General features: G+C 37.6%; 1 protein-coding gene across 1 annotated transcript; it reads right to left on the bottom strand.

Annotated features, from left to right (window-relative positions):
• Positions 1 to 56,330: 56,330 nt before the first annotated feature.
• On the bottom strand, positions 56,331 to 85,837 carry LOC127201239 (solute carrier family 22 member 22-like). Its single transcript, XM_051159649.1, has 10 exons — positions 85,370 to 85,837; positions 81,991 to 82,094; positions 79,710 to 79,864; positions 79,057 to 79,225; positions 78,120 to 78,243; positions 72,604 to 72,719; positions 69,341 to 69,555; positions 66,453 to 66,561; positions 58,564 to 58,767; positions 56,331 to 56,502 (listed from the first exon to the last, which is right to left on the bottom strand). Exons 1-10 carry the CDS (start codon positions 85,769 to 85,771, stop codon positions 56,433 to 56,435), a joined length of 1,668 nt encoding a protein of 555 aa, XP_051015606.1. The 5' UTR covers positions 85,772 to 85,837; the 3' UTR covers positions 56,331 to 56,432.
• Positions 85,838 to 144,179: the final 58,342 nt, after the last annotated feature.

The raw sequence follows: 144,179 nt of genomic DNA, 5'->3' as shown, positions 1-144,179 counted from the left end.
TGAGTCAAAATATGTGTAGAAATTAGAAAGACGGAAACACATAAAGAAAATTCTAGAAACCGTCTACCAACAACTTGATTAAAAATGCTTCATTAGCCGGGCATGGTGGCACACGCCTTTAATCCCAGCACTCCGGAGGCAGAGGCTGCCGGATCGCTGTAAGTTTGAGGCCAGCCTGGTCTACAAAGTGAGTCCAGGGCAGCCAAGGCTACACAGAGAAACCACGTCGCAAAAAATCCTAAATAATTAAATAAAATTCTTGACTAAAATATACTTTTGTGTATACTTTGCAAGAGATGTTTAGATGTGTCTGTGTTCCCATGATTCAAATCTTCCTTGTCTTTAGCAAACCCAGAAGATTCTAGAGGCTGACTTGGCATTTGCAAGCAGAAAATGGGACAACTTAGTCAAGTAAACAATTCTTTACTTCCACGGAGGCAATAGTTATGCTGTCAAAGGCTAGGTTTTGTATCAGCTTGAACTGGACCTTTGAAAGATTTACAGGTCTCTGATGACAAGAAGAGTCCAGAAGGTATTTGTGCTGTGATGAGAAAAGCAGTGTGCACATGGATGTAAGGCTCCTTAGTTAGGACAGAGGGCAATTTTCATATGGTCCCAGCCCTCTGAGTTCAAAGCCTTCATTTAGAAAGAAGATTTAAAAGACTATGCATTGTATATGCATGACAAGTGCTGATTTATAGAAGGCCTAACCATCCAAGGACACATATAACCAGGACAGTGAGATAAACTGTAAGTCCACTTGCTGTACCACTGGTTCCCCTGCAGCCAGGGCTTTTGCACACCAAGATACCCTTTTTTTTTTTTAATTTTTTATTAATTTATTCTTGTTACATCTCAATGGTTATCCCATCCCTTGTATCCTCCCATTCTTCCCTCCCTCCCATTTTCCCCTTATTTTCCCCTCCCCTATGACTGTGCCTGAGGGGGATTACCTCCCCCTCTATATGCTCATAGGGTATCAAGTCTCTTCTTGGTAACCTGGTAACCTGCTGTCCTTCTTCTGAGTGCCACCAGGTCTCCCCCTCCAGGGGACATGGTCAAATGTGAGGCACCAGAGTTCGTGTGAAAGTCATATCCCCACTCTCCACTCAACTGTGGAGAATGTTCTGCCCATTGGTTAGATCTGGGTAGGGGTTTAAAGTTTACCACCTGTATTGTCCTTGGCTGGTGCCTTAGTTTGAGCTGGACCCCTGGGCCCAAATCTGCCTATCATAATGTTCTACTTGTAGGTTTCTAGGACCCTCTGGATCATTCTACTTTGCTATTCTCCCATGCTTCTCTCATCTAGAGTCCCAATAAGATGTCCTCCCCTCTGTCCCAGTTTCCTGGTAAGTGGGGGCTTTTATGGGACATGCCCCTTGGGCTAGTATGCAGATATAAGTGAGTATATACCATTTGAGTCTTTCTGCTTCTGGGTTAACTCACTCATTATGGTCATTTCTAGCTCAATCCATTTGTCCACAAATTCGGGAATTTTTTGTTTTTAATAGATGAGTAGTATTCCATAGTGTATATATACCACAGTTTCGTTATCCATTCTTCTACTGAGGGACACTTAGGCTGTTTCCATGTTCTGGCTATTGTGAATAAGGCTGCTATGAACATGGTTGAGCAAATTTTCTTGTTGTGTGCTGGAGCAACTTCTGGGTATATTCCAAGGAGTGGAATAGCTGGGTCTTGAGGAAGCCCTATTCCCAGTTTTCTGAGATAGCACCAGATAGATTTCCAAAGTGGCTGTACTAGTTTGCATTCCCACCAGCAATGAAGGAGTGTTCCTCTCTCTCCACATCTTCGCCAGCATGTGGTGTCGCTTGAATTTTTGATCTTAGCCATTCTGATGGGTGTAAGATGGAATCTCAGAGTTGTTTTGATTTGCATTTCCCTGATGACTAAGGAGGTTGAGCATTTCTTTAAGTGTTTCTCAGCCATTTGATATTCTTCTGTTGAGAATTCTCTGTTTAGTTCCAAGCCCCATTTCTCAGTTGGGTTATTTGGTTTGGTGGTGTTTAATTTCTTGAATTCTTTATATATTTTGGATATTAGACCTTTGTCAGATGTAGGGTTGGTGAAGATCTTTTCCCAGTCTGTAGGCTGAAGATGACCCTTCTTTAATCTTAGTATTTTACAGTTACTGAAGCATCATTATGTTCTCTTCGAGAATTCTAGGTGGGAGGGACAGGTTATTCATTTGTATTTTGCAAGAGTCCTAGAAGGTAAGTCATCTCCAAACTCAGTGCCACTTCAGAGCAATCCACATGCCAGATGTGTTCAGAATGATACAGAATGCTGACTTACCATGGAATCCAGAGGGCCGGAGGTTTAAACTAAAGTCATGTTAACATAGTTCTGCTGAGTTTGTTTTAACACATGAAAATGTAAGGGATATAAAATTTCACAAGCTAAAAAATTGTATTTTATCTAGAGTTGAAACTATTCATTACAATTCATAATGAGAAATATGCTTCTTTACAACTGTGCTTAAACTAACTGTGCTATCAAATAAAATATAACTATCACCCATAAGCTGGTATGAATATGAGCCAATCATTGATAAAAAATACATTTTGTTTTAATTAATAAAAAAAACTGCATGTACCTGGTAAGACCACAAGCACTTCTCTTTGGAAAAGCTGCTTAGACTTTCCCAATTAAAAAGAAATAGTGAGTCTATCTGACCTGCTAAAATTTTAGGAATATTTTTTCATGCATGAGCATTTGTTGTGCTTATTAAATGAGAAATTGAAAGAATTAAGTTGTTTTATCAGCAGTCACATATTTATTCAACAACCCCCTGAGTACCTACAATACATGTGATGCCAAGAACTCACAGTGAAAACAAAATTATCAAATCCATAGAGGAGAATAAGCATGCATATATTACTATTTTCAGAGAAAAACAAGAGCAAATACAAAGGAAAGAAAGACATTACTAGATGCAAGGAATATGACTGGACAGTTTAGAGAAATCTGATTAATCTTTCCCATGAAACCAAGGGGGGAAATGAACTATCAAGGGCTTTTAGTGGCCACCAACAAAATTCAGCTTAAGTTTTCTTTCTTTAAATTATTAACAAAAAGATAAAAATAAAATAAAATATTTCTAAGTAAATTTCTCTCTGGGTTTAAATGGATGTGAAGAAGCCCAGGAATTTCTCTTTTGAAAGTTTTCCTTTGAATTTAGGACATTGAGTCTGTCATTCAAAAGCTATTCACTCAAGCTATGCTTGAGTGCTCACTAGGTACAAGAGGTGCATGGGATAAGATTAACAGCAACAATAATAGAAATTACCAATTCTTATATAGAGCAATCCCAGTTTATATGCTAGCTGTAATATAAGGAAAATACCATACTATGGCAAACAACAGTACTCAAAATCAAGTGAAATCAATAAAAACCATTTAAAGTTCCAGACAGCACTGAACATAGGATATTTGATTAACCCACCAACTGACAGCAAATGAATGTCACAAACAGAGGCAGGAAACTATACAAATTTCTGCACATGCCTACTGGCTCCACAATCTAAAATGATTGATTCCAATTAGTATCTATTTTCAATTCTCCAAACATTGATTGAATGTCATTATGTTTGAGACAGATTACTCTGTAATCATCAAGCGTGAGCATTCCATGATTTTGATTTATAAGAGTTTTTCCATTTCCATATAATGAGATGCCACTCCATTCTTCTAATTGTGTTGGTTTGCACCATGGTGGTTATGATATATATGATCCATACCTTTGAAATGTGGTTTGATACGGAACACATTGGGGTGGATGTGAAAGCGTGCTGGAAGCCTTTCCATAGTAGCTCCACTTGGATGACATGGAAATACTGGTGTGCATGGTATTGATGGGAGTCATTTCTTGGTACATCAATCAAGTAGTCCTTGAGTTTCAGTAAAAGACAGTCAAGATTGCCTGCATGTATCTAAGACAGAAAAGTGCATCTTGCTTTGGATTTCTGTTTATCCACATCCAGTAGATATGGATCCCTCCCCTTTTTTGGAAATGTAATTATTGTGTTTAGGATTTTATAACTGGTAATGGTAAAAAATGGGAGAGAAGAAGAAAAGGAAGGAGGGAGTTAAAGTCGAGGAATCATGGATTCTTAACAAGGAGGAAAAGTAGTAAGAGAGAAAGATGAAAATCACTGTGATTTATGTGGACAATTTAGGCTTTTCTATTATCTCTTAAGATCACCATTTTTTCCTCCAGAATCCTTCAACAATGATAAAACAGCAACAAAGAGAATTGACTTTCAAATTACTTCCCAATTTGCAGCATAACATGTCTCAGAGGGCAGTGTGGAAATGAGAAACCTAATTTTTTGATGACATTAGAGATCATTTTGTCCAATTTCCTCATCTTGCATATAATAAAACCAGAGCAATAGAGCGTAAGTGTCAGCTGTCAAGTTCCACAGTGGGTCTGTGGCAGAGTCTTACTGAAAAAAGAAAAAACTTTCATGCAAATATTTTGTTAAACTATAATATGAAATAAGTGTTGAGAATTTGAAGCTTTCAAATGTGTCTACATCCATCCCGTGTTATTATTCCTGTACACACAATACCTTTAAATGCTGAATGGCCATATACTTATAAAATGTTTTTCCCCATTTTCTTTATTTGTTGCACAGAATAATTTAAAGCATAGCACTCATCCTATACCCTTTCATTCCTTTTCCACCTTTGAGCAAGGAAAATTAGTCATAGATTTTAGGCTGCTTATTTTACAAACAGTATGGAGATAAACGCCAGGGAAATACAACTCCTGCCTGTATGTGGCACAGCAATCATGAGATGCTATTTCAATCTGAGGATATCTATAAACACTTTTCTAAGCTGTCCTTTACCAAAGCTGCCACTTGAGAACACTAGGGACCCAAGCGAAGTGTCATATAGACAAAAATAAAGTATAGATCTTCAATTAGATCGGCTGTGACATTCAAGTCACCCTAGAACTGTGCCCTGACAGGGGTTTGGTTTCGTTGGGTTTTGAAATGACTCTACGTTGTGCTAAGATGTTTGCATGTGCCATTTTAGCTAATTCTTGGAAGATTAATCAGGAGTTTAGTTACTTCGTTTTTTCAAATTCAAATTTTTTTTTAATTTATTCATTTTACATCCCAATTGTAGACCCCTCCCTCAATCTCCTCCAGGTCCCGTCCTCCCTCCCTCTTCCCCTCATGCCCCTCCCCTAGCCCTCACAGAAGGGGAGCCCTTCTCCTCTACCAACTGACCCCAACCTACCAAGTCTCATCAGGACTGCCTGCATCCTCTTCCTCTGTGGCTTGGTATAGCACTCGGCCAGGGAAAAGTAGTGAAAGAGTAGGAAATAGTCCATGGCAGGGATAGCTCCTGCTGCCCTTATGAGAGGACTCCTAGGAAGACTGAGCTACCTATTGGTTATATCTGAGCAGGAGGCCCAGGTGCTCTCAATGCATGATGCTGGTGCATCAGTCTTCACTGCTGCCTCCCAACCCCCACCAGGTTTCTTGGCTCTGTTGGTCTTCTTGTGGAGCTCCTGTCCACTCTGGGTCCTTCCTCTCTCCTCCTCCCCACTCTACCGTAAGACTTTCCATCCTCTGCCCAAAGTGTGAACTGAGGTTCACCTTACATTAGGTGACAGAGATCTATTTTCCTTAAAAACTAAATGCCTTTACCTTGGCACTAATGGCCTACAGAAACCTAAATAAATCTAGTCATCCCTCTGCCTCCTAGCTCTCTACTCCCAGGTGTCACCTACTTATCTTGCTTCCATCCCTCTGATTGTCCCAGTGGCAAGTGTTTTACCTTTGATCCTCTTTCCCTTGGTCTTCACTCAGGTTTCTTCCTTCTCAATCCATCTGTGGCTTTCATGACACTTCCCCACAAAGCATTCTCTGATGCCTTTAAAAAAACAGGTTGGAAAGGTCTTGCAGTCTGAGCCCATAATACTTACCATGATTTTAAATTAAATATTTATCCTTTTAGCTCACAGTCCCTAAGAGGGTAGAGATATTAAGCTTAGAATCATATATAAACTAACTACAGTGTCTGAAGAAATGGACACCCAACATGGAATAAGCCAATTAAAGGAGTGAAAGTTATGTGGTCTTATACAGTTTATAAAGCTCAAGTTTCTCACCCATCTCTCATCGCCATTGAATTTGCTGCACTACATTACCCTGCTGAGCTGTGACAGGATAGGGTCATCTGGAGAAACAAAATAAATAGAATGTACACAGATATGCATACACACACACACACACATACACATTCTAACAAAGCATGTCTAAGTGCTGGCAAGACTGAGTACCTCATAGCTGCTTATTCCATAAATCTCAATATCACAGCAATCCCAATGTGCTGCTGAAATCCTGGAGTTCCTGGGGAAGTCTCTAGCACTGAGTCCATGTTGGAAGGCCCAGTAATCTAGTGTCCACACCTACAATCGATCTACAAGTTCAGAAACAAGAAGCAAAGGCAAGCAGCTGCATTCTGCTACATTCCTCTATCTGGCAACTCTTTTGGAAGATGCTCCCCACTTTGAGGTTGGTCTTCTTTTTATAATCAGGTCTTTCTGAAATATCTTTCCGGAAATGCCCGATGTACCCCTAGATGATTCTATGTCCTCCTGTCAAGATTTTAATGAAGTCTCACCATGTATGGACTGCTTATCTATGGACCTGTTTATGAATTCACTGGACTGAGTAACCCACATACTACTCGTAGATCTTGAGTTTTCTTATCATGTTGAGTACAACATACATAAGATACATTTTGTGCCCAATATGATGATAGATGCAACTCAGTAAGATTTCTGTCAAACTAGTCAGGCAGAATTGAACAGAGGATCCAATCCAATTATCATAAATCATGAAATGAAACCTGTCATGTGCTCACAAAGGGGAAAGAATGGAAATATCTAAAAGCAAATAAGAGCTTCCAAAGAAAGCATGAAAGGACATGGTAAAGAAATTGAGGGAAGAAAATATAGGAGAAGACAAAAACATAGGAGAAGAAACAATTACCAAGCATTATAATTGTGACAGCTTTGAGAAATAGCAACTCACTTATCCTAAATTCTCCAGTCACTAAACCAAACACAGATAGAATTGTTGCAAAGAAGGAATTTTTATTGATGTATCTACAGTTATTATTCAGTTAACTTAGAATTAGAGACTTTTTAGATGATATCGCATCTTCAGTATAATCAACTGGCAACCTTAAATACAGACCACGCTTTCTTCGAATAAAGACAAGGATTTCCATTATAGCCTGACAAATAGAATAAATTGTCTGCTTTCCATGTGAGAGACAAGCTGATATTTGATGATATGTGATATATATATATATATAATTTGATATGATATATGCATCTTCATATGATCAATTCAAATTACTGAAATATTGTTAACTGTAAAAGTGGATATCAAAATGAATACTTATCAGTGCACCCTTTCAAAAGCAATTTAAGGCAATGCTACAAGAATAAACTATTAAAACACAACAGAATGTATGAGAACCACTTTAAAAAGCTGAGAAAATATTTCTTTCCATTCTCTTTAAGAAATAAAAACAAGTGCAAACAAAAACTTCACAACTTTTCTCAGGGTTGTTTAGTAAAAGGCAAGGAATAAACGGGGGCCCATGTTCCTTCCTCCTGTAGTCTCCCTTATAAGGATTTGGCTTTAGGAGACTTTAAAGCTACAGGCTGCCAAATTTTGATTCATTCCTCTTGGCAAGCCCCGTGGAGATAGGATCCTAAAGACGGCAAAGCCTTGTGCTACATTCAGAGAGAAAACCGTTGAAAGCAGACACCTGAGCCTGGGGGCGCCCCTTTCCCAGGCTGCTGTAAGGATGAGGTCTCAAGTGCTCCTCGCCTTCTGAAAAGCCCCAGTACTTCCTACTGCACAAGGCTGGGAAAACAAGGACGTGCTTGGGGGAAAAGAGGAGCAGCCAAGCCAGCAAGAATGAAAAATCAAAGGACATCTGATTGTGGGAAATTCTCCTTGCTGCGGTCATTCCCTTTGGGGGAAAATAGCCAAATGTATCCTGTTGAATGTGCCTTTTGAGGTCTTGGCTCCGTATTTACTTAAGACCCATCCAAAATTCACTTGCTGCGTAGGTCTTCAGTTAAGTTATATGTGCAGGGATGTTAGGGAGATAGGGCTTGGGTAAATACGCTGCAAGGGAGGAAACAGGTCTAGCTTTCAGGCAGAGAGGCAGCTTTCTATAGACCATGTTCACTTTGCACTGTCCCCACTCCATCTTCAAAGCACTTGTTAAATTATTTGAAGCAAAGTGACATTTGGTCAGTCCTATGCAGAGGGAAATTGAAGGCCAATTGTTTCCCAATATCGCTAGCAAGTTTGATTCTTCCCTGTGTAAAGAGAGGAAGTGACAGTGGGGATGAGGTCACTGACAGAATTACTCTTTGGTTAATGAAAGGCAACAGGGTAACATGGGGAATTTAAGCAGCACATAGTGAGCAGTTTGATCATTTAGTCACCCATGGGCTTATGATAATAAAGTACTTTGTACATAGTAAGTGGTCAGCAAGTGTATTTTGAGTGGAAAATGTTCCTATTACCATACATGCGGGTATACACATACACCTATGTATTATTTATTTATTCGTTCGTTCATTCTGGAGTTTGAGTTGATGACCCTTGAATGTTGTGGTTACACGTTAAGCATCATTTGGGTACCAGGGTTTGTGTTTAGCTGTTTCTGGCAAGCACACTGTCTCTTGCTTGCCTATACTTTTCCTTTGCATTTTTTCATTCCATATAGGGTCCTCAGGTGTAGCTTGCCAACCCAGCCCATGCTGGTTTACTCAGAAATCTAAATTTCCTTCCAACCTTCTCTCTCCAGTTCTTGGGTGACGTTTTCTAACGGTTAAAACATTTGGCTTAAATGCCACAAGCCTGGAAACATAGAATCCTTTCATCTCCCTCTTTAAAACATACAAACCAACCATGAAATATGAATCCTATTGTAAAACCTTGGGAAAATTTCACAAATAATAACTGAATTCAGTAGGTTAGTGACTTGCTGAAGAAATGACAAAGGAACAGTAAGAGGATGAGCAGATCTTTAGCAGGACTACATGGCAAACTTTCCTCTCAGTGTACTTATGAACCACAGCCTGTCTTTTAATAAATAATCAAGTAACAAACTGTCCCCAAGACTTACATAAAGTTGAGTGTCGTTCACAAGCCAGAAAAGAACCAGACTCCATGGTAACTTACTACAAATCAAGCCTAGTTTCCCATGTTCATGAGTTTTCTTGTTCCTGTTGGTGTGTGTGTGTGTGTGTGTGTGTGTGTGTGTGTGGTGAATGTATGTGTGCAGAAGTGAGAAGTCAATCTTGATCATTACTCCAAAGTCATTTGCCTTATTTCTTGACTCGAGATCTCTCATTGGCCTAGGACTCAATGACTTGGCTGAATTGGCTGGCCTGCAATGCCCCATGGATTGAATTGTTTCAACTCCAAGCACTGAGATTTTTAAACACCAACTAGTCTTTCACTTCACCAATACCCTCTCTTTATTTAAAGATAAGATTTAAAATATAGTGAAGCATTACACTGAGCCTAGTAGCACGGTGGTAATTGTTCTCTTCTGTTTAAGTTGAAACTAAGTCCAATTAGACACCTGTTGGTTGTCACCAACATATGAGTTCCACTGTTGACTTCAGGGTTTTCTTGCTGAGCTGGTCATTGTTATGGTTCATAGGTGGCACAGATGAATAGGACTATTAGTTGTTTGTTCCACTGGGAATTCCAGAGATTTATTCATATATTTCTATACATATTATATGCATTTTTTCAAGTGACAAGAATCCATATAACTTTGAGACTATGTGAGGGGGATTGGGTGGCTTTGAAGGGAGAAAACGAAGGGACAAATGTATTTATATTTTAATTAAATTTAAAAATTAAATTTAAATTAAATTTAAAAAATAAAAATTGGCCAGGTGGTGGTGGTACACTCCTTTAACCCCACCACTTGGGAAGCAGAGGCTGGCGGATCACTGTGAGTTCGAGGCCAGCCTGGTCTACAAAGTGACTCCAGGACAGCCAAGGCTACATAGAGAAACTCTGTCTTGAAAAAACATAATAATAATAATAATAATAATAATAATAATAATAATAATAATAATAATAATAGAACATAAATAAATAAATATTAAATTACATTTCAAAAAATAGAGATCTAATGAGAGTTTGCAAATGTATTTTTTTCAAATTAATGCATTAAGATAGCCTTCTACTTTCACCATGAATTCTTTTTTAATTTATATATTATTTATTTATTCATTTTACATCCTGGCCATAGCTCCATCCCTCCTCTCCTTCCAGTCTTCCTCTCCCTCTCTCTCCCCCATTCCTCCTTCCCTGTTCCTCAGAAACAGGGATCCCCCCTTCCCACTTATCCTGGCCCATCAAGTCACATCAGGACTCAGCATGTCCTCTTCCCTTGTGGCCTAGCAAGATAGTCCTCCCAGGGGGAAGTGACCAAAAAGCTGGCAACAGAGTCCATGTAAGAGACATCTCCTGCTCCCATTACTGGAGGACCCACAGAAAGTCTGAGATGCCCATCGGCTGGATCTGTCTTGGGATCCTAGGTCTAGTCCATGAATGGTCCTTAGTTGGTCCTTTAGTCTCAATAGGCCCCTCTGGGCTCTGTTTAGTTGGCTCTGTTGGTTTTCTTGTAAAGCTCCTGTCACCTCCAGGTCCTTTTCTCCTTCCTGCCACTATTCCACATGATTCCCTATGCATCACCCAATGTTTGGCATTGAATCTTAGCATCTGTTTCAAAATGCTGCTGGGTGGAGCCTCTCAGAAGACAACTCTGTAGGCTCCTGTCTGCAAGCATAGCAGTGTATAGTTAACAGTATCAAGGGTGAGCTCTCTCTCATGGCATGGGTCTTGGGTTGGGCCACGCATTAGTTGGACTTTCCCTTGATCTCTGTTCTATCTGTTCTCTTTATCACTGTACATTTTGTAGGCAGGACAGACGTTGAGTTGAAGTTTTTGTGGGCGGCTTGGTGTTTCCCTCCCTACACTAGGAATCTTGTCTAGTTAGAGTAAGTCATCTTCAGGCTCTATGACCCTTGCTAGTAGGAGTCTCTGCTGGAGTCCTCTTCATATCCTCTCAGGAGACTACCTTGATCTAGGTCTCCAGGTTGTCACAGAGATATCCCGGTCCACAGTTTCTCTTTTCTCTAAAGGCCTTCTGTCATCCCATCCTTGATCTGGCAAAATTTATCTCCACTTTCATATCTCTCCAAGCTCTCTCTCCTGTCTTATTCCCCCTCTTCAACCACTGTGTCAGTTTTTCTATTTCGCCTTCAGAGTAAGACTTAAGCATTCTCCCTTGGATCTTCCTTGTTATGTATCTTCTTTGGGTCTGTGCAATGTAGTATGCTTATCCTGGACTATATGGCTAAAACCCACTTTAAGTGAGTACATACCTTGTGTGCCTTTCTGGGCCTGGATTACCTCACTCAAGATGATCTTTTTTAGATCCATACATTTCCCTGAATATTTCACCAGGAATTATTTATGGAAATAGCTAAAACTGAATTAATAAACCAAATGTATAGCCCAGAATAAATAAAATGCATTGAACCTTAATAAACTGAATTTATATTTTGTAATATGACTATTTTCTTTTACTGACTATATTTTCTATTCTTATAGCTGGCTTAAAATATTTCCATATATCTATACCTTGTCTTTTACGAAAACTCAAATTAGATAATTCTCTCTCATTTATAACTATTTCCAGTCGAAGAAAAAACACTAAGCACTAAGCTTAAAAATGTGAGCAGGAGTTAGAAGAAAAAAATGACTTTTCATTTTCTAATAAAATAATACTTATGCTAGTAATTAATGCCAGTAATTCACTACCTAAGCTGCCTACTGGTAGATATTAAACAATGGAGTCTGGATCCATCGCTATCTATTCTGATATTGCCTTGCTGTGGATACCAAGCTCAAGACTTATACTTTAAGAGTTCCTGCTTTGATTATAATGAGCAGTTAAAGTTGATGGGAAATAATTAAAAATATGAATTCTAAATATACACCCTTAGAAGTAACTTTGATTTAGGTAAAAGAATAAACAATGAGAATGTATTTTGCAATAAAATATAAATATGTTTTTGGTCTGTACAAACTGTTAGTCAAATAGTTTACATGATTTCCTAATCTTTATAGAGCTACATCAAATACTGGTATCTAGCTGGGTACAATGGCACATGCCTGTAATCCCAGCACTTGGGGAGGCAGAAACAGGCAGATCTCGGTGAGTTCGAGGCCAGCCTGGTCTACAAACTGAGTCCAGGACAGGCAAGGCTACACAGAGAATCATTGTCTCAGAAAATAAAAAGAGACATATCTTTGGTATCTGTAGAAACAGATTATGAAGATTATTACCAGGCCCTCTCAATGTCATTCCTGAAAATGTATTCTCTAGAATCAGTGACATTGCATCTCTTACTGATTTTTTTCCATTTTATTATTTTATTCATATTACATCTCGATTGTTAGCCTTTCCCCTGTTTCCTCCCATTCTTCCCTCCCTCCCACTTCCCCCCTTCTCCCCTCCCCTATGTCTGTGATTGAGGGAGACCTCCTCCCCCTATATATGCTCTTGGAATATCGAGTCTCTTCTTGGTAACTTGCTATCCTTCCTCTGAGTGCCGCCAGGCCTCCCCATCCAGGGACATGGTCAGAAAAGGGGCACCAGAGTTCGTGTGAGAGTCAGATCTCACTCTCCACTCAACAGTGGAGAATATCCTGTTCGTCGGCTAGGTCTTGGTAGGGGTTCGAAGCTTACTGCCTATATTCTCCTTGGCTGGTGCCTTAGTTTGAGGAGGACCCCAGGATCCAGATCTGCCTGTCATAAAGTTCTTCTTGTAGGTTTCCAGGACCCTGTGGGTCCTACTATTTCATTATTCTTCCATGCTACTCTTGCCTAAAGTCTCAATGGGATGTCCTCTCCTCTGACCCACTTTCTTGGTAAGTAAAGTTTTTCATGGTATGTATCCCTTGGACTAGTGTTTTGATATAAGTGAGTATATACCATTTGTCTCTTTTTGCTTCTGGGTGAACTCACTCATTATAATAATTTCTAGATCAATCCATTTGTCCACAAATTTCGGGAATTCCTTGTTTTTAATAGCTGAGTAGTATTCCATTGTGTAAATGTACCACAGTTTCTTAGTCCATTCTTCTACTGAGGGACACTTAGGCTGTTTCCATGTTCTGGCTATTATGTATAAAGCAGCTATGAACATGGTTGAGCACATGTTGAAGATGAGAAAAATGAAGGGTCCTGATTCCTCATGAAAGAGATACATTAGAAGTCAACGGTGCATGCCCTAAATTGTTAGGGTCTGCAGCTGCACAGAAAAAATGGACTAAAATCTAGGTGTTCTTTTAAATCAAAAACTAATTAGTATCAGGACAATATTTACAAAGAACGAGACTATAAATCATGCTTTTGATAATATCATATGACAGTAAAAATGCAAATTCTTTCTGTGAAGTTTAAATCTAGCAACTAAAGATGTATGCAGGACTTTATGTTTTGGAACCAGTATTTACAGCACTATCTACCCTTAGGTCTTGGAGCCACGTTTCAATGCACAGCTCTTAGGTCCTAGTGCAGTTTTCAGCTGTTTGCTTGTATTCCATGACTAAAACTCTGTGCATACGTGGAAGTTGGAGGAAACACTCTATGCAGGGAAACTTCTAGGCAGGAGTTTTGCTAAATCCTCACAGAGTAGCTCATCTCAGAAGTGGTGCCTCAGACATAGCAGTCCCATTGCATAAGGTAGCAGAGCTTACTGAGTAAGACGATTAACTGACACAAACACCAGCCTCTAATCCCTTCCAGACATCCAGACTCCTGTGACCCAGACAGCTTCCTCTCCTGTCCAAATTCAGATAAAGAAGCTCAATTGATTGACAAGCCTATTGCCAATTCCTCATGGGTACTTAAGTTCATGTTAGGACTGGTTCTTGTGTGTCCTCTGGTCTTCTAGATATCATATTGCATATAATAAAAAAATACTAAAATTTTCATGATACATTGCAACAGCTTTTGAAAAAAAAAAAACTTTTAAAAAGTGTAGAGAGACAGGACCAGGACAGCATTATTGAAAGAAAAGTTAGGCCAAATCATATTTTAATTATTTATTAAGGATCTGGGAAATACCATTATATATGCAATTAAGAATTTTATTTAAGCAGAAAGTAGATCATGCAAGTTATTTAAGCAGAAAGTAGATCATGCAAGTAGTCAGAAAACATTTATTACCTTTGTTTAAGACCAGAAAACATTTCACAGTTCTGAAGAATTTTTGATCCTGAATAATTTTATGCATATTTTATTTTTAACATGTTTATTGTTTCTTGACTTCAATATGCTTAGAGTCCAGATTGCTCAGCAACCTGATTACAACTTCACTGCATTATATAAAGCTAAAACATAGGGAGTGGTGTCTGTGTTTCCTAGAGGAAACACTCTAAAGAAAAAAACTGTAATGTCTAGATATTTTAGAGGCTTCTATTCACAGTCAGCCCCAGGAACATGGTGTTAGAGAGATGGTGTCACAGCAGGCTGCATTGAGTCTACACTGAAATTGCTTTTTTCATAAAAGAACTTACTAATATGTAGTCTAAACATTCAAAATATTATAGATTTATAAAAATTCTATCTTTAAAGATTTACATTAAACAAATAATCAAAAAAATCCATCAACATCTCAATTAAGAAGTCAATTGAAAGCATCTACATATTGAATATTTTAAATATGTATACAAATTATAATTTTTATGGTCAAGATAGTGACACAAAATTATTTTTCTCATACTTAATGGCTTGATGACTACTCTTTATTTAATATTAAAAGTGCATCATAGAGACATAAGTGGTCCTAATGATAAAATTTGCATATATTTCTAACATTGTTTTGGACTCTGTGGAAATAAACTAAACAGAAACTATTATCACATTACTTATAATGTGGAAAGACAGAAAAATGTTGTAGATACAGTCACGAAAAGTAATAACTCTATGGTGATTTGAATGAGAATATATATTTGGATACTTGGGCTCCAGTTGGTGGAATTGTTTAGGAAGGATAAGGAGGTGTGGCCTTGTTAGCAGAGGTATCACTGCAGATGGCCTTAGGCCAGGCCTGGTCTCCCTCCCCGACCTCCATGCTTGAGGATCAGATGTAACCTCTCATTTACTACTGCAGTGTCATGATTGCCAGTTCCTCTCATGGTCCCTGCATGATTTTTCATAGCCTCACCTCCAAATTTTTCAAGAAAGACCCCAGTTAAATGTCTTTTTTAAAAAAATAAATTTCCCTAGTCCCGGTATCTCTTTGTGACAATAGAAAAAAATAACTAAGATAAACTCTAAAAAAAAGAAGATAATTTTAATTATGAACAATGACTAGGAAAGACCAAGGACTGTTGCACACTTCAGGAACATTAAAGACCTTAATAGAATCCAATATCCCTTCATGGCAAAACTCCTAGAGAGAAAATTAAGGCCATTCCTTAACATAAAGACAATTTATAACAAGCCCAGAGCCAACAGCATCCTAAACAGAAAGAAACTCTTAACGATTTCCATGAAAATCAGGAAGAAGACAGGGATGTCCGCTCTTCCATACCTAGTCTATGTAGAACTTGAAGTCTTAGCTAAATCAGTAAGACAACTGAATGAAATAAAGGAGATATAAATAGGAAAACGAGAAGTCAAAGTACCTTAATTTGAAGACAATTTGATTTTATACATAAGAGATATTAAAGACTTCTGCAGGAACCATCTACAGATAATAAATATACCCAATAATGTAGCAGAATACAAAACACACAAAATAACATGCAAAAATTAGTAGTCTTTCTATATACCAATGACAAACATACTGAGAATGAAATCAGAGAAACAACAGCTTTTACAATAGCCTCAAAAAATGGAATAATTCTAACCAAGCAAGTGAAATACTTGAATGATAAAATATTTGAGGTGTTGAAGAAAAAAATTGAAAAATACCCAGAAGATGAAAAATCTCTCATGCTTGTAGATCCATAAGATTAATACTGTGAAAATGGACACCCTACAAAAAGGTAATCTATAGATTCAATAATTCACGAAATTCATATACTTTCACAAACATAGAAAGCAACTAATGTATATTCATCATGTAGCCATCACTTCCTTGTCATTCCATCATATAATGCCATGCTATTATTATAGGTCCATCACACTCTGCTCATTCATTGGTGACAGATCCTTAGGTTTCTTCCAGTTTGGGGTCATTGTGAGTAACATTGTTTGGAACACATGTATACAGTTATTTCCTTCTCTTAGGGAATATATATATATTTTTAATTGAAAATTTTCAAGCAATATATCTTTATTATAGTATTTCTCATGAACAATTTTCCTCAGATCCTTCCCGACCCACCCAACTTGATGTTCCCTCTTTTAAAAAACATTCACAGTAAAACAACAACAAAACAAAAATTAAAACAATCGACCAAAAATAAAATCACTGTTACAAAAAAGGAAAATAGATGGCCAATAACTTCTGAGCATGGGACCTGCCCTGAAATATATTTGATATACTAGTGACATTCATGCAGTGATTTTTCCTTGTTTAAACCTGTGAAGGCCTTGTGCACTCCATTTTCCTAAGTCTTCATTTTATAGCCTTTAAATGAAAAATAATACTAGATTTGTAGGATGGGGTGATATAATCAAATGGTCAAAGCAATCAATTTCTGCTTCACTGATACAACAAACAGGCAGAAATTAACATGTTTCCCCTTCCCATGAAGCAATTCCTCATATTTTCTAGTTTTACATTTAACAATATATGACAAGCATATTCTGTCATAGATTAAGTGAAAAAACCTTAAAATTGTATAACCAGTTGTCTCGTATGCTAATCTGGACATTTGTACTCTGCATGCATTGCTCACTCTATGTCACTTCCTTTAGCACAGAAATATCACTGGAAACATGGAAACAGTGAATTTCTCGTGCACTTTTATCAGCTCCTGGAGAGGCAGGAAGAACTGGGGAAAATGATAGTAGAAAGTGGACACGCTTTTAGGTTCTTTTAATAGCTAAGTATAAGAAGACATCATGGAAGGAAGTACCAAGCACTTTCCATGAGTGTGTGTTTCTCCATCATCATTTCAATATTCTCAGTCTTTCTTCAAAAAAAAAAAAAAAAAAAAACACAATCTAAATACTGTTGTATGATATCCAACCAACACAGCAACATCTGAATGTGAGCATGACTCAATAATGCAACCCAACCCCCTATGGCTCCTACATCATTCACTTTTAAATATAAAATCCGGGTTCTGAGTTTCAATATTTTCATTAGTATGTTAATGACTGGACTTTGGAGGTTACATAAAGACCAGTTACCTGATACAGGAACTAGGGGATGTATCACTTACCTATGCTTTCTACATATTGTGAAAATTTTGGTTGTGAGTTCTAGAAATGAAGGATTTCATGCAGCCCTAAGATACGCTTTTTCTGCTGATTCTCTTGGGGATTCTGAGTGGCTTGCTGCCGTCAAGGACATTTCAAGTACTTCCAAGTAATTTGTACACAGAAGATGAACTTAAGCTGGTTGACTGTGTCTGATTTCTAGTTGAAAAATACACAGCTGGAAAATGTAGAGTTGGAGAAAGTTTTAGTTTAGTATGTTAATAGCCAGAACTTTATTGCGATATCACTTTATTGCAATAAGACACACCCATTATATATACACATGCTCGCACGTGCGCGCGCACACACACACACGCACCTGGTTTTCTAATTAGCACCGTGGATATTTGTTTTCAGCCTAAGTATGGTAGATGAGCAAGTGTACCCAAGGGATTGTACTAGGACAATCACAGATGGGTACATGCTTGTTTTCATCCTATAACAAAAGGAGCAAGTGGTATTTAAGGAATCAAATAAGACCTAAGAAAATCTCGTCGTGACCAATATGCAGAAAGTAAGACAGAGATGAAGAGCTTGAATTTACAAGAGAAATTTACCATTTGAATGGCCTGGAGAGGACGTCTTCATCTTCAAGTTAGTATTCATTAATTTCTTCCTACTCTGTGATGTAGGTTAAGCTGAGTGATGAGATGACCCAAGGGCTTAGAATTTGTTTTCACTCTTTCTAATGTCATCCTATGTGAATGCCTCACTATTCTTCTGCTTTAGAAACTATTTTTTTCTCTAAAGTTTACCTTCTGTGCGTTGAGCAATGAGCAGCAATACTTTTCTACTAGAAGAGACAGATTTGTAATGAAAAGATGTGATCGCTCTTCCCCAGCTCCACCATCAGCAAACATCACATATCCGGGTGGGTTCTGGTTTCCCCACAGGACCAAGAAGTCTACCTTTTAAAAGCCAAGTCATCAAAGCATCATTTACTTGAAATGTAATGAATATAGTAGCATAGCAAAATATTAATAATTATTATTAACATTAATATATATAATAAAATATGTATGGTTTTACTTTTAAGGAGATATTAATAAACATCCTCATTAATATTAAGTTCTTTATTTCATTTAATTAACATGCCTTTTCCTATAATTTATCTTAAAAATGATAAACATTATGCTTTGTTATTGATGATATTAAATAATAGCTGAACATATTAGTACTACATGATATAAAAATTTATAACTTTATTCATGGTATATACTTTTTATATAAAGGAGATGATATTGCTTTCCAATGTTATCTTAAAATATTGTATTTACTTTATATACGTGAAGAGCAGTTTTACAATCTGAAATTGTACTGAACAATGGTCGTGAAAATTCTAATATAAACAGTATATGAATGCTATCTGTTGTCTATGAAAATAAATACCTAGTATGTCTTACCTAGGTGTCCTGTGTTTAATTTCTCCTTTTGCCACAACACTAAATTGAGACAATGTCAATTTGGATGTCAGTGTAAACATCTAAAGGTCATTTTTTAAAAATGACTTAGCTTATAGAATTTGAAGATCACTGGGTGACCTATATTTCCTCATCAAAATACTTCTCTTCTTAACTTCATAAGTGACATTTTATACATACGCCATTTTATACTGATTTCTTTTTAACCTTTAAAAATTATTTATAATGTCAATATTGTCGCAGTTTTAGAATATTTTCAAATGTTTGCTGGTTGAAATTTCCTCACTTCCATGTTTATATGCAAACAAAACCTGATTTTTAAAAAACTATTTAGAGCATTTTCGATGATTAATAATAACTCAGATAATTTTAACTGTTTCAAGACATCTGCAGTCACTGGACTCTTCTGTACATCCCTCTGCAGGTGGATGTTGAAACCCATGTAGATCGAGGGTCCCCTCTGCTGGCAGAAATAGAGACCAGAAATCAACTCGCAGCATCATGACTGGTGGACCAGTAACAGGAAGGTTTACAGGCAGAGAGGAGCAAGGAGGAGGTCCTAGCAGCAGACAGAAGGCTGCAAACTGCAACCATCTTGATCAAAGCTCTATAACTTCACTTTACATATACAACTCTAGTCATTTGGATTTCTATATATTTCCAGGTAAACCATTCCTTTGGGTCAACATGGTAAGCAGGGGGAAAATTGCTTGTTTGGCTAAATGATCTCTTGAGCAAAGATTCTCTTAGAAAATTAGTTCTCACCATATTAATTTTAGATACAAAAGCACTAAGTCTTTAAAATTTTCATGCTTCCAACCACTGTTTTACTTAAGCTTCGCTTACAATAGTTTCTTTACTTTTCTTCATTAACTAAGTTATACATTTAGCAGATATTTTCTACATACAGATGATTTTTGGTAAATGCCTATGAGAGCCTAAATTACTATACATTTGGATGATGGCAGTTGTTTAACGAAGCAGTTTCTTAAAGGAGTGAATTATTGAAGGCAATGTAAGGTATGTCCGAAAGAAGTAAGGAGAGATAATATCTTGGCCTGACTCCACTGGGCCAGCACATGTCCAATTTAAAGAAGGTGTTCTGGGACTTTCACAGAAGGCCCTCTTGTCCACAGATGTATTGCATCCTACAGATGTGGAAATATACATATAAACGTGGACACTCGCAGAGACAAACATGCAAATAAAGCAATTGTAAAAGGTATGCCTAATTATTCGGTATTAAGGAGACAACTATGAAGTAGTATACATTTGCTAGTATTAAAATCCCACAGATCACATGTACTTGTTAACTCAAGGGACCCTGGAAATGTCCCTAACATTCCCAGAGTAAGCTAACTATGGGAATTCATGAAAGACTGGAAACAAGGGGATATGGTGGAAGGAAATAAAAAGATGACATTTCTGAAAATGGATAAGTGACGCTGTACAAATATGTATTCTTTTATCCTTCTTGAAATCATTAATAAATGAAAGAATTATTATGATATAGACAAAAAGAAAATAAGAGGTTCCTGCTTGTGTTTTCAAATATCCTACACTGATCCAAACTTTATTAAATGTAACACTTGTTTCAGCATACACATTGTAGTGTGTGTTTATATCAGAAGAGACATCTGATCCAGATATATCTAATGTACACATAAATATTACATGTACATAGTTTCCCAAACCATATATTTAACTATATGAATAGATAAATGTATTCATGTAAACAAATATACACATGCACGCACACAGATGAAAATTAGGAAGTGATAAGCTCATCCACAGTAAAGGTATAGATCCAGAAGAGAAAAGCATCACAAACAGAACTATGCTAGAGAAAATAATTCAGCTCTTGGGGTGGGGAGGTAACTAAGAACAGAAAAGTAGAGAAAGAAAATTGCAGGTTAAGGAAATAACAAGAGGGGTCCAGATAATACAGTAAAATCCAGTTAAAGACAGAAAAGTGTCGGGTCCCAGCCCGCTGGAAAATCGAATCAGGGTTCACCTGAAAGAGGGAGTGGGGATTGAAAGTAGGATACAGAGACGCGAGAAATAACGAATCAAGTCAGGAAATTTCTGATCAAGATTCACTTTATTGTTGACTAGCAGGAACATATATAGAGCAAGGTCAATAGGATTTATTTTAATCTCATTCACCCTAGCCCCTGGGCAAGAATACAATAGCTTAAATTGATCTCTGTAGAACTTCCTAGTTCTCTGAGTAGTTCTTTGTAAGAACTTCCTAGATCCTCTGGGTGGTTCCAAGTTGAGACTTCTCTACTTCTTTCAAAGGTAAATAGTCCAAGGATAGCCTAGAACATAAGACCTCCTGGTGATGTAAAGATCAGCAACTCGAAGGTCACAGCATACAGCCTAAGCACAGGATTTCTGACATGGCAGAATTTGGCATGGGTTCCCACAGAAAAGGATCTACTGCATGAGCCGCTTTGGGTAGCTATTGTGTATCTTGACAAAAGTTTATTTGGGATGTAGAAACATAATTGCAAAGACTCGAGGATGAAGATGATGTGGTGATGTCCCTCATGTAATGGGAGGCCTAGGAATTGAATAGCACCCAAATGGCAAAGCCTGAATCTACCATAGCAAGATGTGACTTCACAAATGATCCACAGTTTAAGTTATGCAGGACTCATCTTTGCTGGCTTTCACTATCCTCTGGTATGGCCCTACTCTGATAGAATTAAATCTTTATAATGAGGTGGGATTTGGAACAGATCTTTATAACGAATGTTTGTGTTTCCCCATCTTTACTTGTTGGATGTGATTGTTTCCTGTAGGAACATGTTCGAACAGTCGGTCCCCAGCAGGTGGTGCTGATTTGGAAAGATGTGAGACCTTCAGAGCTGGAGCTTTGCTGGAGGAAGTGAGTCCACAGGGGCAGCCCTTCATGTTATATAGCCCAGACCCACTAATTTATTCACCCTGTGCTTCCTGGTGTAAACACAATATGATCATATAAGTCCCTGCCTGCTTCCACGCCTTTCCTGTCATAATTACCGTAAACCCTGTGGAACTATGAGCCAAAATAAACTCTTTCTCCTTTAAGTTGTTTTTGTCAGAGTAGTTTGTCACAGCAAGGAGAAAATGACAATGCCATTAATTCAGCCACAAGTGATTTTGCATAAAACATCCCCCTCTCATTCTGTCTTTCTGAATCATGTCTGTTCCGTGTCTGTCCCATGGCAAAAACAAGACAATGTTTTCTTAAAATCTTGGAAAAGAGTGTTGTGATACAGGGGGCATTAAAGAGTCAGAGACTTTTATAATTAGTACTATTACTTATTTTAGGATAAGAATGTGTTATTCCTTGAATGAAAAGATCCAGGATAGAAGAATATATGGTTACAGTATAAGAATAACATGAAAAAGACAGAGGGAGAGAAAATGAGGAGAGACATATAAGAGGGCAGGGACTGTGGAGGAAAATCAATGCCTAGAAAGCATTATGTGTGTCCAGTTGACAAGACAAAGGAGAGTAAAAGCTAATATCTTTAAAACCTAAAGGACAGCTCTCTAGAATGAGTTGAATTTCCATTCAGGAAACTCCCATCACTTATGTGTGTTCTTTCCTTCACCTGATACCTGACACACAGATAGGCAAAGGGCCTATAAAAAGCCACACGGCTACAGATAACTAAGCTAGATACTTCTTTGTTTAAAATAATTTTCAACACTTTATATATCCTTTGTCATTTTTCTTTGAGTTTACCCACACCACCCCCCCCGTCGCCCTATTTCAGTGGTACCTTGAGCTCATGGATTTCAAGAAAAACTGTTTGAACAGAATGCTGAGCCTGGGATTCTCTTCGTTGTGGCATAAAACTATCCTCTGATCAGTTTTTATTCTTTGTTTGTTTGTTTGTTTGTTTGTAATTTAGAAATGACGCCTTTTCATAACTTACTCCATTTACAAACCAGACAGAATTTTTCTCTACCACCCGTCCCCCCCAACTCTTCTCTTGTTATCAGCTCATATTTAGGCAATCCATCCTGTTGAGAGATATAATGTTGCCATGGTGTCCAAACCAAACACTGAGGTCATTAGCACCGGAGACAAAACAAAGAGGGGGTGGGGAAAATGTTCTTTGTACAGTGGGAGTCCAGTGAATGATTATCTTCTTTTTACTAAGGGTGAAGCTCAACTCCTACGTTAGTGACTCCTGCCCCAGTGACTGAAGGTTTTACAAGCCTGACCACCATTTCCCTGTCGTTCCTCATTCACCAACACCAGAAACCCTCACCCATTGCTCCATCCCCAGGGGACTTCTTAAGAAATACCAGGCAACAGCAGATGCCATCTGTTGAGACCCAACCCAGACTCTGTTCTTCCAGGTTGCTGCCTATAAAGATGTGTCACAAGACTAGAACTCCACCATATTTGTATTAATAAAGATAAAAGAACAATTAAAGAGAAGAACCTTGATCATCACATGATCAGAACAATTCTGCCACCCAAAGACACTAAAATGTCACCTGTATTTTGAATCTGCTTTAAGCATCCTTACAGTGTTACATCCTTTTATTTCATCGCCAGTGAGTGTGACTGCAATTAATTGAGAAAATATTCTCGGGGTTACTCAGCATGACTTCTGCACAAACACTTTAGGATGAGAACTTCAACAAGCTGCTTAGAGAGGTTCCAGGTCTTTCCTAGCTTTTCTCAGCACCCTGGAGTCAAGTCAGCTTAGAGCACCTAACCAAAGAAGGGGGTCCAGCTGGGTGCCTGAAACAGGTGGAACTGACTACTCCAAATAGCCCATGCATTTTTGAGTCATCTTTGTTTTTTCAGTTTATTGACTTTGGGTGCATAGAAATGGTATTCATTTTTAAGTAAAATCCAGAAGAAATATTTTTACTCTTTTCAATTCACTTCGCAGGAATAGCCACATTATACATTTTAGTGTCAGTGAGGAAGTTTCTGGATTTGGCTGGACTGCGGTGGAGGGTCCTCAGTTAGGTTAATTGTGAAGAAAATCATCTCAAGTGTAGGCAGCATCATTTCATGGACTGGGTCCGGATCTGTTTAAGAGAAGAGACCTTGAGATCAGTAGAATCTAGTGAGTGACTGAGCATGCAGGCACGCATGCGTTCATTTCTCTCTGTCTTTTTTTGGTAGGTGTGATATGGTTAGCTGTCTCAAGCACCTAACATTGTGGTTTCTCCATAGTGCTGGACTGTAACATGGTAACATGAGCTAAAAAAAAAAAAAAAAAAAATCTCTAGTTATCCCCTACATTGCTTACCATCAGGATTTTTTTTTTTTTTTTTGACAGCAGCAGAAATGAAGCTAGAATACATTGGGTATATTAATGAAATGCACGTTTTATTGAGATGTGAAAGGAATTCCGAGGATAGGTGGGAGTTGCACACTTTAAAATCTTCCCTTAAGATGTAGCAAAAATATACAAAGGGAACAACATATTTTAGTAAGTGATAAAGCTGTCAAATTAAGGTAAAATGACAATAGTGGTGGTGTGTTTCATGAATTAATGAAGCTTATAAATCCAAATAAAATTTGAAATTTTAAAGCTCTTGATCCATACAGGCAAATAGCTTCAACAACATTAAAAACGAATCTTATGTAATTCTTGTTTCATGGTTTAAAAACATGTGTGAGCTAAAAACACAAATAAAACTCACCAGCGTATATTACACAGATCCTCATTCTCTGTCAATGGAATATAAATAAAATCAAACGTGTAAGTATGAAATAGGCATGTAATGTCTGTACGAACATGTGTGTTATCTATTTGTGTCAATTATCAGTTTTACTATTTTGAGACTAAAATATGTATATGACACAGAAAATCCATGTTTATAACTTTATTCAAAGGCAATAAATCTTTGGCTTGTTAGCCAAATAAAAAGGACATAACAAGTGCACTTCAAAACATCTACTTAGCATCATATAACATTTGATTTTTAAGCCTCTTCCAAACTTCCTCTGGCCATAATTTGCATAGATCTGTGACTGACATCATTCTGCCACATTTAATTGCAGATTTAATTTCCACCACTTATCTAGAAAAGGGAGATGTCACTGGGGCAAAGAGTAAGATCTAGCTCCAATCTTCAATCACTAATAAAGCTGATAATTAGAGAAAACCCCTTCCTCCTTAGTTTGTCCTTATAAAGTATATGTAAAAGAGGAAGGAAGGTTTGCTTCCACTAAGAGGTTGAGTGGACAATCTTTCATGGAAGAAAGTCACAGCAGCATGTGTGGCTCTATCGGGCAAGAGAGTCAAGCCATTGATTACATTGTAGATACACTTGGTACACAGGGAGAGATGAATGCTGGCGATCAGCTCTTTCTCCTTTTTTTCTTTGTATTCATTGTGGCACCCTAATCCAAAGGTTTATGCTGCCATGTTCACAGTAGGTTTTCCTTCCTTGTTTATCTTTTCTGGGAACTTCTCATGGACACACTTAAAGATGGGTCTCTTAGATAATTCTAAACCAAGTCAAGTTGATAATTTCAGCCATCAGAGGATACATGGAGTAAAAAAGTAGAGGATAGTGATAGATTAGATAGATAGATAGATAGATAGATAGATAGATAGGCAGATAGGCAGATATGCAGTAGATAGATTAATTATAGATGATAGATGGATAGATAGATAGATTAATAGACAGATGATAGATTATATATATATATATTTGTAATATGAATGAGGGGCATACCTCACGTGACATCACATTAAGATGAATAGCTACAGACAATGAATAGATGCTGAGGAAAAGAGAATCAGTTTTCTCCAGCAATGCAAAACCTGATAAGCTGTCCAATCCCTAATGGTCAGAGTACATATGCACAACACTAAAGGAGCTCATTGGGTTGGTTGTATTTATAAATGTATATAAATATAATAATTAAAAAATAAGAGGCCATGAATTTGAGGAGAAAAGGGAATGAGATGAATTTGAGGGAAGAGAGGAGAGAGGGATGATATAAATGTAATATTCACATTTTAAGTTCTCAAACAAAATATTTTTAAAGTAAAATTTAAAACTAAAATTAACTAATATTGGTATATGATGGAATTTAATTACTTGCATATTGGTCTACTTTTAAAACTACATGTGAGCCAGATTTTAAAGTACTGTAAAGTACCCTGAAGAATTGAATTTTGAAAGGACAGAGTATTTACTAACCTCTTTTGAATTTTTTTGGGTCAATTTTATCAGGCTATAATACGATGTATACTAATACATTTATGGATGACTTTCATCCTTATATTTATTTTTAACTTAATATACTTTGAAATTCTCTCCTTTTACCCTAGAGAGACCTGGTGATTAATAAAAGATTTTTTTCTTGAAAACTCAGTAAGCAGGTGAAATCTAACATAGCTATTATATCTTCCAGCCTGCTCTCATTTCCACACAGATAAAGATTAAAGGAAGTCAGAGGTAGCTGTTGATTGACAAATGTAAATCTGGTACATTATTATTGATTTTTAAAATTATTTCAGCATTTTGCTTTATGAGTGAAGAAGTTATAAGGAAACAATCTTAAACTCCCATTTTTCCCACTAGCTGTTGTCTTTCATTTAAAATGTAAAGCCCATTGGCTAGATCTGGGTAGGGGTTTAAATTTTACCACCTGTATTGTCCTTGGCTGGTGCCTTAGTTTGAGCAGGAGCCCTGGGCCCAAATCTGCCTATCATAATGTTCTACTTGTAGGTTTCTAGGACCCTCTGGATCCTTCTACTTTGCTATTCTCTCATGCTTTTCTCATCTAGAGTCCCAATAAGATGTCCTCCCCTCTGTCCCAGTTTCCTGGTAAGTGAAGGCTTTTGTGGAACAGAACATTCTCCACAGTTGAGTGGAGAGTGGGATATGACTTTCCCACGTACTCTGGTGCCTCACATTTGACTATGTCCCCTGGAGGGGGGAGACTTGATGGCACTCAGAGGAAAGATAGCAGGTTACCAAGAAGAGACTTGATACCCTATGAGCACATACAGGGGGAGGAGGTCCCCCTCAGGAACAGTCATAGGGGAGGGGAATAAAGGGAAAATGGGAGGGGGGAGGGAAGAATGGGAGGATACAAGGGATGGGATAACCACTGAGACGTAACAAGAATAAATTAATTTAAAAAATTTAAAAAATATTTTAAAAAATGTAAAGCCCCAATTCTTTTGAGTTTTTTCTGAAAGAAATTAGGTGCTCTTCACCTTCATATATTTCCAGATCTGGTTCTCACTAGCTTTACGATGGTAATTGTTAGTTTATAAATGCCCCCTTCCATGTTTCTTTGTGCCTAACTTCCAGTTGCTGAAGGGATTTCAAAAGAAATCTTTTTTCCTGTTCTCTGTCATTAGACCTGGGTCAGGTTTCTATGAGCTTTTATTAATTACTATCTATCTAGTTAAATCCCTATCAACTAGAAACTTCCAAACACATATTGTGTGTGTGTGTGTGTCTGTGTCTGTGTCTGTGTGTGTGTGTGTGTGTGCGTGTTTGCTTTTGTGTAGGGTTCACATGGATGGATGGATGTGGATAGCAGGTGAATATGGCCGTGTGTGCATGTGCTTCTAGAGACCCAACATTGGTAGTGGCTAATACCATCTTCATTCCCACTGCACTTTAAATACCGATGCAGTTTCTCTGGCTGTACCTGTATTCCATCAGGTACGCTAGCGTGGCTAGCCAGCTTGCTTCGGTGATGCGGCCTGCTGCGGTCCTAGGCAGGCTATCACAGCTTCCCAACATTTTATGTGAGTTCTGGAGCCTCAAATGTTAGTCCTTATACTTATGCTTCCACAGCTTTACATACTGAGCCAGCTCCCCAGCGCCTTCCTTTGTGCTTTAAAACATCCAAAAGTACTTTGTTCAGCACGAATTCAAGGACCTAATACTCATTTCATCCTGTTGCTGGGAACAGAAGAGTCCTTATGGTCAAGTTAGGATGCAGTTGGCTTCCGTATAACATTTTCTATTCATCCCAAACTTGTTTAAGTATTGAGTTCAAGGCTTGGTTTTTTTTTTTTTTTTTTTTTTTTTTTTTTAATTTTTTCCCTTCACAGAAACAACCAGATGATAATATTGTCTGTTTATATTGGTACCCATAGAGACCTTCCAAGATTCCCTGTCACTTTGCAATGTTTAACTCACGAAAACTGATGATTCAGATGCCAAAGACTGTGAGACAGGGACAGGATTGTAGAAGCCATTGGCCCAGCCCTTCTGTGGCTTTAGAAACTGTTGTTTAGGCACTGGCCTTATTTGTGACATGTCTGCAATTTGAAAGAGATAGTATGTCAGTAACCTTCAAGCCAACTTGGCATTGATAAAGACGCAACAGCTGAGACTGTGGACCCATTAGTGGAAACTAGATTCACTGTGTCAAAGCCCTACTCCCCCACCCTCAGTTTAAAGGAGCCTTTGACAAAGACTACACTTCCCATGTCTTTCCTGACAATGTGCCCTTTGAGGTTCTTATTTGTATAGCTCATTTTTATGAATTACTGAAAAAAAGAACTGGCACGAATAACTGCAGTGGTCATAAAATGTCTTACATAAAATTTTCCATATACCAGATTGTAAACGCTACCTAAGTACTTGCATTTCAAAGTGCCCAGGTTTGCCAATATGTGTACAATCTTACACATGCTTGTGTCTTCTCATTCTTTGCTATATATGGTGGTGTTTGTGGACATTCTCCATGGTTGTGGGTAGAGCAGGGACTGCCTCTGACATGAATTCTGGTGCCCCTGATTTGATCATTTCCCCTAGGAGGGGAGGCTCCATAGCACACAGAGGAAGGGGAAGTAGGCTGTCTGGATGACACCCAATAGGCTGTGGTCATTTGGTGGGGGAGGAGGTCTCCTTCTGTCAGAAGTCTAGGGGAGGAGAATAGGGCAGAAGAGTGGGGGAAGGTGGAAATGGGAAGATAGAAATGAGGGAATAACAATTGGGGTGTAATCTGAATAATTTATCATAAAAATATTTTTAAAAATTAAATGTCTTTTAAAGAAGATCAAGCTAAGAGTAACATACCTCTGCTGGCTGCACCATTCTAATAAGGATAATTTCTATAGTTTTCTTTCTATACATTCCTACAGGAATGTAACACTCAAACGCCTGGGAGACATTTTTTTCCCTAGAAGTTAGGTATCTTTAAAGAGGAGTGAACAATCTTAGGCAAGCCCACTTCCAAGGAAACCTCTCAGATTCCACTAGCTAAATATTAACAGTTTACAATCAATTGTATTCTGGGCATTGAAATATAACTATGTGAATTAGAGTTAGCTTATCTACCAAAGAGAAATGGCCATTCTCTTTCTCCAATACACGTGAAAGTTAAGAGACAAACCCATCAGTAACAGTGTCTCTGATGTAAATATAAGGATGGTGGCAGTGTAGAGAACATCAGATGCAGATATAACAAAGTCGCCTGAGGCAGATAAAATTCACTAAGAGTTTTAAAGAGGAAGAGTGGATTGTTAACTGTGTGGAAACACAACAGGACACAAATTTTGAAGCCTCTTGGAAGAATCCATAGCGTTCGTTCTGAGATCAATGAGAAAAATGGAAGAACTGAATCAGATGGCCACTTAGGAGTTTCTGTCAGGTAGCAATGTGGTGAACATTTTTCTTTTTTAGATGATGCGTAGAAATGGGATGTGGTAGAGAAGCTATCGTGTACCACAGGTGCAGAGGAGATTTAAATATAAACATAAGACCATGTTTACTTCCCAAAGGCAACAGCTCAGACACCAAGTGCAGCTGGGAGCTGAGTCATGACCAAAGCCTCTTTTTGAGGCCAGCTGGGGGAATGTGAAGGATTTCGTGTGATTAGCATGATAGATAATGTTTCAAGAGTTCAACTTTTCCATTTTCTGAAATTCTGAAAGGTTACAAAATGGGATCCTTATTCTGTGTGTGGACAATCACAGAGAGGTCAATTATTCTTTTACTTCAGAGAGAAGAGAAATTGATGATGTGTCCAACCACTCAGAAAAGATAAATCACCTCAGAGAACCTACAGCATAAGGCTCTGTGGTGAGAGTATCATGCCTGGATACCCCTGATGTGAGAAATTAGATAATAGTTTCTACCTAAAAGTACTGCTATAAAAATTACACAAAATACTTAATAAGTGCACAGGAAAATGGGAATTTCATAGAAGTTCCTTAATAAATACAACTGTGACTATCTGTATGTTAGTCTTTGTATTACTTAAATCATTCTTTCTGTCATCAGTTGTCTCATTTGCATATAATTTTTAAAGATAGTAAATATGTAACCCTTTACAAATAACATTAATAAATTTCTCTGACTGTAAAATATAATGAAAACATAATGAACTTCAGAAGTCTCATAAGCACACATATCCCTAAGAAACTATAATAAATTGAAATTTTCACTTTTTCTCATTTTTGCATTTAGGAGAGATATTATAAAACATATTTGGGATTCTATCATGCATAAACTTTGTAAGTAGCAAGGAATTCCTGTTAATACAGGAAAAGGATGCTTGGAAAAGGGGGGCAGGAAGATGTAAGCAAGGAGTTTTCAATTATAGCATTCGCATCACATAGACTTTGACTGAACTTTCTACCTATTGAGAACACATGGTTTCTACAAACACTCAGTGGCTAAAGACTTGATGGTGGGAGAAGTGAAACAGATAAGGTCATGCACAGCCGTGGCTGTCAGGGTGAAGCTATCAGACATGATTAGAAGGCATCTAAGAAAGACAACAGGGCTTGAAAGCACCAACAGAAAACAGATAAATGTCAAGAAACTCAGAAATAGAGGGTGTAGTCCAAAGTTATCTTATCACCAGACTTGCTGAGAGACAGCCACGGTGTTCCCATAAAGAAAGAAGTTTCCGGAACTGAAGTATTCTGAGGTAAATGAGAAAACCTGGAAAATCCTGAGCACTAACAGAACCTGGAGAGAGATAATTTAGAAATCTCCCCAGGCAGATAAACTAAAAACTGCATGCAAACTGACCATGGGCTTGTGGAGTAGCCAAATAAGTCATCCCCACTTCTGGGTTTGCATGAGATGTTTGCCTGGGCTTATATTCTGACTTTTTCTTTCTTACTACTTTAGATGTCTTCCACATTGTGTGGAAATCATCCACAACATTAGTTCAACGCACTTATGGAGAGAATAATGTCCCCCACATCATGGGAAACTACATATAGAATGTTTACAAGAGCAGTCATCATTCATCAGTGAATGGACTAAATCTTCACTGTGTGGTTTCTGGAGTCAGAAGCTACAAAGGCATCATGGTGAGGATATTTATGGGACACTGTGTTCTATAGAGCAAATATTAAACAACTCATCACTCGCCAGGATTTGATATTCACTAACATAAAATGTGAATACATTATGGAAATATATACCATTGAAGGCACAACTGTGTTTTGTTTTGTTTTGTTGGCCTTGTTTTGATGTTTATGAATTTGGGGTTTTTTTTAATTTAATTAATTTATTTATTCAGATTACATCTCAATTGTTTCCACCTTACTTGTATCCTCCCATTTCTCCCTCCCTCCTGTTTTCACCCTATTCCCCTTCCCTAGGTCTGTGACTGAAGGGAACCTCCCCCATACACCATATGGTCATAGACTATCAAGTCTCATCTTTGCAGCCTGTTTATCCTTTCTCTGAATGCCACCAGGCCTCCCCACCAAGGGGAGGTGGTCAAATATGGGGCATGGGAATTCATGTCAGAGTCAGTCCCTGCTTTCTACATAACTGTGGAGAATGTCCTGTCCCTTGGCTAGATCTGAGTGGGATTCAACGTTTATTGCATGTATTGTCTTTGGTGCAGTAATTTGAGCAAACTCCCCTGAGTCCAGATCCACCCATCATGATGCTCTTCTTCTAAAATTCTAGGACACTCTGGACCCTTCTGTTTCCCCATTCTCCCATACTTCTCTCTCCTAGAGTCAAAATAAGAAGTCCTCACATCTATCCTAATCTCTGAGTAAGTAAAGACTTTCATTATACGTCCATGTTGGGCTTAGTGTCCAACTACCAGTGAGTATATACCATGTGAGTCTTTCTGAGTCTGGGTTAACACACTCAGTATGATCATTTCTAGTTCCATCCATTTGTCCACAAATTTCTGGATTGCCTTGTTTTTAATAGCTGAGTAGTATTCCATAGTGTAAATGTACCACAGTTTCTTTATCCATTCTTCAACTGAGGAACATTTAGGTTGTTTCCAGGTTCTGACTATTAAAAATACGGCTGCTATGGACATGGTTGAACATATGTCCTTGTTGTGTGGTGGAGCAGGTTCTGGATATATTCCAAGGAATGCAATAGCTGGGTGTTGAGGAAGTCCTATTTCATGTTTTCTGAGAAAGTACCAGATAAATTTCCAAAGTGGTTGTACAAGTTTGCATTTCCACCAGCAATGGAGGAGTGTTCCCCTTTCTCCACATCCTCATCAGCATGTGCTGTCACATGAGTTTTTGATTTTTGCCATTCTCATGGGTGTAAGATAGATTCTCAGAGTTGTTTTGATTTGCATTTCTCTGATGACTAAGGATGTTGAGCATTTCATTAAGTGTTTCTCAGCCATTCAGTATTCCTCTGTTAAGAATTCTCTGTTTATTCTGAACCTTCTTTCTTAATTGGGGTATTTGGTTTGGTGGTGTTTAATTTCTTGAGCTCTTTATATATTTTGGGTATTAGCCCTTTGTCAGATGCAGGGTTGGTGAAGATCTTTTCCCAGTCTGTAGATTGTCGCTTTGTTCTGTTGACAGTGTCTCCTGCCTTACAGAAGCTTCTCAGCTTCATGAGGTCCCATTTATTAATTGTTGATATTAAAGCTTGGGCTGATGGTATTCTGTTCAGGAAGTTGTCTCCTGTGCCAATTTATTCCAGGCTCTTCCTCACCTTTTCTTCTAACAGATTTAGTGTCTCTGGTTTTATGTTGAGGTCTTTAATCCATTTCGACTTGAGTTTTGTGCATGGTTATCAATATGGGTCTAATTGTAATTTTCTGCATGTAGACACCTACTTACCTAGGTGGGTCTTCTAATCCACTCTTCTACTGTTTCAATTCATTCTCATAGAAAAGTCCTAATTCTTTCCTATAATTAACAACTGCCCCACCCAAATCCCTCAAAGTATTCTTAAAGCTCCTAGGATAGAATCCAAGCTCTCATGTCAAATAGACTGCAATCTTTGCTTTCCAGTGATCCCCCTTTAGTTGTACATCATAGAATTCTCATTTTTACTGTCAGGCATGCATTCTTATAAATGCAAAAACCAGGCTGGGGGCATAGTCCTGCTGATTCAGTGTTTTCCTAGCAGACATGAATCCCTGAGTTCTATCCCCAAACCACATAACTGGTTATGGCTACTTAGGAGCAACTGGGAGGGAAGGGCAGAAGGGGATAAACTTTAGAGTCATCCTCAGAAGTTTGTATAGTAGCTACATGAGACCCTATCTCAAAAAATTCTTTTTTTTTTTTTTTTTTACTTTAATTTGGTGGAAATCCTCATATTTTCCTCTGACATGGCATTCTCTATATGAAATTACAAATGTTGGCTGGCAAGATGGCTCAGTAGTGTAGATGTTTGCAGTGTAAATATAGCAATCTAAGTCTTACACTCAGACATAACTAAAGGGGAAGGAAAAAACAGACTCTACAAAGTTGTCTTCTGACCTCCACATTCAGCCATGCATGCATGCACTTCCCCAACACACACACACACACACACACACACACACACACACACACACACACACAATGAGAAGGGGTGGGAGAGAGAGAGGCCAGATAGATTGGCAGGAGGGAGAGAGAAAGAAAGACAGAGAGAGAGAGACAGAGACAGAGACAGAGAGACAGAGGGTGACAGAGGAGAAAAAAAAGCATTTCCATTTGAGGCTATGCTATCAAATGCCCAAGACTGTCAGCTAATAAATTGCCTGTTTTATAAAGTACTCTACCTAACCTACTTTATAATAACAATGGAAATTTGAACGAAACATTCATCTTACTGTGAATGTATTCCTCATCTTCTATCTCTACCATATTAGAAGTCTAATGACACACAAACTACATAGGTCCAACTTACTACTCTTCCTATATAAGATTGGCTCTCACAGAAGCACAGAAAGCAGGTTGTTCATGAGAGAGTTTAAGCAGTTTAATGCACAGTAGACCTCAATAATATCAAACATGTATATATCTGACTTAAAACTGTTGCTCTTTAGTGTTCTCTGTATTTGTTTTTGATTTTTTGATTTTGTTTTTTCCAGGCCTGGTCTTTCTTTACATTCCTTTGCAAACAGGATTTACTGCATGGTTCACAGGCACTCATATCATTGGCTTGTTCCTATTAACTGTTGGATCTCGTTTTGAATACTTCCAGTCACTGCTTTTAAGAAGGGCAAGTTTGATCTGATGCCCAGTGTCAGTTAGAAGGATTTATGTGGAAGTATAAGGAGAGTGAAAATGTAACTTTCAAAACAGTAGGTAGATATAAGAGAACAGTGTGATGCCAATCATAGGCAGACAGACACAATGGCTGGGCCAACAGCACAAGGAAACATGCACAAACCAATGTCTCCCACCAAGCCAGTGAAGAGAAGGTGAGCCTCCATATGACAATGACTCAGATGCCAGATAAAGTCTCTAATTTCACACCATTAAATTGCTAAAAATCTTACTAGTGTTTAAAATATTGAAGGGGAGCAGGTTGGTTCAGTATCTCCTGACCATTACTTGTAAACTTGATTGGAAGAGTGAAATACAAGACTTCATGTCAGTTTATCAAATGGAAAAAACAGGCAGTATGAAGCCATGCAATAGAACTGTAGCAGCAGGGAAAATTCTGAAGAAATGTGAAAATCATCACATGTGCAGTACCTGGATACTGATAGCTGGGGAATATGGGGCTGTTGTTGCATCACCAAACACCAAGGCTTGGGGCTAATGAGATGGCTCAGCAATTAAGAGCATTTGCAGCTCTCCCAGAGGACCAGAGATAGGTTCCTAGCATGCATGTTGGACCACTAATAGCTTCTGTAACTCCAGTTCTGTGACAATCTATGTCCTCTGTGGTCTCCTTAGGCAACCACACATAAGGCATATACACACATATATACATAAATAAAACTAAAAATCATGAAAAAATTACATGAAAAAAAATTAGGTATTCAATTGTCAAAATGGTGAAAGAAAATCACCCAAACATCAAATGTGATGTGGGCTTGTTCTCTATCGTATGCTATGTACTGAATTAAATCCTTAGAGGAGAAAATAATAAGAAAATTCGAAAGCTGATATTAGTTTGTAATCTTGTTTGAGAGGGGAAAGATATTTCCTACAATATTTTATCTCCCTTTTAATCACAAACTGAATGCTACAGGTAACTAAGGAATGCTGGAGAGTCACGAACTATTAGCATAAAATGTGCATTCTTAAGGGCATGTTTAGGGCTCAGTCAAAGTGAAAAATAAATTTTGTTTAATCTTCTCAGATGTTGCATTCCGACCACAGTTTCTCCTCCCTTCCTCCCTCCAGTCTCTCCCCCAGATCCACTCCTCCTTTTGCCTCCCCTGAGAAAAGAACAGACCTCCCAGGGACATCAACCAAATACTGTATGAAAAACTGCAATTAGACCAGGAATATATATATTCTCACGTCAAGGCTGGACAAGGCAGCACAGTAGGAGGAAAAGGGTCCCAAAGGCAGGCAAAAGAGTCAGACATCCCCTGCTCCCACTGTCAGGATTTCCACAAGAGCACCAAGCTACTCAGCCATAACACTTATGCAGAGGACCTAGGTCAGACTCATACATGCCCCTGATCTCTGCCAGTCCCCATGAGTCCTGGTCAGCAGGTTCTGTGGGCCATGTTCATGGGGTGTATGCTTAACCCCTATGGCTCCTCAAGCCCTTATTCTCCTCCTCCACAGGACTTGGGAGCTTCTCCTAATATTTGATTGTGGTACTCTGCATCTGTTCTCTCATCAGTTGTTGGATGAAGTCTCTCTGGTCTCTTTGATGCTCTGGTCTCTGAACACTCTGCAGGTCAGACAAACTGCAGATTGAAGGTCTTATGGGTGGACTAGTGTACCAATCCCTCCAGTCTACCAATACACCTGACTTTTCACAAGATTTATAGGACAATTATCTTTCTATTTATTTTCTTGGTCATTGTAGTAGCGAGAGCCTTCTAAACATTCTTTCCAACTTATCCAGCTTTTTAGGCTTCAAGATTGCATGTGTTGGTGCTAGAATTGATAACTCAGTGGTTAAGAGCTCAGGGATGCTAGAATGAGCTCAGTGGTTAAGAGCACTGGCTACTCTCAAGTGGATTCAGGTTCAAACCCCAGAAAACACATGGTGGCTGACAGCTGCAGTCTCAGGAGATGCAACACCCTCTTTCTGCCTGAGGGGGGCACTGAAGGCAGGTGATGGACAAACATACATGCAGGAAAAATACACACGCACACAATATAAAACAAAATACTTATTTTTTGTGTCTTTGTGAATAATTCATAAAAATAATCTCATATTATATGAATTGGCTGTACTTTGGGCACACTTTCCTAATAGCTTTAGTCAACGCTTCCATCAGCCACCCTGTTGGCTAAGCTTTCAAAGTTCTTCATTTAATTTTAAGTTATAGAGCAGAGTCTATCTTAACTCTAGTCTACTATCATAGTAACTGTGCCTTTGCCTAAGAACTATGGGCTTTTGTTGTCAGGACATCTGTTATTTGTGATTTAAAAGCACAACAGTTGCCCTTTGGCCGCCTTTGCTTTATGTATACTTTTTTGTGGTAAATAAATCCATTCTTAATTAAAATAAATACATAAATCTTCTTTTCAATTTTGTTTCCCTTATGGAAACTGATCATTATAATAGTCAAGGTCCAGCCATTCATGATTCTGGTTTATGGTAGAAACTAATTTTTTAATCAATATGCAAGCATAAATTAATCAAAGAAATTTGAACTTCCCTAAATCTACTTGTCAAATAGTGAGATGAGAGAGAAATAAAAGGAAACTTCAAAACCAAAATGACGCTAACCTCCTGAAAGCTAAGAATGGGTTTTGATTCAAGATCTGTCCTTTCTTTCTGAAAATTATGCTAGATTGGCAAAAACAGTCTAAGTTGATATTTATGTAAGCACATTAATATGCATATGCACTATTATGGAAAAAATGCCAACTTTAGATGGTAATTATGTTTGTCATAAAAAAGAAAGGCTATCATTGGGAACAGAATTAGTGGAAATTTAGAGAAACCAGAAAATTCCAAGAGCATGATTATTCATGAGAAAAAGTTTCAGTTTAAACAAAAATATAACAAATATTTGTGAAATATAAAACTAACAAAAAAAACCCCTAAAATTTGTTGTATTGGATCTAACTTCTAGATCATAAAAAAAAAAAAAAATCTAAACTGTCCAAAGAAAATGAAGAAAATAAGATAGCCTAAAATTTCAAAACTGTTTGGTACAGATTATACTCACTGTCTTAAACATTATATTCCATTTTGGTACAGATTACACTCACTATATTAAACATTATATCCCAGTAAATCATTTCAAGAACTGTAAAAAGCAAAGCAAAACAAAATCTCTTAGATGTTCCAATGCAGAGGCTATAGGGACAAACAAGAAGTAAGTCCAATATCTACATCTGCATTTTTCTAAGATTGTTTTTCAATGTTGATGCAGAAAAATAGATCATAAGCATAGGAAAAGGTTTGGATCTATTTGTATTTGAAGATCAAAGCCTTACAAGTACACAGGACTGCCAAGCAAGAACCTACATCTTTTGTTTCTTTGTAAGTTTTTGGTCTGTGTATAAGACTCTTGGAGTTCCAGGAGACACAGTCTCTCATGAGGCTGTTAAGCAGGTAGAGCTTTCTGAGGTATTAGAGTGGAGGGAGGAAAGTTATTTTCATTCATTTTAATTCTTCTTAACTACTGTGGTATTCAAACCAGGATCTTCCCCACCCCACCCACCTACAGCTCTGGCTTGGAGAGGACTTGCTCAAACTCTGAAAATGATGAGAGTTTCCATCTGCAACAGCTGCCTGAGGAAGCAGTGCTGTAACAGAAATGTTTTGTAACCACTGAACACTGGCAGATCACTTTCCCTCTACAAATGACAAAGCGCTGTGCCAATTAGCTAACGAGGTGGTAAAAGCCAAGTCTCCATGCTCAGCCCTAACACTAAAGAAGGAACAAAAGAGTTGGTGAGGGTCTGGCCACCCATCTCTGTGCGTCTGTTGAAGATTTACTTTGATGAGTCCAGCCACTGGGTTAAAGGTCACACCAATCCAACCATTACAGGATGTCAAAGTAAGTTAGGTTGGTTCAAAAGCAAGGAAGTAATACAACATATCATTTCCTTGATTCTCCACTCTAGAAAAATCTACATCATATGATAGTACAGCCAGTGGGTGGGGCCGGACACTCCTCTAAACAAGGACACATGCTCAGACTCAGAAGGTTGCCCTGTAGGAAGGGCCCAGGCAAGGCCATGATGAAGACCAAGTCCCTGCCTTGAGCTTTTTTTTTTTTTTTTTTTTTTTTTTTTTTTTTGTTACCCTGCAAGGGTTCTGCATAAGGATCAGAGCAAGCCTGGAGACAGGTATAACGCTGCCCTTCCCTAGGGCTTTTGTTTTCTTGTATCAGATAATGGAACAATTTGTGTCACAGAAATTTATGAAACTTATTTGATGGAATAGACACTCTGAGAAGCAAATGAAGAAATTCTGAGCTACAGGTGCCAGGTGGAGAGTGGTGAAGACTACCAGCCCCCCTAAGCACGAAAGCAATTTGCTAGCTACCCCAAGATTCATACTGAAAAATAAAAACCTCACCCAGGCAGCAGATTTGACATCAACATTGGGTCAGTCAGTGGCTTTTCACTTCACAGCACTAAGCCGAGGAGACCCACTTTAAAGGCAGGAGAACATCACAGTCTGCACAAAACAGGAGCAGAAAACTTCAGCACATTCATTCAAGCAAATCAGTAAAACAAACAAAAAACAACAAAAACGATAAAACCCAAAAATGAGCAAAAATGCGAAATTGAAGGTTCCTTGTGATCTAACACGGCTACACTATATTGCCTAAAACTTCCAGATTTCAAAAATAACTACAAGATTTTAGAAGAAACGGGAAGGGACGAGCCATCAGAGGTATATTTGTGTTTAGACACAAAAGCCAGCAGACAAAACCTTGAAATGGAACTAAAGGGAATGTCATCTAGAGAAACAAAATCTAAGTTGGTTTTGGGAAGATGACACAGAAAGTAACCATGAGCACACATGAGGATATGAGAACAAGTCCCAGAAGCCACCTAGGGAGTCCAGGTGATCATGTACAAGCCCGTAACTCCAGCGCTTAGGCTTAGGGCTAACAATAGAAGATTTGTGATGTTTGCTGGGCAGGAAGCCAGCTCTGGCTCAGCAGGAGACCCTGGCTCAAAAAAGTGAGGCAGAGATTGATAGCAAGGAATACTTTCTCCAGCATGTGCAATGACTACATGCACCACCACACAGTGGAATCTACATCACACACACACACACACACACACACACACACACACACACACACACACCACTACAAACACACACACATATAAAACTTACAATTAAAAATTATAAAATTAAAGCTAATATCTCCTGAAACACTTCCATACTTGCATAAACTTCAAAGTATCAGTCAAAACTGTTAAGAGTTACAATGATAAAAGTCTCAAAAGAAAACGTAGGGAAATATTCATGACGTTGTATTCATTAGTCACCTATTGAATGTGATATGAAAAACTGACACCAAAACATAGATAAAGTATACTTCCTAATGATGTACAACATTTGTGTATGGAAGGGCACCATAAAAAATAATAAAAAAAAAAAAAAAAAAAAGAACACAGCTGAAAGTATTAGAAATGATACCTAATATTGACTAATATGCCTAATATTCCTATTGACTGCAAGGACTCAAATGCATTTGCATACCTGTAGGGGGCACCAGGAGGTCTTTGTGCTCACAGACAAGCCCTGGGGAGACCTGGAATGTTAAGCATTCAGGCTTGTCTCTTCAACAGAAGTGATGCCTGTATACTCAGATTTTCCAGGCAGAAAGCTGAGAGTGGATATTGTTAATAGGCTGGTGATCTGTACTGGGCCAGACTACATCTGAGTCTCCCAGGCCAGCAGTCCTCAAACTTGTGCATCATGGCCCTTTTAGGGGTGTCTAATGACTCTTTTAGATGGGTCGACTAAGACCATACGAAAACACAGATATTTACATTATGATTTGTAGCAAATTTACAGTTACAAAGTAACCTCAAAAATATTTTTGTGGTTGGGGTCACCACTTGAGGAATTGTATTAAAGGGTGGCAGCATTAGAAGCGTTGGGGACTGCTGTCCTAAGGAGATGTCACATGTACACTATCTGTTCTCTTTGTATGACCAAGACCAGAGCAGATCCTAGGCTCTTAAGCTATAATAGACTCCATCATCATGGTAGAGGGCGCATGCACTTTGTAAAAAAATTTCAATGTAGTCACACAATTGTACACATATTTAAACCGGCCCTGGCTAGCTATTGAATCAGCTTTAGGTTGTATTATTATTTTGTTTCCTGTGATTTACGGTTTTGTATCCTGTTGACTTCCATTTTTTAATTTTAAATTTTAAATTTTAATCACATTTTCTCCTTCTTATAGACACACAGCTTAACTTAAGGAACAAGTTAAAATAACCATGTTAGATGAATTCCAATCTATAAACTTTCTATAACAATGCATTGATCTTCTGCAATACATTTTATATATGATACGTTTTAATTTTCATCAATGCAAAACTTTGATTTTTTTTCTTTAATTACCTATTGGATGTATGCTGTAAGACATAAATGCTATATATTTAGAAATGTTCCACATCTTTGTACCTTTGTGTTTTTTATTTTTAGATTTCTCATGTGCTGGAAGAAAGCATATTTATATGCTCATTATTGGCACATTTTAAAAATAAAAGCATGTGACATAGTGCATAGTGTTATTGTGTATAGTGTTTGTTCTGCCAACAGCAGTTAGGTACTGTGTGTCAGGCCAACTTGTGTGACAATGATGTCCATGTCCTTTTTAGGCTTTACTGGTCTCCGATGAGTTATATAACAACTAAACATTTCAAATACTTACACATAATGTTGATTTCTTTAATTTTCTCCATTTTTCAGTTCTAATAATGTTTGTCTTTTGTATTATGATGGCATTTCCTTAAGAACATGGTTACTTATAAGAACTAATCAATTTTCATTATATTAACACTGTTTAATTTTCCATATATCTGAAAATAACCTCTACTCAAAAGTCTGCTTTTTTTCCTGATAGCCATATGCCACTTCAATTCTTTTAAAAAGCTGAAATTTGCCCTTCTCATCTTTTTCTTGTTCTCATAACTTTTATGAATTTAAATGATTATGGTGAAGTTCCTGAAGACAGCACGCAGTTTGTACAGGATTCTTTTTCCATGCTAATAATCCTTGTTTGTGATTAGCTTCCTTAGAATAGAAATAGGTAAATTTTTCTTCAAAAGGCCAGATTATACATATTTTCATGTTTGCAGCCCAGCAGGTGTCGGTCACAATGAAGAAGTCCCTGGCATATAGTGGAAAAGCAGCCATTGTTCATGTGCAGCAAGCAAGCATGACTGCACTTGGCCAGCAGACTATACTTTGCTCACCCTGGTTTAGATCACTGACATTTAATGTTACTATTGATATGGGTGGGTTAAAAATCTTTTCACTGTTTTTTTTTTTTTTTTTTTTTTTTTTTTTTTTTTTTTTTTTTTCCGCCTGGTCTTTGTTTCTGCATGCACTTTTTTTCTGCTTCTTTTGGATTGGGTATCATTCTTAGTTTCTCTTCATCTTTTAAATCAGCTTCTTAGAATTCACTAATGTGTTTTCTTCTTCCCTGTGGCTAACCCTTGGTTTTAATATGAGCATTTAGTTATAGTGACCATCCACATTAAACTAATAGACTCTTTCTCTAGCTGTAGTGATCTCAGAGCATATACCCCCCAATTCATTCCCCCAATTCATACCCCCAATCCATTGCAATAATTTTGAATCATATTTTACATTTTTAAAAAATAACATAGATGTTCAAAATACAGAATTTTAAAGTATTAAATAGATTTCTGTAGGTAGAAGAATGGTAATTCAGAACATGGTTGTTCTATCAAGAGATCGTATCCAAAGATCTTCTAGGTCTTTGTGATCCAGCTTGCAGGAAATCACATCCAAAGACCTTCTAGGTCTCTGTGATCTGGCTGGAATACAAACATACCTTTAATCCAGGAGACAGAGACAAGGAGATCTGAGTTCAAGGCCAGCCTGGCATTGAGCAAGTATCAGGTAAAGAAAAGCCTAGAACCAGGCATGAAGATACATGCCTTTAATCCCAAACAAAGGTAAAGTTAGTTTGTTGAAGGAAGCACCCATGTTTGAAAGTGAAGTCTAATTGAGTGGCAGAAAATGTGATGAATCAGAGAAGATAGGACGGAATAGGATATGCAGTTTTTAGAGAGAGAGATAGAAAAAAAAAAAAAAAGGCAATTTTGCCAGGACAGTAATAGAGAGATGGGTTCCAGAGAGAGAACTCAGGGGAAGACTGCACAGGCCAGAAAATGAGAAGAAGCCAGAAGATTAGTGCAGCCAAAAGAAAAGCCAGATAAATTAAGTCAGCTAGGAGAAGAGTTTGAGCCAGAGCAGCTGAATTGAGCCAGCCATCACAGAGCTCAGTAAGAACAAGTGGGGGCAGGAGGGTGTTAATAAGCAACTAAGTCTCAGAGGCTAAAACATTCTGGGCCTAGGTTAAATTTTACGGAGGCTAGAAGCTTCCAGGACTAGGCCTAGTTTAGTAGAAGGAGACCGGTAGCCACACAGACAGCAATTGAGCCATGAGAATAAAAGTTACTTTTACACTGTAGTGGTGATAGTTTGATACTTTGAACTAAGAAAACACAACCACAAATGTATTTCCCAATACACAGCAATGCCCTTTGTTTAGTGGTGGGTCATAATTTTTCTCTGAGGAAAAATGACTGTTCAGCTGGAGAAATGGCTCAGCAGTAAGCAGCACTTGCTATTGCTAGGGCCCCATTCTCAGCATACAGGTAGGACCTCACAATCATCCCTAACTTCCAGTTCCAGGGGATCTGACACCCCCCTCTAAACCCTGCACGTACCAGGCAAACATGCAGTGCACATACATCTTCACAACATTCATACATATGAAATAAACTAAATGAACCTTTAAAAACTGCAGACCAATTGTTCTAATCAGATATTTAGTCACTTAGTATGATCAACTTCTCCTAAAAGTGTGTTCTTTAGAATCTAATGTAAATGTCTTATACTTTGTTTCAGTGAGTTTTCTTCAGAGAGGAGTAAAGTACATCTTCATAGAAAAACTGGGGAATTGTTTTTGATGACACCAAGATCATGCAAGTATGCACAATACATGCTTCTCTCCAAAGGAGTCCAGAATCACAGGGTGCAGAAGGTACCATTTAGATTGCAATCATGAAGTCTTAACTAGCAATTATGGCATCACTATCTAAACAGCAGCTTTAATATAATTTTCTGTGGTTTGAGCACACTTAAAATTTTTTCATAGTCCACAATAATTCACTTTATCCGGTAACCAACTGTGACATATTGGGTCAATCTTTTCAAAAGGCTTCCAAAGTGCAACAAAGTTAGCAGCAATCAGCAGCAGCTTAGAGTCCTTGGCTATCACCAGAAAGAGAAATCATTTCATTTTGATGAAAACATTTTATTAAAAGGTAATTCACCTACATCCATTCTCCTTCATGCTTTTTAAATACACAAAGCTACATATTCTGGGCCATTTTTGTTGTTGTTGTTTGTTTGTTTGTTTGTTTGTTTTCAGCACAGTAAAGTTGCTGCACAGCAGAATGGTTTCTTATTGGAAACACATTAGTGTATTTCTGCATTGCTGATTCTTTCCTGTCTACTGTCATTTGTATAAAGTAACTGGCACTTTTTTCTTTATTGACAGTTACTATAACAGTTAGGAAACATTTTAACTTAAGATATGGCCATCCATGAGGTCATGTGTATCTTCATTATGCTGTTTTCAACTTTCTGTGTTTTGCTGAGGGTTCAGTTTGTTTAAGGGGAAGGCCCGTGGTTTCAGGTTTGTTACACTTTGGTACATTTTAGCTTTGCTTGTTTAAATTAAGCCTTTTTCATGTCCTTACATGATGCCATAGACCATACTTTCCTGTACATCTCCTGGTAGCTCCTGTTCACCTAGTTAAGGTTTTAGCACCAGTAGCTTATAACTGTGAGTAACCCTCACAAAAACAGTGTTAGCTAGCCAAACACACACACACACACACACACACACGAGCATGCATTTTGCTTTTATAGATACAAAAGCAAAAAAAAAAAAATGATACTTTTTAGATAGCTATATTTCCTAGCAATGTAAGGAAACATTAGGCATACTATTTATGTCATTTGGCCACTTAATTGTGGTCAACTTCTATTTAGATAGGTTATTGTGTTCAATTCATTTATACATATTCATGTTTCTATCGGACACTATGCTCATTTGTACTTTCCTTTACAGCATCTATTTTCTGGTAATGATTTCCACAAACTTTGTTTTTCAAAGCTGCAAAAATAATTTATATTTCATCTTTTTTATAAACTGTGCCTTTTTGTTATAAAAGTCAGACTGAGGAGATATTGGAGATCTGCACACTAAACACTATAAAATATGGCTGAAGGAAATGGAAAAATATAAATATGTTGTGTTTACAAAATATCTCCATGTATGCATTAAAATGAACACCATTTAAATGTCCACATTAACCAAAGCTATTTGCAAATCTAATGGGTAGTCTTTGTCAAAATTTGCAGAAATAATCCTAAAATTCTGATGGAGTCACAACTGTCCCAAAGTAGTAAAAGCCATTTTATTAAAAACAACAAAGCCAGATACATTATTCTATCTGATATCAAAACACAAGTCATCAGGAGTCAAAACATCTTGATGCAAGCATGAGAGCAGATGCACCTACTACGCCAACAGAATATAAGCCTGGGAAGTGGATCTACTCACAGGCACAATAAATGGAGAGAGAACAGTCTCTTCAAATAGTGTGGGAACACCAGATTACTAGACATGGAAGCACAGCATTGGGAATATCTTACTCCATATAAAAATCAACCCAAATATAAGATGTAAGACTAACAACATGGTAAAAGAAAAAACACTCGACATATGTTTAGATTATGGTTCCTGGATATAGCTCCCAAGACATGTGTAACAAAAGCAAAAATGACTAATGAGATTCAGCAGGCTGAAACACTGCTCGAAGCCAAGGAAACAATCAATAGAGAAACAGTAAGATTACAGATTCAAGAAAGTATTTCCAAACCATGCATGGGTAGGAGCGAATATCCAAGGAACTCAAATGTTCAATGGTAAGAAAATAAGAAATTAAGAAAAAATATTCAAAGAACCTAAAACCAAAATTTATCCAATAAAAATATATAAATGACTACAAAAAAAATGTTCAACAACAACAATCTTCAAGAAAATAAAAATTAAAAGCACAAAGAGAGGTGGGGTTGTAATTTAATAGTAGATGCCTCTCTTACCTTGACATACATAAAGTACTCAGATTGATGTTGGAACCACAAAATAAAAATGTTTAAAATCAAACAGCAAAAATATCAGTAAATAATTCTACCCAACTCTTCTTTGAATAGAAATGATCAGAAATAAAATGGTTTTTAAAAACAAAATGATAAATGCTGATTAAAATGTGAGCGAGGGAGCTCTGTATGATTTGTGGGAATGGAAATTACTAGACACGTGGAGAACAGAATCCAGCATCTTCCAAGAACTAAAACTAGAACTACAATATGATTCAACACCTTTCTTCTGGATACATCCACAAAGGCAATTAAGTTAGCATCTGGAAGAGAAATATGATCCAACAGTCATGGTAAGAGCATTCAGAATAGCCATACATAGACTCAAACTAAACGTGAGCAAATAGAAGAGTGAATAAAATTATGTCTCTTGAAGACACCTGGATATAATTCCGTGTTTAAAAACAAGCAAGTCGTTTAAAACAACAGGCATGAGACATATGGAACCCTACGCTAAATGAAACAAGCCAGGCATATAGAGGCAGTATTTCTGTGATCTCACTTATATGTGGAGTCTTTATAAAGATACACTAAGAGAAGGGTGGTTAACATTGACTAGAAGGAGCAGTGGCTTGAGACAATGTCTGTCAGCTGGACAGCAGGAATAACAATTTGGAAGATAATTTTGGCTATTGCTAATGATCATCTGGTTTGCATACTTGAAAGTTGCTAAAGTGGCTTTTAAATATTCTCAGTACCGAAGAAAACTTAAACACAGGAAGTAATGGGCATGTCGATTTCCTTGATTTACCCATTCCATGGTGTGTGAAAACACCAGGCTCACGCGTGCTATGCATTTGCTGCTCGGTCACCCCATGATTTCAAGTTTCGCTCTGTTCTTATCTGATAGCACGTGAGAAACTCTTCCACTGCTTTGCAACAATTAAGTCAATCTTTATACTATAAAGTGTGTTCTACTTTGGAAAAGTTCCATAATGTGATAAGCAAATACATTTATTATAAATTAATTATATGCTTTTTGTGTATTACTGGTAGGTCCATTTTGATTTATCACATAAATTAATTCTAATGGTTCTTTGTTGGTTTTTGTGTTAGTGATATGGATGATAAAACTAATGGTATGACTGGGCGTTAATCACCTGCTATTATTGCACTGGGAACTACTTCTCCCTCCATGTCCAGTACTTTCTGTTTTATAAAGTGAATTTCTTCAAATTTTTCTGTGTGTGTGTGTGTGTGTGTGTGTGTGTGTGTGTGTGTGTGTACAGTTGATATAACTTTGATGAGCTGTTCTTTTCTTGTTGTAGTGATATTCTATGTCTTCCTCTGACTGATACTATACAGAACTCTGTTTTAATAAAGAGAAATAAATTTTTTCCTGGATTGCTTTTGAACTTCATTTTCTTGCCATAGAATTTTACATACTTTCATGTTGTGTGTGTGTACATCACTGCCTGTCAGGAATATATATATATATATTCCAATATATAATAATGTAAATATAAAAGGCATTTTTCTTTTAGTTTATAAATAACTTGAAATAGATATTTCCTCTTTTTGAAGGATAATTTTGTTGAGAAAGCAGGCTAGGTTGTCAGCTATTTATCTCCTTTCTGGGTTTGAAATTCACCATTCTGAGTCTATGTTTTTGCTTGCAAATCTGCTTAGTCTCATAGGTTTGCTTTTAAATTTTGCTTCTAAATTCTGACTTATGATTCAGATATTCTTTCTTTGTACTTTGGTTTTTTACTATTGTTTATTATGGAACATTGTTTTTATTTTTCTGGTCATATTTACTAGGGTAGTAGATGCCTCTACATTTGAATAACCATGTTTTTCTAAACCTTTGAAAATTATCTACTATTATTTCACTGATTGCTTTTGTATGAATTTAGCATCTTCTCCTGCTTTTTGACCTGTATCAATTTTCACTAATTTGTCCTCTTAAAATTCCTATATGGTACATTCATCCTTATGTTTTTTTTTTTTTTTTTTTATTGCTTCCTGGCCATGATAACCTATCAACTTTTTCTTCAGGCTCTAATATACTTCAACTGGAGTTTGAAATTCACATCTGAATTTTTAATTTCCAAAATTTATATGTGCCTCATTTTGAGAATTCTTATATCTATGTTGAATTCTTATGTCTGTATCATTTCCTTAGCTAATTCACAATATCTTCTTGAATTAGTTAATACTTTTAGTATTATTCATGTGGATTCTTTATCAAGCACATTACCCACTTTGAATATACTAAGTCTGTCACTACAGACCTGAAATTTAGCAGGGTTGTTGTCTTTGTCTTGGGATGATCTATGTTTGTGTTTTTGTAGACATAACATCCACAATTTCATCATTTCTCTTGGCTATTGATATGGGAGTGAGTATTCAAGATCAAGACTTAGTCCTTCTAAACTCCTCATTCCTGTTGGGACTGTGTCCTGAGGTAAGGACATGTATCACCTCTGTTTAAGTTGAACACGCACCAGAGATTGAGTAGGGTTGGATTGGGACTGCAGTAATGACATTATTTTCAGCTGAAATACATTTTTACCTCAGTGGTAAAGCTTCTGTTCATTATGCTAGAAGTGCCAAATTTTATACAAACAGAAACAAAAACAAAAAACATAGGCAATTGCATTTGTTTTGCACATTTCTCTCTGGTGTCATTCTGATAATCTAAGTTGTTTAGCTGTCTGTAACTTTTAAAATTAATTGTAACACTTTTTTCCTAGTTTCTCTCCTTGAAAAATAGTTTATCTTTTGTTGTTCTTCCATTTACTCTCAAAGGCCTGAAAAGCATCTGTGGTTTCTCCATCTCATCTGGAAAATCGAATTTCCCATCCATGTGTTCAGTCAGGTACAGCTAGTAGTCAAAGTTCTCATGTTATTATGAATAGAATTTTTTAAACAGGGAATGAGATGTGCTGCAGAGACACCTTAGAGAATAAAGACACTTCCTGAAGAACATGATGACCGAAGATCAATTCCAAGGACCTACATAGTACAAGGAAGAAAAATATCCACAAGTTTCCTCTGACTTCCATTCACATACTATGGCCCACATGAATAATTCCACCCTGAACACACACACACACAAACACACACACACACTAAGCACATATATATTAGAATATGTATGTATGAATGTATGTATGTATATACATATATATGACAATGTTTAGATATTTACATATTACTAGGAGATAGAAGAAACCTTTATAGAATAGCTCAAGTTGAAGATATTTAGATATTGAATTGACATTATTGACAAGGTTATCAGGACAGCTAAATTATTTCTAGGACATATGATTTTCTACAGTTGACAGCAAAGTTCTCACAAGATGAGTTTGGTAGTTATGAAAATGGAACCAAAGGATGACATATAGGAAATTTCCACAATAGAGTCCAAGAAGCCTGTGTTTGGTGGGCTGGAAAGCACTTTCTAGGACACTGTCAATATATGCTTAGAGTGATTTTGAATGAGCTAAGCAGCTATCTAGAGGACAAAAGAGTGGAGAGAAATGTCCTGAGGAGTAGCAAGTTAGGCAGATAGCTTACACGCTCTGGGAAACTGACAAGGGATTTTGGGTTATTAGGAAACTGCTTACATAGACATATTGCTGGACAAGAAGAAACCAGCTGGTTGCACACAGAGGTCAACAGGAATTAGACAGGGGAGAAACCATGAAATGGACTGAGCTATTTCATTTTGGGGAAAGCCATTGCATTTTCTCAAAGAAATTACGTGGAACTCACTGTTGTATGACAGGATATGTTAATCATCCAGAGGAAGGCCTGCTGAGGCTGTAAAGATTTCTGGGTAAATGAGAGTGGCTACTGAACATCCCAGGAGACAAGTAGAGCTATGCATCCACTTGAGAAAACCACTGACATTCATCCAGGGTCTTTCCTCTTGGGATCAGGCTTGCTAACCTACTTCCAACAAGAGAACAGGATGAAGCTCTCAGGGCCAGTTGCAAAGCCCTTCCTCTAACAGCATCCCTCCAGTGCCCTCTACCGTCAAAACTTTAGACCATTCATTCCAAAGCCACTGCAAGGACAAGTCAGGAGGGAATTCACATTCAAGAGGTAAAACAATACTCAGGATCCTGATCACTATGTGGCTCTGAACATCCAGCACTGGAAACTCTTGAGTGTGCAGACTCTTTAAAAACTGCTTCACTGATCTTTCTTTCCTTTTTCTCTGCTATCTGAGCCCAGCTGGGTTCAGATTCTATAGATTCCCTAGGATACTTCTATCCTTTTCTTCCTGAGAAACGAAACATTGCCTCTCTGTTCATCATTTGTTTTCCACTTATTTTCATATAGTTTTGCCTCATTTTTTTTTTAAAAAAACTTCTAAGTTTCATTTTGTGATAGAATTCTCAAGCGTCTGACCTCTTATGTACTTTTAGGAATAGCAATGGAAGATTTAATTTGCTTATTAATCTTCATTTTCACGGGTGTCTATGGAATATAAGAGCAAGGATTGTGTGTGTCTCTTGGTTTCTGCTATAATTGTGTTGCCTAAATTACCTAGAACTCTAGAACGTAGTAGTCTTCCTGATCTTAAGCACTAAAACAAACTAATTCTTTTCCAAATATCAAGATTCTTTTCACCAACATCACCTATTTCCTGCTTTTAGTATATACGGACTTCTTGTTCTTAATTTTATTGTCAGTTGGATTTATTCTGATGAATAACCACTCAAATTGCTGGCACATTCCATATTCATGGCCAGGGAATGCCTAAAATATCCTTTATGGTTGTTTTGCAGACTGCTATATCACATGAAAAATAAGGACTAAACAGTTGTTAAAACCATGGTAGTGTACTGACAATATGGCTCAGTGAGTTAAAGTGCTTGCCACCAGGACAAACAACCTGAGTTCAATGCCCAGGACCCAAAAGGTACAGTAGGAAAACCAATTTCCAGAAGATTTTCTTGGATACCATTGCCCTGGTATATTTTGCAAGAAGATGTCACTGTAAATCAAAGGGTTTGTGGATATGTTGTATTTGTGTTTCTTTTTTGGTAGCCTATAGAGGACCTTTCATTTGAAACAGACTAGAATATAGGGGTGAAGTTTCTATGTAGGCACCAGCTTGACCTCTCCACATGTTTGCGTTGTCTTCAGCAATGGGTCCTTGTTGTCAAATGTGGGGAGCAATCTATTGCACTGGGGATGCCATAAAATGTTTGAGGGTTTCCTTGGTAGGCCAACAGCTCAATTAGATGTAACCCAGTCTTGGTATGGGAAGCTTCATTTGGTGACAGGAGATGGCCAGTTGGGACTCCATCTCCTTCATGATTTGGAAACGTCATCAGATGGCCTTTATATATTTTGGAAGTTTACACTGCACTCAGTTTCCATAACACCCCTCATATGCACCTCAGTTATAGCTGTATCATCCCACATTCCCTCCTTCAGCACTCTTTCCCTCACCCTTCTCCCTCTCCACTTGATCCTCCAGTTCCTACCTTCATACAGCCTGTCCACCCATAAAATTTATTCTATTTTCTCTTTCCAGGGTGATCGTTGGTCCCCTTTAGACCCTTCTTTTATACCTAATCCCTCAGCTTCTACAGATTGTGTGGGAGAAGGGAGGAGGTAACAGGCACGGGGAGAGGAAGGGGGTGTTCCAGGGAGGGGACCAGGAAAGAGAACAGAAATCAGTAGGGGAGCATCTTTAGGACATAGGAATGTAGGCACTATTATTTACTCTGTTTTATTTGGGGTTCCTTAATGCCTCTATCTCCCTTCCACCCCCAACATTAGGTAGGAGAGAAAGAAGGTTATAAGGGAAAGTGGACATAGACCTCTTTAGAGATAGTTCTGGCTGGTTAGGGTCACCATGTTCTTTGAGAGAACATCAATCTCAGTCATCAGGATATCCAGCAGTCTAACAGGACCAGCAGCCTTCTTCTTTCTCCGTAGGGCTCCTCTCAACCATCTACACGAGGCTGTTACCACGTGGAACAGACCATGTCCTGCATGGGGCAATTATTAGCTATGGACAAACTAAAGCAGCGCAATATCCCACACTTGGAATTAAAACAAAATCTTGTTTTTATGACATAACTGAAATTTTTTTTTTTTTTAAGAAACTCAAACTTTCACCACAGGGGAGGCTCCTGGGAGTCTATGAGGTGACCAAAGATGAAATTCCTAATAGTTAGAGATACAGAGTCAACTTGCTGTCTTACAGAACCCAGGACTACCAGCTCAGGGATGGCATCGCCTACAATAGACTGGGCCCTCCCCCACTGATCACTTATAGAGAAAATGCATTACAGCTGGATCTCATGGGGCTATTTCTTCAACCGAGGCTCCTTCCTTTCTTATGACTCTAGCTTGTGTCAAGTTGACACATAAAACCAGCCAGTGCAACTGACTCCTGGTCAATTTGACACACAAACACATCACCACTAAGCCATAACCTTTCCTTTCTTATTCATCCCCAAGATCGCACATTAAAAACATAAAAACTTTAGAAGTCCCACAGTCTTTTTTTTTTTTTTAACTAATTTATTCTTGTTACATCTCAATGTTTATCCCATCCCTTGTATCCTCCCATTCTTCCCTCCCCCCTCCCATTTTCCCCTTATTCCCCTCCCCTATGACTGTTCCTGAGGGGGATTTCCTCCCCCTGTATATGCTCATAGGGTATCAAGTCTCTTCTTGGTAACCTGCTGTTCTTCCTCTGAGTGCCACTAGGTCTCCCCCTCCAGGGGACATGGTCAAATGTGGGGCTCTTTACAAATTCAAACTCATTAAAATTTCAGTCCCTATAAAATAGCCAATTTATATTAAAATCTACAATCTTTTAAAATTCAATGTTTCTCAGTGGTGGACTTCCATAAAGTCAAAAATAAATCAACTACTTTCTCACTTGTAGAGGGAAAAGTTAGGGCACGGTTACAATCAAAGCAAAGCAAAACCAAACTCCAAGCTCCCAATATCTGTGATCCACTCATAATCTTCTGGGTTCCTCTAAAGAGCTTGGGTCACTTCTTGGCTCTACCCTCTGTAGCACACACAGCTTGTCTTCTAGGCTCCAGCTGGCTGCACTCCATTACTGCTGTTCTTGGTGGTCACCCTATGGTCCTAGCATCTCCAAAACTTCTGGGGTCCCTTGCTGCAACTGGGCTCCACTTTCATCAACAGGCTCTCATAGGCTCTCTTCATGGTGTCAAGCCTCGACTTCTTCGCTGACACTGAGGCTGTATTTTCAGTAATGACCTTTCATGGCTTCTCTCAATGCCAAACTTCAGCTGTTCTCCATAACCCCTTTATGCCTTCAAAATCAATACCACCTGGGTGACTCTAATATATTACCAAATCCAGCTGCCAACACAAAGTACAACGTTGGCCACCTTGGAACACAGCTTATATGTGCTCCCAGGAAACACTTCCCAGATTTCACCTCAGTTATGCTGATCTCTTTTTAATCAGCACTAAATTCTCAGCTCCAGCTGACCAGCATCGGGTGTCCCAGCAAAGCAAAGGTTTTGATATTGTAGTTCTGGTACTGATTTTTCAGCCTCAGCTAACCAGAACCATTCATTCAAACCACAATATTAATTCAAAATAGCAAATGGCATGGGTAGAATCTTTAAACTTCTCTCTTCTTCTTTTCCAAATTGTTTTCCCTTGACCTCTTTCTGTTGTCTTATTTCTTTTGCTAAGACACCAAGTACTGTATTGGATATGGGGAGAGTAATAACTTTGTCTTATTCCTAAGGACTGGGAGTGGTATGGGATATGAAAATACCAAGGAATGTCGAGTGCTTTAGATAGCCTCTGGGAAACCTGGGAGGTGAATTCAGGACCATTGTCTGACTAGAGGGAGGTGGGATTCCAAAATGAGGAATAATCTCACGAAGAAGGAGGTCAAAGACTGTCTGAGCCTTAATGGTGGTCAGGTGGAATGCCTCCACCTACCCTGAGAAGGTGTCCACCAAGACCACATTTGACTGTGGGCATGTGGGTAAACTTAAATTGCCAGTCAGTTCTTAGGAGAAAGCCTCTAGCCTGGTGGGTAGGAAAAGGGGTGCTACAGTATCTAGAGCTGGGCTCTGATATCTGACAGGTTTTACAAGAGGCAGTAATAGACCTTAAGAAACATAAGTCCTCAGGGGTGGTCTACAAGTGGGTCTTAACAAAGTGTGACATGGCCTGCTGTTAGAATGAAAGAGCTGGTATAGATAGGACAGAATTTAATGAGTGTCAGAAGATGGCAGGGGGGATATGTATTATAGTGTGAGGCTATCCAGTGGTGGATGAACCGAGTCTAGGCTTCCAAGGGCCACAGCTCTAGCTTCCTTGTCCGTTCAGTTATTTCTCTTGGAGATGGTGGAATTATCTATCCAGTGGGACCAGCAATGCACAATTCCAATAGCTGTATGGAGAGGCAAAAGTGGGCACAGAATTCTTACCACTAGCGGAGAAACAATTAGCATTTTATAGCTCAGGAGCCTTATTTAATGGCGTGACACCTGCAGTTCAACTACAGTATGAGGTAGGCCCAACTTCTTTTCTTTTTAATTTATTATTAATTTATTCTTCTTGCATCTCAGTGGTTATCCCATCCCTTGTGTCCTCCCATTCTTCCCTCCCTCCCTTTTCCCCCTTATTCTCCTCCCTTATGACTGTTCCTGAGGGGGATTACCTCCCACTGTATATGCTCATAGGGTATCAAGTCCCTTCTTGGTAACCTGCTGTCCTTCCTCTGAGTGCCACCAGGTCTCCCCCTCCAGGGGACATGGTCAAATGTGAGGCACCAGAGTACGTGAGAAAGTCATAAAGGAGGAAGTCAAATTATCCCTATTTGCAGGCCCAACTTCTAAGAGAAGTTGAGACGTATTAAGAGGACTCAACGGAAAGAGCGAAAAAAGGAGGAACACACAGAGGTAACCCACAAAGACACATGGAAAAATAATAATCTTTTTACAATATGAAAATACTTTATGACTATATTTAGAAGTAGCTGTCAAGTACTTCTTATTATACCATATACTATTATGGTTGGATCACTGAGTACACAAATATTTGACATAGACAAATTTTCTAAATTTTTCAGTTCACATTCCAATGGACAGTGTATCAGAGTTCCACTAGCTCTCTGTATAACCTTAACAATTTGTTTATAATGTTGGAGTTTTATGTGTTAATTTAAAATAAAGAGGAGAAATGAGGGTGAAATATGAGAAAAGATAAATTACAGTAAAATTAGAATGAAAGTTAATATGTAAATAATTAAAGAAACCTGGATCACACATAACACTCTACGCAGAACCAGGTGGAGGGTCAGCTGATGTTCCCTGACCTACTCAGGATGGAGATAAAGACTGTCCAGCTTTATACCACCCTGCAAGCTGGTCTGAAGTCCCTAGAATTATCAAATGAGGTTGCAGCCCTCCCGCTATAAAAATACCTGACACTTGAGAAATTGGTGGATACTACAAGTTAGCCACATTTCTATATTTATAATAGCTAAACAATGGAGACAGCATAAAAGCTCACCAATGTGGTAACACATAAGCAAACTGTCATATATACGTGTATATATGACAATCTAATGGCATTCACAATAAGATAATTTAGAGAATTAATTTAGTAAACAGTTTCTCCTCGAGCAACTATAAACATACTAGCAAATGGATACCACGTCCTTTCCCCAAATATACATCACCTTCGGGGAGAATAAAGCACTATTTTTTATTACAAAGAGCTTTCAGGAAATAAGAATTGGTTTATAAATTTTTACAGTGGATGATAAGCCTCTAGTTTTAGCAAATGTCCTGAATTTGGAAAATTCATTCACTTTAATTCATTTTTGCTTCTTACATCCTTGTTCCTCATTTGTGTTTCATGTTTCATTACATGTGCAACTCATGTAGGGAGATTGTGAGTATCCCTGTGATTTGTGTAAACTACATGACCTAGAAGCTTCCAGAGTGTAAAAACTCTGAACCCTAAGATCATGTGTAATTTGTTTCTTCCAATCCATATTTTATTACAAAACTTGCATAGGAAATGCTAATATTGATCACGTGCTTTCCAGCATCTGGTAATTCACTGGTATTACTACTCACCTGATGCACCCAACTCACTATTCACTACTAAAAATGGAAAGAATGTCTGAGGTTAGACTTCTTAGTTATGATGGTGCTCAATTCTAGTTATTACTATTATATTTCCATTTGGTGTCTACAAACTTTGTAATTCCAAACTCATTATATTTGTGACTGGCAATATGACGGAATTAAAAAAAAAAAGAATTGCCATGCAATTAAAAATCATAATAGTGTATTTATCCTCTAAGTGCTTATCATGTTGTTCAACATAGTTTGTAACTTCCTATGATTATTCTCACCAATATTTTTAAACCAAAATATATATATTTTCCTGACAAACACAGAAAGAGGATCAGTTGGGTTTTTTATATGATTGTTCTCAGTTTTCAATTTTAAGAAGAACCTGTTCCATTCAATACTAAGGCAAAGTATTTATTGCACAGATCTGTACTGAATTTTTTCGTGAAAGGAATCTGTACTCTGGTATTCAATAAAGCCTTAGGATGTGCATCTATATTATGGATTTCTTACTGAGAGATTTGCTTTTGCAATAGGTTTATTTAATAAGTATATTTATGAACGCACATCAATAGGTAAAGTCTCTAGTGTACAGAACAGAATAAAGAGGGTTTATATTCATGAAAATCCTATGGTTTTAGTTTCTTTAGCACTCAGTAGTTTCCAAGAAATCTTGTTCTTTGTTTTTTCTGGTGCTTTTGTTCTTCATTCTGCTCCTGGAATCAAATAAAAAATCAGCAGATGAATGGACATAAGAGGCAACAAAATGTTTTATATATATATATATATATATATATATATATATATATATATATATATATATATATATATATTTGTATGCACTCTTAGAGACTGCACACTTTTCTTAAATGTTCATCCAGAATTTGCAACATATTCTTAAATAGTCTTGATTTAACATTACCATTTTAAAGATCACCAATAACTCACCCAAATTACAGTTATTCAAACCAGATATTTTTTAAATAAAAAAACTCATTAAACTTTAATTCAATACTTATTTCTTTAACTTGCCAGAAAAGCATTACTCTCCCTGAATAAAGCATGCTTTTGACAAAAGATATATGAAACACAAAGCACTTATGTCATCTTGATCTGAAAACTATAGTCTAAAGATCAAAAGAATATAGTGGACGTCTCCCATGTCAGCAGATCTATGTCAGTTAGGATGGCAGCACCTAAGGCACTGGGTAAGATAAGATAAGATAAACGTATCTGGAAACAAGATTATGTGAAGATGGTGCATAATGTGGTATATGGTATGATCTGCTTTAAGAAAGAAACATTTTTACTGGTACTGAATGGATAATTACGTGAATAGTGTCATAGTTTGCTTTAAGTTTTTATTTGACATAGGCAAGAAAGGAAGGAGTCTCAGAACAGATCTGATGGCCTGTGGACATGCTTTTGGGGAAGGGGTATTATTGGTCATTGTAAGAAGGTCCAGCCCACTGTGGGCAGCACCATTCCCTGGACAGGGAGTCCTAGACTGTACAGGAGCAATAGCTAAACATAAGCATGAGAGTAATCCAGTGAACAGCATTCTTCCATAATTTCTGCTTAAAGTTCTTGATTGAGTTCCGACCTTAACCACCTTTAATGGTGGCCTGTGATCTGGAAATCTAAGACTTTTCTTCACCTGAGTTGCTAACCACCTTAGTCAATGTGTTTTATCCCAATAACTTAAATATTTGTCACATCTTCATTTGTGTTCCTAAAAAGACAACAAAGTCCAACCTAATTAAATACAAACTTAATTTACTTCTTGAGTATGAAGCCTTCTAATAATTTACTTACGCTCTCTAATGCTCAGGTCTTTCATCTATATAATAATTGTTAGAGCACTGCAGACCTTTGAAGGTGCCAGTGCTTATTACATAGGAAAATACAAGTGAAATTCCCCTAAGAGGCTTTGTAATTTTTCATGCTAGTGAACTAGAAAGCAGTCACTGTTCACCAGGTCAATTATTGGCATGTAAGGAAAAGACAGATTCTTTCTTTAAACCCTCTGGAAATTTTTACATGCATAGTCTCAAATCTAGGTTTGTGCAATCAAAATGTATTCAAAGCTTTAAGGGTCTAGAAACTATCATAAAAGTAATTTAAAATTAGATATAAATAACATAGTTATTACTTTATCCATTACTGCTATGTCACAGATACTTGAGAAGATTGTGATTTGATTATGTAATTATAGTGATAATGCTTAAGCCCAATCAGAAATGCAGAGACGAAATACGATTTGGCTGCAAATGATTTGGGCTCCATTTCTAATTCTTTTACTAAAACGCTCTGATTTTGTATTTTCACATATACATTTCTGATTTTTATAAAACACATATAAATAGCTGACTAGATAGATAGATAGATAGATAGATAGATAGATAGATAGATAGATAGATAGACAAAGCAATTTTCTGGCATGCAATATAGAAATTATTCATTCCAAATCACAGATTATATGAAATAATAGACAAATAAGCACTTTTTAAATTGGAAAGTTCTATCAAGATGCCAAGGGATTTGTTATTTAAATACATAAATGTACATATTAAAATTATTTTGTAAAAACAAGGCACAGTTGTGTATCCTCTAGGTATTCATGTATGACTGGATATAAAATTAACAAAATTAACCACAATATTCTAATCTACTCTTATCAAATTAGCATATATAAGTCTACCATGTAATCCTAAACCATTTCAAAATTACATACCCTACCTTTCAAAAAAAGTGCAGCAACATAAATAAGATCTTACCTTTTCTCCAAATCATTCATAGTGTCAATACATGGAAGATTAAAGGTCTCCGGCAAGAAGTAGATGTTGACTGTTGCTATTATGGGTAGGATTCCATAGATAATCATGGGAAGATGTACAAAATACTTTCTAGTAACAAGTGTTAGTGCAGACAGTATTGGTGCTAATCGACCAACAAAGTTATATATGCCATTTAGAGTAGACCTTCAAAAAGAGACCAGAAATGCAAAACCTGAATCTAGAAACTTTGTCTTTACCAGTGTTCATGGAGTACAATACTAGGGTTACTTAATAAAACAAGATAAATTAAATTTAAATTTTAAAATAAACAAAAATATTATTTTAGTGTTTAGTATCCAATGTTTGTTTTCTTACTTCATTAACTATACTAGAAAAAATCTGTAGATTGCTTTTGTTAAGATGGCCATTTTTATTATGTTAATCTTATAGATCCATGAGCAAAGGAGATCTTTCTATTTTCTGATATCTTCTTCAATTTCTTCCTTCAGAGACTTGAAGTTCTTGTCATACAGGTCTTTGACTTGCTTGGCTAAGTTGTATCAGGATATATTGTATTTTGTGAAGAGTATTAGTTGCCTAATTTCTTTCTCAGCCCACTTGTCATTTGTATTCAGGAGAGCTACTTATTTTTTTAAATTAATTTTGTATGCAGACACTTTGCCAAAGGTGTTTATCAGCTGTATGGGGTCTCTGGTAGAATTTTGGGGGTCACTTATATATACTAACATGTCATCTGCAAATAGTGATAATTTGACATCTTCCTTTCCAATTTGTATCTTGATCACCTAACAGAGGGGATTATGGAGCCTGAAGTTGCCTCCTCCTATAGCCAGACAGAATTTCTAAGGAAGAATAAGGACGCTAACCCACCCATAAAACCTCCAATCCAAAATTGTCCTGCCAACAAAATGTGCAGGGACTAGATGGATCAAAGCTGAGAGAATGGCCCACCAAAGATTGGTCCTATCTAAGATCCATCCCATGGGAGAGAACCAATCTCTGACACTATTAGTGTTACCGTGCTATGCATGTAGACAGGAGCCTAGCATAACTCCTCTGAGAGGTTTCACCCAGCAGCTGATAGAAAGAGATGCAGAAACAAAAAGTCAAACTCTGAGAGTCCTATGGAAGAGTTGGAGGAATGACTGAGGAAGCTGAAAGGGTCAAAGACTCCACAAGTAGACCTACAGAGTAGCTAACTTGGGTCCAAAGGGCTCATAGAGACTGAAACTCCAACCAAAAGCATGCATAGACTGGTCCTAGGCCACTTGCATATCTATAGAAGATGTGTAGCTTGGCCTTCATGTGGATCCCCTAACAACTGGTGTAGGCATCCCTTTCTGACTCTGATGAGTCCCTGTGAGTCCCATTCCACTAACAGGGCTGCTTTGTCTGAACTCAGTGGGAGAGGATGCACCTAGACCTGCAGCGACTTAATGCGTCAGGGTGGATTAGTACTCATGGCGGACCTCCCTCTTCTCTGAGGAGAATGAGAGATGAGAATGGGGGAGAGGTGTGTACTAGGGTGGAACAGGTGGGAGAATAGGGAGGCTGCAATCAGGATGTCCAGTGAATGAAGAAAGATTTTTTTTTTTTTTTTTTTTTTTTTTAGGTTAAGTCTTGACTTGGTACATGGACTTTCATTGAAAATTTTAGCATAAATAGTTTCAAAATTAGAGATTCAATACTTGGCTGATAGCACTTTCTTATAGAAATTTAGAACATAGAATATTACATAAAATGAAATCTAAAGATTAAAAAAATATCTTGATAATTTGAATCTAACTAATAGTTGAAATTTACATCTCATTTCTTCAAACAATTACATGAACTTGCCATATTACATGTATTTTCTCATTTGGTTTCTATGAAAAAGCTATTTTTTCAAGTGGGCATGTTTAATGGGTATTAAATTTTAAATGTTAAAATCAATTATTAAAAAATTAAAGAAGCCAATACCCCATTAGTTCACTTGGGATCATATGCAGGTCAATAGAGAGCTGAGAAGTGGGTACTAGGAAGGAAATATCTTCAGGAACTAAAATTTCAATTATGAATGGTAAATTTTTACAGAGATGGTACAGAGCATAGAGCTTATACATAAGAATTGCATATTGATGACAAATTTGCAGAGTTTATTTTCAGTTAATTGTGTGATATATCATTTCCTACAAAATAATAACATTATACTTTTAAAACTCAGGAAGAATCTATGGACAATTATGAATAAATGCAGTGCCAGTATTATTGGGATGGCTAATATTATGGGAAGTCTTTTGGATGAGTTTATTTTTGTGTAACCTGTATACACAAAATGTGATGGTTCTTTATTCATACCTCAATAAAATATATTTCTAAAAAGTTATATTTTATCAGGAAATCAAGGTTGCCAAACAATCATGTCTTGCTGTTGGATGCCCTGTATTCCACCAAGAAATTCAGTCAGTTCTCAACAAGCATATGTATTCTGCTCTAAGAAAATGGAATCCTTGAAAGATACATGAAAATATACTCATTAAGAAGATGTCTTTCTATTCAAATGGTTCAAAATAAAAAAATTCATTGATAATGGTGAGTTTTGTCTTCAGAGAATATGTAATATTTGATGAGAGTAATATGTAACTTTTTTCATTAATTAAAATAGTGCAGCATTAATAGGAAAATGTGTTATATACAATTGAGTTGCCAAAGGGATCACATGGGAATATTCAAACAACCAAGACTGTTGCCAAGATACTTGGTTACTCTCCAAAAACTTACAGAAAACCCCTATACTGAAGAAAACTCATTCAACTTGGAGAGGCCAAGCTGGTGCCTACATAGAGCCTTCATTCCTACATCCTAGCATTTTGGGTATAGGAAAGTGGTCTTTTCTCTATCAAAAGACAAACATAAACACCAAACCAGTCATAAAACCTTTTATTTATAACAATATCCTGCCTGAAAGATACATTAAGGCAATGGTGGCACTAAGTTTGTTGGGAGTACCCAAACAATGTCTCATTTGACATAAGGCCTACCCCAGGAAATGGAACCTATATGGGACAGCAAGAACCAGAGACTACATAGCTCAAGGACTTAGGGTAAAGCCAAATACCATTTGTCTGAAATTCTAAAAAAAAAATAGTGGCGGGACCCCTGGGCCCAAATCTGCCTATCATATTGTTCTACTTGTAGATTTCTAGGACCCTCTGTATCCTTTTATTTTGCTATTCTCCCATGTGTCTCTCATTTAGAGTCCCAATAGGATGCCTTTCCCTCTGTCCCAGTTTCCTGGTAAGTGAAGGCTTTCGTGGGACATGCCCCTTGGGCTAGTATGCAGATATAAGTGAGTATATACCATTTGATTCTTTCTGCTTCTGGGTTAATTCACTCATTATGATCATTTCTAGCTCAATCCATTTATCCACAAATTTCGGGAATTCCTTGTTTTTAATAGTTGAGTAGTATTCCATAGTGTATATGTACCACTAAGGCACCAGCCAAGGACAATACAGGAGGTAAACTTTAAACCCCTTCCCAGATCTAGCCAATGGTCAGAATATTCTCCACAGTTGAGTGGAGAGTGTGATATGACTTTCTCACGTACTCTGGTGCCTCACATTTGACCATGTCCCCTGGAGGGGGAGACCTGGTGACACTCAGAGGAAGGACAGCAGGTAGCCAAGAAGAGACTTGATACCCTATGAGAATATACAGGGGGAGGTAATCCCCCCCAAGAACAGTCATAGGGGAGGGGAATAATGGGAAAATGGGAGGGGGGAGGAATGGGAGGATACAAGGGATGGGATAAACATTGAGATGTAACAAGAATAAATTAATAAAATAAAATAAAATAAAATAAAAAATAAAAAATAATAAATTGCCTCTAACATACTAAAAAAAAAAAATAGTGGCAAAATGACTTCTAATGGCATTCTGTTATACTCATAGTTCTGTGCCTTCTTCAGCCATAATCAAAAAAGTTTCCTCCTGCAGGAATGGAAACAAATACAGAGATCCACAGCCAGACATCATAGAGAGAGAGACAGAGACAGAGAGACAGAGAGACAGAGAGACAGACAGAGACAGAGACAGAGACCTTGGAACACAGCCTTAATGGGATGTCCTCATCAAATCCATCTCCTCAGAGTTCAGGTAAACCAGCTGAAGAGGAGGCTGAATGAAGATAAGAGCCAGTGGGGATGGAGGATATCGAAAAACAAGACCTTCTAAATCAACACAAGCAGAGCTTATATGAACTAACAGAGACTGGAGCTGCAGGCACAGAGCCTATGCAGGTCTGTTGCAGGACCGGTGTATATATTATGGCTTCAACTTTAGTGGTTTTATGGGATTCCTGGATGGGTAAAAAAAAAAAAAAAAAAAAAAAAAAGGTGGGTCTGTTTCTTGGGCCTTTTCTTGGGAATTTTTCTTTTTGCGTGTTAGTCTTGACCAACTTTGATTTGATAGATCTTGCAGGGGGTATGGGTGGATGTTAAACCTCATTATATTTTACTTTTCTATATTCTATTATCTCCTAGGAACCTGTGTTTTCTTAATGAGAGCCTGAAAGGGAGTGGATTCAGATGGAAATGGAGATGGGGGGGGCAATGGGAGAAGTAGAGGGAGGGGAACCATAATCAGATTATAATGCGTGAGAAAATAATCTATTTTCAATAAGTGGGAGAAGAGGAGGAGTAGAAAAGGTCTACCACAAAGAAATGTAAATAATAAACCAAAAACCAAGATTTCCAGTAACTTTTCCAAAAGAGGTTTGCTTTGCCATGTTGTCTGATATTCTCCCATTACACATTAAATGGTTTAGATATTTCAAATATTTCAAATTCTCTATTGAAGATGGAAAACTTAGAAAGTTCTTCCACTAGTAATGGAAAGCTCCTCAGTAAGGAATAATGAGGTGACTGTTGTGCTTGGCAAACTAACATGGAGGGTTGGTTTTGAGCATGAAGCTCTAATCTTCCTGGACACATATACATGTTTAAGGCTGTATCATAGGACCAGCATGGTGCTGTATGTCATCCATTTCTTGGATTGCAACAATTTGGTTTTGTAAATGAAAGCATCTTCAGGAAAGTGCCCTTTCAAATTTTGCCTACAATTGCTCTTTGTGTATACACTAATAGTACAGAGATGCAAAGTAATAGGCTAAACCCGAAGAGAGAGAGTAAGAAGACAATAATAGTCTGCGTTCTGAAATTGGCACATGACAGGAATTTTCAAAGTATGATGATGTAGAGGGACTTGGAAAAATATGATAGAATTTTTTTGCCTGCTAAATTATTCTTTCAACTGCTGTCTTAAAGACAACCATTCATCTCTGAACATTGTTGGAGGACAGTTTCTATTTATTTTATCTTTAATGTGAGCTTATGAGGTGGTGGCTTTAGTTAAGAGATTTCCATACACATGTAATTATTGTTGTTATTCATTTCTCTCTTTTCCCTTCCTCGTCCTAGTGATCACCGTTTCTCTTGCCCCACAGTCGCCCTACCTTCTGTTTTCATGTCACATGCACTTAGTTGCTCTCTCTTTCCTTCTCTTCTCCCTCTTGCATTTTCCTTTCTATTTCTTTTTACTTTAATGACACATACACCTAAACATAAACACGCACACACACATATACACACCTACATATCACGTCACATTAGGTCACATATATCTAACTCACTTTTAAACAGTTTGTACTGCACAGTTTTGCATCAGCTTGACTCGAGCTATAACTATCTAAAAGAAGGGAACCTCAATTAAGAAAATTCCTTCATTTTAAATCCATATGTGTATCTATTATATTCATAAGTGTGAATTAAAGTCCATTATTTAAAGAAAAAAATAATCCCCATTTGAATTGAAATGTATTTTCAAGCTTCAATCCTATATGTCAGTGCTTCTCAATCTTCCTAATATTGTGACACTTAAATACAATTACTCATATCATGGTTTTCCATAACCAAAATATTATTTCATTGCTACTTAATAATGCTAATTTTCTACTGTTATGAATTGTTTTGTAAATATCTAACATGCAGGATATCTACATGAGCCCAAAGGGGTCAAGACCACAGGTTGAGAACCACTGCTCTCTGTGATTTCCGCTGTGGCTGGCAAGTCACCTGCTTTTATTCAGGTCTTGCCATCCTATAACCTTTGTTTGTAACTTAAGAATATTGCATTTGTTTGAGCTTTTATCATAATTTAGAATATATAAACACATCTGTAACACATGATTCATTAGAATCAAGCACTGTAGGAGAACCTGTGGTTGTTCTCGCCATCACTGGCTAATCTTTTAATTTTTCATGAAATCAAGTTAACCTTTAATAGACATTTGTGTATCAGTATGTTTAATTTATATTGATTGTTTTTAAAACAATTATGAATGTTTCTGCCTAAAATGTGTAAAAATAAATAAAAAAAGAAATTAAGAAACAGAAAGAAAGAAAGGAAGGGAGGAAGGAAGGAAGAAAGAAAGGGCCGTTATAAGATCTGGTTGTAGACAAACCTGTAAGGCATTTCCTTATTTAGTGATTGACTAGGAGGGGTCAGCTCACTGTGGGTGGTGCTGTTCCTGGACTGGTGGTCCTGGGTTTTTAAGAATGCAAACTGAGGCATTTACACATGGTTTTATGATTTTAAGGATCCTTTGACAATATGCAGGTTAGCTCCTGGCAACACCCAGCCTACCTCAAAGAAGATGATGAGCATCAAAGATCCTCCTTATGGAGACTGATTTAAATGTGGCAAACCAGACAAAATGTCCTCATTTCTGACACAGACAGAATTCTGCTTAAAAGTGAGCAAGCTTGGACTCAGGCAGAGTCAACAGCCAAACTTTGCCAAGACAGGGTAATCAAGTCCTCAATAGTTCCTGCTTCACAAATATGTCTGTCAAATATAAAGGGCCAGAAGGCTAAAGACAATGCTCCAATGTTATAGAGAGTTTTGGGTGACTGTTCCGGCAACAAAATGTCTCTGTCATTTTCTCATTTTGGAAGCTGCTAACTTGGACTTCCTATTTACTCAGATAATTAATTTTATTCCTTCTCAAGTCTCTAATGGGGTTGAAGACCAAGTAGTTTAGCTTTACAATTAAGCCTTGTTGTTAAGGTGTTAAGATGCTTTTAGGTCTAGATAGAAGTTTTTAGGTTGACAGAGATGAGATATGATAGATATTGATTTACATTCAGAATTGTAGACTCACCAAGATAGGAAAGATGTTTCCTCCAAAGCTGCCAAATACAAATAGGCAAAACACTATGAATGTAACATTTATATAATTCCTGATTGTTTCATGGTCCTTTTTGCTTTATGTTGTTTATTGTATATAATATAATAATATAAATGTAAATGTAAAATAAAATAATTAATAATAGTAATAACAATAACATAAACTGAGCAAGCCATGTGGAACAAGCCAGTAAGCAGCACTCTTCCACTGCCTCTGCATCAGCTGCTGTCAGTAGATTCCTGCCCTGCATGAGCTTCTGTCGTAACTTCCTTTGATGATTAACTGTGACGTGGAAGTGCAAGATGAATAAACATTTTTATCTCCAAGGACTTTTTTCACTGTGGTGGTTTATCACACCAAGAGTAACCCTAACTAAGACACAGGTCATCCGCATTAAATAAATGTCAGCATGCACTTCAGAACTAAACAACACTATAAATTAAATAGACCTAACAGATGCTATAGACCATTGCATCCAACAGAAATGGAATACACATTTTTCTCAGGAGTCCATAGAACCTTCTCTAACCTAGGTTAAATTCTGGAAATGTGTCTTAAAATGGTACCTATTTTACTCATTTACAGTTTATTGAAGCTTCCAGTGGTGTTCAGGACAAACCTTTGCAACTTATTTTCTTACCATTGTGCTGTTGGTGTGATTTCGTTGGTGTAGGTAATGATTATACAATTGAAAGCTGAAAAAGATCCTTTTCCCAAAAGGAAAACAATAAGCCGCAGGACATGCATCTCTGCAAAGAAGGGGGAAATGCTTGTTCTATCAATATTTATTAATCTATAATTCAAAAAGTTACAAATACTTTCTGAAATATAACCACTAAGCCATTATCTTGAATCAAGTATGACTTTTTTTATTGAAAATATATTCTGATTATATTTCCCCTCCTATAAGTCTTCATAGACCCTCTTTATCTCCATACCCACTGAAATTCACACCCTTTCTGTATCACTAGAAACAAAATAGGTATCTAAAAATAAAAAAAATAAAAACCAGATCATGAATAAACAGATAAAGGATCTCTTTATTGTTTAAAAAATTGAAATAAGCATAAATGAAATTGTTTCAACATAACTAAAGTCATATATGAAGATCCACTGCCAAAGTCACATTAAATAATGAAATGTGAAATCTTCCTCAAACATATGGAACAAGGCATGGCAAATATAAGAGCATAAAAATGTAATCTATAGAAGGAGAACAAAATATACTTGACAGGGTATTGATTTCCACAATATTAAAGAACTCCCAAAACTGCTCTAAAACTTCAAATGGCTTGAGTGAAAGTGGACCGAAGACGGCAACAGAAATAAAATAAGATAGGATAGTAGTAGATCATTTTGAGTGAATGTGTGCTGTGGACATGAGCAAACCACTTCAAGGGCCCTAGCCTCAGACTCATGGGAAGATGGCAAAGCCTACATGGAGAGTGAGACTCTCAGTGATGGCAAAGCCTTCCTCTAGTCTGTCTGAAATTATTGGTACTGCATGCAGATGTCTACCATTGCTTTTTCCATGGCCTAACACTCTCCCCTACAGAAACTGTTCCTGTTGAGACCAGTTAAACCTATCTCCTTGTTCAGCTGTGTATACTAACTGTCTCCTTGTTTACATGTATGTAATAACTCCACCTTCTTGTCTAGCTATATGTAATAATCCTGCCTCTGCGTTCAACTGTGTGTAATAAACAGAGTGAGTTTCCAGGGTGATACAGTTTCTCCATCAAGAACCCAGTTTATCTGATCCCAGTGTGTGTGTGTGTGTGTGTGTGTGTGTGTGTGTGTGTCAGTCTGTCTGCCTTTTACTTCTTCATACTCTTCTTACCCATGTCAGGCCAAGTCCCTGAAAGCTGTCAAGTATATAGTGAAAATGGAAGGTCTATTTGGGAAATAACCCTGGAAGAAGTTTGACCTCCTATGTAGAATAGTGGATAGACAGTCATCAATACAAATAGCAGTAAAGAGAGAAATAAGATAATGTTTTTGAAATTAAATTATGGGTTTAAATACGGCATGATCATGGAATGAATATATATACTTTGTCCTGTGTCTTGACCATGAGTAACATTTTTCCTTATCTTAAGCATGCCAAGCACATCATAAAATAGTTGACAGATACAAAACATAAATTTCAACTGAATGTTTGCCATAAAATGCCCCTTCTTTTCATAAAATGTAATTTCTCTACATACTTTCATAAAAAGTAAATTCCTGAGTTTTTAGAAATGGTTTCCTGAATGTTTCTTTAGTTACTCCTGATACAGTTTCAAGTGCATTGTTTCGTCACAGGCTCAAGTACTGGAACACTTGTTCCTCACTTAATGGCACAGTTTGTGAAAGGTCCACATTCGTTAGGTGCTGCAGTATCCCTGGAGGACTTCCTGCAGTATCACTGGAGACTTAAGGTGAACAACCCAGGCCTGCTTCCTCTAGATTTGTTATTTCACCAAGATGTTAGGAAGGAAAGAGTTCTACCTACACACTCATAGTTTATTGGAGCCACTGGCCATCATGTCTTCCCCAAAACGATGCTATCTCTCCTCAAATAGTAAGTGAAAGCAGACCCATTCCTTTAAGCTACTTCTTGCCTGGTACCAGTCAGAACCACAGAAAGGAGCTAATGGACACCATATGCCCTCTTTTCTCTTTCTAAGCAAACATTTTTTTCATCTGATCCTACCTGTCTCCAGTGCAGAATAATCACAGTCCAAGGTTTCATCCTTACATTGTTTAAATAAATACTCTGAAATACAGTCATTACAATAGTACCTTCCCTATCAGTGAAAGGCTTCAATAGCATACTTCCTAAATAATGATAATGAAATGCTTTGTAATCATGTCTCTCCTATGTCTTACATGTCTCATTATTTACAGGTAATTAAAATAATGGCACCAATATACCAAATAGCATGTCATCCTCCCATTTCTGGTATATATTTGTACATCTTTTTTGTTTTTCTCCAACAAATAATACCTATGTGGCTTTAGGGGTTCAAGATTGAATGGTACCAGAGAGATCCTTCAAACTATGTGTTTGTAGTTACTGTCCTTTCCTTATGTTGTCCTCTTGCCAAGCAATATTGTTGATATAGGCCTCCTGGACATGACTGTCTTTTCATTGATTAAACATAATTTTATCATACATAGATTGTAGGGAAGTTAGATGCTTCTAGACTTAGGCCTATGGATAGCTAGGTCAGAGAAAGAAATGCTCTGGGCTCATCCCAAGCTGTGTTTTCATACAGCTTAAGTATGGCTCTCATTTCATCCCCTCACCTGAGGAAAGGAAAACATTTACATCTGCCCCCAACACTTATACTCTGACCTTTTAGGGCACCTAGACATTCACACATAGCATGTACGCCCAGGCATGCACACACGCACACACATAATTAAAAATGTAATAAATAAATAGATAGAGAGAATCTAGTGTTCTTCTAGGCAGAGATGTCAGTTACATTATCGATTTGATACACACTAATAATAAGATTCTAAACACAGAGGAAGTCTCACCTTCAGATACAAATATAGTGGTGGTCAAACATATTCCAAGTACAAGGAGTGAAGAAGCAATTAAAGGTCGACGGTTTACACGTCTTAACATAAAATATGTGAGTGATTTGCTTGGTATGTCTGTCATGCCTAGGATAAACTGATTCAGGAATATGTTCTTTCCCAAAATTTGAACATCCAGCAAGAGGCCAAAAGAGCTGAAAACCTCTGCAAAACTGGAAAAAAGCACAAGATGCATTCAATCAACTGAGCAATCAAAACATTTTATGATGATGATGGTAATGGGGTGGGGGGGGCGCGTGCGCATGTGTGCATGTGTTTGCAATCATCATTTCCTTTAAAGATACAACTAAAACTAAACATTCAAAGTATGGAATGAAATGGACTTTTATAATGTCACAGAAGTTAATTAGAAAAAGCATAAAAATAAGATAATTTTAAAATTGTCAATAAATTAATTAGTTTATATAAGTATATTTATATTAAAAAACATTCTGAACTTACTTCACTGCTCTAAAAGTCTCTGAATCTGAAATATCTCACATACTGTGGTAAGACGAATGAAGCTGTTTTTAGTGATAATTTTATGTGTAGAAAATTTGGGCAGAAGAAATAAGAAGATGGAAAGATCCCCAATGTTCATGGATCAGGAGAATCAACATAGTAAAAATGGCCATCTTATCAAAAGCAATATATAGATGCAATGCAATTCCCATCAAATTTCCTACACAATTCTTTATAGACCTTGAAAATCAATTCTCAACTTCATATGGAAAAAACAAAAAACCCAGAATAGCTAAAACAATCCTGTATAATAAAAGATCTTCCAGAGGAATCTCCATCTGGAATCCAAGCTGTGCTGTAGAGCAACAGTAATAAAAACAGCATGGTACTAGCTTAGAAATAGACTGGTTGATCAATGGAACTGAATCAAAGATGTAGAAATAAACCCACATAACACTGGACTCTTAATTTTCAACAAAAGGGCCAAAACCATACAATCTATAAAAAGATAACATCTTCAACAAATGGTGCTGGTCTAACTGGAGGTCCAGTTGTAGAAAAATGCAAATAGATCCATGTTTACCACCCCGCACAAAACTAAGGTCAAATGGATTAAAGACCTCAAAATAAAACCAGACACTCTAAATCTGTTAGAAAAAAAATCGGGGAAGAGCTTTGAAGCCATTGGCATATGAGACAACTTCCTGAAGAGAATACCAATAGCTCAGGCTCTAAGGTCAACAATTAATAAATGGGACCTCATGAAACTGACAAGCTTCTCTAAAGCAAAGGACACTGTCAACAGAACAAAATGGAAGTCTACATAATGGAAAAGATTTGCACCAACCCTATATCCAACAAAGGGCTAATATCCAAAATATATAAAGAACTCAAGAAATTAAACACCAACTAACCAAATGAGCCAATAAAAAACTGGGAACTGAGATAAACTGAGAATTCTCAACAGAGGAATATTGAGATTCCATCTTATGCCTATCAGAATGGCTAAGGAAAAAAACTCAAATGACAGCACATGCTGGCAAGGGTGTAGAAAAAGGGAAACACTCTTCCATTGCTGGTGGTAGTGCAAGCTTGTACAACTGCTTTGAAATCAATCTGGTGCGTTCTCAGAAAATTGGAAATAGTGCTATCTCAAAGTCCAGCTATTCCGCTCCTGGGCATATAGCTGAAAGATGTTCCACCATACAACAAGGACACTTGCTCAACTATGTTAATTTCAGCCTTAGCCGTAATAGCTAGAATCTGAAAACAACCTAAATGTCCCTCAACCAAAGAATAAATAGAGAAACTCTGGTACATTTACACAATGGAACACTACTCAGCTATTAAAAACAAAGAAAGCTTGACATTTGCAGGTAAATGGATGGAACTAGAAAAAAATCATCCTAAGTGAGGTAACCCAAACCTAGAAAGACAAGTGTGGTATATACTTACTTATAAGTGGATATTGGCCCAACATAGATGTCTTCTGAGAGACTGCACCCAGTGGGGGATCAGGACAGATATGGAAACTTGCCGCAGGACTCTGGGAGAAGTGCTAAGAGTTGTACTGAAGAGTTGGGGAACGGAAAGATATGGTAGAGTAGGGGGCGGTTGTCAGGAGCTACACAAGAAGACTAATAAGGCTGGCAGATCTAGATCCAAGGGGGCCTGATGCACTAACTAAGGGCATTGGAAGCAGAGAACCTAGACCCCCTATTCAGATATAGCCAATGGATACCTCATTCTCCACATGGAGAAGGAGACAGCCTCTGACAGGAACTCTGGTGCCTAATATTTGAGCATTACCAATTGGTGGAGAGGCCCTGTGGGAACACAGAAAAAAGGATGCAAGCTATCCAAATGAGACCTGATAGGCTGTGGTCAGGTGATAGAGGAAGAGGACCTCACCTGTCAGAAGTCTAGGGGAGGGGAATAGATCAGAAGAGGGAGGGAGGGTGGGAACAGGAAGGCAAGAGCAAGGAGATTACTTACAATCAGGATGTAATGTGAATAAATTATAATAAAAAAGAAAAGCATGGGCTAAACTTCTGTCTCTTGCAACTCTTTTCTCAGTACAAAAATTTACCATGTGGAATGTGTATAGTTAGGAAAGTCAAATAGTTTATCCTGAGTTTTTTTTTTTTTTTTTCTTATCCTAAAATTTAGGCTAGAAGCAAATTCACTGGAGAAAGCTGTAAATTTTAACTTGGATTGTCTTGTGGAAATGTATTATCACTCACAATGATTCTGTCTCCTCCACTGTTTGAATATAATGGCCCAGTGTGCTGTAAAGATGTACGTTTGTAACAACAGGAGATTAGGAAGAGCAGGAACCAATGTTGCTTATCCTTGAGCAAAACTTGAAACCTGTATGGGTTTAACTTCAATGATATGCATTTAAACTTTCTGTATTACGGTATAAATGATATTGATCAAATTCGTTGAAACCCTGTTTTGTCATTCTCATTATTTAGTGAAAATTATTTGAGGTCTAAATTGCATTTTAAATTTCAGGTTCACATTGCTACAGTTTCTGATTGCAAAGCATCCCATAAACCATTTCAAAAACCTTGGTCCATATGAGTTATTTTTTAATTCTTTCAGGCATTGATTTGTGTTTTGGTTTCTAGTGTCTTGAAGAAAGGGGAAAGAAGAAAATGTGTTTATGCCAGACATTCCTCAAAGAGCTCAGCATCATGCTGAGGCAGTTGACCTGACCTTGTGTTGGAAGAGGAAGAGGTGAGTAAACTACTTACATCACACTGGAATTTAAAAGCACTGTTTTAAGTATCACGGGATTAATAATGATGCTCTTTATTCTGATGCGTTTTCTGGTCGAATTCACATCTTCCATAAGATTAGATTGCAAAGCCTTCAATATATAAAAGATAAGTCAAATATTTAGGTTGAACAAAAGTTTGAAACAAATCCTCCACAAATTATATTTCTCTATGCTGTCAAACACCACTAATGAATATTGCATAAACCCAGAGCAGCAAGAATTATAATAGCCAGAACATGGAAACAGCCTAAGTGTCCCTCAGTAGAAGAGTGGATAAAGAAACTGTGGTACATATACACTATGGAATACTACTCAGCTATTAAAAACAAGGAATTCCCGAAATTTGTGGATAAATGGATTGAGCTAGAAATGATCATAATGAGTGAGTTAACCCAGAAGCAGAAAGAATCAAATGGTATATACTCACTTATATCTGCATACTAGCCCAAGGGGCATGTCCCACAAAAGCCTTCACTTACCAGGAAACCAGGACAGAGGGGAAGGCATCCTATTGGGACTCTAAATGAGAGACGCATGGGAGAACAGCAAAATAAAAGGATCCAGAGGGTCCTAGAAATCTACAAGTAGAACAATATGATAGGCAGATTTGGGCCCAGGGGTCCCGCTCAAACTAAGGCACCAGCCAAGGACAATACAGGAGGTAAACTTTAAACCCCTTCCCAGATCTAGCCAATGGTCAGAATATTCTCCACAGTTGAGTGGAGAGTGTGATACGACTTTCTCACGTACCCTGGTGCCTCACATTTGACCATGTCCCCTGGAGGGGGAGACCTGGTGGCACTCAGAGGAAGGACAGCAAGTAGCCAAGAAGAGACTTGATACCCTATGAGAATATATAGGGGGACGTAATCCCCCTCAGGAACAGTCATAGGGGAGGGGAATAATGGGAAAATGGGGGGGGGGGAGGAATGGGAGGATACAAGGGATGGGATAAACATTGAGATGTAACAAGAATAAATTAATAAAAAAAATAATGTAAAAAAAAAAAAAAAGAATTATATTCCAACCATCTGATGGGAAAGCAGGACCAGCAAGATTGTTCAATGTAATAGTGCTTGCCACCAAGCCCAATGACCTAAATTCAATCTCAGTACCCACAGGTCAAGCCTAACTTCCACAGTTGTTCTCAGACCTCTACGTGCTTTTCTTCACAAGCGTGGGCCCCAGCACATGTACACAAAATGAATAACAAATGCAATTTTAAAATGTCATAGCAAATAAATAAACACACAGAGAAATAAATTTTAAAATGTTTAAATGAAGAAGCATATATTATATACGTCATGAAAGTATTTCATGATAAAAATTATAGAAGTTACTTTCTAATAATTCCTAAATTTATTTGTTCCTTATTATTAACTATTGGTTCAAATTAGTCTGACACAGTCATAACTAGCTGGATAATGCTGAAACTCAGAGACAGTTGTCAAATGCTCCCTGGGAATCCCTACGACTAATGGTCACTAATAGCCCTTTCATGATGAGTCAAGTCCTGGACCCAGCTAAGTACTAGAAAAACTGTAGTAAATTTTTATTCTATCGTTGCTGGGGTTTGGGGGGATTTTAGTTTGTTCATTTGTTTGTTTGGTGGGTTGGTTGGTTGGTTGGTTTTGGGTTTTTTTGTTTGGTTGGTTGGTTTTGGTTTTGGTTTTTTGAGACAGGGTTTCTCTGTGTAGCCTTGGCTCTCTTGGACTCTTTGTAGACCAGGCTGGCCTTGAACTCACAGAGATCCACCCACCTCTGCTCCCTTAGCACTAAGATTACAGGCATGCACCACCACACTGTGCTCATTGCAGATTTATATATATCTTATATTGTTATTAATTTTATGTGAAATTAATTTTTCAGCAAAAATTCTACATTGAATATTAACTTTGGCACTCAATATTTTAAAAGAATTTTAATTAGATATTTTTCTTTTCATCATATTTTTATTGATTATTTGCGAACTCGACATCATAAACTTCAATAACACTCAGTTCCCAGTCCTCCCAAGTCTACCCTACAGCCTTGTGATTTCCCCACCAAAAAAAGGGAAGAGGAGATGGAGAAGGAAGAGTAGAAGGGGGCCAATCTGTCTTGCTCATATACTCATTGGAGTATGGCAGACTCCCTATGGGAAGCCTCTCAAGGAAACTGAGCCTACCCCACCCACATCCTGCCAGAAGCAAAGAACGATGGAAAGCTACACTTCAGCATCCTCATCACAGCTTTCAAGAGTTCTTTTCGATGGATGTCTGTCTAGACTGTTACCTTTTGGGAGGATGTGGGTGGGGTGGGGTAGAGGTTGTCATCTGGACCTTCTATGACTCTCTTTCTCAACTGTGCGTCTGCGGTCATCAATACCACTGCAAAAGTAACTTCCTTGCCCTTAACAGTCAGCAGGAGTATGGATCAGGGGCTTCCACATGATGTCTAGCATCAGCACTTGTGACAGACCACATGATATTTTACAACATATATTATAAAATATTATATTGATACTATAATATAGTATATAAATATGCCTTTTATGTTAATATTATATGAACTACTATGTATCATTTATATATTAATATAATATGTAATGATATATTTATTTTAAACCATAGAAACAATTAGCCAAAGAATGTATAATATAACCCTAGTCCTAACCCTATATTTTATAATATCCTTTAGGTAATTGTTTCTATGGGTAAAAATTGAAAACATTATAGAGTGATCAAGGATGAAGATACTTATATCTAGCTATTTATCTACGATGCCTGCAATTACAGACATCCGAAACACAAAACTCCAATATATCTTATTAGATCATTTTCCCTTGACGTGTTACATACTACATTATACCCAGCACAAAAGCTGGGCTTATTTAATTTGCATTCTTGTTTTACTAAATAAGTACAGTGACTATAATTCACCTGGGTATCATAAAAATCCATCAAGAGAAACAGAATTTTTTAGACATATGAAAAATATTACTTTGCCATATGTGTGTGTGTGTGTGTGTGTGTGTATGTATGTATGTATAGTTTCTTTATGTAACCTGATAGTCCATGAACTTATTCTGCAGAGCAGACTGGCCTTGAACTCAGAGATCCACCTACTTCTAACTTCCAAGTATTGGTATTAAAGACATGAACCATCACTTACCAGCAATATATTTTTTTATTTTAAAAACTATGGTATAGTAATATCATATCTTTCTTCCCATCAGCCTATCACATACACCCCTTGGTCTCTCCCAGTTCCACAGCCTCTTTTTTGTTATTATGTGCATATATATATATATATATATATATATATATATATATATATATATATATATATATATATATATATATATATATATATACTCCTCTATGAGCCTTTGGTATTGGATAACCAGCTAGAGTGGGGGTAGGGGACCTTCCCAAGAGAAGAGCATTTCTCCAAAGTACATTTATAAATGAAGAGCCCCAGAATTTTCTTTTTTAAATCAGTTTTTTCCATTTAGAAAGTGTTGGTAATGTACATAGATTATAATCACAATATTAGGTTTGAAATCAAGTTACTAAGTCTACAAGACCCTCTTTTTCTTCCATGTCCAGCATGACAGATAAAATGTGGACTTTTAAAACACCTTCACACAGCCCTCTACTCAATTCTTTTCACACATCCAACATAATCTTATAATAATGCTAAAAATGACAAGTGCCAGGAATATATTTAAAAGGGTACTTCCATATCCATGTTCATTGATTGCTAAAATTATAATAACTAGGAAATAGAAGAAAACTACAAGTTTTTCAACTAATAGATGAATAAAAAACAATTTAGCAGTAAAGAAAGACAAACCAATAAACTTTGCAGGTAAAACAAAGTAGAAAATATTGTACTTATTTCCACATTTTCTGTCCTACCTGTGGTTCCCAGCTCCAAATCTGTATAGTTGGGGTGATAATGTACACACAAAGATAAATAAATTATGTAATAAAAGAAAAACCCAGTACCAAGCAGAAGACATGCTACTAACTAGTCAGCGCAGTGTGAGAGACTTCCAATTCAGTAGAGGCTGTTCATGTTGCATTTGTGGTCTCCTAGAAGTTGAAGGTAATTCCCTATTGCTGAAGACACTGTGCATGTTGCATACAGGACTCGGAGGGTCTAAGGTGGATCTAACCTTAATACCTCCTCCTTGAGGACTAGCGTTCATAGTGCTGGAAGGTGCTGTGTAAGATGCCGAATGAAGGAAATAACCAATAGTCCTACCCAGATGTGAGGCCTACGAATCACAACAATGATGAGCATCACAAGATATCAGTAACGGTGCGATAGCGGCACGCATGTGCTGGAGGCAACCAATGACTTTCTAATTGGAATTAAGGCCTACTGAACAAGCAGGAAACGTTGCCTGGTACTAGAAACTAAGCCAACTGCAAAGATCCTGGTAGCAAAGCCCAGGATCTTAGAAGAGAACCTTTTACCACCACTTTAGTAAACTAGTAAACTCTCTAAGCTCATTCTGTGTATTTGTTCTTATATACCCATAGATGAGTATAGTTCGCATCCCTGTTCAAACAAAATTCCCTCTGCAGAAGACAGACATCATTGCAGAAAAACACAATTGCTCTAGCTACAAAGAGCAACAAACTGATCATGAGGGCCGGAGACCCAGCTAATATATCTGCTTCACAACTCCCATACCTTAGTCTCAGGAAACATCAAGAAAGAAGGAAAGGAAAGATAGTAAGAGCCAGAGGATCAGGAAGTCTGTTGTGCTGTCATGTCTCATAGAAAGACAGAAGAGCATCACCCCTGATGCCTGAGCAATATAGCTTCCTAAATAAGACCTGGACAAGAACAGCATCAATAGACATGTTGACATGTCTTTCACAAGGCCCCGCCCAGACAAATAGCTGTAAGAAGGTAAGGATTGGTGAAAGAGGGAGGAATAATCTTCTCTAGGGAATGGGTTCTATAACTGGTTATCTAATACCATATGGCCAGCCCTGGAATTGTAACATTAAAAAAAACCCCACTAAATAAGCTAAAAAGGTTGCATTTATATATTCAGGTATAAATATACAGCAAAAACAATTAAAGAAAAGAGAAGCCACAAATTCAAGAGACAGTAAGATGGGGGTACAATGAGAGGAGTTGGAGGAAGAAAACTGAAGAGGGAAATATTTTTATATATTTAATATATATGAAATAATAATTTAATAATACATTTAATAAACTATATTAAATATATTATACTACACATTATATTACATAGTATTTAAATTATTATATATTTGACATTATAATATTTTATTATATATAATTATACATACTGTATAGTATTATACTATAATGAAAGTATTATACATTTATATTATATTATATATATATTTTAATATAAAAAGACAATAATAATAATCATTTTAACTTGAATATATCCCCAAATTCTTCTAGTTCTTGGGCAAATTTATGTATGACTTCACTGTTGTAAAGTGTGTCTACTACCTCAGTGGTTAGATTTTGTGCAATGTCTTTCTTCCCATTGATGGAGGCAATTCTTTGTAGTTCCTTTAGTGCCCGTTCTGTTTTCCCAGTGGCCATGAGCCACCTGGCTGATTCTGGCCCCAAGCTGTTTTAAAAAACATGAGTAGAAGGAGAAGTCATATTCCAGTCCAAAGGAATGCCTGTTCTACCCAGGAGGAGAATAATCATAACATTATGATCTTTTCTAGCAATAGGGGACATTATGAGACTTAACCATCTTCAACGTATTCATGAATCCTACTGCCATATCCTGTTGCTAAGAGTTTTAATATTCTTTCACAGCCAGAAAAATGGGATTTTTATTCTTAGAGATGACTAAAGACTCAATTATATAAGATGTAAATGTGTTTTGTAGTAGTCTAATTCAAAAATTACTGCCACTTTAATATGACTCTAATTTGAGGTACACAATTTTAAAATACAAATTACATATTCCAAATTTAAAATACTAATTTTTATGTTGTTTATTTAAAATAACATCTTGTGTTTATTCCTGAGAGGACCAAATTTTTAAAGAATTCCAGAATAGTTGCCTTCAGGGGGAAAAAAAAAGTCTGTTTAATGTTTCCTTAAGGAGGAATTTTTAAAGATCTATTTTCAAGCCTCTCTGTCCTTGGTTGTCATCTAAGTAGATTTTCCTGTGGCTTGATCTCAGCAACCAAATGAAAAATAAAATAATATTTAAATGACACTGTGAGCCACCATTCACTTAATTTTGTAAACTAACTAAAGGAATACTCCTGCTATTGATTTTTCTTTTAAGACAGATGTTTATTTTCATATGGAACTTAAATGGCATAAAGTTAACAGCAAAATAGTCCTCAGGAGACATGACAACACTATCATATGTTAAAGCCATTGGTGTTTAATGGTTTAGTATATATCAAAATGCACATACCAGAACAAAATAGAAATAATGAAGTAGGGCATTGCGAAAGCAAGCTGCAGTTTATGCCAGTCTGAGAGCACATAAGCTAGTCCCCCCAACACGGCCTGACCAATACTGGTGAACAGTCCACTGAGTATTATAACTGTGACTTGATACTGTAATAATGTTTCTTCCAAAACTGAAAGAAAAAAAGAGTTTATATCAGTTTTCATTTGCTAGTGTGTTTATCACGATGACCAAAGGCAACATGGGGAGGAAAGAGTTTCTTTCGCTTATAGACCATCATAAAAGGAAGAAACAGCAGAAATTTGGAGTCAGGGACTGAAACAGAGTCATGGAGAAGATTGCTTCCTGGCTTGCTCTCCATGGCTTGCTCAGCATGCTTTCTTGTATAACCCAGGACTACTACTCAGAGGAGGTGGGGCCACCCACAATGGACTAGACCCTACCATATTGATCATTAACCAAGAAAACGTCCCATATACTTGCCTACAGTCCATCCTGATGGAAGCGTTTCATCAACCAAGGTTCCCACTTTCTATATGAGTCTAGCTTGCATCAAGTTAACAAAAAAAACCAAAACAAACAAACAAAAAAACCAGCACAATATCAAGACTTCAAGAAATAAGATAATACATGTATACCAATCATGGCAAACTTACCAAGGGCATAAGAGTTGAGTATAATATTATTCATGGAGCTAGACAACAGGAATCTCAAAACACAGTAAAGGGAGAAATTGGGGGCGAAGGCACAGCAGGTACCCAAAATCCCATAGGCTAAGCAAGAACACACCAACAATGGCTTCCTTCCAAACCTATGGTTAGCAGCAATTAAAGTAGAGAAAAATAAAACAATTGCTTATATCCAGATCATTAGTATATTTTCAGAGAATCCTAGATCCTTGTTTTCTGATATCCTATGCCACCATATTGAAACAATTAAACAATTAAAGTCACACATCTTTATATAAATATCAATGTATCTAATATAGCGCTGTTCTCTATTTCACATCTGAGACATCACACTGTGTACATCCTAAGTTCCTTAAAAAAAAAATTTTATGTGCATTGGTGTGTGGGCTGCATATATGTCTGTGTGAGGGAGTCAGATTCACTAAATTGACTTATGGGCACTTGTGAACTGCCATGTGAGTGTCTGGGAATTGAACCCGAGTCCTTTGGAAAAACATCCAATACTCTTAATTGCTGAGCCATGTCTTCAGCACTCCTATTCTAAGTTCTTTTTAAACTATTTTATTTTCATGTGCGTGTGTGTGTGTGTGTGTGTGTGTGTGTGTGTTTGTGTGTGTATGTGTGTGATACATTCAGGCACCCATCAAGACCAGAAGGGAGCATCTGGACTGAACCACGGTCTTCTGAAAAGCCAGCAGGCACTCTTACCTAGTGAGCTGTATCTCTCTAATCCTAACATTGAAGTTTCAATACTAATGTTTCTTCTTTCTTGCAATGCACATCCATACATACTAATTGGATTACATACTTCCTCATAAATATTATTGCCTAACATAAGTTAATAAAATTGTTCTTATCCCATTTGATTTAAAATCTGCCTCATTTTTTATCTGTATATGAACCAATTATCTATTATTAACTCTATTTTTCATTCTAGAAATTTCCCTGAGCATTCACCATGCTCAAGATTTTTGCCTCCTGTCACAAACTTTCTTATACATTTGAAGCAAATTAATTTTCTAAATTAACCTAGAAAAAATTTCTAGATATGAATACCTTAAGCATAGTACATATTTTTTTTCAAATGTGAACATGTACATAGCCTTTTGAGTTGCCACAATTTTCTGGCTATCCCATATACCTAACTTAAGAAGAAAATGAAAGTCAGACCCCATTCTCCACTCAACTGTGAAGAATTGACCATGCCCTCTGGATGAGGAGGCCTGGTGGCATGCAGAGGAAGGATAGCAGGCTACCAAAAAGAGACTTGATTCACTATGAGGATATACAGGGGAGGAGGTCCCCCTCAGTCACAGTCATAGGGGAAGGGAGTAAGGGGAAAATCGGAGGGAGGGAGGAACGGGAGGATACGAGGGATGGGATAATAATTAGAATAAATTAATAAAACATATTTTAAAAAATAAGAAAATGAAGATTCAGTTCTTATAAACTTAACTTTGTTTTTCATTGCTAAATCTATGCTAATTTTCATTAATCATATTTGTTATATAACATTTTGTGACACTTTTGTCCCCTTACCTTTTTCCATCTACTAACAGTTAATTCTTTTTTAAAATTTTTTATTAATTTATTCTTGTTACATCTCAATGGTTATCCCATCCCTTGTATCCTTCCATTCTTCCCTCCCTCCCATTTTCCCCTTATTCCCCTCCCCTATGACTGTTCCTGAGGGGGGATTTCCTCCCCCTGTATATGCTCATAGGGTATCAAGTCTCTTCTTGGTAACCTGCTGTCCTTCCTCTGAGTGCCACCAGGTCTCCCCCTCCAGGGGACATGGTCAAATGTGAGGCAGCAGAGTACGTGAGAAAGTCTTATTCCACTCTCCACTCAACTGTGGAGAATGTTCTGGCCATTGGCTAGATCTGGGTAGGGGTTTAAAGTTTGCCGCCTGTATTGTCCTTGGCTGGTGCTTTAGTTTGAGCGGGACCCCTGGGCCCAAATCTGCCTATCATAATGTTCTACTTGTAAGTTTCTAGGACCCTCTGGATCCTTCTACTTTAACAGTTAATTCTTTATGGGTCAGTTCAATGTATCCTCCTATTGGATGCCTGTAATATTGATTTCAATCTTGCAAAGTTTGATATTTATTTGACATATACCTATCATGCATATTGTATTCAGTCCCCCAAAAGTCTTTCAATGTTCATAATTTTTAATAAAAACATATACTCTTTAAAAACACAGTTTTACAAGTGGTTCTTTGTAAAAAAAAAAAAATGACACTTACCTATCAGAAACAATGCCACATAGAAGGCTAGACACCAAATGCCCTGACAAAGAGATGGTTTGTGCATAGTATTTGAATGACTGATAATCACATACTAAATCCCACTGTAAGAGAGTGAATAAAACATATGATAACTTAAATAATTGCATATGATATTTGAAAGAGTATTAAAATATAACTAGAGAACACACTTGTTGGATAAGACACAGTCCATGACTAATTTTTAACATTGACAAGGGTTATGTTTTAGATAACATATGGTTAGACATGTCATTGGCCCTAGGGAAGATCCTATCACTATTGTTTTACTGAGTGTAGATAGTATTAATCTGGATCCTAATGACTTACATTACATGCATAGATTAGTGCTTGTCAGAACACTTCTATTAACCATAGAACAACAGAGATCCAAAACTTGCCAACACACAGAAGATGAGGAATTGCACAATGCTTATACTTAAATGGAACATATATACTATACATCTGCTGCCCCCTCAAAAAGTGATGGGTAGATGGGGGAGGATGCCTGAGAGTCGGTCTGGGGGCAGAGGAAGAAGTGGGTTGGGATCAGGCTGTACAGTGATTAAAATTTTAAAATGACCATTGTAATATTCTCTTCTACCAGATTCAGCGGGTCTGGCCTTGCTTGAGGTCTTTGATTCAGTTGGAGCTGGGCTTTGTACAGGATGATGGATTTGTGTGCATTCTTCTACATACAGCCATCCAGTTTAACCAACATCATTTTTTGAAGACTCTGTCTTTTCTCCAATGTGGATTTGTAGCTTCTTTATCAAAAACGATGTGTCCATAAGTGTGTAGACTTATGTCTGTGATTTGATTTAATTGATCAATGTGTCTGTTTTTATGCCCTACAATTCTGTTTTATGTTCTGGCTTTACTAAAGCTCTGTAGTACAACTTGATATGCCTCCAGTAGGTTTATTATTATTATTATTATTATTATTATTATTATTGTTGTTGTTGTTGTTGTTGTTGTTGTTGTTGTTGTTGTTGTTATTTAGGGTTTTTTAGTGATCCTGGGTTTTATGAAACTGAAAATTAGACTTTCGGTTAAAATGAAGAATTATATTGTAATTTTGATGGAAATTGTATTGAATCTGTAGATTTCTTTGGAAGAATGGCCATTTTCACTATTTTAATCATACTGCTCCATGAGCAAAGGAAAAATTTCCATATTCTGCTGTCTTCTTCAGTGTCTGGTTACAGTTACCTCAGGATATTTTTGGGTTCTGTTTTTGTTTTTAGAATATAGTAAAAAGTACTGATTCCCTGGTTTCTTTTCCAGTCTGTTTGTCATTCGTATATTTTAAAAAATATAAAATAATTACTATAGTAGTAGTTATCCACGGAACATTTTCTAATGTTTTTGGTGTTATTTCTCCCTTCTTTTGTTCTGTTCTCTCTTCTACCATCTCCTCCCAAACCTCAAAAATAATCCTTTCTACTCTATTACTCCCTTTTAAACTTTTGTATCATCTCTCTTGTTTCTCATGGGTCTTTAATAATTCCCTGACTTTCATAGATTTTCAAACCAAAACACATGTATGTGGAGATTCAAAACTAATATTTAAAGATGAGAGTGTGTGTGTAATATTTGTCTTTCTAGTTCTGAGTTACCTCACTAAGAATGATAGTTTCTATCACCATCAATTTACTTTTACTTAATAGATTATTAATATTCTTTACTGGGTATGTGATTATTAGAACCAGAGGTAATTAAATTTCCTTAATCTGTGTTCTGTAATTTCAACCTTCAGTGAAGAGGTCTTTCTTACCCTTTATATAATGTCAGGTATCCGTCTTAGTCTAGGAGTAGGTTTTGGGTATATGAAACAACAATTTCTATCAAGAGATTCACCCACTGGTGACAGAGTAATATGATTTAACAATCATAGCATAACTAACTAATTATATTTACACAGATTTTGGATCCTGCCTTGCAAGGAAAATGTAAATGCTTGATGTGGTGATAACAGCTCAAAAGCCCAGTGCTGAGGAATTCGTGGGCCTCATAGGGGAGGAAACCTGCTATTGTTACTTTGTTCAATAGCGATAGTGTCATATTGCCTTCTTGGGGTGGTTTGAATGAGAATGACTCCAAGGACTCATATGTTTGAATACTTGGTTCCTTTTCGGTAGAACTTTTTGGGAAGGATGTGGGAGTGTGGTCTTGTTGGAGGATGTGTGTCCCTGGGAGTAAAAAATTCAGGTTTCAAAAGACTGACTCATGAGATTCCCAATGCTTTCTCTCTGCCTTATGGTTGTGTATCAAGACGTGAGATCTAGGATGTTTCTTCACTCCTCCATTATCGACTCTAACCATCTGAAACCATAGCCAAGTTAAACATTTCTTTTGTAGGTTGCCTTGACTATGTTTTTTATCACAGCAATAAAAATTAACTAATACACATATAAATATTTTATGTGTATACCTATAGACCTAACTGCTCTCAATCTTGCTCAATGAAGCTTCTTTTAGTAGTAGACACCAATAAATAGAGACACATAATTAGTCAATAACTTAGAAAAAGAGACTGTTCAACCCTGAATATAACATTTTTAAACATCTTTATTAACCACCACCTATCCCAAAGGCTCAGAGAAAATTATATATTCTGAGCATACCATACATATTCAACTCATGAAGCTTTGGTTACCTACTCAGATATGAAAAATATCAAACCAGCCCAAATCCTAGCAAATATAGGGGTGATTACCTCCAGAACTCACCCCTTAGAGAGGATTTATTGCTGAGGACATCTGATTTTAAATGTCTTGGGTATGTTATTAATTGTCATATTTGCAACTTCTACAACTCTAAATATTTATTATCTTAGGTGGTAAAGCAGAATTTTTAATAATTATGTTCAGATGACAGCATTAACCAGAAAATTTCCTAAAATGTATATAAAATATTTCTACCTTAAATATAACAAAACTGAAATATAAAACTGCTTAATATTAAATAATAATCTAAGACTTTTCACCCAGATGACCTGAGTCCTAAGGCTATGATACTGACCATAATATCTGAATGTAATCACCACATTCAAATAAACATTTTGTAGAATTATGGATTACCTTTTTCAAATCTATGGAGAAATATCCATATGAAGTATAAATATAGAAATACAAAGTATGTGCTAATGATAAAAGCCTAAAAATCTTGACTGTGAAGCTATCTCTCTCTTGAAAACTATATGTTGATACACACGCACACACACACACACACACACACACCTACTCTTCCCCTCCTTTACTCCCAACGTTTTATGAAAACTGTCTTACATCTCATTACTCTATGTCAGGGCTCTATATATAGTCAATTCAGTAGATATCACTAGGTGGAAGCATTTTACCTCAGTGATGATGGTAGAAGTAAAAACACTGTGGTCATATGTCCATCCATCCAGGCATGGCTCAGTCTCCAGCTCAATACTGTTAAAAGTTGATATATTAGAATCTAGGAATTGCCACTGGGTGTGCCGAAAGCGACGGCATTGCTCAGGTTTCTGATTTGGGCCCATGGGGATGGAGACCTTCATCATAGCTTCAGTGGTCAAGTTCATAGTGATATTAAATTCAGATCTTGGATTGTCAAGAAGGCTTACACGGCAGTGATGATCAGGGGTGGCTGCTGTAAAATTCTCCATGAAGTCGTGAGGGGATGACAGCAAAGATGTAATGTTGAGAAGGATAATCATCAAAATCTGAAATCGTCCATTGTCATCTACATGATGTAGAATTTCATCAAAGGCCATGGCAAGTCTTACAAATGCTAGCTGTAGAATCCTAGGTAGAGTTTCATAGAAAAGACCAATTCAAAATCTTGACCTAATTAATTTAAAGATATTTTTATGGACCAGAAATTCAATCATCATTTTCTAAACAAAATATACTTTCTCTGCCTAACTATTAAAATGTAATAAACTGCATGCTTTCACAACATTGACAGCAGTGTATTTTATTTCATGACAGAGAATTCAAATATAAAAAGTCCTTGATTTGTCAACTTCTTGAATGAAGACCAGTTTAGAAATGCAGTTAACATGCAATGTACTGTATTCTGCTCAATATTCTTGAAGTAGTTTTAAAGATACTAATAGTTACTACAATCTTTCTGCCGCCTGTGAGACCATGTCCTTGTTATAGGACTAGGAAGCTATTCCATGAAATCTCAAAAATATGGATGCCCAACCAAGATCTGAGCAATATCAATTACCATGCCAACATGGTAATTATGTTTTGTATGAATAATAAGCATATATGTTTATATATGATAGGAGTTGTGTGAATACAAACAAAAATATACTCTCAAATGACATCTTAAAAAGGAAAAGAAAAACCCCAAGTTTCTCCTGATCATTATGAAGGCATTACTAAGGCAATGGCTCAAAGCTTAGTCATTGTAAATTCATTCCATAAATCATTTCAAGGTCTTCTCAAATGATAAAGTGGAGGAAAGAGAAGTTTGAGAAAGAAGTGTTCAGGTAGAATGCTGAAAGCAAAATGATTAATAGCACTGATCAAGAATGTATCTGACTAGAACATGCCTAAAAAGAACCACCAAAAAAAAAAAAAAAAAAAAAAAAAGCATGAGTTAGGCTGAATGGGATCGGCTAAGAATTGTGTCAAGTCATGTATACTGCTTATAGTGAGATTGCTGTGTCATAAGATATGCAGATAAGAAATTTAGGAGACACTTCCAGATCACTGCATAGTGGTGGATATAGCAGTATATGGGTTTAAGTTGGCCACGTCCCTTAGCCAACTGAGAATTGTCAGTCTTATTTAATTTCAGATTTTTTTGGGGGTAGTAACCCTTGTAATTACATAGATTTATATTTAATTTTCTTGTCCTTCCTCGTGCAATGAGAAGCAGTATTACATTCACTAGTTATTTGATTAAATTCTTTTATTGGGCAAATGAAATAATTGTGTCAAGTATTAAAAGAGTTCGGTAATTTTTTTATTTAAATATTTTTTATTTTTTACATATAAATTCATATTATAACACATGTATACTATAAACTACCTATAGCGAGAGGAACCATGACACAATCAGGAATTATATAAATGTTACATTCTTAGTGTTTTGGCTATTTGTATTTGACAGCCTTGAAGAAAACATCTTTCCTATCTTGGTGTGTCTAAGATTCTGAATGTAAATCAATATCTATCACATCTCATCATTATCAATTTAAAACATTTATCTAGACCTAAAAACATTTTAACCCCTAAACAATTAAGCTTAATTGTAAAACTAAGCTATTTGGCCTTCAATCCCAACGATGGCTCAATTTGGTAACTTTAAAATGTCCCTTTTATTGTACTGTGTCATTTTAGTTGACAAAATCAACTGAGTTAGATGAAACTTCTATTTATTTTAAGTGACATATACATCAGTTGCATTCACTGAATTATATATACATCTATGCTCTACTTTATTGAAAATTACAAAATCTCTCCATAGGCCATCAAAACACACCACTCCAATTTGCATACTTATATTTTTTAAAAAGTAAAAATAGAGAAACATAATAAAAAGCTACTGAAGTTGAACAGGAAACTGGTGGTTGTGCCCATGTCTAAGAGTAGCAGTATAAGATTTTAAAACAGGAAAAAATAAGTAAATAAATAAATAAATAAATAAATAAAGATTTTAAAACAGGAATATTCATATTCCTGTTAATTTCTTCATATTCATTCCAAATAGAAGATAGAAGGACACCCAAGCCCTTACTTTTTTTTTTCCACCTATATCAAGATCTTTCTGCTTTGATGACTCAATTCCATGTTCTGTATTAACCATCATTTTGTATGCTACTTGGATAAAAATATGGAAACTTACCTATGTAAGACTTCTGTTGCACACAGTCAAACCACGGGTAGAGAAAGGCCTTGTGCTTATTTGCACCGAAGAGAGAAGTTATTTAATACAAGTGTGCCAAAGTTATTAATTTACTTCTGGTTACCAGACATGTCCACTGAAATTAAGTGACTGAAGTGGACTTTAGTTCACAAAGTTGTTTATTTTCATCTGTTTCAGGTGAATATTATATTAAGTGAGACATGTTGGTGTCCTGGTACTACATGGAAAAAACAAAGTAGAGTCCCACGCAACTTTCAGGGTGGACCCAAAACAGGAACTAGAATGACACCATGAAATATTTCCCCCCAGAATCTATATTTCTGTGTAGCTTTCTCTTGTCATTGTCATGGTTTCTGAGCTTTGACATTTCTACCTGAATAACTGAAAGATATTCTAAAACATTCACTTAAGGTAATGAATAACTTTTTTTTATTATTAATTTATTCTTGTTACATCTCAATGTTTATCCCATCCCTTGTATCCTCCCATTTCTCCCTCCCCCCCCCATTTTCCCATTATTCCCCTCCCCTATGACTGTTCCTGAGGGGATTACCTCCGCCTGTATATTCTCATAGGGTATCAAGTCTCTTCTTAGCTACCTGCTGTCCTTCCTCTGAGTGCCACCAGGTCTCCCCCTCCAGGGGACATGGTCAAATGTGAGGCACCAGAGTACGTGAGAAAGTCATATCACACTCTCCACTCAACTGTGGAGAATATTCTGACCATTGGCTAGATCTGGGAAGGGGTTTAAAGTTTACCTCCTGTATTGTCCTTGGCTGGTGCCTTAGTTTGAGCGGGACCCCTGGGCCCAAATCTGCCTATCATATTGTTCTACTTGTAGATTTCTAGGACCCTCTGTATCCTTTTATTTTGCTATTCTCCCATGAGTGTCTCATGAATAACTTTTACCTGAAAATAACTACATTTTTCTTTATTACTAGATATTTTGCTCAAGCACACAATAAAGTATGATCATATGTATTCATACCTTCCAACTCCCACCATTTGTCCAAATTTGTCATGAAATGATTTCAACCAGCTTCAATTCTTTTTGTGGTTGCTGCTATATTGACAGCAAGATAGATTCATGAAGAAAATTAGGGGGCCCATGAATGCAGCTCAGTGAGCATCTGCCTAGTATATAGGAGACCTGAGATTTATTTACAACTTCAGAAAAAAAATTTATTTAACTCAAAGTTCTATAACTTCAAGCACATGACTCTGCCATTGGCATAGCTCTAATGATGATCTCATAGAAGATAGTGTCAAAAGAATATGTAAGAACCCCAAAAGGCAAAGATGACAAAAACAAAAACAAAAACAAAAAAAAACAAAACAAAAAAATAACAGCAACGATCCATTTAAAAAAAAAATGGACCTGAGACTCAAACAGAGAGCTTTCAGAATAAGAACGATAAGGCTAAGAAGACTCTCAAAATTTAATAACCATTCCTAGTATTAGGGAAATATAAGTCAAAGCAATTTTGAGGTTCTACCATACCCCAGTCAAAATGACAAAGATCAACAAAACAACCTATGACACTTATTGGAAACAGAAAATGGAACACCCATTCATTCTTGGTGGGATTGCAAACTGATCCAGCAACTCTGAAATTCAGTGTCGATAATTCTTAAAAAGCTATATATAAACCTACCATATGAGTCAGCTCTACCTCACTTTGGCATGTGCACAAAAGACTGGAGAATCGACTCTACAGACACTTGCTCAGCCATGTTCATTGTTGCTTTATCAACAAGAGCTAAGGATTGAAACAATCTACATGTCCTTCTGCCAATGAATGGATAACGAAAATGTGGTACATACACACTATGAAATATTATTCAGGGATAGAGAAAAAAATGAGATCATGAACTTTCCATGTAAATGGATAGAACCTGAAATATTCATGTTGAGTAAGGTGACCCAGACCACAAAGACAAACATGATATCTTCTTGCTCATCTATTTCTCTTCGCTCCAGATCTTCAGATGGGAGGACAGAGACTGCTGTGAGTAGCTACAGAAACCAAAGTTAAAGAAGTACAGGGGGCTGGAGAGATGGCTCAGTGGTTAAGAGCACCGCCTGCTCTTCCAAAGGTCCTGAGTTCAATTCCCAGCAACCACATAGTGGGTCACAACCATCTATAATGTAACCTGATGCCCTCTTCTGGCCTGCAAGCAGACAATACTGTATACTTAATAAATAAATATTAAAAAAAAAAGAAGTACCATAGTTGCTGGGATAAGGAAGTAAAGGAACAATAAAAAGGGAAGTAGCAGGCTAAAAGGAATCTGATAGGGAAATGGGAAATGGGAAAGAGTGGGACTCTAGGGAGGAGCAAGGAAGTAAGTGCAAAAGAGGATGGGAGAAAAGCTGTAATTTTTTTAAGATAAGAAGAAAATTTAAAAGATGTAAATGTTTTCATAATGGAATGTAAGCTGGAATGAATACAGTGAGAAAAATAGAGGGGGGCGTGAAATCGATGAGGGGGGAGAGGGAATACTAGGCTTAATTTTTATCTGTTTTGTTTTAATATTTGTCATGAACCAGAAGTAATGTGGTGGAAATGGTGTACATCATGAAGGAGGATCAACTCTCTCCAGAATGATTCCTGTCAAAAATGGCTAATTGCAACCCGGGAAACACGAAATGAGAAGGCAAAGCAATGAAAATAGCAGTGTTAGAAGTAGCCCATGAAATTTACTTCTTAACCATTGAAATGGTCTCTTAACAGCCCCTTAATCTTTTGCATTTAACATTTTGTTCGTTCGTGACCTACTCATGTTTAATATCATTCTTTTTTGGGTGGCTTCCTAAAAAGAATTGATTTTCCTATTAAAAACAAGGAATTCCCGAAATTTGTGGATAAATGGATTGAGCTAGAAATGATCATAATGAGTGAGTTAACCCAGAAGCAGAAAGACTCAAATGGTATATACTCACTTATATCTGCATACTAGCCCAAGGGACAGGTCCCACGAAAGCCTTCACTTACCAGGAAACTTGGACAAAGGGGAGGACATCCAATTGGGACTCTAGATGAGAGAAGTATGGGAGAATGGCAAAGTAGAAGAATCCAGAGGGGCCTAGAAACCTACAAGTAGAACATTATGATAGCAGATTTGGGCCCAGGGGTCCCCCTCAAACTAAGGCACCAGCCAGGGACAATACAGGCAGTAAACTTTAAACCCCGACCCAGATCTAGCCAATGGGCAGAACATTCTCCACAGTTGAGTGGAGAGTGGGATATGACTTTCTCACATACTCTGGTGCCTCACATTGGACCATGTCCCCTTGGAGGGGGAGACCTGGTGGCACTCAGAGAAAGGACAGCAGGTTACCAAGAAGAGACTTGATACCCTATGAGCATATACAGGGGGAGGTAATCCCCCTCAGGAACAGTCATAGGGGAGGGGAATAAGGGGAAAATGGGAGGGAGGGAAGAATGGGAGGATACAAGGGATGGGATAACCATTGAGATGTAACAAGAATAAATTAATAAAAAAAAAAAAGGAAAAAAATAAAAAAATTTAAAAAAAGAATTGATTTTGTCGTACACATCTACTGTATTTTATATTTGTCTCTATAAACTCTTAAAAACCAATGTAAGCAGATATTTTTCCTCAAGATTCCATCAAATTTCTCATTAAGAAACTGATGCTTCCTGTGTTGATAACTCATATTGGTGAACTCCATCATTGATCCTGACTAAGTGGGAGACTTGACACCTTGATTACTGCTTATTTGTCAGTTGCTCTTAGGACATTGCCTTCTATTAATTGTCCACCATTATTGTGATTTCTTGGGATATTCTACAGCCTATATTGATTGGTTTCTGGCTTTCTTCATTCAAATTTATCTCTTGCTGAATGTTTCTAGTTGTGTGCCTGTAAGTGCTCTATCAAAGTCCATCTGTTTTCAATGTCTTTTACCTACTGAGGAGCATTTCAGTAGCATGCACATAAATACCTCAACACAACATCGTCAAAACAGGATGGTTATGAGCCAAGATAAAATAGACAGGTGAGTCTTCATAAAGCCAAAGACACTAGTGTGCACTTATGAACCATTAAGTCCTAATGTGACCTTCATGGAATTTTAATGAATTATTGTACAGTTTGTTCATCAGAGACTAGACATACAATGAATGCTTTGACCTGGACATTTTGACTGCATTCCCTTTCCTTATTATAGAAAAGTGTCTAGCCCTTGTTTTCTTATCTGGATGAAATGTTGTCTGCCCTGGTGTCCCTATATAGCCAAAGGATGGAGAATGTTCTCACACTACACTTTCCCATAGGCTCTTCCTATTGCTCAATGCATTCCCACTCTCTGAATTAATGACGTACAAGTACTTGGAACACTCTCATACTGTACTTAACCTCCAGTTACCTCTTTAAACACACAGTAAGCTATTAGCACCGTGAGAAAAAAAAAAGTACCAACCCTGTTTTATTTTCTTATGTCCTGTTAAGCTCATAGTGCCCAATCAATACTCCATCTGAACCAATACATGGATGGTCGCATACAACTTTATACTAATATCACATCAAAGTCTTAGGATCCCACAGTCAGCTGAATTTCTGTCTGCTCTGAGTTAATCAGATCTCCAAAAGCACAGCTTAGTCTGCTCATAGTTATAAAGCAAGAAAGATACAGGATTCACCTCTAGATGTCCAGGTGCTCTGGACAGCATCTTAAGCTAGGGATTGAGATTGTCCTTGATATTCTAATTAGTTATGATAGGAGGGAACTTGTGTTTTCCAACACAAGCAGAGAAAGTCCCTGGAGAATAATGAATGCCTTCACTAAATTACAACAGAATAGTCTTGCTTCCCATATGTTGGCTCTAATCAGTCCTCTTACTTATGCTGAAACAAGCCAACTCTCTCTATTAATATAAGTTTTAAAAGCCAAGAAGCTGCTAACAATACATAAACACGCACAGCTCAGGGCTACTTCAGGCAATGCCAAACTTAGGCATCCTTGACAAAGGATGGTGAATAATGAAAACTGTATGTCCGTCATGAAGAAGAACCACAGTCTACCCTTAGCTGAATATTGTTCTGAAACAATTTGGCAAGTTTAATTTAAGGTAAATTAATTTCTTCAATTTTGCTCAGTTTTTTATTGTCTTCTCAAAATTCAGTCATATAATATCAAACAGATGGCTTAAAAAGTGAATAAACAGGGCATAAGGGTTCTGTATACTTCATTGTTCTGGTTTATGACTAAACACAGCAATCAGGTTTTGTTGAAACCCCAGATAAAATTGCAAGTTTCTCTTTGTTTGAGTTCCAGGTAATCTGGAAGAAATAAAACTTCTCCAGGAGCATAAGGTCTTGGAATCCCTACTTCATGTAATTTACCCAAGGAATTGATTCAATTCCATGAGGGTTTCCAAGCTATAGATTTTTTTAATCTAGGATAATCATGTCTTCATCATAATTTGCCAAGACCAAATATGTCAACTAATTAATTTCATAGACATGATGAGTTTTAAGTGAAGAAAACATAAAGTCAGTGTGAGATACCAAAGTATAGAAAAGACGGAGTCTGATGAATGCTGTAAATACTCCTATAGATCAACAAGCTCACCACAAACACATGCAATTTGAGGAGCAGTCATTACAGAAGGTAACAGACACGTGGCATGAGGAATTAGAACTCCTTACTTCTCCTTTTTGAGAATACATTGTGCACTAAAATGCTCCACCATGGTCTTTTATGTATATAAATAGCTGAAGATTAACTGGAGTATGCATCATTTGATTGCAGGCAGTGGATCAGTTATTTAATACAATGGACCCCTGAATAAAAGAGTTGTAAAATACATGTATCCAGTTTGAATGCAGAACTTTTCACCCAGAGATTTGTGAGTACTTGAAGATGAGCTATGTAATCTACAAAGTTCAATAAGAAAGAGTTAAGTCAGAAATGTATGACATATAAGATACTTTTTCCCATTTACTACTGGAAATATGCAAGAAGTTATTTTTTTTAACTTATAGAAATACAGACTGCACATGGTACCATTCAAAGTGAAAAGAAGTAGGAAAACACATAAGGGGTCCCTAAAATTCTAGAAATAGAACTAATACATAAAATAGCTAAACCACTCCTGGGAATATACTGGAAGGAATCAAAGAATTATGGCATAGAGATACTTGAATTCCCATGTTGAGTATATGACTGTTCATAACATCTGCTCTATGGAATCATCCAAGATGTCCATCAACAAACAGATGGAGAAAATATTGTATACACATACACACACAGAGTGGAGTTGTACAAAACTGTGAAGAAGTCTGAATTAGTATGCAGATAAATGGATAAAACTGGAAATTGTTGTAATATATAAAATAAGTTGGATTTGGGAAAACAGACATTGTATGCTTTTTCTATGAGGAATATAGATTTTTAAGTACATATATATGGCATGAAGGTATAAAGGAGTCTCATTGTGGAAGTTAAAAATGATCAGTTAGAGAAAAAAAGGAAGAATGGGGTGATGGAGTTGTGACTACAAAGTACATGGATACACATGGCTAAAAATTCCATAATAAATTTTATTAATTTGTATGCTAACAAAAAATATTGATAAAGGCATAATTAAAAAGCAGTTACATAAAGTTTATATAGGTTATAATATATCAGTGTAATAAAGTCCTGGCTATCTATTTCTATTGCTAACCTTCATCTGCCACATGATGCTCATCTTTGATTGAGCAGTCCATTTGTTCCATTATATTGCATATAAACATATAATACACAACATAAATGTTAGTTCAACATTATGCTACTTATAAGCTGTTTTTGTTAAACAGTAGACCATCACTAGCTAAGTATCTGGGTCAGGGGGTCAGAGGTTAACATGTTGTTTTTGAACTGCACATGGTTTCACATCCTAAGTTTCATACTGTCCATGGGCACATCATAAAAATGAAGTATAAGGTTAAAAGACATATAAGTCTCAAAGTCAACAGTATATTTAAAGTCCCTAAATATTGTACACACTGGTTTTAAAACATTTAAAAAATATCTTTAATGTCCCACATTTATGTTTTAATCATATTTTCTGAATAAGTATAGAACTCACAAAAGAATTGTAAAATTTGAGAAGCAGGTACCAAACTCAGTGCCACCATCTTTCCCTAAATTTCTTTTTACTATTAAGTAGTGCAGTACTTTCATTTGGCTTCTCTCATCTTCGCAGGACCTCACTCTCTGTGTGCAGATATCTATCTCTATTTGCAATCACTCTTTATTTTCCCACAAAGACTACAAAGTTTTGATCATTTGAGTATGGTTTCTCCCAAGCCTCTCTGACCTCATTTTAACTTGATCACACTGGCCTTGATCACACAGCCGAATTCCAAACAAGACTATATTAAAAAGGATTAGGTCTAGAAGGCAAGTTTTGTGAGGCACAACTCTTTACAGGTTTTTTAGACTCATACAGAACTGTATGATCTATCAGTCTTTCAGCTTGTATTATTGCATGAGTAGAAAATACTCAATTTAGTATCATTCATCAATCCTTTAAATTCACTGAAAAACAAAGTTCCTATAGAGTGTTTAATCATCGGCCTAATACAGTGATGTGAAAGCCACAGTGGACTTAGACAGAGAAAATTCGAGTTTTCATCCCAATTCTTTAGTATTCTGAGGACCATAAAATATAAACCATATGTCTGCTGAGTTAAAATTGGCTTGAACCCTGCTTCCAACCTCTTGCCAAAGCACAAAACCCTCCCTAGGACATCTGCTGGTTCCCAAGTGATTCTTTCCTCAGGTTTCTCTCTGACTCAGCATCTCGGCTTCAATTGGACTGCTCAGCGATGCTTACATTAATCTGAGACAATCGAAAAATATTGTGAAATATTTCAAATAAGCAAATACATTTTGGGTGTCCTGCACATATACCTTTCCTGGTTCTCGGTATCCATCATGCCTCTCTCAGTGGCAGGAAAATGACGGTACTGCCACTTGTTCTACTCTACCAAGCATAGTCATCAGCTGACAAGGTTTAATTATCCCTCTCCCCACCCTAAGAAACCATTATTGCGTACACAGTAGCTTTTGAACAGTTTTCACCCTCTTAACTTCCTTCCCTTTGAATAGGCAGCCATTGAAGTTTCCTTGGAACAGCCTGGGACATATTTTGAAATCTCCTATTAATCAGTAAATTATTTTTTAAAAATCTGCTTTAAAAGTTCATTGTATTTTTCCCAGCTCATGTTTGCATTTTTAATGAAATTGGCATTTAACAAGGCAAAGTCTACTACCGTCAACTCAAGAGTTTAGTAAGTTTTCTAAACCTGAGATAAAGGAGGAGGACCCAAAGAAGCGATCACAGGTAAGCCTTTCCTTGTGTCCTCAGATCTCTCTAGCACTTCCATGTAGTGTCCTGAACCATTCATACATGGTGAGAACTACTCCACACACGTTTATGTCAGGAAGCTTCAACCACCACTGTAAAGCATCTTGCCAAATTATATCTTACCTGACAGCAACTCTACTAATATATAGAAAGAAATAGATTTTCTATTTATATTTAAAATTGTATAAATTTTCAAAGTCCTTATTAGTCTATCACCAAAAGGTACATATGGTAACTATATCACAGGAGTAACATAAAATTTAAAGATGATTCCATGCAAAAAGTCATTCACTAAAAGAGTCAAAGAAAATGTTATTTAAGAAAAAAAAAAGTTTATCTGAAATTCTTACTTCAACTTAGGTCAAATGCAATGCTCATATAGAATGGCCTAAAGTCTAAAGCTGTGGGTGTTTTGAGTGAGATCTTGGATGGCAAGCATTCCATATGAGTCCTGACCTTCGGACTGAAAGGGAATTTGTCTTCCATATCTATTCTCAGACACAAATCAGCAATTTCCCCAAAACTCCTTCTCTACTGCTGGCATATACACACAAACATGTGGGTTACTTGTCTGGCACCCAATGTTTCAAATTTTCTGTTTAGTCTGAGAGAAGTCTTGCCTGAATACCCTCTGTTGGTGACACTATCATTACAAGAATATCTCCGTCCATGTCCCCACTTGAACCAGGGCCCTGCTATTTTATTCTCACTAATCTAGAGACACCTCTATAGAATTAGGAGTTAGAGGACTGGGAAGAACAAGGGATTCCATACCTGAATGGCTTTAAATTGGACTTTCATTCTAGAAGCTAATTCTGGACAGAAACCCACCTCTTCATTTTGAGATCTGCTCTTGGACACCATGAATCTGAGACCATCTTTTAGAACCCAGTGCTTCCTATCTGTCATTTTTCATTCTCTTTCTATAACTTGGGTTCCAATGCCACTCTCAACTAAATATTTCACTGATGCAAGCGTCCTCAGAATCTAGATGCTAAGAGAAAGATCAGAAGACATGGCTACAGTGAAGCACCCACAAAGAAAGGGACAGATCCCAGAACTCAAGAAGGCTTTCTGTTCCATCTTAGCAATGTGGCCTATATAGCACCTTTCTTCCTGACACCATCTGCGTTAAATCCTGATGTATAGATTGGTGTCCAGTGATGAGTGTTGATTTTCAACGCCGGTTGGAGGAACTGCAACCAACACTGACTATATGTGTTTCTTAGAAGCTGCTTCCAGTGTAGTTATAAGGATTTTTTTCTTTAATTTTCAAGTTAAAATATAATGACTTTCCTTCTTTCCTTTCCTTTCCTCCCTCCAAATTTCCCCATGGACACCTTCTTGTTCTGTATCAAAATCATGGCTTCTTTTTCTTCTATTCCTATACTACATAAATAAATAAATAAATACAGCCTTCTCAGTCCATTTTATTGTTACTTGTATTTATGTGATTTCACAGATGATTACTTGGTATTAGAAAATCAACAGCCTTCTACTTGCAGCCCAATTTATTGTTGTGTGTATACTATAGATCTTGATGTCTGTAATACACATTGTTTAAGTCCTAACTTCCAATACCCTAGAATGTGGCCCTGTTTGGAAGTAGGTTTATTGAAGGTCCAATTAAATAGGATGAGATATTTAGCTTGGATCATGAGTCAATGTGATAGGTGATTGTACAAAAGGAAGCATTTGCACATAAACAAAAGAAAACATTGTGTGGTTTTGACCGAAAACATTGGAGAGAAATTACTAAGAGTCAAAGAACTTCAAAGATTGCTGGTATGTCAGCTTAACCCAGATGAGTGTCATGAGAGCAGTTTCCTCACACCAGCTTAAATGAAGAACCAATCTCTCTGATAATGTGAGTCCAAACTATAGCTCACAGAACTATGGATCAAATAGATAGCTGTTGTTTAAAAATTCCCCAGATTCTAGTGCTTTGCTATGCCAGCCAATGTGCATTAAGAATAAACTTGCAAAATATCCATAATAACACTGAAGTCACTGTTATTATTAATGATAAAACAAAAAAGTTTTTTCTAAAATATAAAATTAAATATAACTCTACTTTATCCCAGGATAGAGAAGAAAAAATTATTATATGAGGTTCAAGAGAGTATAATAATTAAACTTATTGTAAAGGATAAAATATAATATTATGTATGTAATATACAAATAATATATATAATATTAATAACATAAATAATAATATACAAAATATAATATTAATTATATGCCCAATCTGGTACTTACAGTGAGTCCTATCTCTATTAACTTCCAGGATAAATCAAAACAATTTATAAGACCTCTGACCGTTATTAATCTGCAAAATGGTGTCATGATCCATATGAGGCTTGTTTGTTCATTTTGTTTTGTTTCATTTTATTTTGAAGTTCTAAGGATCAAAATCAGTCTCTATGCATACTAGGCCCACACTCTAACACTGACCTATACTGCCAGCCCTTCATAAACTTAGTGAATTATGACTATCACAGGTGAAATCATGTGTGTTTCTGATTGGATTTAAGGCCTAATACACAGGAAAGAACTCATGTTTGGTCCTTTAATTCAGGTCAAAGTTATGTAGGTGTGGAAATCATCAGAACCAATGAGGAAACAACTGCTATTATTTTGTTAGACATATATGACATGCTTTATGATTATTTTCTACACACTTACATTAATATCTATAGTTACTAATACTATTGTAAGCTGCAGGTGTTGTCTTTTTTTTAATTTTCAGTGAGTATTGGTTACCAGCCAAATGGCTGAGAATCCAAAATTTTGCCTGTGTCATAGTATAACAATGTTCAGCCATTACAATGAAAGAAAATATTCAGACTTACTCTATGGGAGGCTACAAGACTTGGGCATATTTCAGAAGAGGGTGAGGGAAGGATGAAGGAAACACAGATAAGGGCATAGCTGTTTCCACAAAAAGGAAATATTCCCTCCTAGAAGTTGGAGAGTACTACTCAGGAAGTCCATAAAACTTACAAAACTCAGGAGTCTCAGAAAGTTACTTCGCTGAGGTTATGTCACTGGGAAAGCAGAGATCCTTAGTAAAATTGCATTCACGTGTGTCAGGGAGTCCAGTGACACAGTAAGCTTGGATCATGACAGAAGCTGGTGAGTTTTGTGGTGGTGGAGCTTTCTGAGTCACCCATTCTCTAGTATGTGACCATAATAGGCTCATTTCTCCCCTTAAGTTAGACTTGGGTAGAGTCATTTCTTTGATCTGTCATCAGTGTCCCCTGTCTTTGATGAAAAGATACATGTCAAGCCTTCTTTTAAAAAGCCACCAACCACCTTGACAGTTAAAAGTTTGTTTCTTTCCTTTCCTGAAAATTTTAATAGAATGTGAATTCAATAAGGACAGATTTTTCATATCAAGTTTATATTTTTCCTATCTCCAGCATTAAAGTTTTGAATATTTTCAAAGCGGGGTCTCAATTATGTGGAATTGTATAAAGAGTGGTTAAGATGGCTCAAAATGAAAATATATATGAGAGTAGCTTAAAATGTCCCAATTTCATATTTTATTAAAAATGCTACTAATTGCTCACTTGCCAGATAACTATCATAAAGTTTGAGTTAGGATGTTATTTGTTGCTTTTCTTTCAGAAACTATTTCTGTTCGTTCCAGATGCAGTACCCCCACGGCAGTGCAAGAAGCAATCTCACCTAAATCTAACTTGTGAACCAAAGAGGTTATTACTGATGTTTACCAGACATGGGTAACTCAAGGGTAAAAAGTTTTGACTATATATTAAATTGATGTAAAAGTAATTAGATAGCTCATCATTTTATCTCTTAATGAACTAATTTTGGCAATTTACAATTTTATAGGACTCTAATCATTTTCTGATCACATAAATAACCTACTATAATATATTATATTTTAAATACTATGATATTATAATATTATATATCATTGTATTTCAATAGTATCTGCTGTTTCTGAGTTATATCAACCTGGATTATGTCTAATATTATTTATTTTCAAGCTTTCTTTTTGTTTAACTCCAGACAGCTCACAGTCAATTTCATTAGCTTGGCAAAGAGCCAACTCTGACTTTATCTATTTTATTAATGTATATTATTATTCTTAAACATCTGGGTGAATTTGGAAGCCCTTCCTGGGAAATCATCCAGTAAGAATTATTAAGTTTAAGAATGCAACCTCAATAGTTCATGTTTGGCGAAACTATTGACTAAGATTAGCTGTAGGGGAGACTAGTAAGATGCTGCCTCAAAGACACCTGTGGCCTCTTGGGAACAAAATGAGGAAGGGCATCTTTGCACCATTGAAAAGCAAGCTGCAATCTACAAGTAGAACAATATGATAGGCAGATTTGGGCCCAGGGGTCCCGCTCAAACTAAGGCACCAGCCAAGGACAATACAGGAGGTAAACTTTGAACCCCTTCCCAGATCTAGCCAATGGTCAGAATATTCTCCACAGTTTAGTGGAGAGTGTGATACGACTTTCTCATGTACTCTGGTGCCTCACATTTGACCATGTCCCCTGGAGGGGGAGACCTGGTGGCACTCAGAGGAAGGACAGCAAGTAGCCAAGAAGAGACTTGATACCCTATGAGAATATATAGGGGGACGTAATCCCCCTCAGGAACAGTCATAGGGGAGGGGAATAATGGGAAAATGGGGGGGGGGGAGGAATGGGAGGATACAAGGGATGGGATAAACATTGAGATGTAACAAGAATAAATTAAAAAAAAAAAAAAGAAGAAGAAATAAACAAAAAAAAAAAAAAAAAAAAAAGAAAAGAAAAGAAAAAGAAAAGCAAGCTGCACCAAATGTGAGTAACGCAGTGTCTGGACACAGCTAAAGGAGTGTTCACAAAGTGAATAGAGGGCACAAAAATCTCTACAAGTGGCTTAGAAATTGAACCAGAATGTCTAGCCTGGGAAAACACAGATTTCTTTGAAAATAGTAGGGAAATGATAAAAAATCTCGCATGTTTCAAATTTGGAGCAAGATTCTAAAAACAGTATATTTAATTAGATACCCAGGTCACTTCTCAGCCATGCTTAGATGACACCACCAATAATTTTCAGATGATAATGAAGAATCATAGAGTATTATGGTGATTATTTTTTCCAAATCCTTGGTTTTGGATAACTAATGTTTGATTTGGGTTGAATATTGTCTTAGTTCTACTACTGTAAAGGGATGCCACACCAAGACTGCTTATAAAAGAAAACATTTAATTAGAGGCTTGCTTGCAGTTTGAGAGTGTGAATCCATTTCCACCATGGTGAGAAGCATGGCAGCAGGCAGGGAGGCATGTCCTGGAGCACTAGCTGAGAGCTCACAACTCATCCACACGCAGAGGCAGAGAGAGAGAGAGAGAGAGAGAGAGAGAGAGAGAGAGAGAGAGAGAGAGAGAGAGAGAGGTTGACTGGGCCCCTAGGCCCCCACCCAGAAACACACCTCCTCCTGCAAAGCCGTACCCTCTGATCTTTCCTAAGATGTCCACTGGGAACCAAATACTCAAATATGAGCCTGTGGAGGTGTTTCTCATTCAAGCAAGTACAAATGGGAAATGTTCCCCCACTGCTCACATGTTTGAACACTTCCTCCCCATCTAGTGTCAGTGTTTGGGAAGATTGTGGACCCTTGAGGAGGTAGAACTCCCTGAGTGTGTGAGTCACTAGAAACAGACCCTCAGGCTGTAAAGTCTAGATGAACACCCTGTTCACCCTCTGATGTGACCAACTTCCCTGTTCCTGACATTTTTTCTGCCCTTCCTGCTGCCATGCCTCCTTACTTTCTATGATGGGCTGGTTCCCTATGAGCTTTAAATCCAAATAAACCCTCCTTCTTTTTAAAAATATTTTATTAATCTATTCATATTACATCTCAGTTGTTATCCCATCCGTTGTATCCTCCCATTTCTCCCTCCCTCCCTCCCACTTTCCCCCTACTCTCTTCCCCTATGACTGTGACTGAGGGGGACCTCCTCCCTCTGTATGTGCTCATAGGGTATCAAGTTTCTTCTTGGTAGCCTGCGATCCTTCCTCTGAGTGCCACCAGGCCTCCCTATCCAAGGGACGTGGTCAAATATGGGGTAGCAGTCCCCACTCTCCACTCAACTGTGGAGAATGTCCTGTCCATCGGCTAGATCTGGATAGCAGTTCAAAGTTTACTTCCTGTATTGGCCTTGGCTGGTGTCATAGCTTGAGCAGGACCCCTGGGCCCAGATCCGCCATCATAATATTCTCCTTGTACATTTATAGAGTCCCCTGCATCCTTCTATTTCCCCATTCTCCCATGCTTCTCTCACCTAACATCCCAATAAGATGTCCTCCCCTCTGTCCCACTTTCCTGGTAAGTGAAGACTTTCATGGGACATGCCCCTTGGGCTAGTGTGCAGATATAAGTGAGTATATACCATTTGACTCCTTCTGCTTCTGGGTGAACTCACTCATTATGACCATTTCTAGTCCAATCCATTTGTCCACAAATTTTAGGAATTCCTCCGCATTGTTAGTCATCAGAGAAATACAAATCAAAACGACACTGAGATTCCATCTTACACCCACCAGAATGGCTAAAATCAAAAATTCGAGTGACACCACATGCTGGCAAGGATGTGGAGAAAAAGGAACACTCCTTCATTGCTGATGGGATTACAAACTTGTCCAACCCCTTTAGAAATCTATCTGGCACTTACTCAGAAAACTGGGAATAAGGCTTCCTCAACACCCACTCATTGGAATATACCCTGAAAATGCTCTACCACACAACATGGACATATGCTCAACCATGTTCATAGCAGCCTTATACATACTAGCCAGAACATGGAAACAACCTAAGTGTCCCTCTGTAGAAGAATGGATAAAGAAACTTTGATACATTTACATTATGGAATACTACTCAGCTATTAAAAACAAGGAATTCCCTCCTTCTTAAAAAGAAAAGAAAATATGAGTGAAAGGTGAGAGTCTGAGATGGATTTAGGATTTTCAAATATCTGGGACATGTAAAGGCTTAGTCTTTTCTCTGACATTCTGAGGAAATATAAGCCACACAAATCTGGAACATTAATATTTCTTAGAAATGTAGTCAAAGAGACTTATATAGTGGATCCTGGGGAGTTATAAACTAATGGGGGAGAAAATATCTGCCATTAATAATAATAATAATAATAATAATAATAATAATAATAATAATAATAATAATAATACATGTACACCTATTTGGGAGATATAAACCTGTAGGTCTTTTGTTTTCTTAAAATATGAAAATTAGGGAAATCAAAGCAGACTTTCTGAAGGAACAATGCTGAGTTTCTTTTGGTCTTTTTGTCAAACTATGAAATCTGCATGTGTAGCTGGTAAGTTCCATATTAAAAACAGGGTGAGATATTATATATTATGTGTGTATCATGCTTTCTTGGTTATACATTTATAAATATATATATACATATATACTCTGTGTGTATGTATATTTATTTACCTATAAACATATAATTCTCTATGTTATTATTATTGAAAGCAAGGTAGCCTAAGTAAAGCTTCATTTGTACAGAAGAGAAATGAGTGAAAATGTATTTGAAAATTAAGTCATGGATTAGCATGTCACGGCACCTAATTAACAAGCTAATAAATACAAGAAATGTTTAGGGAAATTTTTACTATTCCTTAAGTACCAATCTAAAATGGATATTCATATTCAATGAATGAATATTCATGACTTACCATGAACTCAAAACATCTGTGTTAATTCTATGTAAATTACTGAATACTCATTCTCTGCTAAACTCATATGAATAAGCAATCCAGGTAACTTCCAAAAGATTGAGAAACTTATTAACTTAAGGGAATGTATCTTATACAAACACAGGCAAAGTTCAGAGGCTACAAATGTGCAGATAAGTCCAGTGAGATATGAGATCCCGCAGAGGGTGTACCAATTGGGTCTGTAAGATTCTGTGTTTATTTGCAAAGAGATCTGGGCAATGCTAGAATTCTCTGTTGCCCCAAATTCTACATTCTGAGCATTTGATGGTCCTAGTGAGATCAGTAAGCCATTTGAGTTAGTGAGTAAATAGTAATAAACCATTTCCTAACTGGAGAAGAATTTACACATTCAGGAAAAAAATCAGCATGCATCAAATTGAAATGTACTAAAAGTGGTTTACCTATGTCTTAGGTCATTTTTATGGCAACTATAAATGCCCTAGTAAAAGGACTCTTGTCTCTAATCATATTTGCATTTTCTTTGTTCTGATGTTTCATATTCTCGTCACAAATAATAACTTTGTAGGTGGCTGCCCCATATGATTTTTTTGTTACTGGATTGGCCATGTCTTTCTTCGTAGAAATGAGATATTTATATACTCATAGATGTTTTCTGGAAAGTACTTCATCTTCAGAACATGATGAGCCGTGGACATGCATGAAACACAAGAGGACAAAAATTCATGTTGTTAATATTATTGTTTGCTGACATACTTTTTTCCTTTTAAAAAAAGTTACTAAATTTTAGTTTTTACATATACATTTATATTACTCCACATATATACAACAAACTTCCTACAGCAAAAATAACCACGACACAATCAGGAATTATATAATTGTTACATTCTTAGTGTTTTGTCTATTTGTATTTGACAGCCTTGAAGAAAACATCTTTCATATCTTGGTGCATCTAAAGTTCTGAATGTAAATCAATCTCCATCACATCATGTCATTATCAACTTAAAACATCTATCTAGACCTAAAAACATCTTAACCCCTAAACAACAAAGCTTCATTGTAAAACTAAGCTACCTAGTCTTCAGCTCCACCTGAGACCTGAGAAGGCATAAACTTGATTACCTGAGTATGATGGGGGTGCAGGTTAGTAGCTCTTCAAATGAGAAGATGACAAAGACGGTTTTCTACCTGAATAGTTACCCAAAACGTTCTATTATGTTGGAGCATCTTCTTCAGGCTTCTGGCCAAATATATCTGACAGATATATTTGTGAGGCAGGAACTGTTGAGGACTTGCTTACCCTGTTTTGGCAGTGTTTGGCCGTCGACTCTGCCTGCATGTAAGCTTGGCTTGTTGATATTCTAAAGAAGCAATCTGTATTTCAAGAAGTGTTCCTTATAATAAAGGTTATGTCTAAGTCATTACTACAGAATTTAGTATACTGATACAAAACATGGGTATGTCAAATACTTGACAGATTTTAACACAAGAATATATATCCTAAGTCTAACAGATAGATATGACTATCAATATATGTGGTAAATTAGTTGAACAAAGTCTTCAAAAGCCTCAGAGACACACAGAATATGGTATTTAAAGTTGTTCTTACAATCCTAAATTTCTTCAACAACAAGACAAGTTAACACCTGACAAGACCCAGCCAACTTCAAAGATGATGAGCATCAAAGAACCTCCTTATGGAGATGGCTGCAAATGTGGCAAACCACCCACTGGGCAAAATGTCCTCATTCCTGCCACAAACAGAATCTGCCTAAAAATGGGCAACTTAGATGTAGGCAGAGTCAATGGCCATACTCTTTCAAGTCAGGATAAGCAAGTCCTCAATTGTTCCTGCCCTGCGAACAAGTCTGGCAGAAATATTAGGCCAAAAAGCCTAAGATGAGGCTTCAATGTTATAAAGTGTATTGGGTGACTGGTGAGGCAGTAAACTGTCTTAAGTCAATTTGTACATTTTGGAAGCTGCTAACCCACACTGCTGCTTCACTCAGGAATTTAAGTTTTATTCCTTCTCAAGTCTCTGAGGGGCACTGAAGACAAGATAGTATAGTTTTACAACCAAGCTTAGTTGATTAGGGGACAAGATCATCTTAGATTAAGTTAAAGAAGTTAAGCTATTAGAGTTGAGATAGGATAGATATTGAATCTCATTCAGAAATTTAGACCCAACAAGACAGGAAAGACACTTACTTCAAACAGGTCGAATGCAGATGGCCAAGTCACTATGAATGTAACATGTATAGAACTCATTGTTCTCATGATTGTCACATGGTTCTCCCTGCTGTATGTAGTTTGTTTTATACATGTGTAATAAAATAAAAGTATTTTTTAAAAAGGACACACAATTGGCATGATTGTCAGGTAGATTGAAAAGTATTTGAATGGTAGTCAAATCTGGAAGTATAGACTGATTCATGGCCTGAGAATGAACAAACATGTACTTATAAATAAAAATGAATGGCATATCAGAAAAATCAAAGACTAAAAACAGCAAGAAGAGTTCCAGGAAACACTGGAAAGAAATGATTTTCATTTAATTCTGGATGTATTTCAGAAAGAAATCCCTAGACACTGGTTAAAAGCCAATTAAATAACAACCATCACTACTTTGAATTAGAAGTCCAATTTAAATAACAGGTGGCGAGAACTGTCTGTAGGCTATTTCTCTAGGAATATAGAACAATGCCAAGAGTATCTACAGCCTTGGGAAATAGATATACCTATGTTCTATTGCCAGCTCTGCAGCAGCTGTCTCAATGAAACTCACTTGATGCCACTGGGTTAAAATATCTACCACTTACTATTATGTAAATTAAATAATAAAATGTTTCCAAAAACACTCAATTCATAGTTTGAAATGCATTACGTGGCTATCACAGTTCTTTTTAAATTTATTTTTATTTTTATTTAATTAATTTATTTAGATTGCAACTCAATTGTTATTCCCTCACTTGTATCCTCCTGTTCCTCCCTCCCTCACGCTTTCACCCTATTCCCCTCCCCTAGGCCTATGACCGAGGGGGACCTCCTCCCCCACTATATGGTCATAGGCTATCAAGTCTCATCTTGGTAGCCTGCTTATTCTTTCTTTGAGTGCCACCAGGCCTCCCCATGAAGGGGAGGTGGGCAAATATGGGGCACCAGTTATCACAGTTCTTTATGGAAGACTTAATGTGATTTCTTTCTTCATCTCACCTAAATCATCTCCCACTAATTGGACCAATGGTCTATCATGATATATTCAGCTCAGATCTACTGGAAGACATCCTATGTAAGTTGCAATAGTTTTCAACAAAATTTGAGAGAACTAACACAACCATCCCTGACAATCCAATACACAAGAAAGTGAAACTAAAAACAAACAAACAAACAAACTTCTTCTCCCACTCCAAACCCAGTGTCATTCCAATTTCAGGAAAGATTAGGAGACAAGAATATTTGGAATTCAATGGAACAATGACTCAAAATAAGTAGCATGCTAGAAGAAACAATGAAAACAAAATGAGCCCAACAGTTTCAAAAAAGGTAATCGACAGGCCAGATCCCAGGTGCACATCCATTTCAAATGGCATACTCTGGTTGTTTGCAGTTTGCAGGCAAAGGAATGCATTTATTTTTAACTCTCAAATCAAGTCCTAAAGTCTTTTTATTAAACTGAATGTTTTCTATGCTGACTATTCTGATGTTTTTGTGTCAGCTCAGGAGATTAGGATACAAGTAGAACGTTATGATAGGCAGATTTGGGCCCAGGGGTCCCACTCAAACTAAGGCACCAGCCAAGGACAATACAGGCGGTAAACTTTAAACCCCTACCCAGATCTAGTCAATGGGCAGAACATTCTCCACAGTTGAGTGGAGAGTGGGATATGACTTTCTCACGTACTCTGGTGCCTCACATTTGACCAATCCCCTGGAGGGGGAGACCTGGTGGCACTCAGAGGAAGGACAGCAGGTTACCAAGAAGAGACTTGATACCCTATGGGCATATACAGGGGGAGGTAATCCCCCTCAGGAACAGTCATAGGGGAGGGAAATAAGGGGAAAATGGGAGGGAGGGAAGAATGGGAGGATACAAGGGATGGGATAACCATTGAGAGGTAACAAGAATAAATTAATAAAAAAAAATTTTAAAAAAAGAAGCAAAATGAAAAAGTAGAAGGGGACAAATTAGAGAAATTATTACATATGCATTTTTAGTTTCAAACTGTCCCAGACAGCACTGAAAGTAAGCTACCTGCATGATTCCATTCTCCCACATGAACAGTAACTTCCTCTTCCGTGAGTACACAAATAAAAATCATGCATGGCACTCGATACCTACACTGCCTACACAGTCCCTGAGTCAACCTTCAGGACAAAGTTACTGAAGGTAAATTCCTGTTACTGAGGTGAAATTCATTTCCTCCTTTTCTTCAACTACTTGGATGTTTGTCACCATGAGGAGAAAAATCAGTATAACTGCCATGTTTTGCCTTATCTAATCCACTCGGTGGAACTCGCCTGTCAGAATCGGAGATGTACCGATTCCAATGTATCTTCGCTCAACACCAGGAGCAGAATGGTGCCTTCCTTAGGGAAGATGAATACATACCCTGACAAGCGGGTGCCTGCCAGCCCAGTCAGTCCTCTTCACTCAGAATCTTGCAGAGTAATTAAGAATTTTTTCATTGAATGCATATTAATGTTTTGCCTACATAGATGCATGTGTACCATATACCTGTATGTATGGTGTCCATGAGGTCAGAAAAGAGCACTGGACCCCCTGAAACTAGATTTACAGGGGTTTGTCCAGAGCCCTGTGGGCACTGTGAAGCCAACTGTAGTATACTGCAAGAGTGATAACTGTTCTTAACTGCTGAGCCTTCCTATATAACAATGAACACTATGACTAAAGATGGTTGACTTTCATTATCTTGTATTAAAAGTTTTACATTCTCTAAAAGCTAATGGTGTGTAAATGTCATAAATTTATAAGTAAAAACTAAATAACAAAAGTAATCATTATTAACAGTGAGCATCAACTATGATGTATGTATGTATGTATGTATGTATGTATGTATGTATGTATGTATGTATCCACTAACTCTGTCATCCTGCCAGACAAAGGGAAGCTGGTGTACTGTGGGTTCACTTTAAGTGTTAATACTGGAAAAGGGATATACACCTGCTCTGAATTCATCAACTTCAGAAGCCAAACCATAAAATTCAAGATCAGAAACTGAAGATCTGGAACAGAACTGAACTGAAATTCACTTGAATGAAAAAACCACTGAAAACAGAATATCAGTTCTATGGTTCTCAGGCCCATTCAGTAGATCTCAGCACCAGCTTTCAACAATCCTTCACTTTTCAACATATTCTAGTCTTGGCCTCATCTCCACCAGGACCAGAAACTAAGAAGAGCTGGCTTATAGATACATGTCACAGACATTACCCTCACTGACAGACTGCTTCCTGAATGTCTATATCAGGTGACTTCTCACTGACATCCTATAATAAAATGTATGTCTGTAATTGTCTATATCTGATTCTTTCCATAAATTCCAGTTAACACAGTATCCTGTTCAATCACTGGATGATTTTCCTATTCAATCTGTTAGGCCAGGTTCTTGGCCATCATTTTAAAAACCAGTTATCCATATACTCCATTCTATTGAATTCTCCTGAAAATCATGATATGGAGCAAATTTGTAATATATTCAAACTGTAGCACAGGTCATAGACTTGCAGATGGCCATTCCAACACTAAGACAAAATCTAACTTTTATCCAGAAGATACAATCTAGAAGCAGATTGATAAATGACTGTTTAAGTAGCGTGACTCTGTTGTTCTTTGATTAAATCACACTGTTTTACACATTTATTACATAACAACAATATCAGCAGTATCCCCTTCAACTCTCAAACAGCTATCAGTATGGGAAATAAAATATGTGGTTACTTCGTTGTGAGGGGCTCTCTGTTTCACAAATCAGTGAATATGAGCATTGCATAGATATGTGAAGAGAGATAAAATATAGGGAAAATGCGTTGGCAGTCAAATCATGATGAGTGCTAAGGAACACTGCCTTCCCTTCTCTGAAGATCATCAGGACAAAGGGGAATGAAGTCAATGAGCATTTAAATATTGAAGATTTCCAGAGGTACATGCTGTGCCATCAGGTTTCGTGACATGCCATTGATATTGCTTTATTATTAACTCATGTTTTGCGATTTCTTCTCTACTAAGTGCCTATAACTTTTATAATAGTACTGGGAATCTGTTCTATCCAGAAAATCCATTTGAAATCTATTAATGTGCCATCAATATACAACAACTTGTGAAGCTATTCTCAGAAGTTACCAGAACTGCTAAATTCTCCCATGATACAGATGAGGCACTATTGAACACAGATACCAAAAATCAAAGAGAGAGATTTTATTTTGCTGAAGAGGAAAAAAAAAAAAAAAAAAAAAAAAACCACGTAAAGGAACTCCATATCCTTACTATGTAATATTTGAAATCCGATGGATAAAAGGTGACAGTTTATCATTATAATATGAAAACCCAACCTAACATTAATATCACCCAGAGTTTATTATGGACAAGTACCAAATATCTCTATCTACTTAGTTCTTACAGATGTTAGGTCTACTTCTAAAAACAAACTACTCCTTACGTATTGAGCCAACTAAATTCATTTGGTTAACTGGTTATTTCAAAAAGGTTGAGGAATAATGATAATCATAGGTCTTGAATTTTCCTGACCAAGTTACCAACTAATTGGAAAACAGAGAAGTTTGTACTAAAGAGGAGGTCAGTCAGGAAAGAAAGGGGTCGTTATTACTGCCATCTTCCTCCCTGGTGTCCACAGAGTGTAGGCTTACCAGGGCCTACCATTAGGAAACCAGTGGACAGATGGACTCTAAATGTGGTAGCAATGGGGAAAAAAAGAGAAGGTTTTGAATATTAAACGTTCAAGATAAAAGAAAAAAGATGTTAAGTTTTAAAACATAAGATTACCCTATAAAATCAGATCCAAAAACGTTTGGCAATCTTGAAGAAAAAGATATGTAAAATTCCAGCTGAATCTGACTCTATTAGTTTCCAGAATGCAACATGATAATTTTTTAAAGGCCACTATCTCCTTTTCCTCAAAATTGAACCCAGATGATGGCACTAGGCGTAGTATCATCTAATACAAGAAACAGCTCAAAAGATGAGAAGGACAGGTTTTGTAACACGTACCACTATTGAACATGAAGACAGAACCTTGAGGTATATGAATCCCTGGAGGAAGGATACCTGGGTTCCAAAGAGTACTAAAGTAAAGGAAAAGGCATTTCCAACTTATAGTCTTAGATTCATGTATCTAAGGTTCACTTTTCTTTCTTTCTTTTTTTTTTTTTAATTTAACAGTAATATACAAATCTAGGGCATGACAGAAATAAAAAACTTATATATACAATGCTCCCTCTTTAGGAAACAAGAAAGTGCTAGCAAGTCTTGTTCATAAGACAGGACAGTCCACCCAAGTTCATAGCCAGAAAGCATTCACATGATATAGGTGGAAAGAGAGAATCTGGAAGTTTGGCAGTGGCCTTTGTCAATCATCACAGGTAGCACTATAGAAAGACAGCACAGGAGCTCCACAAGAAGACCATCAGAATCAACTAACTTGTGCCCAGGGAGGGGCTTAAGAGAATAAAGCACCAACCAGGGATCATGCATGGGCTGGACCTAGGCCCCATACACACATGAAGCCAGTAGGCAGTTTGGTCTTCATGTGGGTTTTCTAGTAAGGGAAGCAGGGGCTGAGGCAAGGGCTCTCTCTGACATGGACTCTGTTGCCAGCTTTTAGATCACTTCACCCTGGTGGGGCTTCTTTAACTGACCACAGTGAAAAAGGATGCAGCCAGTCCTGGTGCAACTTGATGTGCGAGGATGGGTTGGTGGCTGTGGCTTCAGGGAAGTGGGAGGAGCTTCCCTTCTCTGAGGAACAGGAAAGGGAGAATAAGGGGAAACGCTTGCCTGTAAGTGTGAGGACATTCACAGCACGCACGCACACACACACACACACACACACACACACACACACACACACACACACAATCTGTGCACTGTGGCTCATGCTTGTAACCTTAGAGGAGACAGTCACGTTTTGAGGTCTTGGTGCCCAGCCATCCAGCCTTTGTGAAAAGCTTCCATCAAGTCAAAGACTCCAATCTCAAAAACAATATAGACAGTGTCTGAGAACTAGTTCTACCAGTTATACTCTGGCTTCCACATGTATGCAAAAAATATGTGCACACCTGAACATGCATACACCAGTGCAGATATGGACATGTATATACATGGACAAAATGAAGTTATTAGAGGCATCAAGGGCTGTCACATCATAGAAGCTTAATCCAGGTAAGGCAGGTTCAGCAGTCTCAATTCCTAACGATGCAATGGTCTCCTCACCCTAATCTGAGTATTTTCAAAATTCTTTACCTCCTGGAGACTCAAGTCATGATCTGGACAATAGAAAGCCTAACATCTCAAAATACAATACAAAGTTCTGTGCTAGCATGCTCATATATGAACAAGTGTTTGTCTTAACACCCACACCCACTCTCTCTGGACTAATAGCAATGTTCTGTGTCTCTGTAAACACTTGTTAGTCTTAATTGCACAGTAGTCTTAACATCTGTATACTGCACAATGTAAAATGATATCTCATAAATTAATTATGAGAGTAATAACAGGGTATATAGTAATATCAAAATAAAGTCATCAGATATTAAGGAAATGGAATATTTTGATTGTTTCTGATAATCATATACCAAAATAACTTATTCTTATATCATATTGGACAGAGGCAATTAATCTACTACCAAAAAATGTATTCAGTGGGACTGAGCAGGTGGACTTGAAGTCATCCTATAGTTGGGTGAGGAAAAAGGGAAGGGGAAAGGAAGCACTAGCTTTGAAATCTCCATCTGTTTCTCTCCTGGTATCCCCCAGGGGCTGGTGGGCGGGGAGTGGGGAGAAGGAATCTGGCAGGCAGTCTCACACACAAATGAAGGAAACCCTGAAAATGTTTAGAGAGAAAATACCAAGGGCTTCTGAATCTCTATACACAAGATGCCCACAATATCATGGGCCAACTTTCTACTTTAAAGGGCTTCTGTTTTGTAATCTGTCCCACAGGGATGATGCACAAGGCCTTCCCTCCTCAGCACCACTCTTCATAATGGCCCTTCCAACTCTGTAATGATGATTTATTGCCTTGTGAACTAGATTCCCATGGCTCCAGGGGAATACAGGATGGAAGGGAGCCTGTTTTCATTGCGTGGAGGGCTCTGAATCTTCATCCAAATGGCAGCACCAATCCCTCATACTGTGGGTGGCCAGAAATACATTCTTCTGTAGCTGCTAAGGCAACTAACTGCACAATACCCTATTAAAAATACTTTCCTGCCAGCCATGAAATAGGTACATCTAAGCTAAGCTACTTTAAGTGAAAGTAACTTATCTTGTCTACTAGTGATTTACTGGTTGAAGTTTCTATAGAATTTCTGTAGTGTGGGATTATGGGTATTGAACAGCTCTTATCACATGAAAATTTCTTGTGTTACATTTTTATTATACTTACAAGGTATGGCCATATGTAAACACACTCCTTCTGAAGAAAATTCTCAGTGATTTTCATTTCCTAAAGTTATGAAGTGAAGAACGGTGTACTGTGTTAGGCCGTCATATGGGACTATGAAGAGAAACAGACGTTGATCTTGAGTGTACCTACGTTCTAGTCATTCAATAAACATGCCGTGTCATTGAAGGGCTTACTTAATTCTCAGTAATTTAATAAGGGGACAGGATACTTAATAATTTATCTCTAAATACCATCCTAATGTTATTCAATAATTTTTTAGACATGTACTAATTGCATATTTGAATTATGACTTCTTGCCTTTTCCTTTATGTGATAATACCCTTTAAGTGAACAGAAAAGAAAGTAGAAAAAAGAAAGAGAAGGTATTTTACTTCTTTACCAAATGACACCTTACTGAAGTTTTTAAAAATTTAAATACAATATATTTGGATGAAGTAATATTTGTATTTTTTGTTAACTAAAATGTTCGGTACCATTTATATTGGTTATTTATCTGAATTTCTAAGGATAGCCACCTATAAAACAGTGCTACCTTGAAAAATGCCCACCATTCTATCATGCTTGCTTTTTAAGTGGGCATGCCATGAATCTAGTCTCAATGATAATATTGTGTATGCATTTAGTTTGGGAGGCATTTCATCTTGATTTTCCTATTTTGTTCACACAAGCCTGTGAAGTGATGGTGGGTCATTTTATCTCCCTCTACAAGATAGTGCTATGAGGCTTTGGGGGAAATGAAACACGTTGCTCTAGGACAGCAATAGCACTGGAACTGGCTTATGGATTGTCACTCGCCACCCTAGTGGTCTCTGCTTTAGGAATATAGAATTTCACGTCTTTCACCCCTAAAGCTCGTGGACTCTTATCCCATGAACTGATACTGATAGTGTGAAAACTGAAAGCCTCTATCCTGTTATCAAGAACTGTTGGGTAGAAGTATGGTAGAAGAGATCCCAGCAGGGCAAGAAGGGTCAGAATAGATGGCCTTGGAGATGCTAGCTTATTCCAAGCCTAATGTGTAATATCATGAGCTGAGTGACAAAAATAAGAACACTTTACATTTTACTCAGGAAAAGAAAGCCCTTTTCTGTTATTCTTCCACTGCATTTGATTTGGACAGAGAAAACATTAGACCTTCACATGTGGGAAAACATTCATTAGGCCAGCAACATCATGGTACAGGAAGCAGATGTACAGACGAGGAAGACCTGAGGAAGACATACGACCTTTTACTCTTACTGTTCTCCACCACTACCCACCTATGGACCCTTATCTTCCCAACACAAAAGAAAAAAAAACTTACAAAAGGAGGGGTTTTGTTTGTATGACCAAAGAATGGGAAAACAGTCATTTAAATTGTTTGCTTTGTAAGAGATGCCATGAAAGAAGAGTAAATTACTATTAGAATGATAGTCAAGCTTTTATGTACAATTATCTACACAGTCCCAAGGGCTTTTCTCTAATCAAACATGCTATCGCTATGAAGACGCTGGTTTGTATAATTAAACAACTTTAAAAAAAAAAAAAACGTTTATTTTTGAGCACCAGCCAAGGACAACACAGGCGGTAAACTTTAAACCCCTACCCAGATCTAGCCAATGATCAGAATATTCTCCACAGTTGAGTGGAGAGTGGGATATGACTTTCTCACGTACTCTGGTGCCTCACATTTGACCAAGTCCCCTGGAGGGGGAGACCTGGTGGCACTCAGAGGAAGGACAGCAGGTTGCCAAGAAGAGACTTGATACCCTATGAGAATATACAGGGGGACGTAATCCCCCTCAGGAACAGTCATAGGGGAGGAGAATAAGGGGAAAATGGGAGGGAGGGAAGAATGGGAGGATACAAGGGATGGGATAACCATTGAGATGTAACAAGAATAAATTAATAAAAAATAAATAAAAAATAAAAAACGTTTATTTATTTCTATTTTCTATGTGGGGGTTTGCAGGTATCTTTGTGTACCATGTCCATGCCAGGTGTTCCAGGAGGCTGAGAGACTGTTGGATCACCTGGAGCACAGTGTGAGCAAGCGTGTAAGTGTTGGGAGCTGATCACAGGTCTTCTTCAAGAGTAGCAGGCACACTCTTCCTTGATCACTGAGCCATATCCCTGAGTGTATCTTCTTGGCAGGGTCTATTTTTGAACTCCAAGATGATAATTCTTCTCAGATGAGATTTATGCAATTGAAACTCCTTTTATGTAATTAATTGTTAGCTTCTCCTTTGAAAACCTAAACCACTCCTCAGAGAAGTCAGTGTACTTCCCGAATACTCACTTCCCTACCTCAGAGTGTATGGCTGTATCTATAGAAGCTGCTGTTTTACAGAGAAATGGTCTGGAAACTACTCACCATTAGTCAGTTATTATCACCATACTCTTAGGATTTCATTTTATCACAATATTTATGGGGATGAACCATAAAAAAAAAAAAATCACAAAGCCAAATCTTCTAACTCCGGAGGATTTATACGCTATTTTTTTCTGAATTTAATATGTATTATTTTTATTTAGTATGCTTAGTAGCAGATGTTACACTGTTGTCAGAGTGTTTCTGTGGTCATATGACTCAAAGAAATTCCTATTGGTTTACATTTGTTTTGTCCATCGTTGAGTGTTCTTTTTTTTTTTTTTTCTGATGTGTATAATAATTGGGAAGATCAGGAATAGAAATAAAGTTTTCCTTGTTGTTATGGCTACAAAAAAAAAAAATAACTTGTGCTGAGGAGGGGTAGGTGTAGTGTCTAAAATTATATTGCAAACACTAAATTTTCATATAAGGATACTTATAGTTGAAAATTTTGAAGATTAACTCATGTGGTTTACACAATAAGCTATGCTTGAGCACTGGAATGTCAATCATTAAATTAAATTAAATTATGAAGGGAATACATACCTCTACAAACAGGACTACATGTTGATAAATTTTGCCCACATATTGAAGTATAAGAATAAATCATCACCAAAGATTCAACAGAACCCGAATATAACTATGCCTTTATATACATAGCGGTAACCCTGCAGAACACTGAAGGGAGATCTGAAATTAAGCAAATTAAAGATGGCAGCTTACTTCTATTGAGTAGTAACAGAAACTAGAGGACAATGAAATTGTGTGAGGATGAGTGTATCTGTATGTATGTGTCTGTGTGTATCTGGTGTGCGTACATATGTGTGTGAGTTCCCTTGCAATGCATGCATGCGGAGGCCACAAATGAGCATTTTTAGGTGTCTTCCTCAATCACAACTTATTAAGACTATGATTGTTCATTAACTTTGCTACTCACTAATTTAGCTAGCATCACTAGCCAGCTAGCTCAGGGATCCTCCTATCCCTAAGCGCCTAGCCCAGGGATTACAGACATGTGCTGCTATGCTGTGTCTTTTACAATGATGCCAGAGAGCTGAACTCATCCTCACGCTTGTACAGTGCCTTTTCTGGCTGAGCCACTTACCCACCCCAGCAATCTTACTCTCAGTTAATTGAGTATAAGCCAAATCTACATGATTTGTAGATTTTACTAAGAATGGAGTTGTAAGAACAAAGTAAAAACAAAGCTAGTTTTAGGGGCTGGAGAGATGATTCTGCAGTCAAAGGCAGATACCTCTCTTTCAGAGGACCAAAGTTCAGCTCTCAGCGTATCCACTTTTAACTCCAGTTCCAGAGCATCTGATGCTCTCTTCTGTTCTCTGTGGGCATTGTACTCATGTACAAAGACCATTCAAGCAGACACACACACACACACACACACACACACACACACACACACACACACACCTCACCACATATACATGCAAACATACACATGTACACATACATCACGCCTCAACACATACACGTGCAAACACACACAAAAACAATCTTAACAATTATTGAAAAATTTTCAATTGTTATATGACTTTTAACTATTTGGGCAAGCATTATTCTTTATATTCATTTTGAATATGCAAAGAAATAAAAAATCAAATTCAGAAGGTCCTAGAAACCTACAAGTAGAACAATATGATAGGCAGATTTGGGCCCAGGGGTCCCGCTCAAACTAAGGCACCAGCCAAGGACAATACAGGAGGTAAACTTTAAACCCCTTCCCAGATCTAGCCAATGATCAGAATATTCTCCACAGTTGAGTGGAGAGTGTGATACGACTTTCTCACGTACTCTGGTGCCTCACATTTGACCATGTCCCCTGGAGGGGGAGACTTGGTGGCACTCAGAGGAAGGACAGCAAGTAGCCAAGAAGAGACTTGATACCCTATGAGCATATATAGGGGGACGTAATCCCCCTCAGGAACAGTCATAGGGGAGGGGAATAATGGGAAAATGGGGGGGGGGGAAGGAATGGGAGGATACAAGGGATGGGATAAACATTGAGATGTAACAAGAATAAATTAATAAAAAAAACATATTTACTATTCTTATTATAAATATCAAAATGTGATCAAAAGCAAGACTTACAACAAATACTTCTATTTTCTGGAAGACCTCTAGGAGGAAGAAAAAAAGTGAAAAGAGATGGTTTTCCCTTAGTAGTTATTTGCTCCGTGTCAAATTTTCGTAGAAAAAATGGGGACATGGGTAGTTGAAATAAAGGAAAGAAGGGATTATGAATTGTCATCTTCATTTTAAAAGGGGGAGCACGGGGGATCCCGGATGCTTAGCAGTGTGCTGATATCATACTGCGTTACTACACCGCAATGCTAACTCTTAACTCATTTGTTCTGCCCTTTACTCTCTCTCATGCTGAAGGTCTGCTAGGGCTGGGTTAACGACCCGTTCCCAGTAGTGGAAGAATAGTATACAGCCGAAACATTGTGTAGTACAGGAGGTGGCAACAGTCTCTGTAAAGGGTAACACAGAGAATATCAAAATTTGCAGGTCATAGCATATTTTTCACAGCTGTGACATAATTGTTTCCTTGAAAAGAAATCATCTTTAAACTCAAATGAATTAATGGCTGGACATTGGCTGTGCTTCAGTAAGACCCTACTTATGCACAATGCAATTCTAGTTTCATAGTATTCTCATGCTATCACAAAGGATAAATTAAGTTTTCAGATTTTAACCGTGTAAAATCATGTGAAGTTGTCTTGTTTTGTGGGCTATACAAAAAGGGAATAATAGCTCAGAGGTGGCTCATGGACCACAGTGTGTCAACACCTGCTCTAGTAATAACCCACAGGAGGCCATTAGCCGCTGTGGCTTTGTTGCCTGCTTGAAGGAAAATCAAAGGAGCCCTCTTTGGTGGGACCCCTGAGTGAAGTCTGGACTGGAGCCTGTTGCAAAAATAGGCTGTTTCCATGAATAGAATCCCTTTGTCTTTGGCTGGCAAGGCTATTGGCGTGCAGGCACGTTCTTTGTATTAAATTTACCAGTTGGCAAATAAACACTCTAAGCATCGGTTCATTAGCTTCACCACCAGAACTTTTGCCTGTGAGAATTTAGCAGTTTGAAATGGCCATTGGCAAGAAAGACAGAGAATCTGGTCACTAATCCTAAATGCTTCAGAAAAACAAATGTCTATGTCTATACAACTGACAAATCGCTGTATTACAAATATATTTAGAGACAATATGAGATTCATGATGCTGAAAGGCTGGCAAGTGTTGGCATACATTGAGTTTCAGGGGCTTGAAAGAAGATAAGTCAGTTTCTTGAGGATCTGGGGTGTGCACATCATGAGAAGAATCAAGCATCTGAGTGTATTTCAGTCATTCTGTTATAATTCCAACAAACTTGAGAGCAGCAATTCTGGCCCTGAGTGATGAAAGAGGGAAGAAGTCATGATAATTCCAGGCTTAGAAGCCTGTGCATATCACAAAGTTTTTTAATGGATAATTATTGCAGAACTCTTTATTTTTAATTTTATTTTCCTCAATAGTTTTTAAATTATCTGAGATTATAATACAATTACATTTTTCTCTCCCTTTCCCTCCCTCCTAAGCCTCCTATATACTCACTCCTTGCTCTCCTTCAAATCCATAGCCCCTTTTTCACTAGTGTTATTACATACACACACATACACACACACACACACACACACACACACAGAGAGAGAGAGAGAGAGAGAGAGAGAGAGAGAGAGAGAGAGAGAGAGAGAGAGAGAGAGAGAGAGAGAGAGAGAGAGAGAGAGAGAGAGAGAGAGACTCCTAAATGTAACCTGTTCAGTCCATATAATGTTACTTGTATTCACTGGGCACTGGACAACCAACTGGTACGCTCTTCCCTGGAGACTACCACCTCTCTCAATCTCAGTCTTTCTAAGTTGCCTGCAGTTCTTTGTGTAGGGTTGAGGCCTCTTTGGCTTTTGCCCACTACCTTGGCACGTCCATCGGTTTCATCCTTGATCAGCTTATATTTAGGCAGTCATATTGGTGAGACTTTTTTATGGGTATAGCTTCTGACAGACCAAGGAACAAAAATTCCAGTACTAAACATGAAAAGAACTCTTTTTGAGCTCTTGGCCAGGGCTGTCAAAGAGACTCCAAAATATATAACCGACTGCAGTTGCCCTTGGTGACATCCCAGAGGTGGAAGATAAGTTCCTATTGCTGAAAACACTATCAAACTTAAAACAGACTCCAGAGACCCTTGAGCTGGAACTGATCTTAATGTCCTTTCCCCAAGGACTAGCATTCATGGTACCAGATGGCACTATGCAAACTTTCAAAGGAAAAAGGCAAACAACAGTCCAACCCAGGTATGAAGCCTATGAACCACATCAATATCCAGCATGGCACAGTAACCCTACAGATGCAGTAGTGACACACAGACATTGACAGTAACCAACAGCTCTTCAATTGCACTTGAGACAGCTTCATCAAGAGGGTGACCATACTTGACCCTGAAAACTTAGCTAATGACTCAGCTCTAGTGACGTCATGGTTATTGAAGGAGAATTGACAACCACTAATTATCTAACCAGCATACCCCTAACAATAACCTTCAAGGAAACGTCTCTGCAAAACAGATAGTGATCATACAGAAAACCACAAGCAATCAGAGTTGTGGAGCCCAGTCCCAATGGTTATATCTACAAAACAGTCCTGCACTTAAAGCTCATGAACATTGCGGAAGCGGGTGTGAAAAGATTGCAATCAGCCGAGGGTCAGGGAGTTTGCTGTGAGACTGTGTCTAATTTTGACTTAAATCTTCACTTGCCAAATAAAACTGTACTTTAAGGAGAGTCTAGACTTGCTATTTGTTGGACTTAAGCTCCTGTTCAAGAGCAGGTTACAGAAATGAGGGCTGCCCACTGCTTTTTCCCCTCCAGAAGAGGGACGAGGCTGTTACTGGCCTTACATACATCTACCATCCACCCAACATAGATGTGCCTGACATCTTCTTTTAGTATAGAATAGGCGATGCCAAATACTGCATTTTTTATTACTAATATACAAATAGTTCATTTCCTCACATTCAGCAGAGGTTTACTAAATGTTTAAATAAGTAATTTTATTTTATGGATAAAAAAGTTATTTCAACAAAAATCATTTTTGTCGCTCAAAGGTTTCATTATTTGACAAAGGTGTGTGTCAGGATGGTTGTATTTCTGAAGAATGTTTATGCTTATGAATTGCTAGCAGCCATTGACCAATCCCCTTGTCCCAAGAATTCATTTCCTTGTAAAAAGAAGCTTCTATTTTTATGTAAAAGTAACAAATATCTAGAAGAAAAGTAAATCAGTCACTAACAAGAAAAGTAAAGCAGTCAAGGTTACATAGAAAGGACTAACTAGGACCCAAAGCCCCTTCTGTTTGATACAAACCTCTAAGCATGGAATCCATTAATGCATAAGCCTATTAATGTCCTTTGTGGGGCAGTAGATAAGAGGATGACTGTCTATATCTAGAAATTCCTTCCACACAATGACCTTTTCCTCCCATTCTACTTTAGGGAATTTCTGGGGAAAATGAATGATGCTCAGATGTATAAATAAATCTCAAGTTCAGAAAGTAAAAAAAAAAAAAAAAATTATTGGATTGGCCTTCAGGAACATAATTCCCTAAAAGACATTCCTTCATTTTTTTAATATGTTTTATCAATTTATTCATATTACATCTCAATTGTTATTCCATCCCTTGTATCCTCCCATTCCTCCATCCCTCCCATTTTCCCCTTACTCCCCTCCCCTATGACTGTGACTGAAGGAGACCTCCTCCCCCTGTATATGCTCATAGGGTATCAAGTCTCTTATTGATAGGCTGCTATCCTTCCTCTGAGTGCTGCCAGGCCTCCTCATCCAGGGGACGTGGTCAAATAAGGGGCACCAGACTTCATGTGAAAGTCAGACCCCACTCTCCACTCAACTGTGGAGAATGTCTTGTCCATTGGGTAGCACTATGGAATACTACTCAGCTATTAAAACAAGGAATTCCTGAAATTTGTGGACAAATGGATTGAACTAGAAATGATCATAATGAGTGAGTTAACCCAGAAGCAGAAAGAGTCAAATGGTATATACTCACTTATATCTGAACACTAGCCCAAGGAGCATGTCCCATGAATGTCTTCACTTATCAGGAAAGTGGGACAGAGGGAGGACATCCTATTGGGATTCTAGGTGAGAGAAGCATGGGCGAATGAGGAAACAGAAGGATCCAGAGGGTCCTAGAAACCTACAAGAAGAACATTATGATGAGAGGATTTGGGCCCAGGGGTCCTGCTCAAGCTATGGCACCAGCCAAGGACAATACATGCAGTAAACTTCGAACCCCTACCCATTCCTTCATTTTTACTTCACTGGATTTTCCAATCCATGAGCTCCATCCATCAGTTTCAGTCTTGTACTGACATTCTAGCTCTTTTCAAATAAGCTTGTGCTGCCCTTTTTATTGGAGTCTTTATTTGGGGCGGTAGAGTGTGAGAGGGAGAAAATAAGGAAACAATGATCTTGCACTTGTACAGGGTTTGTCAGAGCTGAGAAGAAATAAAACTGCAAAGTGTATACTAGCCAAGCATGCAAAATTCAATGAAAGCAAGAACTGCATCACATGTTGCGGGTGTGGCAGGTGGAGGAGGCAGTAGATGTCTGTTCTCTTCAATAGCCTCATTCTTCCACATGAATCTAACATAACCAAATGTAATCCAGTTAGTCACACACACACACACACACACACACACACACACACACACACACACACACACACACACACATGTTCAGTAGAGCTTTAATAAAATTAACTTTTAAGGTCTGGAGAGATGACTCGGTGGTTTAGAAAACTTACTCAGTCATGAGTAGCAGATTTCAGATCCCAGCCCCTACTTTGGTCAGATCACAAACACCTGAACTCTAGCTCCAAGAGACCCAGTGTTCTCTTCTGGTCTCCCTAGGTACTTGGACACACACACAGAAATAAAATAAAATGATCCCTTACTAAAACTGTGGTCCTCTACCTCAATTTGTTAGGACCTCTGCAGTCCTTGTTATATAAAATTTATATGATTGTGTTTGCATATTTTCTAAATCAAACATTAAAACAAAGTGACCACCCAAAAAAGTCAATGATATAGTCACCATGCATTAAGTATATTAGAGAGTACCAATGGACAGCTCACAAGTTTGAATGAACTAAGCATGTGGCATTAGTGAACACATTGTTAGTTTTCCTAATTCTGAATTCTTAATATTTAAAAACTAACATCAAATTGAAGCTTTATGCTTTTGGAGAAAAACCTTCCCAATAATGTTATCTGTGTATAACAACCAACCAACACTTCATAAACATGGCCGAAGTTTAATATTCTAAACAGGATGCTCATGCACATTTATCACCTGCTGGGCTCATAAAGAACTTGTGTTTGCAGAAGCTGGTACCAAATTGTTAACAATGTGTAAGTAAGCTTTACTTTCTGTGAAAAGAATACCTAACAACAGTCAATGTAATGGAGGAGGGGCCTGTTTGGGAATGTGGTTCCTACATCCCATCATTATGAGAGAGGCACAGCAGCAGAGCCTGTAGATGGCTGAACACACCGCACAAGCCCTCAGGAAGTATCTCACTTTCATATTTGATTTGTGCAGCCTGAGATGCCAGCACATGCACCATCACTCCCCACATTCAGGATGAGTCTTCCAACCTCAACTAAGCTAATCTAGATAATTCCCCATAGACACACACAGATATTTGTTTCCATAGCAGTTTTAAATGAATCAAGCTGACAATCGAAATTAACCACCACAAATACATTTTACTAAATAATAATAAGGAGATAAGTCTTCTGTATTTTATATGGATTTGAGATATTATATCACAAAAGTTTGCATTTTACCCTTGATATATTAATTCCTCCTCATGTTAAAATTGCTATAATAAGGCTGAGTATGATGGAGCACACCTTTAATTCCAGCACTCCAGAAACAATGGCAGGAGAATTTCTGTTGTCTACTATGTGAAGTCCAGGACAGACAGGGCCACATAGAGATGCCCTGCTATGCTTCCATGATGAAACGCTTCCTTAAAGAACCATTGCTTTTAATACAAGCAACCATAAGCCTGGGGTTGCTAGGAATAGGCTGAGGACAACTTTAGATATTCCAAACAACTGAGAAAAAGAAAAGCTTGAATATTCCTACACTAAGAAGATAATAAAGTCAAGAATTATTGATTAGCTTAATTTATTGTATTCAATTATATTGCGATAAATTAATGAACCTCATTGTATAACAGATTTTAAACTTTTTCCAACACTTAGAAAATAAGTCTAATAAGACAGAAATAGTTCATTAGTGCCATTACCAGGGGAAAAAAATCTAATAGAAGAAACCATTTATCCCCATGTCTTACATACTCTTAAAATGTAAAACTGAAAAACTTACTTTGCTTTAATATGAGATATTATTTTATACTTTTAAAGAAAAATTGGCATAACTCAAGGCCAGAGTGTAGTAAATAATGTTTGAAACTCATGAGGAAATATTATTATTATAACTATATGGCACATTCAGCACTGAGTATGCAGAATTCATCTAGACTGGGTGGACTCAATTTCTCATAAAGACTTTTGCTAACCATATGACCTTCAGCACCAGATTAATTACTCTGTGCCTTTTCTTTTATATACCAGTATAATGAGCTTCAACTGTAACATACAGAGGTGCGTGCGTTTTGTGTATATGAATGGATTCTGCATCCACCCCTTCTTCATCAGCAGCTCAATCATTTCAAGCAAGGCGGATTCCAACATCTGATTCCAAAGGTGAAGCAACACATAGGCTGAAACAAGCAAATAACACACAACCAAAATACCGTACAGGAACCATTAATCTAGTACTGTTTTTCTCAGGTCCCTGAGTTCATAACACACAGGAGATGGATGGTTATTTCCAGCCATCTTTGCCATTGCATTTTAAGAACCTACCTGAGAATGATTCCTAAAGAGAGGGAGAGAGAGAAAAAAAAGAGCTGTGGAAAGAAGAGCCTACCTCCCTCATCCTATGAGAGCTGTCTGGGTCCACCCACACTCAGAAACACCATTAAACTTTATTAAATTACACACACAAATGTATTTTCTTAATTTTGAAAGCTAGTTCACATTGATTATTTTTCTGATCCATGAAATGATGCCAACACCCCATTTATAAAAAGGAATGAACATGAATGAATGAATGAATAAACAAATAAATAAATAAATGTTACCTACTAGGTAAAATTTAACAACTGAACTGTCACACCTCCTGGGAGAAGTATTAATGTGTTTTCTCCAAAAGTGACTCTGGGTATACCAACTGTTCCAGGGCAGGCTTCATTTTCAGGAGTAATTGACAAAAGTATAATGGGCTCCACAGTTTCTTTGTGTGCTTTTATTTGGTTACAGTTTGGTGTTTTCTTTTGTCCAACTTGCGTGTGGTTAGTTTTTTTTCTTGGTTGGGGGAGGTTATTGTATTGGAATTTTGTTTGTTTGTTTTAGGGAAAGAGCTTAAAGTTGAATGGGCAGGGAGGGAGAGAGGATCTGGAAGGACTTGGGGAAGGTGAAAATATGATCAAAATACATGTAAAATTGTCTTAAATCAAAAACAAATTAAATTAAAAAGAAAATTCAGCTCCCATTTTTCATAGATTGTGTTTTTGTACTATTTTAACAAGTCACAAACCCAAAGTCATATAAACTCTTCAGTGTTTCCTTCATCACTTTTAGAGACTGGCAGTTTAACCTATAAACCTTTTGTATTCTTATTGTATTATAATTAATAAACAAAATAATTATAGCAGAATGGTAATATGGTCTTAACTATGAGGCGGCTCTTAAAAACTGAATGAACTTCTGTTTTTAAAAAAAGCAATGAGTGATTGAATTGCTATTTTTTCTTTCCTCAGATCAGCATTATATGATTGACAATCCTAGTTGCAAATGAACTCACAGCCTTTGCCATGAAAATTTGAGTACTACTATTTCTGGTTGAAGATGAGTGAAAGAACAGTGTACTTAGAAAGTACTTATTCTTTTTTAATTTTTTATTTTTATTAATTTATTCATATTACACCTCAATGGTTATCCCATCCCTAGTATCCTTCCATTCCTCCCTCCCTCCCATTTTCCCTTTACTCCCCTCCCCTATGACTGTGACTGAGGGGGACTTCTTCCCCTTGTATATGCTCATAGGGTATCAAGTCTCCTTTTGGTAGCCTGCTATCCTTCCTCTGAGTGCCACCAGGCCTCCTCATCCAGGGGACGTGGTCAAATATGGAGCACCAGAGTTCATGTGAAAGTTAGACCTCACCCTCCATTCAGCTGTGGAGAATGTCCTATCCATTGGCTAGATCTGGGTAGGGGTTTGAAGTTTATTGCCTGTATTGTCCTTGGCTGGTGCCATAGTTTGAGTGGGACCCCTGGGCCCAAATCTCCCTATCACAATGTTCTTCTTAGAGGTTTCTAGGACCCTCTGGATCCTTCTATTTCCCCATCTCCTACATTTCTCTTACCTAGAGTCTCAGTAGGATGACCTCACATCTATCCCAATCTTCTGGTAAGTGAAGACTTTCATGGGACATGCCTTTTAGGCTAGTGCCCAATTATAAGTGAGTATATACCATGTGAGTCTTTCTGCTTCTGGGTTAACTCACTCAGTATGATCATTCTAGTCCCATCCATTTGTCCACAAATTTCGGGAATTCCTTGTTTTTAATAGCTGAGTAGTATTCCATAGTGTAAATGTACCACAGTTTCTTTATCCATTCTTCTACTGAGGGACATTTAGGCTGTTTCCATGTTCTGGCAATTATGAATAAGGCTGCTATGAACATGGTTGAGCATATGTCCTTGTTGTGTGCTGAAGCATCTTCTGGGTGTATTCCAAGGAGTGAAATAGCTGGGTCTTGAGGAAGTCCTATTCCCACTTTTCTGAGAAAGCACCAGATAGATTTCCAAAGTGGTTGTACAAGTTTGCATTCCCACCAGCAATGAAGGAGTGTTCCTCTTTCTTCACATCCTTGCCAGCATGTGATGTCACTTAAATTTTTGATCTTAGCCATTCTGATGAGTGTAAGATGGAATCTCAGAGTTGTTTTGATTTGCATTTCCCTGATGACTAAAGACGTTGAGCATTTCTTCAAGTGTTTCTCAGCCAATAGATATTCCTCTGTTGAGAATTCTCTGTTTAGTTCTGAGGCCCATTTCTCAATTGGGTTATTTGGTTTGGTGGTGTTTAATTTCTTGAGTTTTTTATATATTTTGGATATTAGACCTTTGTCAGATGTAGGGTTGGTGAAGCTATTTTCCCAGTCTGTAGGCTGTTGTTTTGTTCTCTTGACAGTGTCTCCTGCCTTACAGAAGCTTCTCAGCCTCATGAGGTCCCATTTATTAATTGTTGACATTAAGGCCTGGGCTGTTGGTGTTCTGTTCAGAAAGTTTTGTCCTGTGCCAATGTGTTCCAGGTTCTTCTCCACTTTTTCTTCTAAATGATTTAGTGGTTCTGGTTTGCCCAAAACTCAAGTCCAAGTGCCTAGCATTTATAATGCTGCACACTACCAGAATAGAAAAGTAATGAATACCCAAGTATGAACTCTGTAAGCTACAAAAAATGCCTTTCTTGGCATAATATGCCCACTGGCGCAACAATAGCACAAATGTTATGAGAGTAACTCAACTCTCTGGACTTACATCTCACTCTACAAAATTTAATCCTGGACTGGACATGGGTGGCACATGCCTCTAATCCCAGTACTTGGAAGGCATAGGCATGAGGACTTCTATGAGTTTGAAGCTAGCTTGATTTACAAAGAGATTTACAAAGATAGCCAATACTACATGGAAAAACCATGTCTCAAAACAACAAGTACAATTAATTCTATGCCTAGTACCACTAATTAGGAAAAAAAAACCCTGTGGCTTGCCAGATAATAGCCTCTAGGAAAAATATAGTATTGATAAATATGTATAGTAAATAAACTGCCCACTAAGTTCTTATATCCGTACTCATAGGTTTGTGCCCCTTTCAACCCTCATCAGGTTCTTTATGCAGTAGATGGTAATTAATACAGATAGTCACAACTGGCCAACACATAGAGGCTTAGAGACTGTGTACAGCTCCAATCCAAATGAGACATTTATATCACAGCCTGTACCCCGGAGGCTCATGGATAATTGAGGAAGATAAGTGGAAAGATTGTAAGAGCCAGAAATTGCAGATATCTGCAGCAAAACAATATTGCTTGACATGACAGGGCTGTTTCACACATGTGAACTCACAGCAGCTCAGATGGTAACCAGAAGACCCGCACAAGATCAAGCAAGACCAACCTTAAGCATGGATTGGAAGGGGCTCATTAAGTCCTACTCCCAGCCAAGGAGTTACTACCAATTGAAGACTTCTGGGAGTTGGAGAGCCAGTTAGATCTCTTTAAGGATGCAGACCCTAGGAGGCTACACATACATCAGTAGGTGACATCACACTCATGAACATACAGACAGACTAAGTAGACTCAGTGGGTTTAAAAAATAGAGTATGTGATATTCGGAAAGAAAAGTGGTAAGGGGAATAGGGAGAAACTGGAGAGGATAGTACGTAGGACATTTTATCAAAACACATTATAGGTATGTATGAAATTTGAAACAATAGAGTATCTGCCCATGAGTAAACAGATAAAGAAAATATGGTTTCTAAATATAGAATATTATTCATTTTAAAAGAGGAAGGTATTGTTGCATGCTATAATGTGAATGGGCCTTGAAGATGTAATGCTAAGTGAAATAAGTGTCAGCATCTGGAGGACACATGTTGCATGAATACTTATATCTTAAGCAGTCAAGTGATTTTAAAAAATTAAGTATGCCAGTAACTACTGATTACTGGAACTAAATGCAGAAGAAAGAAAAGATATTCAATGAGCATAGAAATTGAATGTTGTGATGTGAGAAAGTTCTAGAGCTATGTTGTACAGTAAGAGATAAATAATTAAAATGGCCGAACTGAACACTTTTCGGTGTTGTTTATTTTTATGGCATTCTTTACAAGCAAAGGCTGTGATAGAGACTATCTGTATCAGCTTCCTGTCTTTATATTATTTAAAAAACTATTTTCAACTTGATGTGCTGGGATGAGTTGGTCAGTTACACCCCTTTTCTGAGGAGAAGAGAAGGGGAAAAGGATGGGAAGGTAAGACTGAGAAGAGAGGAGTGAGAGGGCTATGATTAGGATGTATAGTGAATATGTAAGTTAACTTTTTAATATAAATAAATAAGAATTTATTACAGGAGTAGCATATTTCCATCATCTCTTTGAATGCCATCATGTGGATTCTGGTTGTGGTATCTGGACCCCCACAACTGTTGTTGCAGCTTTAGAAAGTTTCTCTGGAACAGAGAATCTCAATTTTAATGTGGGGACAAAAGTTATCCTGGGACTCTGTATTCCAGAGTAGAGTCTGAGGTTAAACAAGCCCTTCGGAGTACAATACAGTACCCCCGACAACACTATGCTTTACCACAGGCCAAGTAATATCCTGCATGCTAATGGTTAACAACACAAATCATGGTCTGTATTCCCATGAAGTTTACATAGTATTACTGAGAGTCAATCAATGAATAAATAAATATAGCACACAATGCACTTATGCAGAATGTTGGTGGGGTCTCCAGGAACGCAGATTAAATTTGTCTCTCAATTGGACATATTCTTCTGAAATGCTGTTTGGATTCTAGAGAAAAAAAAAAAAACAAGTAAAGTAATTAATGTTTTCTTATGGACAGCCGAGTTTTCTGCATGCATTAAACCAAGTCAGTTCATGAAGATAAAGAAGATACAAGTTAAGAATGGCAAGGTATGTGTAAGGACAAATGTTTATATTGTTGTTAGGGATGAAACTAATCTAGTAAATTAGCAGTTGTAGTTTCTCCATCAATAAGAATGACTGCACTAACACTTAGTCGTTAGGTAGGGTCCCAGTGTCAGACACGGTCTTTCTCTTAAATGATGTATTTGAAATCCAATTAGAGAGCTGTTGGCTACCACCATGACTGGCATGCCACTAATGCATACTTATGATTGGTGTGCTGTTCTGCTGACTGATGTAGTTCAAAGGCATCATACCTAGTACTGCTGGTTGTCACTCTCCTCTGGAGCATGCATGGTGCCTCCTGCTACCCTGAAAGCTAGTGGGCCTCACAAATTTGTCTGTCAGATATCTTGGGACAGAAGTCTGAAGAAGATGCTTCAACATAATAGAGAGTTTTGGGTGGCTATTCAGGTAGCAAACTATCTCTGTCATCTTCTCATTCGGAAAGCTACTAACCTACACTACCAGCATAATCAGGTAATCAAGTTTATTCCTTCTCAAGTCTCTGATGGAGTTGAAGATAAGGTAGATTGGTTGTACAATGAAAGGGATTCTTAATAATGGAGAAAGGATTTTAAAGAGAGGAGGGAAGAGAGAGTAACAGAATAAATATAACAAAAAATGAGAAAGGGGCATGGTTAGAGAGGAGTCCCTGAGAGGAACCCAAAGTTAATAGTTAATAAGTTTAGAAAGTGGTTGCTTCTGGGTGTGGTGGTATACACCTTTAATCCCAGCACTAGAGAGACAGAGGTAGGCAGATCTCTGTGAGTTCAAGGCCATCCCAGTCTACAAAGAGAGTCCAGGACAGCCCGTGTGACACAGAGAAATCCTGTCTCAAAAAGGAAGAAAAGAAAGAAAGTGGTTGTTACCAAGTTGGAAAGCTCCACCTCCTGATGAGAGAAAGTTTAACACTGACCATTAATAGAACATCCGAAGAAGAGGGAAAAATAAGGCAAATTGGCCTTGATCATGAGATTCCCTATATCTCTCTCTTCAGTGCCATTTCAGGCTACGTACAGGTTCAGTGATCATTAGTGGCCTGCTCAAGAGATGAGTCAGAAACTTTTAGCTACTGGGCAAGTGTGGAAATTGGGACAAATAAAGAGAACCCCCTGGAGCTGACACATCACACATTCTATTTCTTGTTCTAAAGTGATACTTTGTAAGGTATGTGGGCCTTCAAAGGGACTCTTCCTGCAGTAGAAGTGTCAGGAAACAAATCAAGTCTGCTCCACCATGCTCTCATCTGATCCCATCTGAAGTCCCATTGTTCCTGTAGGCGTGGTATAGGAGAGTGCTTGTGCTTATTTTGTAGTTTCACATGGTAGTATTGAGAACCACATTGCCAGGTTATATATGTTTCATAATCATTTCAAAATGTCTTTAAAATCCACATATGATGGAGAATATACTTGAAATTAATCTGCCCTGACAAAACAGACACAGCTATGGTGTGAACATCAAAGTCAGGGATGAGTGTAAAAATACAACCACAGCCTTTATGGTTTTAGCTGTGAACGTCAGACTGCCTAGCATGTGACTCACAATTTGCCAGAGCCAAACTGCCCATGAAATGAGAACCAAACAACCACCTGCTAAAAAGAGAGCTTCTCTTGTTTCTGACATCAGATACAGACATTTTTTCTGAAGAGATGGTAATGTACACACCATCTTCAGAGTAGCCTCATGCACTTTGCTAAAATGTATAATCGGTTCTGATGTAATGTCAGGTACATAGAATTCGAGACCTTAATAGGTCAGCCTTCTCCGGCTATCTGTGAGCAAGCCTCAAAGGGAAGGGGCTTTCTAGGCATTGGGAAGTGTTTTACACTTTAACAAATAATGAGTTTCGTTAACATTAGCACTGTTGTCGTTTCTCTCTGTGGATCCTGAAAAGATGCATTTTCTCTGTTAACTGACTCTCATCCTGTTACACACACACACACACTCACTCACACACACACACGATGCAAATAAATATTCAAAATAAAGTAAAAATATCCAATTTGGCATTGCCTGTGAGTGAAACCAGATGTGAATTTCACTTTTCACTCCTCCATCTGAGTTTCAGGCCTTGCCCATTGTCAAATGTGTCACAACCCTCTGTGATAGTTCTGGTAGCATCCAAGAAAACCCATTCCCAGGCTCTAATGCGATTTCACACTGCATGGGAAGTTCTTAAGTCACGCTTCATAAGGCAAACCGGGTGGTGAAAAGATGAATACACTAGGAGTTGCAGGATAAATAGTAACCAGCTAAGATCACAAATAAGACTTGAAAGAACACTCTGTCTCTATCCTGGGTCACTGATGAAGGAAGCAAATCAGCCCCTAGTAAGTGATTAACCCAAGTAACTGAGCTTATATTCACCAGCAGCCTAGCAGCTCCTCCTTTAATAAGGTTTGTGTCTCTTCTGCACTAGTCAGCTTGCTGTTACTGTAACAAAACGCCCGAGAAAATCATCTAAAAGAACAAAAGCTTTATTATTAGCTGACTTGTTTCAGAGGTTTCAGGAGATGCTTGAAGTGCCTGTGGTAGAGCATGAAAGTTGTCTATGACCTCCATATGTATGCTTCTGTACATGCACATGAATGCACGCACACACACACACACACACACACACACACACACACACACACACTATTCTTGATAAAATGACATGGCAGAAAAAAATGCTCATCTTTTGATCTTCAGGAAGCTAACATGTAGGAAGCAAGGCATCAGAGACAAGACATATCCTTCAAAGTAATGGTGTTATTTCTAGGGCAAGATTTAATTTTCCAACTTGCCCTACCTCCAGATAGTCCCTCCAGCCACAAATTCACCAGTAGATTAATCCATTGATGGTATGACACTACTGACCCCAGCTCTGAGCATTCCAACTCTGAGAACTACTACATCAAGGAGCAGCTCTCCAATATATTAGTCTTAGGGAGATATTGCATATCCTATATGCATCCTATATAGCACCATCCAAAATTATCGGGCACAAGTTTATTCTTTATTAAAACAAGGGCAAAGCTAAGCAATTTTCACTTAAGTCAAACTTCTAAAGTAATAAAAGATTGTAGCATGTAGGTGCTTCTGTAATACATTTATTTTAGGTGGTCAACCAAAACTTTCTCAACATTGTATGATATTCTTGTTTTTGCTGATGAAGGAAGTCAAGTAGAGATGAAGTAGGGGGTGACAGAAGAGCACTCAGCTTGAATACTACCATCTGGCTTCAAAACTAACCATGTCACTTATCCAGCTTGGTTCTAGAAAACCAAAGACAGCCCCATGGCAGTCAAGACATTGTGCAAGTACCTGTACAGTTCTAATATAAACACAAACGCACTGTCCTTCTTCTATAAATTCTAACCAGAATAACTGCTCTCAGTTTATTTTTCTGCCCTACTTGAGCTCCATGACTCATTCAAGCTGCATGGCTGGCTTCCTACCCTGTGCGGTTCTCTCATCACCCACCTCCTTTAGTACCTATTTACCTGTCTTTTTTTTCTCTTTATAAAATATTATATCGTTCTACTTGTCGATTTCTAGGACCCTCTGTATCCTTTTATTTTGCTGTTCTCCCATGCATCTCTCATTTAGAGTCCCAATAAGATGCCTTCCCCTCTGTCCCAGTTTCCTGGTAAGTGAAGGCTTTTGTGGGACATGCCCCTTGGGCTAGTATGCAGATATAAGTGAGTATATGATAGGCAGATTTGGGCCCAGGGGTCCCTCTCAAACTAAGGCACCAGCCAAGGACAATACAGGAGGTAAACTTTAAACCCCTTCCCAGATCTAGCCAATGATCAGAATATTCTCCACAGTTGAGTGGAGAGTGTGATACGACTTTCTCACGTACTCTGGTGCCTCACATTTGACCATGTCCCCTGGAGGGGGAGACCTGGTGGCACTCAGAGGAAGGACAGCAAGTAGCCAAGAAGAGACTTGATACCCTATGAGAATATATAGGGGGATGTAATCCCCCTCAGGAACAGCCATAGGGCAGGGGAATAATGGGAAAATGGGGGGGGGGGAGGAATGGGAGGATACAAGGGATGAGATAAACATTGAGGTGTAACAAGAATAAATTAATAAAAAAATATTGTATCAATTGCTTTTTATTTTGATGGAAATTATTTATTTTTATATTTTATTAATTTATTCATATTACATCTAAATTGTTATCCCATCCCTTGTATCCTTCCATTCCTCCCTCCCTCCCATTTTCCCCTTACTCCCCTCCCTTGTGACTGTGACTGAGGGGGACCTACTCCCCCTGTACATGCTCATAGGGTATCAAATCTCTTCTTGGTATCCTGCTATCAGTATGTTCAAACAACAAATGTTATATGATAAAATGATTAAAGGCATGCTTATTTAAGAGATAGGTCAATGCACTGCCCTCAAATACAATGATAACAAAAACAATAATCGCTGTAATCCAAAAGGTAACATTCTTGAGACATTAGTTACTCAAAATAACCTATATGAACTCCACATGTATTACATCAGTAAACACTATCATAACCACACCTACTTCCAAGGTGTAGAAGTTCATCCCAGAAGTATTTTGTGACTGAGCTAGGGTTTGAAATTTAAATTCTGGGCTGGTCAGATGGCTGGGTTGGCCAAAGTATTTGCCCTTCATGTTTAATGAGCTGACTTTGATGCCCAGAACTGAGGGTGCAAGGGGAAAGCAGACTGCTCAACATTTTCCTATGGCCTCCATACATATGCTTCTGCCCACACACATTGGTGCATACACGAATACACACACACACACACACACACACACACACACACACACACGCACATACACGCACACTCACACACATTCACACAAAATTATTCTTGGAAAAATAAAATAATAATTCTTTTTTAAAAAGAAAAGAACTCTGGGTACTTCCAAGCACAGAAACAAACATTTCTCTTTGCCCTGTTTATTAAGCTCATAAGCACCTACCACATGAGGAATCTGGAGTATTTTGCTAAACAGAAAGAAAGGAATTTGTTTCCCCATCTGCTAATGGGAAATGGGTGGAAATCATGGCCTCCTAACATCCATTTGAATGAACCAACTAAGAAATTGATAAGTAATAGATGAGTAAAACCCCACATGGGTATTACTTGCCAGGCCTCCCGTAGGCATGAGAAAATACTTGATATAAACAAAGGATGAAAGGTAATCTTGGCTTCCATATTCAGAGGCATCTGTCCATGGATGCTTGACCTGGTGTGCTTGGAAAAAACACGACAGCAGCAGGAGAAAAAGCAAAAGACCCCTTGCTTCAGGGCTGCTGGGAAAATGAGAGAATCCAGAACAAAAAAGTGCTGGGTCAAGATGTGGAGCGCCAAAACATGCCTTTGCAGACCTATTTATTCCAACCAAATACAGCTTTACACACTTCCTCTACCTCATGTGAGTCTGTTTACAGTTTAAATTCATCAATGGATCAAATAGTGTCAGTGACATGAAATGTCTCTATAAATGCCTTCACAAACATACCTACATGTGTGCTTAGGTTGCCCTAAGTCCAATCAAATGCACAATTAAAGCTAACCATGATAGGTAATACTATTTCTTAGCTTTCATCTGTTATGAAAGATTTCTGACTGGATGCCTATCCCACGTGCTCATATTGTTATAAAACATATTAGCAGCTATTAAATATTACATCTTTGACTAGAAAAGTAGAGACTACCTCATCTACAATACCAAACCATGGTTGTGTTTGTTTACTTTTATTTTGTTCTCTGATGATCTGTAGATACAACTGCCTAATTTTCAAAGGAACTAATAACTTTTATTACTCCCTTCTCTTTACCTGAAGCAGTTAAGTTTCTTTGATGAGGAGTGATAACTCCACTTCTCTGTAGGCATAAGGATAGGAATTAAAATTGAGTCAAGAATTATACTGCGTGCTTCCTAGATGTGTATGAGTCACTGTTTTCTAGTTTCAAGGTCAAACATCACAGGTTCTTTTTCAAAGGTTCCTTGAATCTTCATTTAAAGATGGTTTCTTGCATGTGAACAGGTATTCTGGTCACAGACTTTTCTCATCAAACCTCATTAAATCCTCCCAGTCTGGAATATCAGGAGGTGTCATTTTATGAGTCTAGAGTCCTGATGACTTACAGTATCTTGGCAATCTCTTCTGGCAGCAAACTTTGCCCGAGGACTTATCAGGTTAACATATGTGTTTCTGAAGCTCTTGATTCCTGCGAACAGATATTCCCATAGGCACAATCACATGCTGGGGTGGCGATTGGATTCATTTGCAGATCATTCCCTAACAGAAAATGCAATTTTAGATAAAAGGTCCATATATTCTAGTATAATTGAAGAAGAGTAAGAGAGGGAGGGAGATAGGAACCAGGAGGGGAGGATGATGAAAGAAAAAGATGAGGAGACTGAGGAAGGGTGAGGGGTGGGCGGACAGATTGAAAGACAGGAAGACTGGATGTGTCTAATCCAGTCACTACCATCAATTTCTCTATATCTGGTAACTCAGATTAGTGTGTATTGGTCTCCTTTTCTTTGTCTTGCCCCTGGAGTAAATCTACTTATTGGTAAAATATGGTGGATGGATTAAAAGGAAGAGGAAAGTCTAGGATAACAGACACATGTGCATCCATCACCTGGACACAAATGCATTCACATATGTGTGCATGCACACATAAAAATGCATGGGTGCACACATGCGCACACACAAGCAAGCATGCACACATTCATGTATACAGGTGTGCATATGTTTACATGCCAAATACACACACACATGCATACCTTTTCCACTATGAAGATGACAGCAAACACGTCTAAAACATGTTGTTTATAAAATGCACAATAGGAAACAGGAGGCACACAGCCTTTATTTTTTTACTAAGTGGCAATTAGCAGTATGACTCAGAATTAACTAAACTTCTAAGCTTTATCATTTCTGCAACGGTGATAAGAACAGTTATGCTGGAGTGACTAATATGATTTTTAATACTTATGAAACATCACATCGAACAGTTGGAACAATGTGCTTTTAAGTTTGTATTTGATTTTTTTAAAAATAAAATACAGTTTATAATTGTTGTTATTATTTACTCCTCCAGGGTTTTGTTTGTTATCGCTTTGCTTAGTTTTGAGGCAGACCCTTCTATGTCCTGTGTTGGCTTCAAACTGTGTAATTGAGGATGAACTTTGACCTTTGCCGGAAAGATTTTGCTCCCAGTTTTATAAAGGACCGGAGATCAACCCCAAGGCTTCTTGTATGCTAGGCAGGCACTATTCCAGCTGAACTACATTCTCAGCTCTCCTTTAGGTTTCCAACAGATCCTAGGATGCGTTTTTAAACACACACGGGGAAATGCAGAGAGAATCAGAGTGGGATTCTGAAGTTTGTCCTCACTGACCTACAATTTTTTATTTTAATCTTATGCGCCCACAACTGAAATAGTAACTGGGATCTGGTAACACAAGCATTTCTACTTACTCAAAGGCATTGAAGACTGTTCCTGAGAACGATGAAGTGACTGTAAAGATCCTCAATATTACTAGCTATCAGGGAAGCACAAATTAAGCCTACAGTAAGGCATCACTTCATGCATAGAAGAGCTAAATTTGAAATAGACATGGATTGCTAATGTCTACTTCTAATTCCAATAGGCCCTTTAAAAGCATGCTAAAGAGATAGTCAGCAACGTGTCTGCTGTGTAAAGCATGAGGACATTAGTTCATATTCCCAGCATCCATCTAAATTTCAGGCTCAGTGATGTACATATTTAAGTAGAGGGCTAGGAAGGCAGTGACAGGTGGATCCCTGGATTTCATTGGCTAGTCAGGATAGCTGAAGCAACGGGGTCACTGTGAGGCAATGTCTCAAATAAATGTAGAGAGCAATAAAGGGGGACACTGAACATTGACATCTATCCTAGACACACACACACACTTACATATGCAGAAGCACATGCAACTTACATACACACACAAAACAAACAAGTGCATGATTGCTTTCAATAATATCTGACTATAGTAAGCATTTAATTAATATACTTTCCTAAAAGATTCCATTATGATTACAAAATGATAATCTTCCAGTCTCACGTATCTTGTACATTTACTGGGTAATGCTCATTATCAGTACAGAATTGTACATTACTGGGTACTTTTCTGAACTCTGAGGCACCTGTATTCACATAGGCACAAACCCACACACAAACACGCACAGCATTAAAAATAAAACAAAACTTTTTATAAGAGAGACCTCACCACATCCATTAATGTCAGGAGCTATTTATTATCAGGATGTTATGTTGGGTTTTTTTTTTTTTTTTGCTTTTGTTTTTTGTTTTGTTTTGTTTTGTTTTGCTGTTGTTATTTCTCTGCAGTCTAGTATTTTGTCCTCAGTAGTCTCAGATATACTGTGTGATTTGGTACCCCTGTCATGGATGTATGCCCTGTTGTTGCCATTAATAGTTTACTTGCCTTTTTATTTATCTTTAAAATATTTTACAGTCAGTTCGGGCATGGCAACGCATACCTTTAATCCCAACACTTGGGGAGGTAGAGGCAGGCAGACCACTGTGAGTTCTAGGCCAGCTGGTCTACAAACCTAGTCCAGGACAGCCAAAGCTACACAGAGAAACCCTGTCTGAAAAAAAAAAAAAAAGTCTTTAACAGTCAATCCAGCTAAATTGTATAATTAGTTTATGAACCATTTAATAGCCACAGATTTCAGTCTTAGTCCCACCCACAACCAGCATTCCAATACAAATCCTGCATCTAGTAATTATCTTTTATATTTCTATTTCCCTTGTTCTTGGTGAAGTGCTGTTCATACAAGTACTTAGAAAACATCTGCTGAATGCACTGAGAGGGAGACATTATAGCACAGATATTAACCATGTTGCTGGCACTGCTTGGCAAGGAGGCAATGAGGTGCAGTGTGCAGTGTGAAAAAAGATATAATGAGTCTGTGGTTTTTTCCAACCACTTGTCCCTATGCACTCTATCTTTTGCGCATTGTAGTGGCTATGATTTCTGTGGCCAGTGCCCAAGTTTCCTGAGTGACTTGCTTTGTTGTCTCAGCAGCTGCCAAGACTTAATTGCTTGTCATGCTGTTCTGCCCAACAGTAATGACATATACCAGGCAGGGACATGGGTGGTGACCCTTTTTCAATATGATCCCTGAGCAGTAACAGGAGCCAAAGAGTGTGCTGTTATGTGCTCTCAAGTTATAAACATTAAAATCAAATTGCTCAGAAAGTCTTGTCCTGGTCATTTCATATGGAGGCAGTTGCCTTCCCTTGTTCTTTAGTGAAGGCGGTGTCTTTGATAAATGTTGTGTCTAATGAGCAGGGACATCTCTACCTTCTGTACTATGGAATCTGAGACAAAACCAAACAGTATCACCCAAGCTTCCATATCTTCAATAGTCAGATTCAGACTGTGACAGTCTCTAGTGTAATAAATGGAAGACAGAAGAAAATCAAAAGCTGCTTTTACATCTCAGTGCTCTCATACACACATGTGAACATATAAACACATACATGCACTCAGACAAATGTATGCATGCATGCACATACATGTACGCAAACACAATTCCACATGTTCACTAACACACATGTTTATACACATACACACTCTTAGATATATACATTCCCATGTACATGCAAACACTCACACAGAAAAGCATATATATTTCACACAATAGACACACATGTATACACGCAAATGCATATAAATTCACACAACTAGACACATACAAAGTACATACAGATACACACACACCAACCAAATGCACATCTTTCTGCATGTGGACATCCAATATTCGTCTGCATGTAGACATTCAATTTTCCAAAACCCATTTGTTGAAAAGTCTACTTTCCTCCAAAGTCTTTTTCTGGCGCCTCTGTCAAAATTCAATTCCAAGCTGACTCACCTATAATCACACTGGAATATTTAGAAGAAACTGCCAGAAAGACTGGACAAAGCCTTAGGAAAGGAAGAAAGATGAGAATAAATAGAGAGAAGAAAGAAAGAAAGAAATTTCATAAGGAAAATTAGAAGTCTTACATGCACAGCCTCCTAATTAACGCACTAATGTGACAGTACATTGTGTCTGAAGAATGCACGGTGTGCAGGGACGAGTTGTTTCACCTGAGTTGAACTAGAAATACTTAAACCAGTCTATAACTACTTCATAAACATTTAACCCAAGTGTACTCTGACCTAGTGACCCAACTGGTTTCTGGGAAGAAAAATGTTCAAATAGCATGTTTTTTTTTTTTTTTTTTTTTTGTTTTGTTTTTTTTTTCTGCTCAGGGGAGGCTCTTAAGCCTTTTCAAACAAGCTCAGCATCTTACTACCCTGAAAGAAAGTAAAGATTCTTAGGGACTGTGGTCTCTGATCGACCAAAGCTTACACCGCAAAATGAAATCGCATCTCTTGTCCTACTTTTATGTGTTTGTATAAACATTAGAAAGAATTGAAACAGCCCCCCAAAGCATCCATAGACTCGATGAACCCATTTACATAATTAGTCTAAGAATCATTTGAGTTACTTTCTACAAGTGAACAAAAGTCGAAGAAAGCAATATGGCAGGACAGCCAGAGTGAACTCAGTAACGCACTGCCCAGATGTGGAAACGTAGCCATCACACTGCTTATGAAGCCTGGTCCTTTGAGACAGGCCTGAATCCTGTCAGAGACAGGTCGGCTGGGAGGCTTCTAATTTACACTAAGTCTTGGATTTTCCTCAGAACATCTTGTGCTCTAGTTTGATGTGCTATGGCAAAAATCAACCAAACATTTTCTGTGAAAACATAGAGCAATCTAGAAAAGTTACTTAAGAAGTATATTTACCATACTAGAAACACATTTGAACTTTTTATATTGTGTCAGGGATCTTGGATTAAATATTACTTGTGAAAATCTAAGGCAGAGAAATAAATATTTTTGTAAGGTTCACAGATATTACTAGCACAAAAGAAACCCTAAAAAGAAAATGTAATTGCTGGAAACACATATCAGTGTAGAGTGTTTGCATAACTAGTGTGGAGCTAGTGTGGAGCATATAACACTGGAAGTGGACATTAGCATCTTGGATCTTAAGAATTTAGCCAGATCTAGCTGAAGAACAGGACATTCTCTACCCTTGAGTGGAGAGTGGGGACTGACTTTCATACAAACTCTGGTGCCCCATTTTGACCACGTCCTCTTCATGGGGAGGCCTGATGGTACTCAGAGGAAGGATAGCAGCCTATCAAGAAGAGACTTGATACCCTATGAGCATATACAGGGGGAGGAGGTCCCCCTCAGTCACAGTCATAGGGGAGGGGAGTAGGAGTGAAGTGGGAGGGAGGGAGGAATGGGAGGATACAAGGGATGGGACAACAATTAAGATGTAATATGAATACATTAATAAAACATTTTAAAAGAACTTTCAACAACTAGGGATAGGAGCACTTTTGCCTTGTCTTCCTGTATTTTGTTTTGTCACACTTGGCTGTCTTCTTGTCTTCTGAAATCCTGCTCTTTTCTGAAAAAGGAAACAGAGGGGAGTGAATCTGGGCAATAGAGAGGGTTGAAGTGAGCTAGGGAGGAGAAAATGTGGCTGCGATGTATTCTATAAGAGAAGAATCTACTTTCAACTTAAATAAACAAATAAACAAACAAACAAATACTATCCAGAAGACATAGCCCCCCTCATTTTTAAAGGTAAGCATGCAAACTGTAGGCAATGCCTAGAACTAGAACCCTGAATTGCTTTTTAAAGCCTCATGCTTATGAATATGATTAAGATGACCACCTAATTAAATACATCTTCACTTAAGAATTCTTCTACCCAGATCCTGAACCATTATGATCACAGATTAGGTCTGACTACACATGAGAAAACAGAGAGCATACTTACTGAAATAGTTATTGTGGAAAGTCATGTCGTTCACTTTAGAGTGAAGTACTGTCAGAATAGTTTGAAGTGACATCTCGTGTACCTCAGTTAGGCCATTAACTCTGGATTTCTTCAGAGAGTATGTAGGCATGCTTAAAATAAGAAAAAGAGTTTTTAAGTAACACTCTTTGTATAAATCAATTTTGTATAAATCAATTATTCTACAAGTAAACTTGATTTCTATTAAAGAAGCATTATAATACAATGTAGAAAATCCAATTCCACTATGATGAGTCCTTTGTATAGCTGTTGTGAGAATTAAATGAAATGCATTTAAAGGGCCCCGTGACTATATGGAGTACACACCAGGAGCTATCATACCTTACACCTCAAAATGAAATGCCTATATGCTGTCCTATTTCTTTTTTTAAATTAATTTTAATTTATTTATTTATTCACCTTACATCCTGGTCATAACCCCCTCCCTCCTCTCTTCACAGTCCTTCTCTTTCTCTCTTCCCTCTTCCCCTATTCCTCAGAAAGGAGAGCCTGTGGGGTATCAAGTCTCTTCTTGGTAGCCTGCTATCCTTCCTCTGAGGGCCACCAGGTCTCCCCATCAAGTGGACATGGTCAAATACGGTGCACCCAAGTTCACATGAAAGTCAGTCGCCACTCTTCACTCTCCACTCTCCACTCTCCACTCTCCACTCTCCACTCTCCACTCAGCTGTTGAGACTGTCCTGGCCATTGGCTAGATCTGGTTTGGGGTTCGAAGTTTACTGCACGTATTGTCCTTGGCTGGTGCTATAGTTTGAGCAGGACCCCTGGACCCAGATCTTCCCATCATAATGTTTCCTCTGGACCCAACTATTTCCCCATTCTCCCATTCTTCTCTCACCTAGAGTCCCAATAGGATGTCCTCCTCTCTGTCCCACTTTCATAAGTGAAGACTTTCATGGGACATGGCCCTTGGGCTAGTGTCCAGATATAAGTGAGTATACACCATTTGAGTCTTTCTGCTTCTGGCTTAACTCACTCATTATGACCACTTCTAGTTCAATCCATTTGTCTACAAATTTCGGGAATTCCTTGTTTTTAATAGCTGAGTAGTATTCCATAGTGTAAATGTACCACAGTTTCTTTATCCATTCTTCTACTGAGGGGCACTTAGGCTGTTTCCATGTTCTGGCTCTTATGAATAAGGCTGCTATGAACATGGTTGAGTATATGTCCTTGTTGTGTGCTGGAGCATCCTGATACCCTATGAGCATATACAGGGGGAAGAGGTCCCCCCCCCAGTCACAGTCATAGGGGAGGGATGTAGGGGGTAAGCGGGAGGGAAGAAGAAATGGGAGGATACAAGGGATGGGATGATGTAATATGAATGAATTAATAAAAATGATATTTAAAAAACAAAGAACAAAAAAGAATAAAAAGAATAAAGTTATTTCCAAATAAGATTTTTTTTAAAGAGCTGTAAATAAGACTATGCGTGATATGGGGGCCCTTCAACCTGGCCTCCCTGCTCCTAAAGCTATTCCTGAAGGTTATTATACTATTCCTGTAGATCTGAAAGATTGTTTTTTCACTATTAAATTACATCCTGAAGATTGTCATAAATTTGCATTTAGCATACTTTCAGTTAACATTCAGAGACCTTATCAAAGATATCAGTGGAAAGTCTTAACTCAGGGACTGAAAAATAGTTCCACTCCTTGTCAGAAATTTGTGGACCAAGCATTAAAATCTGTTAGAAGTAAAAAAGAAAGAAAGGAAGGAAGGAAGGAAGGAAGGAAGAAAGAAAGAAAGAAAGAAAGAAAGAAAGAAAGAAAGAAAGGAAGAAGAGCCTAGCCCTACCCCCCACCCCAGCTCATCAAGTAGCATCAGGACTGAACACCTCCTCTTCCCCTTAGGCCTGGCAAGGCAGCTCAACCAAGGAGAAGTGACCAGAAATCATGGGCTCTGTCGCGGGCTCTTTGATCATTTCTTCTGCCAGGGCAGCCTTACCAGGCCACAGAGGAAGAGGATTCAGGCAATCCTGATGAGACCTGATAGGCGGTGGTCAGTAGATAGAAGAGGAGGACTCCCCCTCTCTGAGCACTAGGGGAGGAACATAACGGGAAAGTGTTAACATCCTAAGTGTTCACATATTAAATATTGACTCACCCAAATTCACTTTAAAAATAAATAGTGGATGTGGAAATACAAATTGAGCTCAACAAGTGGATAACTTCAGTACTATACTCTAAATAAGACAGGCCATTCAAACTAAATCCAAATAAAGACAAAAAAGAAAATTATAGGTCAATACACGCAATGAAAAATGAATACAGGCATTCTTAAATAAGACACCAGGAATTTAAATTAAATAACATAAGAAT

This window comes from Acomys russatus, chromosome 17 (assembly GCF_903995435.1).
Source record: "Acomys russatus chromosome 17, mAcoRus1.1, whole genome shotgun sequence".
Lineage (NCBI taxonomy): Eukaryota > Metazoa > Chordata > Mammalia > Rodentia > Muridae > Acomys > Acomys russatus.
Note: the sequence above shows the minus strand (reverse complement) of the source record. Positions and strands in the feature narration are given on the sequence as shown.

What these genes read in the sequence shown, in the direction of transcription:
- LOC127201239 (XM_051159649.1), bottom strand. Translation starts at nt 85,771, where the DNA reads ATGGCCTTTGATGAAATTCTACATCATGTAGATGACAATGGACGATTT. An exon ending in ATTATTTCTATTTTGTTCTG is followed by an intron (nt 78,244 to 79,056) that starts GTATGTGCATTT and finishes TTTTTAAAACAG; the next exon opens with CTTGGGGCCAGAATCAGCCA. An exon ending in CACAAAATCTAACCACTGAG is followed by an intron (nt 72,720 to 78,119) that starts GTAGTAGACACA and finishes TATATATTGAAG; the next exon opens with GCTTTGCAATCTAATCTTAT.